The sequence below is a fragment of the Ascidiella aspersa genome, chromosome 3, assembly GCF_963924565.1.
Source record: "Ascidiella aspersa chromosome 3, kaAscAspe10.2, whole genome shotgun sequence".
NCBI lineage: Eukaryota > Metazoa > Chordata > Ascidiacea > Phlebobranchia > Ascidiidae > Ascidiella > Ascidiella aspersa.
Genome location: NC_139449.1, coordinates 775,774 through 919,952, shown reverse-complemented (window position 1 = coordinate 919,952; position 144,179 = coordinate 775,774). Strand labels below are relative to the sequence as shown.

General features: G+C 35.1%; 4 protein-coding genes and 2 non-coding genes across 6 annotated transcripts; 5 read left to right on the top strand and 1 right to left on the bottom strand.

Annotated features, from left to right (window-relative positions):
* Window positions 1-23,493: 23,493 nt before the first annotated feature.
* On the top strand, window positions 23,494-54,062 carry LOC146157992 (paired amphipathic helix protein Sin3a-like). Its single transcript, XM_083385961.1, has 29 exons — window positions 23,494-23,747; window positions 24,522-24,657; window positions 25,583-25,690; window positions 26,337-26,443; window positions 26,781-26,886; window positions 27,548-27,664; window positions 28,745-28,904; window positions 29,705-29,832; window positions 30,350-30,487; window positions 31,152-31,259; window positions 31,535-31,714; window positions 32,279-32,365; window positions 32,992-33,110; window positions 33,519-33,652; window positions 34,009-34,223; window positions 34,955-35,086; window positions 36,016-36,122; window positions 36,728-36,911; window positions 37,131-37,248; window positions 38,581-38,697; window positions 39,748-39,836; window positions 40,379-40,473; window positions 41,034-41,125; window positions 42,580-42,749; window positions 50,206-50,394; window positions 51,073-51,251; window positions 51,974-52,145; window positions 53,079-53,205; window positions 53,888-54,062. The coding sequence occupies exons 1-29, from the start codon at window positions 23,536-23,538 to the stop codon at window positions 53,974-53,976; spliced, it is 3,915 nt and encodes a 1,304-aa protein (XP_083242087.1). The 5' UTR covers window positions 23,494-23,535; the 3' UTR covers window positions 53,977-54,062.
* On the bottom strand, window positions 38,822-38,896 carry Trnaa-ggc (transfer RNA alanine (anticodon GGC)). Its single transcript has one exon. It is a non-coding gene; the product is annotated as a tRNA-Ala (tRNA).
* A 3,440-nt stretch (window positions 54,063-57,502) lies between the features above and the next one.
* On the top strand, window positions 57,503-98,628 carry LOC146157990 (rho GTPase-activating protein 12-like). Its single transcript, XM_083383685.1, has 24 exons — window positions 57,503-58,020; window positions 58,905-58,986; window positions 59,463-59,630; window positions 61,753-61,855; window positions 62,495-62,542; window positions 62,939-63,014; window positions 63,292-63,425; window positions 64,797-64,934; window positions 65,488-65,585; window positions 65,987-66,467; window positions 66,951-67,034; window positions 67,912-68,262; window positions 69,137-69,190; window positions 69,800-69,853; window positions 70,414-70,554; window positions 71,266-71,367; window positions 72,281-72,379; window positions 88,478-88,613; window positions 90,418-90,531; window positions 93,786-93,884; window positions 94,583-94,660; window positions 95,089-95,223; window positions 96,514-96,619; window positions 97,162-98,628. Exons 1-24 carry the CDS (start codon window positions 57,861-57,863, stop codon window positions 97,367-97,369), a joined length of 3,249 nt encoding a protein of 1,082 aa, XP_083239811.1. The 5' UTR covers window positions 57,503-57,860; the 3' UTR covers window positions 97,370-98,628.
* Window positions 87,195-87,268, top strand: Trnat-ggu (transfer RNA threonine (anticodon GGU)). The gene has a single exon. It is a non-coding gene; the product is annotated as a tRNA-Thr (tRNA).
* A 3,581-nt stretch (window positions 98,629-102,209) lies between the features above and the next one.
* Window positions 102,210-107,832, top strand: LOC146157989 (receptor-interacting serine/threonine-protein kinase 2-like). Its single transcript, XM_083384438.1, has 6 exons — window positions 102,210-102,305; window positions 102,732-102,898; window positions 103,342-104,198; window positions 104,987-105,028; window positions 105,160-105,375; window positions 106,183-107,832. The coding sequence occupies exons 1-6, from the start codon at window positions 102,303-102,305 to the stop codon at window positions 106,665-106,667; spliced, it is 1,770 nt and encodes a 589-aa protein (XP_083240564.1). The 5' UTR covers window positions 102,210-102,302; the 3' UTR covers window positions 106,668-107,832.
* A 4,061-nt stretch (window positions 107,833-111,893) lies between these two features.
* On the top strand, window positions 111,894-141,514 carry LOC146157988 (nuclear pore membrane glycoprotein 210-like). The gene is made up of 37 exons (XM_083383616.1): window positions 111,894-112,027; window positions 112,651-112,807; window positions 113,522-113,633; window positions 114,015-114,090; window positions 115,979-116,106; window positions 116,718-116,900; window positions 117,439-117,642; window positions 118,125-118,273; window positions 119,102-119,200; window positions 119,566-119,713; window positions 120,447-120,568; window positions 121,155-121,305; window positions 121,897-122,156; window positions 122,784-122,928; window positions 123,408-123,546; window positions 123,962-124,049; window positions 124,493-124,676; window positions 125,605-125,725; window positions 126,080-126,281; window positions 126,512-126,628; window positions 127,934-128,089; window positions 128,566-128,691; window positions 128,996-129,058; window positions 129,512-129,691; window positions 129,965-130,177; window positions 130,995-131,147; window positions 133,441-133,579; window positions 134,203-134,411; window positions 134,976-135,163; window positions 135,348-135,530; window positions 135,836-136,004; window positions 136,816-136,927; window positions 137,583-137,717; window positions 138,673-138,926; window positions 139,305-139,457; window positions 139,605-139,782; window positions 140,851-141,514. Exons 1-37 carry the CDS (start codon window positions 111,894-111,896, stop codon window positions 141,027-141,029), a joined length of 5,709 nt encoding a protein of 1,902 aa, XP_083239742.1. The 3' UTR covers window positions 141,030-141,514.
* Window positions 141,515-144,179: the final 2,665 nt, after the last annotated feature.

Sequence of the window (144,179 nt, the reverse complement as noted above, 5' to 3'; positions counted from 1 at the left end):
ATCTGTTTTTTCCTGTAAAAATAGTTATATTTTGATAAAAAATGAAATGTTTAAGATGATTGTTTTAGAAGATGGCACAAACTCGTAATCTGTATTTCGATTATGAAGTTAATAGGTCGATATCGAAGCTTATATTCCGATCAATGTCGATCTTGAAATGTCCATCCACTTTCCAAAGGAAATGAGTCAAACACGAAATCTGTTTTCCGATCAATGTCGATATTGAAATGTTCCTCTCGTTTCGGAAGTAAATGATTTAAACTCGGAATCTATATTTCGATCGTGAAAACAATGCGTCGATTTTTAAATGTTTGTCACGTTTGCGAAGTAAATATTCAACCCTTTAATAGTGAATCAAATAAAATGACCTTAATTGTTCGGGCCGTTTATAATGCAATAAACTAAACTTACAATCTGTATCACGATTCAAGAATTGGATATTGAGATTAAAATATTATATGTCCATTGTAAAGCGAACACGTTAATACTAATTAAGTGTTTATCTCGGTCTAAAAATGTTTGTATCTCTTGTGATAGTTCATCTCAATCATTTTTTCCACTAATGTAACACTTAGATTATCTTATTTAAAAAAAATGTCGAGATAAACCAAGCAATACAGCAGAGCTATACATTTTAAGCTCCTGTTGTTACAAAACCTTACAATATTTTTTGTTATAAAACGTAACCTTAGAATATTTTTGAGGTAAAATTTAGGCCTAATCGATAAAAACTTTGATATTTTAGCACGTTGTACATCTGTCTTAATTATATCTGTCGAGGCTTAGGCATAAAATTCCACTAAAATATTTTATATAAATTGACGAAATCGCAGAATTATGTAATCCGCAAGGTGGCGATAGAATTCACCGCAATAACAAGGTCGTTTGTACAATTTGCAAAGGCGAATTAAACGTCGTCTGCACTGAAACACCACAACCCAGCTGACCGGATTTGTTTCAAAACAAGATTAAACCATTCTTAATAAAAATTGGTAAAACACCAGTGCAAATATCCAAATTAATAGGCATAGATGTAGAGTGATGAAATTTTTCCATCGTGTACGTTAAACAAAAGCGGAAAAAATATGTGATATGTTAAATTTTTAACACTATATTTTGAAAGAACGTGACTAAACCTGCTTTACAATTCTTTGCTTTTATTAAAAGTGCATAAGATAACAATAAGTTATCCAAGTCGTTTTTAAACTTGGCTCCCACAACTTAATTGTTGCCCACAAGGTCACTAGATCACTACACTACACAACATGGAGCTGTTTTTTCCTCAACAATCTATTTCTATGATAAAGTAAACTTAAATTTTAGTTTTTTTGTAATAACACGTTATTTAGTAATATTTTGTAATAAACCGTTATTTACCACGTAATAGTTTTCTTGATTTAACTAGCACTACATTTCTGAATAACTTGTTAACAGCATTAAAATCGTCTTTCATTAACAACTGTTTTGTTTATTTCATATTATTAAGCACAATCAAATTTTACTCTTGGCAAGTTATACTACGCAGGAGATGACGATTTATGACAATATTAATCGATCAAGTTAGTGACTACGGTCAAAAGTATTTGTTTTTTTGCACAGAAGCATATTCAAAACAATGTTAAAAAGAAGGCCGCCCTACATTGATAACTGTTTCTTAACATTTAAGAGTAGAACGTTAAAAACACAGAAAGAAAGTTGCACTTCTTCACAAAAGTGTGAGCCAATTAGTGAGTAAGAGTCACAAATCTAAGCAGAAAAAGATATACCAACGACAGATAAGCTAATTCTACAGCGTAATATAAATGCATAACGAGAACAAGCACCTATAGCGCAAAATAGCAATAAAATAACGTTTTTATAAAACCCAAATGTAATCGTACGACGGAGTAGACCGTGGCCAACCGGAATACCCTTACATTGAAATCAAAACATCAAAATATTTAGCTTAGAGAGCAATGGGACGATTGGGCACTGGTCTGTTTGTTTATAAAACTAAGGGTTAGGTTAAAGTGTCGTTTGGAATAGGGATATCGGGGTAAATAAGTGGTGGTTAACCTTTGTTCAACTTAACAAACCGTTAACGAATTCGTACAATTGCTATTTAACCCCTTAAAAACATCATGTACTATTGGAAATTTTGTAGCAAAAATGAAAAACAATGTATAAAAATAAACGCATAAACTAAACATACTTGCACTTGTAATAGGAGTGACAAATTATGGCGGTTTTTTTAACAAATTGGCCAATGAGTTTGGAACACAAACTAGAGGTTGTAGTTGGCTTTAAACAAAATCAAAGCCCATAGAGAACTATGTAGCATTCTTGGAACGTTTGAGTAAATCTTTAATCAAGCAACGTTAGTCTGTTGAAAATCCTGTTGTGTTTAACTTAAAAGCAGTTGTCTTTGTGTAGTTGACTTTGGAAGGTAGCTCTGTGTATACATAAGTTGTTATTATCTGACAGTAAATATCAAAGTATATAGTGTGCAAAGGTTTCAATATCTGACTAAAACTGTAAAATAAATAGTTCAAGTGCTAGTCGTAGCAAAATCCCTCTCACCATTACTTAGGTACAACAAACTGTAGGATTGTAAGATACCCATTGAATGTATATGCAAATATATAAACAGAATAGGTAGTTCGAAAATATTTGCTTTATTTTAGTCAAACACTGAAATTCCCTGTTTTATGAAATATGAAATTTGTCATTTTAATTTTCAAATACCTGTTTATATTGATTAATTCTTTTACAATGATGTATCCTCAATATTCATCTCATTTGTTTTTTTATAACATGTAGTATAATAATAGCATGTTCATCATTTGGTATCATTCTTTTCAGAGAAAAGCAACTTTACATTTTGATAGACTATTGCTGAATTCTAAAAAACAAATTAAAGAAAAACAATCCTGATTAAAAAACTAATGTTAAACTGTTCCACATGTCATCTATAGGATTTAAGCAAGTGACCAATTTGTAATTAATTTTTCCTAAAGCTGAAAAAAGGAACTAGGATTCCTGTTATCTAACAAACTGTCTGGAAGTTGATTTTTTTGTTTAAATCTATCTATGCCTTCAAACCCCAATTTTAATACAGGCAAAGCAATTCTTTAAACAAATGCCTAGTCATGTTGTGTTTTTAGTCAACATTCTAATAGGATTTGTTTATTAAAGATATGTATAAATTAAAACAGAAGTGTAGTTAAAATTTGATTGGTATTTTCCAATTAATGACACAAATATAAACAGGTTGTTAGAACTCCAAAATACCAATATTATCTAAATGCCTCAAAATGCTCATGAAGTTTGAAGGGCAATATATAGTTTAGCAGAAGTGCTGGTTGAAATACTTAAAGTTATCTATCGATAAGACATAAGTCTAAAGTACATTGTACATCTTTGCTGATAATGTGTAAAAATCCAGGGAAAATAATTTAGTAGTCTCACATATTGTCAGTACAAAAAATTACATATCATTTTTTATTTAGAATCCAGTGGTATAAAGTAACATTAAACATAATTGTGATTTTGTCTTGCAATAATAGATATTTCCAACAACATTTTTCTAAAATAACCAGCGTCTTGCTTTTCCGAGGCATTTTCATAGCGGTTTGTTATTTAGATATAACTAAAATATCACCTATGCATTAAAGAGATTTGTAAACCCGAAAAAATAACTGATTTGTATTGGACGGTTTATTAAAAAGTAATCGCCCTACATATAACAAATACCAAAAAATGTATTAAATCCTATGGCGCCTTTCTACTAGATAGTTATTTTTCAAGTTTAAATAAACATTCTGATTATTGGTAAAAAAACGCTTTTATGATTAAAAAGAATTGGTTCGGTTACGATACTTTGGCACGGGAAGAAGTTATAAGATAAAAATTGGCACTCCGGCATGTTTGAGTTGGACACCCCTGGTTTAATGTTTATTATAGTTTGGAATCCAATCACAACTAAATCTTTTTCTATAATTTACTAATTTGGGTGTGCACCTGTCCTGGAGAACAGAATAGGCTGTAATAACCTTACAAATGCAATTTGTCTAGTTTAGATAAAGTTCAACTGAAAACTGTACTAGGGGTTTTATATTGTGATTGTGGAGTCAATCTGATTCCACAGTAAATTTCCATAAAATGCACAAAGTGCAACTGCATAAGATAAGGCAAACTTTCCAACTTGGGTACAATGTTCTTTAAGCAGTGGCCTACAAACTTTTTTGTCGCTGCCCAAAATGCTCTTTCAAGAGCTTTTAAAGGCCCAGCACATGAAGCGAATTATGTCACAGAGTTTTTGTCATAAAACACTTAATACTAACAATTAGACGTTTAGTGCAAAAAGTTTATAGTTTCATTTAATAAAAATTTACTTTGTAGCATTTATAAGTCACACAGCTCAACATACGATAGTATGCACAGCATTTGGGGCATAAACAGTTTAATGCAGTATAGATTTTGGGGGATGTATAGCACGGTGGCACTATGATGCTACAATGAGCAAAAGTAAAAAAATACTCCATTACAGTGAATGTGATAGTTATCAAGAGTCGTTTAAGGAGGCAGTCCATGAGCCAACACAAAAAAGATCAAAACTGAAGAAACTGCCTCAGTGTTTTAAAGTGCATATTGTCAGTGTAGCGATAGTCAGGTTCTTGAAAATATGTAAATTCAAAAAATTCAGCATAGCTCTGCTTTTAATAAATACAGTTCACAGTGCAGCAAGAACATGTCTCGCAAGTATTGCAATATGATTGTTGTGTATGGTTGGGTGTATTTCCAGTAGCTGTGTTAAACTATATTATAGCACAAGAGTCCATCATGGAAAGTATGACAAGTGCACCCACAATTATTTTTAACAGACTAGACCAGCGTTTCTCAACCGGTGCGCCTGGCGCACTGGTGCGCCATGGAAGGCTGCCAGGTGCGCCGCAAACAAAAAGAAAAAATAATGTAGGTCCTATTATATAAAACATATTTTTTACTTTCCAATTAACTTAGCTCATTGATTTCACAAGGCTTTCAAGTGGAAAACTCAATAAGCCTACAAAGCAGCAATATCTAAATCATATAATTAATCTATAACAGGCTTCCATAGTTGGCCTATTAAGACCACCGAAAAAATAACGCCATATTCGCAGTAATAACCACGACAGAATAAGATCTAAAATAGTCTAGATAAGACCTAAACATGTCAAAATAAGTCCAAAATTAATCGGAATAAGACTTAAATGGACAAAATAACGTTTTCAGTCTTAAACACTGGAGTCCCTTTAAAGATATGCAACTATTAAACAATATTTGAAAAATTGCAGTAAGAGAAATACCGGGTACACCTAAAAAAATTCTCGCTCGCTTCGCTCACAAGGTGCGCCGCCACGTTTTCATACGTCTTTAGGCGTTTTCATACGTCTTTACTATTTACGCACAGCGCACAAGTTATAATTACAAATATGTTGGCTCGCTACATGTTTAGACCTGGGCAACTAGACAAGCCACAAAAAATGATTGTTTAAACGGCTGTGTTTCTTGATAAGTGATAGGTCCAGACTAGTGAAAACAGTTAAATACTAATAAAAATGTGACCGAATGTTGGCGGTAGTCGGGTCACAGACTCGTTCTGCAGGTATAGCGTTATTTGAGTAACAAAGCCCTTTACTATACGTTAGGCTGTCCAAAACGGTAGTAAAGACTAGTAAGCAACCATCTTCTATAGGTTAGATTGCGCCTAACATTTTCAACAATATATTATTGCTGCAATGCAATAACAGGGAAAGCTACTTGTACAGGCAGTGGCTCTGCAGGCTACATGACACCCTCGGGGCCAAATATAATACACTTTATCATGACTAAAACATAGCTGACAGGAAATGTTAACTGATCAGGTAATTACTTTTTGCCTTTTTTCATAACTTTTAAAACCGTGCTGACAGAAAGACAACTTTTTAAGCTGAAGTGAAGTTTTTTAGTGTTACGGTCGCTACAATGGGGAGTCCCCTTATACGAGAGTATAAGTTTTAAAAAAAATATTAAAAATTCTACATTTTCGTATTTCCTAGTTATTCGTAAACTAAATATATTTTTGCTGTTTTTATTCGTTATTACTTAAGTAGTTCATCTTTGCATCATTCTCGAGTGAAATCGTTACCTTTGTGTAATAAAAAAGCAAAATATTGCGTTTCTCTATAGCCGCTTGCCAGTAAATCACATTCACGAAGATTCGTGAGTGCTATGAACCGAGTGGAATAAGCTGTTGGCATAAAGCAGGTAAGTTTACCCACCAGTGGGTCAGTGGACATCCACGGGACTGCTTTAAGGCCGAAGAAGTGAAATTATAAGACGGCTTGAAGCGACCCAAACGAGTCGGATCGGGTGAGGCAATTCGCTAGGCGCGGCGGTCACGTGTATAGTGACGTAAAAGTAGGCTAAATGCTACATATAGCTGCAGTACGCTTAACTTAGTTCCAATTATTCAGCTTGATGTCACAAAAAAACAGGAACCGTTTTCTTTAAAACGGTAATCTCAGGCATGCCCAGGCAGAATAAGGTATGACGTAATGCGTACTGCCGCTGTTTATTTGGGTTAGGGGGCAGCATCTAGGTGTAAAAATCGTTTCAGTTTTTTTTGTGTAGTAAACGAAAACTACTTTTGTATGGGATTTGATATTCATTTTACGTCTTACTACGAATTCAAGCAATTATCTTAAGAGTTATTAGAAACGTTCAAAATGATACCTAGTTCTGTATGAGCTTTGCTGTTCTTCTTGTGTCTTACTACGGCCTCCAACCATTATGCTCCGGGAAAAATTCTTAAAAATGTGGAGTCCCACGCAGGATAAGATATGACGTAATGCCTAATGCAGCTACTCGCCTTGATAAAAATATTTTGTGTAGTTTTTAGGCATTGGCCTAGGAGAGTAAATATATTAATACTTCACTCACCCCAACCCAAACGCTAACCCGCACTTAAACTCAGATAAATAGCTGCAGCATTGCGTCATATTATTCTGTCTAACATTTAACTATTTCCTAAATCAAGGTGAATATTTCGAACTATGTTAAGGCAGGACTCAAAAACGTCATTAAATTTAACAATTTTAAAATGGAATTTGTTTTTCAACAGGGCTACCTAAATTAAAATGTAGGTCTACCGTACATTTAAATATTTCAAGTGACAAAGTGCAATACAGCATCAATGACGGAACTTTGTGATGTTGTAGTTTTTGTACGAAGATTTAAAGAATTGTTGTCAAATTAAAGTCGTACTTTTGAGCAATGTGCGATGGCTACAATCGAAACAAACCTAATTCAAGCTTAACAAAGGTCACACTTACTGTTTTTTTATTTATTTGTTAAATATTTTACCTTGTTACATAATATGATCTAGAATCCTACCACATTTTTTTAACACTGAAACGAGTTGTTAAAGTTGAAACTGCAAGAAAGGCATTATAGCATTTAACAAGCAATATTACTCTGTTTTGCCCAATTTGACGTCACTATGCACATGACCGGCGTTTTCCTAAGCGACATAACGCCCAGCAGATAGTTTTCCAGCGTTTCACGAATATTCTATTTAACACGTCTTATAGACTAGCGAATTGAATCCCGCTTTACCTTAACCGTGTTTTTTGAGATTCGTGAGTATACTTAACAAGCAGTATCTAAATGATTGACTTTGTCCAGAGTTTAAGAAGTGGTAAAGAGTAAGTTATTTGGCGCCTCTTCTTTGGAGTCGCTCTTGGCTCGATCTTGAGTAATGACTAGGAACTATAAGATGTTAGGCAACTGTCGGCTCTTGTCTAAAGAGCCAGCACCTTACAGCATAAATGTGTAAGAAATATAATATTTAATTCTTGATCCACCCAAACCCAAACATTGTTATCTAGCAATATAAACTCCTGGATTAAAATGTGGCACGATTCTAGTCTAGCGCCCACTTCAGTAGTAACTTACGGTTTTTAGTAAAAGTTTACACAAAGCACAACGTACCGTGTTGTTATTCTGCATAAATAACATATTATATAGTCTCTAAGAAAATATTTTAATTTATTGTTATGTGATAACCAGTATATAGTTTTGGTGTTCTTTTGATAACATATTGCTTGTAAGTATTTTACTCCAAGGAGCAGGCCGACAAAATACCTGTCCTTAATTTCTTGAACTCGAGACAGAGTCACTTTACTCAGTTGATGATGCTCATTGAGTATATTTTCACAAATCTTAGAACACACGATAACATAACACAAATTTAAGCCACTAGCGTAGAATGAACAGAAGATTGCGAAGATGTGTTTTGAGTGTTCGTCACAGACATGATTCAAATATACTTACCACCGTTACCCGCTGCATTCTACTTCTACATACAACTTTATGTTAGGGGTAAATTAGCCATGTAACCCACATAGGTACAAACTGTCAGCCCTGTTACATAAATTATTATGAGAATGCCTTAACCATTAGTCATGACAACTTCACTAGGGCTGATCACAGCATATACCCTCGTTGACTAAATGGCTCATATTTAAAACAGCTTTTACCCATAGAAGAATTATTTATGATCACTAAATTTGCAAACAATGGTTTTGTTGTTTCAGAATGGTGACCAGGTACCTCCACAAGACCAGCAATGGTTGCCGTTTCCGCCTCCGTTGAATCAGTCTGGCGTTGGACAACCCTTGATTGAGCCACATGGCCCTGATCAGTGTGCCTACCAATACTTTGAAACACCCTATCGACAACATTATGGCTATACTCTTTATTATGATCCAAACTGCAATCCGTTGCCAAACCTTTTTGTTCCCCCAACCTTGCCTTATGTACAAAACTTTCCAAGTTGGAAAGAAAGAATAATTCAGAGGAGCTATCTTCAACAACAACCCATTTACCCAACCCAGCCAGGCACTCCAAGTCAGCAGCAAATTTGCCCATCACAACAACCCATTTACCCAACCCAGCCCAGCAATACAAGCCAGCAGCAAATTTTCCCATCACAACAACCCATTTACCCAACCCAGCAGCAAATTTTCCCATCACAACAACCCATTTACCCAACCCAGCAGCAAATTTTCCCATCACAACAACCCATTTACCCAACCCAGCAGCAAATTTTCCCATCACAACAACCCATTTACCCAACCCAGCCAGGCACTACAAGCCAGCAGCAAATTTGCCCATCACAACAACCCATTTACCTAACCCAGCCAGGTACTACAAGTCAGCAGCAAATTTGCCCATCACAACAACCCATTTACCCAAGCCAGCCCAGCAATACAAGCCAGCAGCAAATTTGCCCATCACAACAACCCATTTACCCAACCCAGCCAGGCACTACAAGCCAGCAGCAAATTTTCCCATCACAACAACCCATTTACCCAACCCAGCAGCAAATTTTCCCATCACAACAACCCATTTACCCAACCCAGCAGCAAATTTTCCCATTACAACAACCCATTTACCCAACCCAGCCAGGCACTACAAGCCAGCAGCAAATTTTCCCATCACAACAACCCATTTACCCAACCCAGCCAGGCACTACAAGCCAGCAGCAAATTTGCCCATCACAACAACCCATTTACCCAAGCCAGCCCAGCAATACAAGCCAGCAGCAAATTTGCCCATCACAACAACCCATTTACCCAACCCAGCCAGGCACTACAAGCCAGCAGCAAATTTTCCCATCACAACAACCCATTTACCCAACCCAGCCAGGTACTACAAGCCAGCAGCAAATTTTCCCATCACAACAACCCATTTACCCAACCCAGCCAGGTACTACAAGCCAGCAGCAAATTTTCCCATCACAACAACCCATTTACCCAACCCAGCCAGGTACTACAAGCCAGCAGCAAATTTTCCCATCACAACAACCCATTTACCCAACCCAGCCAGGTACTACAAGCCAGCAGCAAATTTTCCCATCACAACAACCCATTTACCTAACCCAGCCAGGTACTACAAGTCAGCAGCAAATTTGCCCATCACAACAACCCATTTACCCAAGCCAGCCCAGCAATACAAGCCAGCAGCAAATTTGCCCATCACAACAACCCATTTACCCAACCCAGCCAGGCACTACAAGCCAGCAGCAAATTTGCCCATCACAACCTGCTCAATGTTCCCCTTCTCAACATCAACAAACTCCAAGTCTAAGGGAAGGTAAATCTTGTTGCTTATTTACCTTAAACACTATTGAATTTATTGGTTGAGGAGTGTTGTTTTGTCCTGGCTAGTCCAATGTATTATCTTAATTTTTATTTTTGCACTGGAGTTCGTGAGTAGAATAAGATTATCCAAATATTGTGATGTAGGCTACCACATCAAGAAACAACCATAGCACCGTTGGCCTGCTGCATTCTGTTCGTAAAACTAGTCAGTGGTGAGGTTCAAACTCACAACCTCTGTCATCCAGGGACCGTCACTCTACTAACTAAGCTACACAGGCTCAGAGCGAAAAAAAGTGGAAAACAACCACAGCATCATTGCCTGCTGCATTCTGTTTTTACAAACAACTTTATACTGAAGGAATCTACAGTTATAAAATACAGATATCAGCTCAGTGTATTTAAATTGACACGTTGTTTATAAAACATCCAGGTTATTCACAACATGATGGTAAGGACATGAACGCTGGAAACACTAACAACCCTTTAACTAACACTGGTGAGTGGTGCAAACTTTGGTTTAAAACTATAATTATAATGTTTCATTAGAAACTATAATTACTAATGTTTCATAAGAAATTATGTTGGTTTTGACAAAATGGGTTTCAAATCAATAGTTAAATCTCAAGGTGTTAATATTCTGATTTAAACAACTCCATTTGTGAAACAATTATCAACATTTGGTAAAATAACAAATCTGTCGTATTTTTAAAAATGTTTCAAAACTGCTGCTTTAAGTTTTTGGATAAATGTTGTTCTATTATTTTTCTTTGTTTATTATTCCGCCATTCTTGTTTTCCTTCAGGCCAGAGATAAAAAGTGGTTACTTTTTTATGCTTTGTTATTGTTAGATCAACATGGGAGACTTTCATTGCAAGGGTACCAAAATGGTGAGTTTTTTTGTTTTGTTCAACTGACTGAAAGGCATGTTACCAGGCAATGCAGCCATATAGTTATCATGAGCATTTTCAGATTCAATTGTTTCTCAAAAAATTGCTTAAAAGTGTTGTATGTGTACACTTGTGACAGTTTTAGGATTTTCTGTTCCTTTTTTATAAAGTAACCACCGTTTTATAAAATTACCAAATTGAGTGAAACTTTCAAAAACAAAACAAAGGGGTGTGAAATATCATGGTATGCTGTTCACGTTGGGCAGTTATGGTTAGGCGCGGTAATTGGTCGCCCGAAAAAACGCTGACACTGCACTGCCAGGTTACATTTAAAGCAAGCACCATAAATTGGTCGCCGCAGCAACAGGCCAACTTACCACACGCGTTTATACAATTAGGCGCAACAATCGGCGGTAAAACATTAAATTATATCGGTTCCAATTACCCGAAATAAAGGGCAGAATTGGATTCCTACCTTGAACATCCCTACTTAATACACCACATTATATTAGTTGTTTTTGTTTTGTAGATCCAAGACATCAAAATGTGGACTCCACAATGCATGCAAAAGGTATTTGTTATTCCTGGTCAGCTTACTTAAATGCAGTGGCGTATTCAGGGGGGGGCTCTGTTGTCTGCGTTGATATCAGATGTTGGTGTAAGACGGCAACCTGCTGTAATTCATCGGGCCCGTCGCCTCTTTGACAAAATATACACGAGTTCATTTCACATACTTTTTGACTATTTTAACTACGCAAGTGCGAAAATTTTCGCGCTTGACGCGAATGATCTTACTACGTCTGGTTTGTTAACGTTTTGATGCTGTATTTTAAACTAGATCAGCGCTTCTTTACCGTTGCGCCGTGAAAACCTGCCAAGTGCATCGGCGGACAAACCGAAAACGTATTCAAAAATATTTGATATATATTTTTGCACATTTTTCATTTTCGGCAATGTAATAAAAACTTGCAAAAGGAATGCCGTTATACCAAAAAAAATCGCGCTCGCTTCGCTCGCAAGGTCCGCTCAGACTTATAACGTTTATCAAATGCTGAACTAGATTAACTAACTATTAAAGTTATACCGTTTCTTCGAAGTAGTTTTATATGTCGCGCAAATCGAAAAACACCCGGGAAGAACGATCTCCATTTAGTATTGCAGGTGGCGAAAGACGTGCTTGTAATATAGCCTAGTCCCGTACTTGGATCTACCAAAATCAATCACACATATTTCACGGTCTTGGTTTAGTTTTTCGCCTGAAGTTACTGATTGCACACTAAGCGGTTTCGCAGCTGGCGCCTGGCAGGATTGTCGATAACGCACGTGTTCGCTTTCCGTCTTAATGTTCGCTTTTGCTGGACGTTAATTGACTGTTACGGATGATTTTTTTTCTTGTTTATGACATCATTACCAACGCTATTTTGTGACGTCATATGCGTCACTATTTCATGACGTCATTAACGTCGGACGAAAAAACAACGGGGAATTCCCTAAGTTGAAAATTCGAAATCCCCCCTTTTTGAATTTCTGGATACGCCCCTGCTTAAATGTATTGTTTGATGTTGTCAACAATGACAAAAAACCTTTGCTTAGATTTGATGATAAATATATTATCCACACTAATAACAACAAAAAATGTAATCATCCAGTCTTTGTAAAAATCTAATACCTACCTAAAGTGTTTGTTTATCTGTCTATTTGATGAAATATTTTTTAGTTTAAGGAAATGATTGGCACGGTAGTTCTTCTTTAGGAAATTATGTGTTACCATTACTATTTAATCAAACTTTCAATAGGATTTATTGTTTTTTAAATTAAATTACTATTACAGACAATGCCCTGCAGGCTGGGAGGGATATCAACAAAACTGACAACACTTACAACAACCCTCATAATACAACGAGTAAGTAGTTTGGTAAAGTGTTTAACTTTGTATTTCATAAAAACTAAAATATCTATAACCCACAATAAACGTTACATTAAACATTGAATTGTTTTAATAAACCACAAAGTACAAAGGGTGACTAAATAATATTTTTGTTTGGTTGGCTTGCTCTTTAATGAAATGTGTAAAAACACAAAGATGTTAAGGTTATTACACAAACTGTAAGGAACACTGTGTTTCATTATGGTGAGACATGTAACAAGGTCTATCCATAGTAACCACGTTTTAAAAATTATTTAACCTCGATTTTGTTTAGGGAAGGGATTAATCTTAATCTACCCTACGACAATCACAGCAATAAATCGCCCAAACAATTTTTTAACATGTGTGCATTATAATAAAAAAACTCTCTCATATGTTTAACATTCTTAAGAACTGTCATCTGAAGCAGTTGTGTAAACTGTAATACATGTCCACTGTACAGGTTGTTTCCAAAACTTATATTTTTGTCAATAGTGAGTACAATGCAACACCGAACACAGAACTCTTTAGCAATTCGGTTCTGTTTTTAATTCATTGTTGGGTTTTAGTGCTTCTTTTTTGACTAACATGATCTGTTATGCAGTCAAATAATGTACTGCAAAGAATACAAAGTTATTATTGACAGAACGAATTCTTGACAATTACGTTGTGCATAACTGCATAACTTCGCTGAATATTGGCCTAAAGTTGACCTTAAGTAACCCCATAGCGCATTTTGTGGACGGCCAGCACGTTTTGCAACGTAATGTTACTTTTGCAACTTAACGCATTTAGGGCAATTGCGAACTCCACACCAGACATTACATGTTAGTCGCTCGCCCAATAACGCTTGATTGACACTTAATTATTAGACAAACGTTATCGCCAGACGCGGTAATTGGTCGCCCGAAAAAACGCTGACACTGCACTACCAGGTTACATTTAAAACAAGCCTTTATTCAAACTTGCCACACGCGTATGTACAATTAAGCGCAACAATCGGCGGTAAAACATTAAATTATATCGGCTCCAATTACCCGAATTAAATGGCAGAATTGGATTCAAATCCAGATGGAAAGGATTCGATATTCTACTTTGAGCATCCCTACGTAACTCTATAAAAATGAGTTCAATATAGAATATTCAAAGCCTAAAACAGACAATAAGAAATTAACTGGTACGACTACTTTTAGTATGTAGTATTTAACATTATACTGTATATTAAAATTATTATGTTTTGCCAACAAAAAAAATTTTAAAACGAAAAACATTAAAATGCATTTTTCTCAAAACCATGAATTTGGATTAGTGACTATATATATCTGCATTGGCGCCTAACCTTGGTGTACAGAGTGCATTTAGATGCCCCGAAATATGGCCTGCCTCCTGTTTACAAAATGGGCACAAATCCGTTCCCAAATTTTGAATAGGTATTTTTATTATGTGCAATTTTATGCATCTGGAAAGTAGCATTTTGAGGGAATTCTTTTACCCTGAAAAAATAAACAGTCAAACTGCAATTGATATATGTTGTGATTCAGATATCAGTAACGCCAGCTTTGGGCCGACTATTGTCTATGCTGAAAAAATGGTACTTTCTCAAGGAGGTAAGTGTAAATGGGAATTTAAAGATCCTTTTGTAATTCTAATGTCCAGATTAACTTGTTAGGTAATTTGTGAGGACATTTGTATAGCATTTAATTTTACTTAGAAAAGGTAATATATGCCTAAAATTAAATTGATAAAAGACCAGAAAGTGTTTGGAAAAGCATCACATTGTTTGTTCTCAGGAAAGTGTTTGCTAAATCACTAAAAGTATATTTTTCATTCAAATCCGCTTTTTGTAGAACCCAGTTCAAGGGATCCTTGCTCCAGTAGTTTTGGGAATAATCCGCTGACCAGTCAATACTCAGATGCAGACAAGAAGACAAATAAGGGGTCCCAGAGCAAACGCAAGAAAACAAGCTGCAAGAAAATCGCAAAAATACGCCGGAGAGAAATAAATCATGGTGGGATTTTTGTTGAATAACAGTTTTAACATTGTCAAATGGAATATCATTGTAATATCTCTTTCCAATGTTAGATCTATCTACCGAGAAATAAAACATAACCATAATTACACTGCAATGAAATGCGGTCGTTTCGCAAATGATGTGTCTCCCTAATAACTGTGTGTTGTTATTTAGCAACAGACCTATAAACCAGACTTGGAACTAGATAATTCTAGTTTTATAATTCATTGAATTAGAACAAAATGCGACTAATTGCAATCTAATTTTAAAAAGCTAAAATAAATCTAGTTGTCCAAGTCTGCTATAAACAGATTACCCAACATGTTGTAGAAACATTTTATTTTATTAATAAACAACTGTCACAGTTGCTTGAATTGCAGAAAGTTACAACACTGTGGCCTCAAGTGATGAAAATAACAGCGACGAATCGCAAGAACCAGAGAACAGGGTAAGTTGTGAAACAAACATCGTTATTAGCTGCCACAAATTTAATTATTGCAGTCATTTTGTGCTAATTTGCGTTTGGCCATAGGAAACATCGTTTTTTTATTTGGAGGATAGTACTTTGTTTAAATTTTGCAGCATTTATCAGTGCTTCTTGATTTATTTGTGTGCGATTTTGTTTTTTTATTCTGTGATTCATTACTCGTCGGGTGGATACCGAGAGAATCGGACGCATTTTGAGCACAGTTTGCAATCTCGTTGGTGAGAGACAAGCTGTAGCCTTATGCGAGCACTTGGTGTGCATGGTTATTTGCCGTACTGATTATCGTTCTGTCCAATAAACGTCTTGCTCGAGAAAGTAAAGTCATTCCTATCCTTAGCAGCTGCTTTGGGGATTGTGTCCCAATCTGGATTTGCGACACTAGCAAAGATTAAGTTATTTTTTGTGGTTCTTGTTTCACCGTAAGAACCTAAAGCAACCTTGTATTTAATTTTATGTGTGTACCCTAGCAATCATCCGCTGATTTATATGTTCTAATTGATTTTAACTAAATGTTTATTGTTCAGAATACTTCCTTGGCTGAATCATGTCAGTATTATCAAGATAATGGACAGTTACCTCAGATGGAAAAAACTAAACACCACGGTGGGTTGTGCTGTTTGAATTGTCAAATTTCATGCAGGCTTTATATTGATCTTTTATTTACACAGAAAAACTAACTTTCATTCAATCGAAGTTGATTTCTGCTGCAGAAAAAAATTGTTTCCACAACTTTCCAAGTTTTATTCAACAAAACTTAAAAGTATTACCTTTAAAATTAACCGATAAAGTCCAGCGGGATAAAGCACTTTATACTGATGAAGATGGGCATTATAACAGACTTGATCACTTGGCAAATATAGACTTTGAAAACAAAAATTCAATTTCTTATGACCAGCTGTTTTTAAAAGCGCAGAAATTAGCTCAAGGTCGTTCTGAAAACGGAAATGCTGTCACCCTCATTGGACAACCAGGTATTGGAAAAACTACCCTTAGTAAAGTTGTAACAAAAAAAGCAATAGCAGGGCAGTTACAAGATGTTTCCAAAGCTTGTTGGGTATTTTACATTGCCGTCAATAAAATTGATTTTGATCTTAGTTCAACTTTAGTGGAATTTTTGTTGCGATATTCCTTAGACTCAACAGCATTGACAGAGATTCAAGATAATGATTATTCTGAAAAAAAAATGGTTAAATTATTAAATTGTGAGGATGTATTTATTGTGTTTGATGGGTTGGATGAAGCATCCATAGAATGGAAAAAAATAGACGTTAAGAAACTTGGAAGTTTCTACGAGGAAACTAAACATCTTAATCTCCTACTCGGTCTAATGAATGAAGAGTTACTGCCCTTAGCTAAAAAACTCTTCACTTCAAGACAACGACAGTTTTTTGAAATACCTGGCGAATATCGCTCTTGTTTTGTTGTTGAGGTTAAGGGTTTAAGCAAGGAGTCCTACAATTATCTTTGCAAAGTAATATGCAAAGATGAAAGTGAACAAGCTTTGGCCTTATTAGAATGCAACCCAAATGTAGAACTTTCATGTTATGTTCCTGCTAAATGCATTTTTATTTGTTTTGTTATCTATAATAAGCTTAGGAAGGGTGAAGATGTCCATTTTCTTTCACTCACTCACCTCTATGTGGAAGGCTTAGGTTACTACATTAAGTCTGGATTAGTTAAGCATTCCAAAAAAGAAATTGGTGTGTTTTTAGGAAAGATTTGTCGTTTAGCATGGTATGGTCTGCTCAACAACAAGATTGTGTTTAATTGTAATGATTTTTCCAATGCTGGGTTAGATCTTAAAACTAGTTATGACATTTTGAATAATTTTGTTATTGAAAAACCCTTTACAATGGTTATATTGGAAGGTTCAACATGCAGTAGTTTTTCCCACTTAATTTGGCAGGAATTCTTTGCATCTCTTTACTTAATGCTCATTTCAAATGAAGATGAATTTGCAACAAGTCTCAAAAAGTTTTACTTGAGTAGATGGGAAGTTGTGGTGAAATTTGCGTTTGGGCTTTGCAATGAAAAGGCCAGAGACATAGCTTGTTCACATTTAAGGGAAGGAAGTTTTGATTCACATCCAACTTTATCTACACATGATCAATGGGAAATAAAAAAAGAGAAGTTGAAAAAAAAAGCTTGCGAAATAATGGAAAAAACAGATAGCAGTAGGACGAAACTTAAATTGATTTTAAACTGGTTGCATGAAACCAATGACACAAAAATGACAGAAGAAGTCTGTGAACTTCTTCCGAAAGACCTTGAACTAAAAGGAAATATTCAACGTACTAATGTTGCAAACATTGAATATGTACTAAAAATATCTTCAAACAAACATGGCATAACACTTTTTCCTTCTTGTAAATTTAGTCATGTTAGTTTTGATTTGTTTTTAGAGAAGTTAAAAACTGTTATACAGGTTAGTATTTTTTCAAAACATGCTATGCAATATATATTTGTTAACTATTTTTTTGACTTAAACCTAAAAAATGTTTTCTTAATTTAATTTTTAGTTCTGATGTCTTATTTCTAATTTCTGTAAAATTATTACCTTGCAGTATATCAAGGTCAAACAAAACTATTCAAAGAAAAAATTTGATAAATTACTTCAAGTATTTTCAAATAATGATTTTGATCTTCATTTATATTGTTTGGACCTTTTACAAATGTGCAATCAAACACAGTCTTTTAGTAAGAAGGTGAGTAAATAAGTTGTGTTTTGGTCATCGCATACTTTGTAAATTCACGGGAAATTTTTCAGTTGCACTACACATATGTGCTGAGTTCTTGAATTTATTTATACGTTGACATGGGTTTAGGTATTCTTTTGCATTTCACAGAAATATTGTTTTGTGACATACTTCCTGATTCATATCTTTTCAAACTGTGTTTGGCTAAAGTATACTTGTAATACAGGCATTGAAAAGCTAGATTCTTGTTTTTATGAGTGTTTTTAAAAAAAATTAACATAACTTGTGTTTTTGTTGTTTTTTTACTTGTTTTTAGTAGTTAACAGCGCTATGTGTTTTTGGAGAGATACTTGTAAAGGCCAATATTTTTATTGTAAATCGTTTAGCTAAATGTTTTGTGGTTGATAGAAATGTTTAAACTTGCACTATTATATCACCCACAGATCACATCAGTCGAGGTGGAACTCAAAAAAGATCATGATGAGAGTGTTCAGGTAATATCTGCTGCCATCCACAATATTGAGGAGCTGACATTATATTGTGTGTCTCTGTCAAGTTCAGCTGTCCAAATGCTGGAAAATGCAACCAGAGCACTACAACAACCGGTATGCAGCTTCTTGTGAAAATATTACCTGAATAATATTTCTATCTCTAACCCTCGGTTAAAGATAAAAAAGTTGTTTCCATGATTCAGCTGAGTAAATGTTGCATTTCAAAAAGATTGAAATCCATAGGAGATGCAAGAAGGCCACACTATTCTGAGTGACAAAAAAAATTGATGCATGCGTGTATTAGTCTACTAATTTGTGCAAAAATAACCACCTGTTTTTTTCTCAGACATTTAAATGCTAAAATAAAATGTAACTTGGTAAATATGATTGCTTGTGTATCGGGTCTGAACTTTTATTTGTATAAAGATGAAGCTGCTAAATGTGAAGATGTGTAATGAAGTCGATGAAGCTACTGCCGCTGCAGTTGCTCACCACTTACACATGGTTGACAAAATCGAGACATTAAAAGTTTATTATAGGAGGGTTTCTCATCCACGAAAAGGCTATATGATATCTAAACTAACGGAAATCAATTTGCCTGTGAGCATAATTGTTCCTTTTGCATAATCATAAACTTTGCAAGAGTGTCTTAACAACGTTAATATAATTTTCTAACCTGTCTTTTTTGTTGTAGGAGAAGCAAGTCAACTCCAAATGATGTTATTGTGGATGTTTTTAGGACATTACATTCATTGTGCAATGCTTTTATGTTTTGTCTTCTTTTAAATTTGAAGCGGTTTCTTTTATTTTAACAAATATTTTTTTATATTCTGCCTCGCTTGCAAAATGCTCCTCAGACCAGGGCTGTGGAGTCAGACAAGGGACTCGAGTAAGACCATGTAAAACTAACCGAGTCGCGAGTTCCGGGTCCGACATGTGCAGTTCAAACTTTTTAAACTGGCCACCAACTATAAATTGTAAATGCGGAATAGCATATGGTGGAATATTTTCCAACCATGTATTGTGGGTCAATGAGTTATATGAAAATCTTGTAAGTGGATTGCTAAATATCAACCCTGTATTGGTTACGTAAATGGTTGAAATAAAGGCTGAAGAGTCCTAGTCGGACTGATGGTGATTTGACTTTTTTATTGTGCCTTCTCCTGATTTTGTGATGCGGATTAGTACGTCGTGAACCTCTGGCCTAACTTATTTTTGCTTTTTTTTTGCTTTCATTAAATTTTTGATCATAACTGTAGCACTGTGGTAGCAATGAAATACTTTTTTAACAGTTTTCGTTGTTGCCGATTTCTTTTAAAAGCTTTCATATTAGTCGATTGCTGCTTTTGCATTTTCTTTACTTACATAAAGTTAATTATAGTGTAATTTAAAAAGCTGTAACCCGTAACTTCCATCATGTGTTTTATTGTTCTCTACTGTGACCAAAACAACTAATGTCTACTTGTTTATATGAAATATGCATTTTATTAAAAACTGAAATTTAATTAAAAAATCTCTTTACAACAACATTCCAAAACAATTACGGTAGATTTTTAAAGATGTGTATGCGTAGCTTTATTCAACAATTTAATTGACAAATTTAAATGTATGTGTTAAACAAAACATTTATGTGTGACTACTAGGGCCGGTAAAAACACTTGTTTGTTTATATTGTATATCACAGAAACATCATTGCAACTTAGTTAAAACATAATATTTTTAAGACAAATGCATTGCATAGAAAATAAAATTCTGCTGGTAAATGTCATTTATCCATTGGTAGAAACTACAATTTGTCAATAACATGAGAAAATTAATAAAACATTTGTAATAGTGCACTATTTTAAATCTGATTGCTAAAAGCGTAAATAATAAAATCAACAACGAAAATAATCAAATATTTGATTTACACTCTTGTGCAAAGAATTGCATTTGTAAGTGGCAAATCAGCAATTCTTGGGCTTTTATTGCAAAATGAAGTGTGTTACGATCCAAGTGATCATTCCACATAGAAACAAACACAATATTGCCTTTCCCACTTGAACGATAAATTCTACAAGTGACCCTTTCGATATCATAATTGCAAATGCTTTCAGTGAAAGGTAAAAGCTTGTTTAAGCGAATCGCCTCGTCACCACAATTAATACAAATGTTTACAATTAAAGACATTGGCAGGATTTCAAAATTTTGCAGCGGGGATGTGTGGAACTTAGAGGTGTAACTGTTGGCAGGTATTATGTCAGCTTGTGCTGAATAATCTAACAACAACATTTGCTGTGAAACTAGGTCAGAATTTGGTGATAAAGAATTGGTAGATTCCCCGCTAGCAACAAGATTATTGTTGTTGTTTTGATGTAAAACAATAAACCTTCGCTTTATGCAATTCTTATCCGATGAAAAACTCCGGCATGTGAACTTAAAAATATTCTGCATGAAGTTTTGAGCGTCACCGAACCGAGTTTGAATCGTGCTCATCGCTGGAGATGCCGAAAATAAAGTAGAGGAAACCTTTGTAAGAGTAACGTCCATCTTCACCAGTTGATAGCACACTGGTTGTGTAACATTTCTATGTTTTTGTTCTTGCTCCGATGTGTATTGCGCAATGATGTGCAGATACTTGAACCACACTGTGGGTTTGATGTAACCTGGAAAACATTGCTGGGTTTATGTTTTCGCAATGTGAGAGATGATAACTTTAACAGCAGATGATTTGAAATTAAAACTATGATTGATATTGCACCACATTTAAAAGGTTTGAAAAAAACTAAATTGAAATAAGGAAAGTATGAAGTGCGTGACAGTAAACGTCTAATGGATAAAAGGTTAATATACATTATGTTGAGAAGCGGAATCCAAATACTTCAAAGTGGCACCACTAAAAAGGTTAAGAACCATTTTCTTGTGAATGCTAAGGCACAAAAGTCAAATTTAAACTCTGGACAACATATTTGCTTGCCAATAATTCCACATAGAACGTGATGCCTATTAAAATGGTAGCTTGTAAATAACGAGTTGTAAACTAGGACAAGGTGGAAAAAACATAAAGTACCGTTAGCCACAACACTGGTGTAATCCAAACCATGCAGGACCAACGAGCCCTCGTTAGAGATTGGATCGTATTCAAACTCCATTATAAGTGGAAAACACTAATTTTAGAGTTCAAAAAAGTAAAAGTCAAAATAAACAATAGAAAGTCAGAATCTTTATAAATTTGCCATTTTATGCGAAGAAACAAACGTCGGGACCCACGGGAGATTTCTTGGCAAGCAGAATTTGATTTCATGCTTTCTTCAGGAATGTGTAAGAATTATACACCAAAATACCTTAAACTAAAGCGCTGGTTTTCAATGGATTATTTCTATTTGCTTGTACCGTACAAGCTTAAGAATTCGAATTTTAACAAGGAACTAACACAAACAAAATTATAAAATTAAAGCAGGTCAAATTAGTATTAGACAAGGGAAATTTACCTGTTTTTCGTAAAACATAATAATCGTTAAGTAAAAACATTAGACTTCAGATATGAACCAAGAAAATGAACGGAAGTATAACTTTTAAAATTCACATTCTAACGCTCTTTAAATTCAGCAAAGAAAAGGGTTGATTTGTTTTCCAAAGCGATTAGAATATTGTTTTTTATAGAGTTTTTATTTTCAATCACTTTCGTTTAATTTTGTGAACTGTTTATACCAGTCATTAAATTCTAGACCTCGGTTATAAACGTTATTCCGTTCAAAACTATATCAATTTTTTGCAGCATAATATTTTGGACATAGAAATCTTACGCGTAAGTTTTGGAGTGTTTTGAACTTTTTGAGGAAACGCTTGAGTGATCACAAAATGGAGTGGCGCATTTCTTGTCTGGCAGGTCGAGTCGTTTCTAGTTATTTTGCAAGTTAAAAAATGAATTTTAGGCCATTATCTGGCCGCTTTAATGTCGAAAATAGCAGTCTCATAACATCTTGTTTTTGACCTTATGTTGGTTTTATTGTATTTCAGTTTATTTACTCAAAACGCGATTGTTAACAGAATGAAATGTGGCATTTTTTCCCATTTTTAGTTGAGCGTTCCAGACAGGTCGGCCATGCGATATCAATTTTTCAATTTCCTTGCGCGCCTATCTACGCTAGCTAATTGTATCTTAACATATATTTGGTTTTATACTATTCATTGTAATGCAATTTTTAGTGAAATACTTGTAATTGGTGTTAGTGGTTGTTTTACTTTTTAAACAACAGTAAACCTTTTAAAATTAGTGAAGATTTGGGCGCTGGTCTAGAATCCTACCACAGTTCTAAAATCAACGCACAATATTTGGGTTAGGGTGCGGGTTAGCGTTTTGGTGTGGGTGGGTCAAGTGTTATTATATTCTTTGTTTAATAATAATAATTGACCCACCTTAACCCAAACGTTAACCCGCACCCTAACCCAAATGGTGTTTCGTTGTGGTAGGATTCTAGACCAGCGCCAAGATTTGTTGGTTATTTTTAATCCAAACAAAACTGATTTGAGTGAAACTTTTTTCCTGTAATCCAAGCACATAACTGTTTGCATTTTACCTTTAGTTTTTTTTTTTTTTTTTATAAAACAAACTTTAATTACTTTTTGGTTTCGTGGTACATACAAAATAAATATATTAATTAGATATTTCAAAATTTGTACTGCACATTTTTACATTCTTTAGTTTATTCTCCCTTTGTAAGTGAATTTAATGCAGATCTTACTATATTTTTTATAATAATGTTTTAAGTTTGTGTAATGAATATAGATTTTTCACCTTACATTATTTTAGTACATTTTGTTACATTATACATCATTACAATATTATTTAACACCAGAACAGTTAAATAAAACCTTCATATTTACTGGAATAATTGGAAATGTTGTGATATGAGTGAAATCAAGTCGGAGGACCCGGGTTCGGCCCCACAGCCCATTCATGTCATCCCTTCTCAGCACCGGGTAATTCCCCAGGCCGCTGTGGCCCCTCAACTTGTGACGGTGCACAGCCAGTTCCAAGATGCCCCGGTGGAACCGCCCGTAGTAACCGCCACAGCCTTTCAAGCGCGACCAAAGCCAACCAGATTCCCGCTACCATTCCAGTAAGTTCACCAGGGATAATATTTCGGCGTTGGTCTAGATCCAGGATCCTACAACTATTTTTTGGCTGTAACAAATTGAGTTCTCAAAATTGAAATTGCCATAAATAAATGAATATGTGAGAATAAATATAATAACTTGACCCACCCAAACTCACACCCTAACCCAATACCGTTAGCAATATAAACCCCAGAAGAAAATGTGGTAGGATTCTAGACCAGCGCCAATATTTATGTTCAAAATTCAATTCGTAGCTGAGTTTTAAATATTTAGTCAGACAAATTCAATTTTTGACTCCATCCACAAAGGTTTCAGATATTGACGAAAAATCAACAACTGACATTATCAAAACAGACGTATATACAAATCAAAAACTTTTTTTTTTTCATTTTTTGAACCAATAACTAATTTTTTAACTTTTTAACAGGCAATACAGATAATCCATTTTTATGTACCTGAGATACAACCTATTAACTAACATATTATGCAAATACATTAAGTTTATCTACCTATATAATCATACAATTCTTGTTTTTCTTTTACATTGCACGCTAAACACAATAAACCGAAGTTTATATTAAATCAGTCAATAATGAAAATAAACCAAATGACAAATTCCAAAGTTCCAATGTTAGAAGATTCGTTACTTCCTATCGTCTCAAATTTACCAATTATAATGATATATCTGTTTGAGTGAAATATTTGCTGATATTATTGTTGCCCGGAATATAGATCTTACCTTACCTTCTTTCGTATTAAATTTACATTTTTTTCAGTGATGCTTCGTCCAGTTTGACAACATTAACTGCAGCGGTTACCCAGCTTCAGTCAACCATGGTTCATTCGTTTTCGACGTCTTCCGTCACAAACGCAGCCCCTCACATGCAGAGGCCACCTAGTGGAATCACTCAGGTATGACATTTACATCCGAGATTGTTATTTAGTATAAAATTTGACAGTATATTAAAACACTTTCTTAAAAACATAAATGTTTATTTTTCAATTAACAATTGCCTAAAAAAGTGGTTGGCAACCTATAGTTCTTTTGATAATGTCATATGGCTCTTTTTATGAAGGAATCTGGCTTACAGACAGATAGAATAAAACTGCACCGGTATTTTTTTAGATATTTTAACGTTGTAAAAACTCTGTTATGCACTGTGGCAAAGTTAATTTAGCTATGTTGTATTTTTTATCTTGTGAAGGTCCACTTAATATGTTCATATCAACGAATATAAACGAAACACACAAAACTTTATTATAATCACCATTATTGCCACACTAAACTTTAAATGGCTCTTTTAGCTGATAAGGTTGCCGCAGTATTTACCTAAATTCATTTCCACATCTTGAACCTGCCTCATTTCTGATTTTCATTTTCTTTTAATATTTTAAAAGGGGGGAAGTTTTAAAAAAAGGTAAATAATCAAATAAAATATACTAGGATTTAATATTCTGGATTCGTTATTCTGGACTTGAACCGCACCCCCTTTGGTAATTGTCCTGTGCTTTGTGCCCCCTACGAAAACCAATTCTGTATTGTTGAATTATACATTAGATAGATAACATAAAAAAGTAAAGTGTATCGTTAGCCGCCTGAATCATAAACCAGAATAAACACCAAGTGAAACCATTATAATCACTACAAAAAGTTACATATTGAATTATTGAATTAGGTCACACCCCCCTAAGAATTGCTTGGTGCCCCCCAGTTAAGAACCACTGCTCTAGACATTCTAGAATGCCTTGGTGATTTTTTGAACATCCTTAGTCACAAAATGCTTTCAATTAGACCTGTATCAATCGTCTGAATTTAATTTTTTTTATTATTCTAAAGGTTTTGGCAGCAGGTCTGATCAGCCAACACCAGGGTCACGCCCCCTCCCCCCAACCCTCGAACCCGATGCAAACCCAGCAACAACAACATCAGTTCCAGAAACTCAAGGTTGGTCGATTGTTGTTTTAACCGATTGTTCCGGCAGATGCTTTTAGTTGTGAAGCTCTCAGTATGCTGATTACATGCTTTGTGAGTTGTGCCTGTATGATTTTGTTTTAAACTTTAAAAGTAAAACAGCTGTTCAACTTTGGTTTGATTTACAATTTTTTTTGGCAAACTTTAATGTATTTATATATTTTAGTACAATTTAAGCATATTAATTGTAACTTGTAGTAAAAAATCTCTACTAGTATATTGTAACTGATGGATTTGCTGATATTTTATTCATAGAACATTGAGTGCATAACACTCTTTAGTGCATCTAACGTTATGCATTTTTGTCATGTTACATTTACTTTTTTAATAAATTTTCGTTTTCTGCTCTATTTAATATACAAGATTGCTGTCTAATTTCAACCAATAACATACTTTAGCTGGTCATGGTGTGTAACTGAGGTTCAATGTTGGTTTGATTTGGTGGAGGAATATTGTGTGCCATCACATTTTAATAAATCTAGTACATTCATATCAGATGACGTTTACTTTTTTATAAATGTGCGTTTTTGTACCTATAATATACTATAGAAATTTATTTAAAAAATAGCCTACTTGCAATTTCAATAGATAAGTTGTTACAAGGTTGAATATTTTTTAGGTTGAGGATGCCTTGTCTTACTTGGATCAAGTCAAGTTTCAGTTTGGCAACCAACCACAAGTTTACAACGACTTCCTGGATATAATGAAGGAATTCAAGTCTCAGAGGTAAACTATTGTCGTAAACATCATTACACTATGCACAGGCAATAAAATATAAATGGAGAAATGTTGCTTTTAATAAAGTCAATTTTTAGTCTTTCAAATAAAGATGTATGAGTGTATAACTTTATTTTTTATAATGCAAAACATAAATATTTATATTTTATCGTATGACCTTATAATATTTGTTAACAGTAGTGGACATGCAAATGCTAAACGCTAAATTCTTTTTGATATAAATACTTAAATATATATATTTATAAGATTATCATTAAATCTTCCAAGTCCCAGTGTACTCCACTTTGTGGTTTTAAATGAACTGGATATATTTTGCTTCCCACAGCATCGACACCCCTGGTGTAATAGCGAGGGTGTCGCATCTCTTCAATGGACATCCAGATCTTATTGTCGGCTTCAACACTTTTCTACCACCTGGATACAAGATAGAGGTGAATATGGGGAAATTATTTTGTTCTGAGAAATAGTTATGTGTTTTTGAAAGTGATTAGTTGCTTATTTATGATAATTTAGGATGTGTTTTGTGCCAATTTGTAATCTGTATGCACTATTTTAGTTTTCTGAACATTCTAATTTTTTTATTCCGCCACTAACTTTTACATGTTGTGGGCAATATTTATACTTTTGTGAAAGGGATTGATTGAAAAAAAATATTATGATAATATTAGGCTGGACTCCTGCCATATTGCAGCTAAAAAAATTTTGAGTATAAAAAATATATTGATGTTTTGCATCAATTCTTAGATCTGTATCTATCCACTATTTTAATTTCTGAAATTATAATTTAAGAATTATAAAACAGACAATATTAACAACTACATGCCGCAACTAAAATACTTAAATTTCTTCTTGTTTATTGATAGAAATACAAAATCAAGTACTGTAAATATTAGAAGTTAATTTCAGCTAAATAATAGTCACAAACATCCAATTTGAATTATTTTAATTCATATTTTAAAATATTGTAACTTAGATTTCAGAAACTTTTTACATTTTATAATAAATGACACTTGGTAACATACTGAACAACTCACATCACTGATTTCTATGCTCTCCGGCACGCTCAGCAACTCGCTTGTTGTTTAATTCCAGGTGTCAGCGAACGACCAGGTTAATGTGACGGGACCAAACATGGTTTCCCAAACAATTCACCCTCTTAGTGGTCTTATGGAACCTAGCCAGCAATCATCAACAACCATTCAAGTCAATGTATGTTTTACTTGGGTTTATTACATCAATATCAAGATTGATATCTAAGTTTATCTTGGTGTTAATTTTGCACCAACCTGTCTGCTTGGTAGCGTGCTGTTTCCAACATTGTGCAGGTTTTAGAAGTACTTATATAAGATTTGTATAGCACTCTAAAACAGGGATCTCAACTTTCTTTTTGATGCTATCAAAGCTTTACATATGTTATGACCCATTCCTTTAAACCAGTGTTTCCCAAACTTTTTTTCTCGCGTACCATTTTGAGCTTTTGTAGAGTGTCCATGTTCCACCTAAGTAACATCCGACTAGAATATTTCAAACTATAACTATTTAAGCATACAGATAAGAAAATGAGCATGTAGCTGTATTAAAGTTTAACAAACGTCATTCCAGAAAGACATAAAAGTCATAAATTCAACAGCTGGTCAATGCATACCAGCGACAATACTATACTGCTGCTATCAGTTCATGCATACCAAACCAGCTAACAATTAGAGTTTTATTATCTTGAACAAGATAAGTGTTACGCCATAAACGTGTAAAACCTCAAATTAAAGGTAACCAAAACGCAACATTACAAATTATCCAATCTTAAAGTTTTAAAAGTTGAAACTTTTCGCAAATTTATACGTATGCTGAAGTTAGTCGCGTACCACCTAAAAGCCTCTCGCGTACCACCGGTGGTACGCGTACCACAGTTTGGGAACCACTGCTTTAAACCATAAGAATTTCATCACCCCAGGTGCATAATAGTGTGCTGTTTCCAACATTGTGCAGCTTTTGAAGCACTTAATCAGTATTTGTGTAACTTTAAGTTATCGCTTCTTTTTATAAATTGTTCTTTTGATAAAAAAAAGTATACTCTACTTCTAAATAATTAAACAGAAAATTATAATCATAAGTTACAAAAATAATTAATGATTACAAAAAACTTTTTAGTTGTTTAGTTTGTTTCAATTGGACAAACAAAAAAAAACAGTGAATCTAAACTTCTTCTCAACAGCTATAAGGCCCAATTAATCAGTTCAAACCTTAGCTTTGTGCTACGCTATTCACCCTACGCTGTAACCACTACCCCAGGTGCACACCCCCCATGGAAAGTTTGCAACGACGCTCCCCCAACTCCCGACCCACCGATCGTCCCCCGCACCCCCTCCAGGGCCCCCTAGTGGCGCACAAGCACTCCAGAACGCAATGTTTCCGACGCAGAGAAGCAGTCTGGCAAGCTCAACAGCAAGTGGTGGGCAAAAATTAGTCTTTACAAATTTACTGTACAAGAAAATTTTTAGATTTTTTTCAATAACAATGATGCAATATTTCATATCTTTCTATTAATATTTGAAATTTAAGTTTAAATTTGGTTAAATATTTTTGTTGTGAAATGTGGTATAATTTTCTGTTTTCATATATTTTGCTTCAAACTTCAAGTGGTGGGCGATGATTACTTTGTACAAGAAAATAGTTAATCCTTTTTTCAAATATTGCTAAAGTGCAGACTAGTCCAATTCTTTTCTATAACTATTTGAATTTTAAGTTTGAAGTTGGTTAAATATTTGTAGTCAAATGTTGCATAATTTTGTGTCTGAATTTATTTGCTTTAAATCTGTTATTCATTCTTGTGGATAAAAGTTTTAGAAATGTGTTGCATAAATTGTGTTTTAAAAGTTTGGTTTTGATTTATTCTTTTTGGTAAAGGTAATACAGTTGTGGCTAAAGTGCAAAGTCTTATTTATCAAGAAATGCCTAAAATTTATTTTTTTTTACTTGGTTGAATATTTATTGCAAAAAATTGTTTAAAATATTTTAGTCTAATTTTTTGCTGTTTCAGTGAACATGATTAACATGCAAAGTCATATCAACTTTTTTATACAATTTACAAATGGTTTAAATTTTTATTCATTTGTTTTAAGTTCCTGTTAAGTATTTTTTAACAAACATTTTCAAGTGAAAAAACTTGAAAAATAACAATAAATAAATAATTAAAAAAAACTAAAGATATTTAAAAAATTGCCCCCTTTAATTTTCCCCTTGTATTTTCAGGTCCCAACACCAACACGGCATCCAACCCACTTTTGGGGGCTGCCCCTATTAACCAGCCCCAAACTACGGGGGTCGGAGGTCAACCTGTGGAGTTCAACCACGCCATCAACTACGTCAACAAGATTAAGGTAACAAACACCAATCAAAAGTACGACCAACATTGTTTAATCAAAAAAAAAATGGGTGAAATTGCCACGAGGCCAGAATAAACAAGCGCGGTATAGTTCTTGCAATGTGGACTTAAAATTCCCTGAGTTTATCGCTGGCATCTGGTCGATTAGAGTCTGACTTGCAAGTCGTGTCACACTCGCAGGTCGCGTTCTTTTACTTAAAGAAGCTGTAAATTAGAAATTTGTAACCTACATTGATGTCAAAATTGCCTAATTTATTGAAGAAAAGTGAAGCATATTAGTATTACACTCGTCTTATTTGTCTTTCCATTTTGTTAGATTTCATTTTTTGATATTCTTTTTCTATTATCTGTTGGTCTTATTGTCATACAGTAATATTTCCCAAATACTGAACATAGCTTACCAAGACTCAGAAAATTTAATAGTTTTTTTCTGTTGTCTTATTACATTGTTCAAAATAACTTAAAAGTTTTATAGTTTTTATTGTTGGTAAGTTTTTGTGACTGTGTTTTAGAACCGCTTCCAAGGGCAGCCGGATATTTACAAAGCCTTCCTGGAGATTTTGCACAAATATCAGAAGGAACAAAGAAACGTAAAGGACTCAAACGGATCTTACGTTCCCTCGCTATCCGAGTCTGAAGTCTACTCACAGGTTCGTGTAAATATACATATTCATCTAAAAAATATATATAATATATTCACGGAAATTTAACCTGAATTTTAAAGGCGCAATTCTTTACCGAGTGAACAATGCTCTCACAATGGAGTGTTGTAGTAGGTAATCTACCTTGTAATTTGAAAATGTTGGTTATGAACGGTTAATGTAACTTTTGCAGGTGGGTGGAAAAATTCACTTACGAATTTGTTGATTTTTATGGATCAATCTTTTACAGTAGAGTAACCATAAACCTGTCTGTAAAGTTTCTGTATTGACACAGGTTTGCCACAAAGTCTTAAAAATCTTTTAATTTAATTGTATAATAAAAGTTCTTTAAAAACCCTATGTTTTCCAAAAGCCTTTAAATTTATTTTACTCCTAGCTTAAGTTGTGTGTGTCAATGTAAAACAATATTTTTAATTCTTCAATATTGTGTTGAAAACACGGCAGGCAATCCAATTCTAGTTCTTTGAAATAAATACACTTTAAATATCTTTACATTTTTTTTCATATAATGAGGTAGCAACCCTGAATCATATTTTTAACGTTTAAAAAAAATAAGGCACCCGCAGATTAAAGCATGATCTTAAGTCATGGTTCTGTCTGTTTGTTTTACTGTTCATTATAAAAAAGAGTTAAACAGTAAAATGTGATCCAGGTTGCGAGGTTGTTCCAGAACGACGAGGATCTTCTTCGAGAGTTTGGTCAGTTCCTCCCGGATGCTGGTGGTGCTGTTTCATCAGGGAGCGCTTCATCCCTCGCTCATGTGAGTTGTTAGATTCTTGATAGGGATGTCCGATGATATCAGTAGGAGCTTATTTACCTGATACCAAACCACAAATCAATCTTGAAAGACGAAGGTCTTTGGAAATTTCTCAAAATAGTTGGTTAACAAGTCGAGATTACTAAACTTTTGAATTAATGACCTGAAAAAAATTAAATAACCCTGGAAAAAACTTTAAAGGAAAAAACAACTAAATTTACGTTTAATATTATTTAAAATAAAACTGTGAATTTAAAGTGTTGAAATGTTGCGTACAGGCGAGCACATTCGCTGCGTCACCGGCCAGCAACCCACAGAAAGGTGACAGCGTAATGAACGACCACGGTTCGACCGTTAAGAAGCAACCGTCGCAGTCATCAGGCAAACAGCACCGCAGCTCGGCTCAACAAGCCGTTAAGAGGGTCGCCCAGCCCGCCACACATATGCCGAGTGGAAAGGTATGTGATTATTCACAAAATCTTTACTCTAAATTTTATTGGTTAAAAATCAAAAATAAATACTTAATACTTAAAATTTAGGTCATACAATAAACAGAAAAGCAATCCTACAGATGCAAATTTACCCGTTTTGCAATTAAACAATTCCTCCATGTCAAACCACGTATATCAGTTGCTACGTGTTTTTGGGGAGTAGACGTATATTATATAAATTTTTCCTAGTTCTACAGTTTTTTTCCTATTTTTAGGATTTCCTTCTTAACAAGAATTTTAAACTGGCACATTTATAAATAAAAGTGACAACATGAAAAAGTTTGAAAATATTTTATTTTAAACATTATAAGCATTAAAAATTAAACCAATGCCTTTAACTAATCGTGCAAGCCAGGGTTTGCTCATTTTAGAGGCTCACCAATTTAGTAAAAGTCACATTCTTAAATATTCTCCAATCTCTCAGCACCCTTGAACACGTATAAGCTACCACCATTCCATTAACACTGTTAGTTTTAGACTGAAAAATTGGTTCATTTCTATGTAATCCAGTGATTATCAATTTCCTTGTAGAGAGCCAAAAGTTCATCTTTGAAGGATGTTTCTATCTCAGAAGCTTCCAAATGTGGATCTTTGAGTGAATTCGCTTTCTTCGACAAGGTAATTTAACATTAACCTTTATAGAAATATTTCGCTGATAAACTTAACACCTTTCTTCATTTTTGTACAACTTTTCATTCTCCTAAGCTCTTTGGTATAGCTCGGTGTTATTTTTTGGTAATTTGACAAAATCTTAAAAACTTAGAAGCAGTTAAATATAAAAAGTAAGAATTTTTAGTTTGTAAATATTAAAGCACTGCAGCATTTCACACAAGGTTATATAAATTAAATACAAAAAATATATTTAGTTTATCCTATTATAATTATAAAAAAATAGTAGATTTGCCCAACTAAAAACATGGTCAATTTGGGGGCTTTTGCTATTTGGTATATACAAAGTAACGCCAAAAAGAACGATACCGCAACATATAGCACATTATTTGGGTTTTGTAAAGTAACTAAAGGTGCGGGTTAGCGTTTGGGTGTGGGCGGGTCAAGTATTATTATTATATTTATTATGAACTTTCTACGTACCAAATCGATGGAGCGCCTAAGTTTGTCCAATTATATTTTTTCCCCAAAATTTTATTTTTTCAAATACCAAAAATTGTTTTAAATTTGTGTCAAAACTATATCCAAGTAGCACAAGTCGTACATATTTAACAAGCTCTGTGTGTGTTTATTAGGTTCGTCGAGCACTGCACAGCCAGGAAGCTTACGACAACTTCTTGCGATGTCTCCTGCTTTATAACAACGAGGTTGTTGGTAGAGAGGAGCTTATACGACTGGTGCAGCCTTTCTTCATGTAAGTGATGCATCAGAATTTTTTAAGATAAAGTTGCAAAGTCGTGTCGTTACAGGACGTCTAAACAAGTAAAATCAATAATCGCGTGATCTCGTGCACAAATAACTGAAATTATTATTAGAATTTAATAAACATGAGTAGGATTTGTACGCGAAATGGTTTCTTTGAAAAGCAGATTGAAAAAGGCATTACATGGTTCGCATTAAAGTTATTTTAGTAAACAAAAATTAAAACACCAAGAACTATTTTTGTTTTTCTTCATAAAACTTTTACTTGTTTAATGGTCGTTTGATTGTTTTCTAATTTCTAACCATTAAATTCACATTAAATTAAAAACTAGTTTCCTGCACTACTTTAAATGCTGAATTGTTTTAAATTAACTTAAATAAGCCTAAATATATTTTGCAGGAAATTCACGGAGCTTTTTTCGTGGTTGAAGAAGTTTTTGGGCCACAAGGACGTGAGTTATGCCGAGATGGAAAGTGACATCGTGATCCAACAACAGACCAAGGAAAAACACGAGGGGATGGCCATGGAGATAGGTGCGTGCAATATTTGGATAACTAATCAATACCATACTCTGATGATACTCCAAATTTAAACGCAATGATTTTATATACCCTTTCAAGAAATGTCGTTTTTTGGTTCTCAAGCTATTTGATAATTAGCTATTTGATAATTTAACATGCCTACATGCACAACATGCTCGCAAAGACATAAAACGCTTGTGCTTTTACGTTGTGCATTTTAATCGTTTTCATTTCTACTTTGACCTGATAAAGCACGGTTGTGCGAAAGCTTGTCGAGAATTCAATAAAATTTGTTTTTATATCGTGCAATCTAATTACTCTATTTAGAATTTAAAAAATACAGCCATTTTTAAGACTGTTTACTCCAGACTACCGAACCTTGAAGCGACTTGGGTCAAGTTACCGACTCCTTCCCCACGGTTTCACACAACCGAGGTGCACAGGACGCGACGCTCTGTGCCATGAAGTGCTCAACGACACTCTTGTGTCCTTCCCATCGTGGAGTGAAGACTCACAGTCGGTCACATCGAGGAAGACTCCATTTGAGGAACACATGTATCGGTGTGAAGATGAGAGATACCAGGTGGGGATTTACCTATTCTGATATTTTGTTGTTCGAGTTTAAAAAACTTTGGGAGACAAAAAATGCAGTTTATGATAAACTGTGCATCTCATTCATCTGGCCTGTTTGTTGTTATGTTGTTTGTTTTTGTGAAAAAACGCAGTTGTTAGTTGACTGAACTGTAAGAAAATAAACTGTGTCAGGTTGCACTGCTAATGACAAATTGTATTAAAATGTCAACAGACTCTTTCGCACAATCGTGCTTTATCACGTCAAAGTAGAATTCTGTCTACCGAACCGCGGCCAAAGTAGAAGTAGATATATATTATACTTTGACCTGACGAAGCACGGTTGTGCGAAAGTTTGTCGAGATTTTAATACAATTTGTCTTTATATAGTGCCACCTGATTACCATATTTAAAATCAGACAAATACGGCCATTTACAAAGATAATAAACTGTGCATCTCAATATTCTAAAATATTAGTAACATTAAACTACACAAAATTCGAAAATTATTACTAAATCCCAGAGGTTAAATTTGGTGGCCCCTACATTAATATTCCCACCCATCTCTAACAGCTCACCCAAACCAACTATTTTCTCATCCAAATTTAGGTCTTTAAATATCTATAAATTTTTCAGAAAAGTCTTAGAATTTTGTTCATAAAACTGTGTGACCAATATAAACCTCAAGCAGCTTTATACATTAATCCCACCCAAGCAACTCACCCAAACCAACTATTTCCACAGCTTGATGTTGTTATCGAGACAAACTTGGGCGCGATCCGTTCGCTCGAAGCCGTAAACAAGAAGCTGTCACGTATGTCGGATGACGACAAGGCAAAGTTCCGACTCGACAATTACCTCGGCGGAACCTCTGAGGTGGGGATTCACCTAAAGTGAAACCTATGTCACAATCTGTTCTTCCGTTTTACTTGATTAAGTGAAGCATTGGTTCTTAGACTGGGCTCCGTGAACTTAGTATTTAAAGTTCTGTGAAAGCCTTGTATTGTTTATTTAAAAGTGGATGTTTGTTTTTAAAGAAAAAGGATTATGTAAAAACTTGATTGTGTTAATTTAAAAGTGAATTAATTTTTTTTTTAGGAAAAAAACATTTAAAAATTTGATGGTCCTAATTTAAAATTAAATGAAATTTAAAAAAAAAACAGTTGGACTGCCTATTTGATGTATTTAGCTTTGATTTCAGTTTTATATTTGCGTAAGCTGGACGGGAAAAGTAGGTTTCCTAATTCTACTTGTTTTATGTCCTTATCTCTGAAAATTCTTGTCAAGCCTGTTCCACGCGAACAGAAAATAAATTTTAGGGTTTCGTTTTAAAAAATATTCAAGAACATGTTCCTAAACCTATATATGTTGCTCCGACATGTAAAATTCTGTTTTAAATTTCTCTTCTAACCACACCTATTGACTGTACATCTGGAGACTTCTAAAAGAAAAAGGGACATCTTATCATATTTAAAGGGATAACTGCGAATTATACCTGCCCACTTATTTCAACCAGTTCTGTAATACTTTCACCAATATTGATTTGAAAAAATGGCAAGGTCTAGTTTTAAACATTTTGTGATTGTTTGGACAAAATTTTTTTGTAAAGATATAGATTTTTATCAAATTATTTCTATTTTAAATATTTGTAAGATTACTGTTTTGAAAGTTTTAACTTGCAAAATATCTATGATTTATTATGAAATTCTTTAAACTCTATGTAGGATTACTGTTTCTGTTAAGTCTTATTCCACCAAGTTCCAAAATAAATAACAACAAACAACTTGACCATCTCGCACTCACAGGTCACTCAACGTAAAGCCATCCACCGAATATACGGCGATAAAGCACCCGACATGATCGAAGGACTCAAGAAAAACCCGGGGGTAGCTGTACCCCTCGTGCTAAAAAGGTGACGTCATAGCACGGTTTATTATTGAAGTAGACTCGGATTTTCTTATTTTTATTAAAATTGCGACAAAATCTGTTTATTGTGTTATTAAATATATAATTGTATTATCTAATTTAAAAATTAAAGCAAAATTTTGAATTTTCTAATGTGATTTGAATTTAGTACAAAATTAATTTATGGTTTTGCCAAAAACTATTATTAATTCAAAGGTATTTTTAAGTCCACTGACAGATATTTTGTGACTCCTATACATTTCAAAATAATTAAAAATTAAAACATTTTACCGTTTCTGTTTATCTATTTATTGCGTATGCAAGATTTTTATAATTAAAAAAGCACAATTTTTTTGTAGTTGTTTCACGTTTTTTGCCTAAAGTATAATAATCAATCACATTTTCGTTGCAGTTTTCGATTTTTATTATTTTGACCAGACTTCAAAATAATAATTTAAACCTTTAAGAATAATTTAAAGCTAAAAAAACATTTTACCGTCTTTATGACGTTAATTTTTCTTAACATTTTTGTTACAGCATATTTATCCATTTTTTGTTGCATTTTGTTAAAAAAATGTTCAATTTTTTACAGTTTTTATTATTTTCCACCAGACTTAAGCTTAAGGACGATGAATGGCGTGAAGCCCAACTCCAGTTCAACAAGGTTTGGAGGTCGCAGTGTGAGAAGTATTACCTCAAGTCGCTCGACCACCAGGGAATCGGCTTCAAAGCAAACGACACAAGGTTCATCAGAAGCAAGAGTCTGCTCAACGAGATAGAAACAGCCTACGACGAGGTGGAGTTTGTTCATCCCTTGGTCATCTTTTTTAACCTCTTTTTAGTTTTTTTGAATAATTTTAATTAACTATATATATGTTTTTCTAATTTTTGAATATATATATTCAATATATAGCTATATACCCTTTTTTCTAATTTTTTAAAACTGTACATCGCTGTAAGAAAAATTAAGTTCATACGACATATTTGATCACCTTTAAATGTCTTTTTTCATTAGCGTCAAGAATCTACGGAGAACAATGGAGCGCTTCACCACATGACCTTGGAATATGAGGACAAGGGCATAATGGACGATGCTGCCTCCCTAATAATCCACCACGCTAAAAGACAAAGCGGTATAACCTCTAAAATTAGCTGCCTAATTAAAAAAAATGCTGTATTTCGATTTTCATGTTTTATTTATTATGTCGTGGCAGTGCCATAAAACATTTTCCCCTTGAAAATCCGGACTCCTTTAAACTTTTAGGTTTATATATTCTGGTTAATGATCATGTTAACGAGTTCTACTTAATCTTATAATACGCCGCCTCTCTTATAATTCACCACGCCAAACGACAGAGCGGTAACCTTCTATTTATAAGTTAGGGAAAAGCTACTTAATTTCTTCTTAATTTAAATAAAAAATTAAAAGAAATAAAAAAAAACATGATATTTGATGAAGTGGGCATATCAGTCATTTTGACAATTAGAACATAAGACCAATAATGTCAAGGGAAGATTTTCAATTTTCACTTTGGATGGCATGAGGCATTGCCAAAACGTCTGTACAGAGCGAAATGTCGATTTTATCGAACGTTATAATGCCTTTAGTATTGTATTAAAATTAATAAGAAAAAACGTGTATTTAAACTGAAAAAGAAAAAAAAAAAACGAAAAAAAAACAGGAAAAGAAGGCGATGTATGAGAAATGTTCGGCAGAATTTTGCTACAATACTTTTCGTTGTAGATGTCCAATTTTCCGATATTATGGCTTTATTATTTTTATTGAAATTACTAAGAAAACCCCTGTATTGTATTTCAAAACAGCAAGATTGCTTTGCAATATCATTTCATTACCGTGAAGATATGATGGAATGTTGTTATTTTTCCTTATATTGTGAGTCAGGTGGATGTTAAATTTGCTTACTGTGTTTCAAACCATTAACCAGAATTCCACCTAAACAGCTCTTTAAAGGTGGTCCTTAAAGACAAATACATACTCCGAAACTTTGCCTTAACTTGTTTCTGCCAGCAAAAACAGACATGGGCCGAAAATGCCCAGCCTTTTTACCACGACTTTACTTATGCGAAGGGCGAAGTTTGCTAACGGATACAATTTAAGTAACGGTTTTCAGGTAAAAAGCAAACATAGATACGTGCTAGTTAAATCGACGAAGTCAGTTTATTTTGCTTGGGCCGGGCTGGAGACTCCAGTAAGACTACGTAAATCTACCAGAGGCTGACGTGCGCACGCGCAGTACCAAATTTCCAAACTGATAGGCTGAAAAATGTAAGTTGTAAAGATAAATAATATTTTTATTGCCCATTGGAATATTGTAAGCCTGCTTATTGTGTTCCTAACCGTTAACATTGCCTATTCCTTCATTATCTGGAAGATATGATTGAGTGTTATGGGTTCGCCCTTAATGTGTTCGATATGAAGCTATCCTTGTGTTATTTGTGCTTAGGGATCAACAAGGATGACAAGCAGAAGGTGCGGCAAGTAATGCACCAAGTTCTGCCCGACCTTTACTTCGCTCCCCGTGGAAACCAACCTAGTGATGACGAAGACGATGATGATGACGGTAAGAATTAAGTTAAATTAACCTATAAATAGTAATACGTTACTATATGTACACCGAAAAGCCATTGCAGACTCACCGAATCTGTCGATCAATGATGCAAGCAGAGCAGACTAGAAAAACAACTAGCCTGCAGTGAGGTTCGAACTCACGACCTCCGGTCAAGCCGGGACCGTCGCTCTACCGACTGAGCTATGCAGGCTCAGAAGGGAACGAGTCGAGAAACAATGTGTGTACATATGTTTCACGTTACTATATGGTACGATATATTTCGGTTCGCTACGGTATGATGCGATAGCAAGCAACAACGACGGTTAATATTTAAACGTGGCTTGAAACTAGAATTGAATAACCCTGTAAGCACGTGATTCTTAAAACCTTTTACTTTCTGCGCCCCTTTCAAATAACCAAACAATTCTCGCACCCCCTTCTACAATTGATTAAATAACAAAAACCATTGTAATTTTATTTTTATTCAAGTAACTGACAACACAGTGACACAATACAAAAATGTGGGTTAGTTTTACATTTAACTTAGCAAGAAATAAATGAGAATAACATATTTTCTGTGTCTGATTCAACATCCCCGCACCCCCTTGGAACAGTTCTTGTACCCCTTGGGGATTCCCCTGGTTAAGAAACCCCTCTAAGCAGGGGTCGGCATACTGTGGGCCGCGGGCAGAATTTACGCACTTATTTGTGGGCCACTGGTAATTTGTTGTTATTTTCTGGCTTATTTTTGCATTGCAGGTCCACCAGGCTATACCCCCCCCCCCCCCACACATTTTTATTTCCCCCTAAACTTCTTTCAATTTAGTAGGGACACGTCCCAAAATTGCATTTTTTGTCTATATTAATCATACAATTGCAAAACAACATTGCCTTATTTCTTTACGCGAAACTTATTTTGCTTTTTTGTATGTATCACTACTTTTAAAATGATATCTTCAGCCATAAACCCCGTGTTTAATTACTATTACAGTTTTGTAAATGCGTTTTTCCGACTTTTTGTTGTTTTTCTTTTCGTTTCCGTAATTTTGTTGTCACCCGCAGAGGACACTGAAGGGGAAAAACAGGAAAAACCGGCGAGCGGAAAACAAGCGCGAAAAATCACCGGGGAAACACCGATGGACGATAACCCGGTATTAATCTTGTTAATAAATGAAAAAAAACTTTTAAAACTGTATTAACTAACTACTCGAGAAAAATAAAAGTTATACGAGAAAACAAAATTATATTATCTTGTTACTGTTAAAAAAAAACTTTTAAAAGTTTCGTGATTTTTGTCAGCAAAATATATACAGGTAGTGTTAAAATAAGTTATTGTTAATATTAGTAAGGTAATTTTTACAAAAATTTACATAAAAAAAACTTAGTCCCCACTTTGTTAATAAGTTTAAAATATTTTTTTTTATTTTTGGTGAACAACAACAGCAAATTGAAAACATTGAATTAATCCTAAATTTAAATATTTTAGCATAACTTATTTTACTGTACAGTATTCCTTCTTAAACGAAATCAAACTTCATGAAGTTGGTGTTATACTTTTTGACATTTACTGAACTACAACAGAAAAATTTTAAAACATTAAAATCCTCCCAAATTAAGTATTCTGCTGTATTTCGTTATTCGTTTTTAACAAAATGAAACCTCCATGAAGTTGGTATTATATATTTTCTTTAAGGATGGTCGATATCACTTGTTCCTGGGTAACAACAACTTTTATCTCTTCTTTCGTCTCCACTTTATTCTCTGCGAGAGATTGCTTCTCATGTCCAGGTAATAAACTTGTGAGTGTGCTGAATTGCTCTGTGATGAATTATCGCAAGGTTTTATGACTTATGTATACGTTGCATGTTGTGGGTGTATGACTTAACTAGTCAAACAGTTTGGATAAATAACTTTAAGTTTAAATTTCCGTAAGGTTTAATTAATTAATATTTAGCTTACATACCATGACTGGTTGCCACATCGGACAAACTTACATATTCACGTAATGATTAAGTTTACCTCTCATGTTTGTATATAATATACAGTTCGTGGTGATGTAATTTTGATTTTTATCATCCAGCTTCTTACTCAATGTTTGCTTAATATGTGACCTCCTTAATTTGTTGCTCAATTCATCCACAACAGGGCGCAAAACACCTGCTAAATATATGACCTTGACCGAAGGACATTTATTCTACTATACAAATCACCTTTACCTAAGCTAAGTTATTCTATTAAATAAATGAACTTGACACCTGTAGTTACTCAATAAATGACCTTGACCCAAGGCCACGTGTTGGCCAAATATATGACCTTGACCACGTGTTGACTTTTAACCTTCAACGCAGACGTTGTGAGATGTTGGCTGGGGAGGAATTGAAGGAGCGGAAGAGTAAGAGAGGAGAGGCGGTTGCTGAGATGCTCCAACTGCGTCACTCAAGTAAGGGGTCTTTACAAGCTGGGGTTGTTTGTTTGAAGGGTCACTCCAGTAAGGGGTCTTTACAAGCTGGGGTTGTTTGTTTTAAAGGGTCACTCCAGTAAGAGGGTCTTTACAAGCTGGGTTTGTTTGTTTGAAGGGTCACTCCAGTAAGGGTTCTTTACAAGCTGGGGTTGTTTGTTTTAAAGGGTCACTCCAGTAAGAGGGTCTTTACAAGCTGGGTTTGTTTGTTTGAAGGGTCACTCCAGTAAGGGGTCTTTACAAGCTGGGGTTGTTTGTTTTAAAGGGTCACTCCAGTAAGAGGGGTTATTTCGACGCTTATCTAGAATCCTACCACTTAAAACGAGTTGTTAAAGTTGAAATTGCAAGAAAGAAAGAAATAAGTCAGAATAAATATAATAATATTACTAAAACCAAAAACAAAAAAAACCCAAACTCTGGCTTTCACCTTAACCCAAATATTGTCAGCAATATACCCCCCGGAAGAAGAAGTGGTAGGATTCTACAGCAGGGCCATTATCTGTTTTAGGTGTTAAACTCACAGTTTCACACAGAGGTTAAACTGATGCCCAAGTTTAAGTGACGCTAAATATTTCATCTTGTTATGTAATGGATCACTTTGTTAATATGGACCTCAATTTTTGTAAAACCACATTAACTACTCCATGCATGCCTTTATCTCTGTTTATCTTGTGAAGTAATAAACGTAATATTTCAAAAAGCTAACGCCCATTTGTGATAATTATAATTCTTGGTTTATCGACTGTGTTCATTTACTATGTTGCTCCTCTGCTATAATTCGGATAGCAACTTAGCACACTACAGTGCGATTCTTATCCAACACTACGTATTGTTTAGTGACGTCATATTACTGTTGATTTTAATGGATATGCCCGATAATATCGGATCGGAGCCGATACCCGATGTCAAGTATCGCTACTCGTCCGATACTTGTGTTGTATCGGTGCAAATTAATATAATTCCAGCCAAGATTTTCGAATTTTAGTGATTCCTTATTTTAGTAAAACAACCAGTAGGTTGACAATTGGTTAACTAAAATAAATTGTTGGTTTAATAACCCGGTAAAATTGCCTTTAAATATTAAAATTCACATTTATACTGTTAATATAACCGTGGTAATGTCGTATTGGGTCTGATCTCATTACTGCTTGCCCAAATTATCGGTTATCGTAATAAAATATCGAGTATCGGTCATGCTTAGTGCTCAGTACTATGTGTGCTATATAAAAACTTAACAAACGGTTTTCTAGAAAATTAGATGTAAAAATTACGCCAGTTTGGGGAAAAAATTGTTTGTTGATTTGCCGTACCTATTTGTTTATTCACGCTAATTGTGTAATGAGCTGAGACACCTTTGCGATAAAACGTCACACAACCCTAAATGTCACCCCTGACTTACTGCGTGACGTCATACATGCTTTGATGACGTCTTTCAGACGAGATTGAGCCTGAGGAATACTACCCTTCGTTCCTTGATATGGTTCGCAACTTGTTGGATGGTAATGTGGATAGTGGCCAGTATGAGGACACATTACGCGAGATGTTCACAATTCATGCTTACCACGCGTTCACTATGGACAAGCTGGTGCAGAACATCGTTAGACAGGTGAGTAAGGGGCACAAAACGTACTTGTTTGGTTTAATATTGTGTGTTTTAAGGCAAAAAACGCCGCATGTTTTAGTGTTAAAGTTGTTGTATGAACATTATAATTATAAATTTCACGGCCGATATGGTAGGTTATTTAGGTTAAAATTGGGTCATTCCATTGCTACTGGTACAGTGGTGGCACCCTATGTCATAGATTTTTTTAAAATTTTATATGTATAATCTCCCTGCAATTCTATGAAAAGTGATACCAATTTTACCGAAATTGGTCAAGTACTTTTTGAGATATCAGCGACTGAAAATTGGCCCTTTTTAGGCTTTTTCGTGATCGCTCATGCGTAAAATTTAAGTGCAAATTTTGTTTGACCTATTATGAAGGTGTTTTAAATGGTAACTAAAAAATTCCAATGCATATCAGTTCTTCAAAGTAAGCAGATTCTAAAAAAATATATTGTTGTTTGTTTTTGTATCACTACAGGTCACCAAGTGGCTAGTTTCACACATAACTATTTGTGATCAGTCATGCATGACAAAACTTTGATCGCTTATAGCGAAAAATACTCTACTTCAATTTTTCTGCAGCTTAGCTTAAATGAAAGGTAATTTTGTTGGCTTTCTAGCTTCCAAATATGAAGTGGGATATTTGAGTAGAAATTACAAAATTTCATTGTTTTGTAATAGATTGCGAAAAAGCTTTATGACGCACTATTATAATGTATAATTATGAAATGTGAATGTCTAGTGCTTCCAAGATGTCAAAAAACTTATAGAAGTCTGCAAGGAACAGCAATGCACACTAGAAGCCAATACATAGACCAATAATTTTAATCAATGTATGGCAAAATTGCTATTAATTGTAATGTTTTGCGACTGAAAACTTTATGCACAGTCAGCGCACAATACTACTTATACTAACACAGAGGAGGATTCTATACGATGACAAAGAGAAAGATACTATACGATGTTAAGTACAAGTATATATGTATATTGGAAGACATCTCATATTCAAGTAACAGACTACCAAGAGCTTAAATCTTTAACAATGTTATTGCAAAGCACTGCCCCTCATTCAGTTACACCAGGGGCAGGAACCTTTTTAACTAAGGGAGCCATCATAGTCAAATATTCTTTTGTGTTTTCATGAGAGCGACAAACATCTAGCTATATGTTGGCAAAAACTAGTAAATTGTACAAGGCCATTTATTTTTGTTCTCATTTTAAGGACAGAACATAATGTGCATTAAATTTAATTAGTTAGGTTTGCACAAATTTGATTACGGAGTTCGGTTAAAAGAATTGGGCCTTTCGAATATAAAGAGATTCGCTAGAAGAAGGAAAAAAATTTGCTACTATGAGTAATAAAAAGAAAATATAGAGTTAGGAAAGCGGTTGTGCTTGCTTGCAATTTTATTCAGATCATGCTGAGAAATGATAGCTTACATTTATCTGCAAGCAAGATTCTTTTATCAAAAGAGCCATATGGCCTTACCAAAAGAACCATACATAACTCAGGTTTCCGACCCCTGAGTTCACAATATTAACTGTACAGTATGTTCTAAACAGCCATTATTACTAAGTTCTAATTAATAATACATCTAAAGATCTAACACTCATTAAGGTTGAGATTTCAAATCAGGACAGAAACTAGCTGCAATTCATACTCCCTCAAGTTACAAAAACTTATAAAGATGTGTGGGACCAGTCACACCACTTTTTTAAAATCAGGCTTCCATCAGACTTGGAGATGTGGTATTGTCCTCTTAATGTTAACAAAACATGACATGCAATGTGGCACAAAACATGACCAAATGGAAAAAAGTATTGGTCCTGCTTTTGAGGCCAGTAATATGTGTTTTTGTTGCCAAACTTTTTCAACTATTAGTTTTAAAGTGATTCCGAAGGACATGAAATCAGTTTCTTCCCATTTGCAAGATAGGTTTTAGTCTGGACCGACTTTAAAAGGTACTATACTCCACTATTTGAACCACTGAATGAAGGAGTTATACAACATAAGGACAAGTTGTGACCTTGAATTTGCTGCGCAATCTAAAATTTGTAAAAGAACTACACCACCTTAAACGCCAATGCTTTCTCCTGTTGCTTATGTTTCACAAGTTTATATATGAGCATGACTGGTACATAGGCTGCATAGTCTCTATTGCTAAAGATGATGGTATATATGTCAAGTTGTTACTGCATGCATCCAAAAAGACCTGCTCAATCATATTACTGGCCTCAAAGGCAAGACCAATATTTTTTCCATTGGCCATGTTTTGTGCCAGATTGCATGTCATGTTTTGTTAACATCAAGAGGACAATGCCAAATCTCCAAGTCTGATGGAAGCCTGTTTTTGGAAAAGTGGTGTGACTGGTCTCACACATCTTTATAAGTTTTTGTAACTTGAAGCAGAGTGAATTGCAGCTAGTTTCAGTCATGATTTATAATCAAACCAAAGTTTATTTCCATCAAATTTTCAACCTTAATAAGTGATAGATCTTTAGATGTATTATTAGTTATTACTTAATAATAAGGGTTACTTGGAACATACGGTGCAGTTATTATTGTGTAACTGAAGGAAGGGCGGTGCTTTGTAATAACATTGCGAAAGATTTAAGCTCTTGGTAGTCTGTTACTTGAATATGAGGTGTCTTCCAATATACATATATACTTGTACTTAACATCGTATAGTATCTTTCTCTTTGTCATCGTATAGAATCCTCCTCTGTTAGTATAAGTAGTATTGTGCGCTGATTGTGCATAAAGTTTTCAGTCGCAAATCATTAAAATTATTGGCAATTTTCGCCATACATTGATTAAAATTATTGGTCTATGTATTGGCTTCTAGTGTGCATTGCTGTACCAGCAGACTTCTATAAGTTTTTTTGACTTCCTGGAAGCACCAGACAATCACATTTCATAATTATACATTATAATAGTGCGACATAAAGCTTTTTCGCAAACTATTACAAAGCAATGAAATTTTGTAATTTCTACTTAAATATCCCACTTCATATTTGGAGGGTAGAAAGCCAACAAAATTACCTTTCATTTAAGAAAAGTTGCAGAAAAATCGAAGTAGAGTATTTTTCGCTATAACCGTTCAAAGTTTTGTCATGCATGACTGATCACAAATAGTCATGTGTGAAACTAGCCACTTGGTGGCCTGTAGTGATACAAAAACAAACAACAATATATCTTTTTAGAATCTGCTTACTTCGGAGAACTGATATGCATTGGAATTTTTAAGTTACCATTTAAAACACCTTCACAATAGGTCAAACAAAATTTTCAGTTAAATTTTATGCATGAGTGATCATGAAAAAGCCTAAAAAGGGCCAATTTTCAGTCGCTGATATCTCAAAAAGTACTTGACCAATTTCGGTAAAATTGGTATCACTTTTCATAGAATTGCAGGGAGATTCTGCAAATAAAATTTAAAAAAAATCTATGACATAGGGTGCCACCACTGTACCAGTAGGAATGGAATGACCCAATTATATGGTTATTTCGTGAGTTTACATTGTATGTATGAGTTTTTAAAATAGTTAATTTAAACTGAAGGGTAAAGTTTGTGTTTGAAGAGTTAAAACTTAATATTTGAATGTTAAACTTGTGAATTTAAAAATGGTTTTATTGAAGGTTAAATTGTGAGTTCAAGGGTAAAATTGTATGTTTTTTAGGTCAAAATTAAATGCTTAAAGTAAAATTGTGAGTTTACATTGTTATGTATGAATGATAAATAGTGAATCTGACAGCCAAAATTGTATGTTTAACGCATAAAGTCTGTTTAAAAGTCAAATTTTTGACCTTGAAATTGTTTTGAAGATTAAAATGTCGGTTAGATTTTGTTCCAAATCTTATTAAATTGCTGTCTTTGGAACTGGCCTTCCAATTGTCTAAAAATACTTACTTCATTATTTCTAATCTTCCTACGGTTATGCTGCCTTATTCGTATGGTTATAACTTTTTACTGACTTAATCTAACCATCGCACTCGCATATGAATAAGACAATTAAATATCAGGTTTATTGTAGAAATCCCGAAATTATACAAGTCTACTTAGGATCTTTAACAGCATTTGGGGCTAGCCATTGACCACAGTTGTCTTTCCAACCATTGAGTGCCCCAAATGTATATTCCAGCCAACGTTCGAATCTAGGCTCGTAACCGGGTAGTCTTGACAAGAAAAGTATTGGATACAAGTAAGTGTGCATGTATCCAAAAAGTTCGGATGTCTAAAATGCAATAAATTATAAATGCGGTGCGCTCATGAGAATTCAGAGATGGGAATTTTTTATCTTACAATAAAGTCGAATGTCTTTAGGCCTATGCACTATGCAGTCGCAATTTTTCATAAATAGTTTGGTGTAATCATGGTTAAACCTTAAAGATTGAAAAATAAGTGCTTGAACATTTGTCCAATCTTTTCCAAGATTAGATTTACATGCTTCCAGTAAATTAAAAGAAATAAATAATCAACCAAAGAAACTCCGAAAAATCCTCCTCGTTTGTATTAAAAAACAATAGATTAAGTTGGCAATAAATTATCTGTACCTTGTATATTCCATGCGAACACAAAAAGTTTCCAATGTTAGGTCCAACTCCTGGTAAATCAAATACAGGATGATGCATCGGCAAGGGTTTGCGGATAAAATCCCCCAGAAGTACCATCAATGTGTCATTTTCGTGTTTTGTTAGGTCTTGAAATCCTTTTATAGAAGGTTGCTCTTCGTTTTGTCCTTGAACTTCATTTATAGAAGGTTGCTGCAGTTTTACTGTTTCTAGTAAGTTATTTGACATTTTTTCGTTATGTCTCACTACTGTTTTTAGATGACTGTTTAAAAAGCAATTGTTACAAAATCAAGAAGGAAAAAACTAATTTACCAACATTGATATCAGTATTCTATCATCAAACTGTGCTTAATTTTCTATCAGACCAGTGGTTCCCAACCTCGTTTAGTCACGGACTCCTTTGATAATCTGACAAGCTTACGGACAACTTAAAACTAACCTAACAAAGTCATGGAACTGTGGTTGGGTTATAGCGAAAGGAACGAAGCTCAGGGCTGGCTAGAAAGGCCACGGCGTCGTAACCAAGGCTACGGCGTCGTAACCAAGGCTACGGCGTCGTAACCAAGGCCACGGCGTCGTAACCAAGGCCACGGCGTCGTAACCAAGGCTACGGCGTCGTAACCAAGGCCACGGCGTCGTAACCAAGGCCACGGCGTCGTAACCAAGGCCACGGCGTCGTAACCAAGGCCACGGCGTCGTAACCAAGGCCACGGCGTCGTAACCAAGGCCACGGCGTCGTAACCAAGGCCACGATAATAAGAGAGTAATAACAATAATAATATGAATAAAAGAGAACGTCACTTGTATAAAAGCAGTTGAAATCGGAATCTTGCCGAACTCAGAAAAGTATCAGACTCCTCTTCTTGTTAGTTAGCTTAAATGTCTTTAAGAGCAATCCCCCCTTAGTAAAATATGTCATTCCCACATGAAGTATATCAAAGAACATTTTAGCCAAGCGCTCAAAACACTCTTGGTTCGAATTTCACGAACTCTCGGCCATTTTGCGAGAAGGGTAGTACATAGTGGAGCACTAACCGGAGGTGACAAACGACCTTTTGCTCGAAATGTTAAACGTTTTCCAACATCGTTCATGTAAAGGTCTCTTCGTGACTAGATTAACAACAGCCGACTGGATATAAAAATTTACTTATTATTGTCAAACATTGGGGTAAATATAAATAACTATATGCAACAAAAACTAACGTGAGCTTTAACAATTTGTCGTAAATTTCATCAAAATCAGGTTTAATAAAATTCAACAAAATTGCAACTGTACTTCGCCATGGGATGTAGTTTGATGGCCCCTAATTTAAAACGCCAATGTTGGTTCTAAACAACTATCACTACAAACATTGGCCGAGAAGTTACAAACAGCCCAGCCTAGAAATTAAAACACAGGCTTATAAAACTCTGTCTATGCATCTTGCCTAAATTTTAACGTCTTTTTAGTCACCGATTTGTTGGAATAAGGCAGGAATTTGCAAACATGTGAACTTTTTTGTAAAGCGTTTTTTTTTACAAAATACTCTTCAATATGTTTTTCTCAGTTAAGTCTTTTAAATTTCCACTTATCTGTATCATCTTGCCTAATTTTAAAAGTTCCATCCGCCTAAACAAGGTAATAGCAGTTTAGAATCTCACCCACGATAACGACCTCCATAACAACTTGCGGACCTCCTGGCACCTTCTAATGGACCCCTAGAGGGTCCGTACACGCCTCTATTGGGAACCACTGTACCATAGACAGTAAATGAATAGAAGTATGTTAGGGCAGTAATTTTGCGAAGTTTGTTGTGCGTTCTAACTTTATTGTGGCAAAAGTTTATTGTCACACTAAACGCGTTTTTAAATTACAACTTTTTTCCTAAACCTTAACTCTGACCTGATGAAACAAGGTTGTACGAAAGCTTGTTAAAAGTAAAATACCTCAAACACAGCCACTGAATGCTGAAAAGCCGACTGAAAACTATGATCACAATATTGAAACGTGACAAAATACTTGCCCCACCTTCATTGTTCTATTGTTCAACTATTTTGTTAGTTATTTGTAGGTAGGAGGGCAATATTCAGGGGCACCAGACCATACCCAACCTACTTTGTATTATTCGGCATATATCGATGTAGTTCGCTTTCTATTGTACAAACTGCGACATACATGTCTCCCAACACAATAGTATTGGTGCCAAACTTTAACCTACTTTGTATTATTCGGCATATATCGATGTAGTTCGTCAGCGTCGAACCTAAAATGCGACAAGATGGCGCCGATCTCTCCTTTATGTTCAAAAAAATGCGTTGGTCAAAAAGCAGCTTCATAAGGGCTTTTGAACACAGTTGTTATAAATATGAAATAAGTTTAAGAAACCCTTGCCTTACTTCACTGTTGCAACAAACAGTACAGGATAATGTTGAAAATAAATAAAGAGTTATTCGAAACGTTCAAAATGCTGGCTACTTCTGTATTTGATATTCTTATTACGTCTTACTACAACCTCCAACCATTATGCTCCAAAGTACAGGATAAGACTTGCATAATTTCTTGTTTCACCAACTTAAACATCTGTGAATAAATGTTCGTATTTTACCTGAATATTAAACTTGAATTTTCCAACACTCACCTAATCGTCAACAGTTGCAGCACATAGTACTTTGACATTACTGAAACGCAATGACTTAACTGGGACTTAAGTTAATTCAAAATGGCTTACTGAGACCTATTGTTTGACTTAAGTCAGTTCAGAATGACTTAACGTGGACTTAGGAGTTGTTTGCAACACTGAAAGAGTTGTCACTTATCAGTAAAGTTAACATTACTTAAATCTGTTAATAGATGCCCATGTTTTACCTGATCATTAAACTTTAACATTCCTCAACTTTCAACAGTTGCAGCACATAGTGCAGGACGAGGCGTGCGTTCACCTGCTGGACTTGTACCACGCTGAGGCGAGCAACCAGGCCACAGGGGGACTTCTGGCCTCACAAGCAGTACGTTCCAATGCTGAGGCAGCTTACCAACGCAAGGCTGAGCACCTTTCAAGGGGAGAAAACTGCTTCAAGTTCACCATTGGACAGGTTGGAAGTCACAACTTTTGTTTGAGGAGAGCAGTGATCTTTTTATCCGTGCTTTGTGGCGTTATTTGCTCTTAGAACTTTTAACTTTATAAACGTTTTACTTTTTAGACACGATTTTATCACAAGTTTGCCACAAAGTGTTCGAATCTTTAAAAGTTTTTAAATTGATTTGCATGTTTTTGTTTTTCCTAAAATTTTGCTCGCAATTATACATTGCCCAAACTTCACCATCGGAAAGGTTACTAATCTTAACTTTTATTTGAGGAGAGTATATTTATTTATTTTTTTTTTCCTTTTGTGAGTCGCTTTGGTGGCTTTTCCCATTTCTCAGCCACTAACAAGACCGGTTTAAATAGTGATAGTCTCCGTGTTTAGTTCGACTTTAGTGCTTAACTCCCTTTACACATTCATTTTGTTCTCACGATCATATGAATTTCTCTCACGATCATATGATTATGTTCTCATGATCATATGAATTTCTCTCACGATCATATGATTATGTTCTCATGATCATATGAATTTCTCTCACGATCATATTATTATGTTCTCATGATCATATGAATTTCTCTCACGATCATACGATGTGTTCTCACGATCATATGATGTGTTCTCACGATCATGTGATGTGTTCTCACGATCATGTGATGTGTTCTCACGATCATATGATACGATTCACAGAAACTGAATCATCTCCACGTCGACATTGAGTTGCTTGACACCGACAAGGACGGATCGCTCGATCTCATGGAAGTCGCAACTTGGAGCGAATATCTCGACAATTACGTCACTTCCGACGATGCTGACGTCACCAGACAGATGAAGGAGCGACTTGGGGAAAAACCCGTTTTCCTACAGAGGTCAGCGAAGACTTTATGGCGAAACCAACGCGATTGTAGTTTATGGATGTCCCATGCTTCGTGTTTTATTCCGATTCGTGGTATTTCGTGAAACGACTCCGTCCGAGAAACCAGAAAGTTGTTTAGTAAGAATTTAAAATAGAAAAAACTAAGGTACGTCAAGCTAACGTTACCAAGCCATGTTTGCTTGTGCTCAATATTTATAGCATGTTTCAAGTTTTACCTTTGGTGGCCGCTGATAAATTAATAAAACCCTACAATGACCTTTTAACAAAGAACAACTAATAAATACTTCTCGGCTGAAATGAGACAGTGGCCTATATTTAAAACAATGTTGAATAAATTTGATGAAAAGAATTCCCTAAAACCCTAAAAACGCACTACCCATAAGTTTCCGGATTATTTTAATGTCTAATAGTTTTCCTAACTTGGTCTAATTTATTCAAACTGCTCTTTACTTCGCAATTCGCACTAGACGCGTCTGGCGTTAACGTAAAACGTTTAAAAAACTGATTTCCGTTGCGGAAGTTGAATATTTCAACTTTGACGCTTTCGGTTAGAAGCGAGAAAATTTGCCGTTAACGCTGGCAACGCTTTATGTGTGATCTGGACGACGCTAGCGTTTTGCGCCAGACGCTAACGCCAGAAGTAAAACGCGTCCATAGTTGACCAACTTTTACTCTGCATAAGCTCTATAAGCAAAGTCCCTTCCTCCCAACCAGAAACGCGAACCATCTGCGAAGATGCGCGAAGAATTCCGAAGACGAGGACCAGAGCCTCGTGGTTCGTGGATGTCTGGAGAGCAAGATACAGACAGGATCGTACAAGTTGACCTTTGTGCCCGGGTCAGGGGACTTCACCTACAGACTGGGGTGCTTCAGCGCAGCTAGGAAGGTGGGTACTAGGGAAAGTACCCCTGTTCGTAGAATAATTTTTACTTGACACAACAGGAATTTTTCCTAGTTATAAGACTTCAAAGGAACTCTCAAGTCTTAGGATTTGTGTTTTCCTGATTGGTGTGGTGTACGGAAACTGCCTATTGCCACTAAGTCTTTGCAGATCTTCAATTGTGCTTATTGAAAACGTTTCAAAAAAACCTCTGTTTTTCCCAAAGTAATTTTTTGGTGTATTTACGTCCAACAATTCCAATCTTGGTCAATTTCTTCAGTAAAAAAGGGTTTTTATTTTGTCACGTTTTTTTTTCTTAAAACACTATAATAAACATATAATTTTAACTTAGCTCCGCTGTTTTGCGAAATATATTTAATATGAAAAAAATATGGGGCTAGTTGTAAATAGAATCATTAGGCGGTAAATTAAAAATTGTGCATTCATATCTTTGGGATTTATTGTAAATTTGATTAGTATAAGTTTATTTCTTGTTCGTCCAGTTTTTTTAAACGGACGAAACTTTGCATAAAATTGAAAATGTTTTTAAAAGTTGGTAATAAAATGTAAGACAAGAAGCACCGTTGGTCAAACCGTGATTTATCTATTCAAAAAATTCTTTAAAAATGTCTAATGATATTTCTTAAGTATTCCACTTGTTTTAAAGAGTAATACAAAAATTGTGCTTAGATTAGAAAACTTTGCTTCACTTTTAACAAAGCTTTGTTGCTATCCTAAGAATCCAGACAATTAAAAAAAAACAGACAATTAAAAAAAAAAACAGCAAAATGCACCTTCCAATAAAATATATAAGTTATAATGATCGAGTTAAAAAAACTAAATGCAAAATCGAAAATTGTATCACTGCAAATTTGTCAAAATATCCTCTATAAAAAAGTTTCATCCCCCGTTTTAAAAAAATGTTTAATGTTTGCTCAGGCGCACCCTCTAGTGTCAGAGCAGCTTCACGCTCGAGTGCGCACGTGGCTTGGTAAGTGGGAAGATGAGAATGTTTCGAGGGACATGGCGAGACAAACCAACCACTGGCTGATGGGAAAGTCGCACGGTAAGTAACGACCTCATTTGTCGATCTACTTCTGGTTGTTTTATTGGACTCCAGCCATTAGACCCGAAATAAGAATCAACATTAACGTCGGAATAAAACACTGTTAAGGATGAGACCAAAAGACTTAACAGTTGGAACAACTTATAAATCGGAATAAGTCCTAAACCCGATCACCATTAAGTACATCACTAACTCCCCTAATAATTTTAACCTCAATTTCTAACCCCACCCATTACCCACCAATGATCCCTAACAGGACTAAAAATCCAGTACCAAAGCAGCGGCGCCATTCAAACTAGGTCGCCTGAACGTCGGCACCTAAACGGCCGATGCCAGACCGGTGGCCCCCGATCGCCCCACCCCCCTCTTCCTGCAGTTTCAGGCGTTATTTTGACCGTTCAGGTGTTTAATGTTTTAGCCCGAATTTATTTCACCCTCTTTGGGATTATTGGTGGCTAATGGATGGGTTTAGAAAAAGGGTTGAAATTAACAGGGGAGTTAGTGATGTAGGTCTTATCCCGACGGATTCAGGACTTGTACCTTTAGAAAGACGATATTACAACTATTAGGTGTTATATTTTAATTTTTTTCCGAACTGTGTTTTATTCGGTTAATGTTGTTCTAATCTTGCGTCTGTCTGATGATAACAAACCATTGTGACGAAACACTCATTTTTGTTTAGGGCTTGTAAGCCAAATCACAACGATTCAGACGAAAAAGGCGGGAAAGTTGTCGCGAAACTTCTACCAGGTTCGACTCACTGAAGCGTGAAGCTATTATGACGTCATAACACCTCGGCTGCTTTTTGGAACGTTGCTGCCACCTAGTGTACAAACATTATGTACATTGTTTTGTAAAAAATGTATTTTCTTGGGAGATCGCGCGAAATAAAGCCTTCTCGTGTAAATTGATGTCAGTTATGATCTCTGTTATTGTATAGTCTAATTATGACGTAACAGTCTGGGTTATGACGTAAGATTATTACGTTGAAAGGTAAACAAAATGCTCAAACATTCAATTAGATTTTGCTAGTTCAGTTTAACTAAACGAAAAGCATTTCCGAAAGATAAATTGTCCGATAAAAATGAGAATGTTGATAAATTATTTTTCCTGGCCACAATATAGTAAGTTGGTTCAAATGAGGCTTTTTTATCCCCAGCCGGCTATAGCCTAACTTTTATATCTCGTGCGTTGTCGAAATTTATTTAACTATAGTTTACTTTTAAGTAACTGCAAAACGCAAATGGATTAAATACGGGAGCAGGTTGGTTAGGGGCAAGTAGTTTGGGAGAGGTTTTTAGGGATGTCCCTTTCTTAAATAATCCATGGTTTCTCGAATTTTCCAGTCTGTTAATTAAGCCTTTTAATTCGCTAAAACTTAACGCGGCCCTTTAAAACAACGTTTCTTAACCTGTAAAATTTTTAGGAAAATTCGGAAATAATCTTTTTGTTTTTTGTTGTCCGTGTTGGTGCGCTTTGTGTCGTCTGTTATTTAGTGCCACAACAAAATATTGTTTTCATTTAAATATAATGCAGCAAGGTTTATTCTTACTGATATTTAGTTACTAATATAGCAAATCAAAAACTTGGAATTTTTGGAAGGCCTCTCTTTTGTATTGACTCATTTAAAGGTATATTTGCAGATAGAGGCTAAAGGGGTCCACTGGATGAAAAAGGTTGAGAAGCACTACTTTCGGATGTCATTGAAGGGACATTTCGTGTTTTCTGCTTCTGTACTCGGTTTTCGAAGCAATGTGCTGCTCTGTGGGATTACCTTTTGTTAGTTGAATTTAACGTTTGCATTGCGAAAGGTAGAAGAAGTGCAATTTCTATAAATACAGCAGTTTGTGTAAAACGGACATTGAGTCCTCGCAACCCTTTAGAGTTGTTGCAAGAGCCCTGAAGCTTCACAATCAGGGAGGACACCAAGGCATTAAAAAACAGTAACGGTGCAACTCAAGTCAAATCATTCAAGCAAAGTCACTTGATTTTAGTCATAACAACTTTGCATACCCCGGGTAGGCTCTACATTTACACATTTGGAAATACTGACTTGTTTAAATACATTTAAACTCTCTGGGTGTCCACGATCCCATCCTAATATTAATATCCTCAAAAAAGCATTTCTCCTCTCACCGATTTCTTAAAAATAAATCAGTCTAATTTTTGGCCACAGACATTTTTTTTCGACGTTAAAGTCATTGCCCAGTGTTCAGCAAACAAATGGTGACGCCAAAAAAAAAATATTTTTAGAAAACTTTGTTTTTCTCCACTTTCCAAAAAGTCTTTACAACACTGGTACGATTTACTGCTGTGTCCTAAAACCAACTTTGTTTAAATACGGACGCTGGACAATATAATTAACGATTTAATCAACCTGATGTACTTTTTTATTTTTTATAAGCAAACGTTAAATCCATTTTCTGCCATTCACGATGCAAAATAAATTTAAATAATTATTTTATTAACAAAAATTGCCTGTGAAATTCATCAAAACCTTTTTTTGCGATTTTTTTAAAATGTCTGAAGAATGCAGCTTCCAATTATGGTAAATTTAAAAATAACTTATCAGCATTACAGCAAAATTTCGGATTTGTGATATTTTACAACCCGGTTGATTTTATCTTAAAAATACTGCAACCAATCCGTAATTACTTCATAGGCTAGAAGGGAAGCTGAATCTCTCCCGGCAGGGACACTAAACTGATGGTTGCTTCTGCTGTTGGCTTGATTAATGGTTGTAATTCTACTTCTTGGGGAACGTTAAGCAGTTCGGCTATCACCTCACTTGTCAGTCCAATACTTGACATGTTAAATTATATTAAACTGACAAAATATACATCGATATAATTAGAAAAGTTCGTGCATTAACTGAAACGCTGAATAAAATACGCGAAAACGCGAATATAATACGCAGGTCAACAAACGACATGAATACTCTACCTATAATTTCCGCCGAAACCTGTGTTTTTAACAAATCGTGTCAGTGTTACTCATGCGTGACGAGACCCAGTGAGCCTTCTAGGTCATAGTTCACTCTGTAAAATACAACTTATGACGTCATACTGGAGTGAACCGCTTTTTTGACAGGCCCGGGTTATGTTGAGTTCCAGGTTCTTTTAAAATATTCGGTTCAGTTCCGGTTTAGCTCCTTAACATCTTACAATAAGGGTCCAGGTTCGATTACGGTTCGGGAAAAATTGGGCCAAAACCGTTTTTTTTTAAACAAGCGGTAAATCAATTTCCTTTTTTTTATTAAATGTGGTTATAAAATTGATCAAACCTGTTTCTCTGCGGTTTTTCCAAAATGTCTGATAAATAAAAGAAGCCACACCTAAACAACTGGCGCTCATAGAAATCTTAGGCGTGCCTTGCGGCAATGTTTTTTGAGCAAAGTGAATTTTTGCTTGAATGGAAAGACGGAATGTTGCAAGTTTTCTTGTTTATTTTGCCTCCATGATTGTAAAACCCTCGTAAAAAGTTTCAGCAATGTTGAAACAGCTTGACGTAATTCACAAGCCCTTGTTGTATGAAGTTATAAACCTGTAAATTTACAAAAATGCGTGAAAAATCGCTTTTTTGTCGTTTTATTTTCGCGTGGGCGTTCATTGTTTGCATTTATGGGTGGTGATTTTATGAAGGCGTGTTCAAATTTCGGTTACACATTATGACAGAAAAGAGAAAAAAAATTATTTCAGTTTGTACATGCAGTAAATTGTTGTTTTTCAGGCAAGGTTCTTAGTGTGTGTTGTGAAGTAGCTCTGTGCTATCCCACTTGCTTCATCGTGTTTAAATCCCAAAAGTTCAGAGTGTATTTTTTCTTGTTTATTTACTGTAAAAAAATGTGTTAGGATTCTAGACCAGCGACCAAAATGCTTATTAATCACGTAAATAAGTTTTTTGCCCGGTATAGAGTGCTGCCAAAGCGTTGAAACAATTATTAAATCAACGCACAATGTTTGGGTTAGAGTGCTGCGAGTTAGCATTTTTGTGTTTGTGGGTCAAGTATTATATTATATTCATTATTTAATAATAATGTTTGACCTACCCAAATGCTAAACTGCACCTTAACCCAAATAATTTTTATTGTGCTAGGTTTCTAGACCAGCGCCATATAATTCTACCACAATGCACATTAGATGGGTTAAGGTGCGGGTTAGCGTTTGGGTTAGGTATGGGTTTGGGTTAAGTAATATTATTACATGATAAAGGCACTACGCATGGATCTGTAATGTAGCTTGATAATGAATTGCAAAGTAAAAAAGGTCGGGTAAATAAACGTGGCTAAGAAGTAACTTTTTATAATAGAAATTAAATAACATCTTATTCAAGATGATGTCAATCTACTAGAACTGTTTTGGCTTTGCAATTCATTATCAAGTTAAATTAATAATATTCACCCAAACACTAACCTACACTCTAACCCAAATATTATGCTTTGATGTAAAAATTGTTTCAACGCCGTGTTAGCATTCTAGACCAGCGTCCAGAATTTTCCCTGTTAGGTTTCCTCGCAACCTATTTACTTAATTTACGCCTTGAATGAAATCAAGTGTACATCAAAATTAAAAGATTTTTTTTAACCTTTATTGTTTATATATTTGTCAGTAAACTCTAGGCTTTATACCCAAAATGTAAAAACGAAATTTCTCAAAATGAGCTCAATAAACGCAGAAGACCTTGGCTCCATCGTTAAGGTGGAGTATAGTTATAAGTACAAGGCAAATGATGGGAGACTAATCAGCATCAAGGAAGGACAGGAGTTTATTCTCGTTAAAAAATCAAACGCAGATTGGTGGCAAGTCATACAACTTGGTAAGAGTTTTGGTTTTGTTTTGTGTTCACGTTATTCTAATATAAGTGATTCAAATTAATTTTGTAGGACATTAGCTGGAGATTGTAGTTACATGTATTCTTAATATTGAAGCCTATACAGAAGTGTGTAGCATTTTGTCAAGGTTTCGAATAAATCATAAGATAACGGTTAGAGGTTGTAGTTAGACGTAGAATGAATGCCAAAGCCCATACAAAAATAGGTGGCATTTTGTGAACGTTTTATATAAATCTTTATTACTTTTTGATATTAGTTCGACTTCTGTATAGACTTTGTAATGTTTACGCTGCTCTAAATTTTATTTTTTATGGCTTTAGTTTTATGGATATTGAACATTTTACTCTTTACTTTCTGTTTTGTCCATGTTAGTGCTTTGCAGTTACAGTAGCTCACCTTGTTGGTTACAGAAGGGTATGCTAATTTCTGAACTAATCGAGCTATTGCTATGAAATAGTATTTGGTAATATAAATAAAAATCCACTTTAAAGCTGTGGTATTAGTTAGTTTTTGTCGACTGATAAAGATTTTTGTGTCAGTTTGATGTATAAGTGTAACTTTTGTTTTAACTCAATTTAAGTATTTCAATCACAATAAAACATTCTAGATTTACATGTTTCTGGGAAAGTTTGATTCTCAACTCTTAATTAGTATTCTGTATCATCAAATATATAGTTATCATACTTCTTTAATATAATACCTAAAGTGTATGCTTTAAAATTTTAACTTGAATTTTTTTTTTATTTGATATAAAATATTTTTTTCAAGTTTTCATCAAAGTGAGTATAACTGTTTAATTGGCCCTTGTGGTATATTGTGTTGGTTTGGTGAATAAAGGTTTATTACCAAGATTTTTTTATATTTGTAGAAGATAAGAAACCAATCTACATTCCCGCTGCATATGTCACACTAACAAGCCAACGGAAATACCCAGAACATCCTTATTTCAAGTAAACTTGCTGCTTTTACTTTGCTCTGAATAGCAAATTGAATCTAATAATAATGTTTATAGAATAATAAGGACTAATTGGAATTTTTGTATCAAGAAAATATATTTTTGTTGGCCAATTAAAGCTTGGCATTACAATTTTTTAACAGTCTATTTTTGATTCAAATATGAAATAAATGCCATTTTGTTGCCTTTTTGTTGGTAAATCTTAACCTATTGCATTTATTGCAACAATTTTATTCTTTATTCTAGCAAAGTTTATATAAACAAAATTTAATTTTGTTTAAAAATAAAAAATCTGAAAAAATGCCTAATTTATAAAATCATATGCAGTATGAGCCCACTGAAAGCTTAGCTTTCAAATAATGATGTAGCTTTAATTTTTTTTTGTTAAAATAGAAAATGTGTTTTTGTTGCTTTTAGTTTGTCAATAATCCTATTAAATATTGTTGCAACATTATTTATATTTTTTTAAAGAAAAGCGTACCAAGCTCTGCAAAAGTCAAAGCGGAAAAACAAGTCGGTGGATTCGACAAAGGAACGGCCGCTGTCACGCTCGATTCACTCGGGAAACGAACGCATCATTGCACTCAGCGGATCGAGGGAAGATCTCACCGTGCTCTCTGCTTCACCCGGTGGTAAACTGTAAGTATTCTATTATCAAATTTTATTAAAGAAACTTAATCACCACCTTTAGCATTACTTAAGAGTTTTTTAGAAAACCGCCAACAATACACAAAAGTGGGTTCTTACATTTCACCTTGTCTAATGCCTGTATGCGGTGTCCCACAGGGATGTATATTGTCCCCCCTTCTATTTCAAATATATATCAATGATTTGCCAGCAAACACTAAAATTAACTGCAGCCTATACGCCGATGATACTGTGTTGTATGCCTCCCATTCCAATCTGAAAAGCCTAGAAAATATAATGCAAATTGAAATACAAAAAATAGATGATTGGTTTTGTTGCAACAAATTATCAATAAATAATTCAAAAACGCATTTCATTGTGACAGATTTAAAACATAAGAGTTGCAATAATCAGTTCAACATAAACATTAGGGGAAAAACACTCCAACAAGTACCTTCTGCAAAATATTTAGGCCTTACCATCGACTCCCAACTAATGTGGTTACCACATATTCAACAAGTAGAGAGAAAAGTCTCCAAAGCAATTGGCCTTATGGCTAAAATGAAATTTTACCTTAATGCACATTCTTTACGCCTGGTTTATTACAGTTTAGTAAACACACATCTACAGTATTGCGTTCTAAGTTGGGGTAGAGCTTGCTTTTCAAACTTAAAACACATCACAGTCCTACAAAACAAAGCTATCCAAATTTTAAGCAGTTCCCCTCCCAGAACAAGATTATCACCATTATACCAAGAGCACACCATTCTAAAATTAAATGATATATTTAAACTTGAAATCCTAAAAACAGTACACAAATTTCAAACAAAACACTTACCGGGTGCTTTCTTCAATATGCTTGTTCCCCTAACTAGTATACACTCTTACAACACACGACTACATGATCATCAAAATTATTTCCATCCTAAGGTAAAAACTGACTCAGGAAAAAATACATTAGGATACTTAGGTACGCAATATTGGGAAACCATCCCTTCTAATGTTAAATCACTGCCCTTTAAATCTTTCGTACGATCGATAAAACAAGCTTACTTTGAATCCTACCTCGTGTGATCACAACAAACCAAAACCAAGTGGTCCAAAAAAACCTGGTAAACGCAGCCTAGCAACCGTCACGCTTAGTCGCTTACAGAACCTTCTCCAATCGTGCCTGTATTAGTTGTTTATTTAGTTTTTTGGCTGTTGTATCGTTCCCGCTCCGTTCCGTTGCATTGTTATATTTTTGTTTCTGTTTGTTATACCCTTGTTCGTTTTTTATTGTATTGTTATCATTGTATTGTATTTAGTTATCATTGTAATTATTGTATTGTATGGCAACGGTGCCATTCACAAATTGTGCCCCTTCTGTCACTTGTGTTGCACCGTTGCCCTTTTGTTTTTTGCTGTTTGTTTGTACCTCTTTTTGTTTTGTTTTTCTACAAAGGTTGTTCACTGTTATAGCAGCCACTAATATGGCCAAAATTATGTTGTTTCATTGTATTTAAATTTGTTTTTTAATGATTTAATTTGTTGTATACCTGTACATGTATTCTGATTATATTGCGGTCAGGGAGCGGCTGACTTTGATGATCTAACGGTCTTTCGCTGCTCCCTGGGAATCTACTTCCCTAACAATAAACATATCTATCTATTTATTAAAGCTTTGCTAAGTAGCAAGTAGTGATGTCCGATATTTTAAACAAAAAGTCCAATCCTATACCAAATGATGTTATTAATAATCCTATAAATCCTTAATAATCCTAAACCAGCAAAATAGGCTAAATTGAAAGGTTTAATGTAACTTTTCGAAGTTATCAAGACCACATGAAGAAGTTTAATTAAAAACTTTGTGTTTTTGTTTCATTTGCATTCTTCTATTTTTATCTCACTAATGTTCAATTTATTGTTTTTATAATTTTTATGTTGTCCTAATTTAAACTGAGAAAAACTATTTTTTAGACTCTTCACCATTAAAGAGGTAAAACACATAGTTCCATTTTAATACTTAGTTTTATTTGAATGAAATATTTTTTTAAATAGCCTTGCTTTGATGGAAGAACCATTTAGTCAAGGTTTTGAGTGGTGTTCTGAACCAGTATCATTTTTTTAATTTAAATAAATATTTTATTTTTAGTTCTGAAATGCGTGCAAGTTGCGATTCGCTTGATCGATTTATTGAGAATGAAAATCCGTACGATGAAGTTCCTTATGAGCCTTCGCACAAGTTTCATAGAAAGGTGAGTTTAAATTATAAAATAGAGATCATAGGTACACCAAAATACTTGTAAAAGCATTTTTACTTGGTAATTTAAACGGAAAATAAGTGAAATTATTCCAGTAACTTTAATACAGAAACAAACTTTTATAGATTTCTTCTGTTGAATCTTGTAAAGTTTGTGAACAATCTTCAAGAACATAGCTCCACCTAAACACTTGCAAAAGCATGTTTTACCTTTAAATTTAAGCCTAAAATACCTGAAGTATTCCAGTAATTTTAATGTGAAAACAAATATTTCATAGATTTTTCTGTTGTGTCTTGTAAAGTTTGTAAACAATCTGCAAACATGTGAGCTTACTTAAAGTTGTGAAATGAATAACTTAAACCGCTAGGATTAGTAGCAATATAATTTAAGAGGATTAATGTTCATGTATCATGTGATCCTTTACACAACATGCTTAACAATTGAATATATTTAATAACTAGTCGTAATTTGCAATTATGTTTGGACAGTGCACCGTTGGAATATCCAGATCACAGTTGTACACATGTGTGTAGTAAACAGTCAGTAGTTTGTAACTAACAGATGTATTACTTTTTGTTTAAAGTCTAGCTTGAAATACTTCGTCGTTGACAGTTTTTTTTTTTTTTTTTGCAGAAAAAGCAGCCACCACAGTTTGAGGAACCTGAATATGAGAATCTAGAGGTAACTAAAAGTTTAATAAAAATGCTGTTGCTACCAGACATGGTATATAGATATAAGCTGAAAAAGTTCTTCTGGTATTTATTTGTTGTTGCTATGTTATTATTTGTAAACACGAAAGTCCCGGAAAGAACTTTTCATTAAAAAAACAGTATTATAAGCAATAAACTAACAATTGATCAACGACTTTCTGTTATCCCTTCTAATCCCGGCATACTGTGGAATGTGTGTTTTTTTGTTGGCCAGTACGACTTGTGAAGGATTAGATTGCAGTTGTACACACTTCTGTGTGAATATTTCAATATACGAAAAAAACAAAAGCTAAGCAACTACTTAAGGCTTAAGCAGTAACAATAATATAAAAAGCTTGATGTAAAAATACTTCTTTGTAAATTCCAGACGATTCAGAAATCAGTTGAAGACCATGTTCGGAGAAAAGGTTTAAATTCAACCTCACCAACTTCATCTGTGAAAGGTAAGAAAATACTTAAATGAATCAACCATTGTCTTATTAAATCGTATATTTTATATCATGTAAAATCACTAACTGTGTCAGAAAGGTCTGGAGAATACTAGAAGTGACATATTATTAGTTATATACCTGTTTTAACAGTAGATTTGGTAAATATGTTTAAACATGTTGAACACACTTAAGGTGTGCTTATCCAAAGTTGCAAATTAACTGAAACTACCAAAAGTAAACAGAAAGCTTGTATACGTGTGTTCAGTAAACAAACGTGCGTTGCATGCAGAAAATGAAAGTAGCGGTCCCACTGCCTTAAAAGGGGGCCACGATTCGACCCCACACCCCAAATCACCCCCGGATCCTATCAGCCCCAAGCCTGAAGCCAGACACAGAAGTTTTGAACATTCAGCAAGAAACACGGTGAGAACCCGGGTTCTAAGGGATGTTGTGTGTGCCTGTTGTTTAGTGTTGTGTGTGAACTTTCTGGGCAGGGTTATTGAGACCGAAAAAAGCAAGCTACGAGGAAAAAATAATCACAATAATGATAACCTGCGGCGATTCCAGGATGTTTTGGGGGGGCATCCAAATACAACATTCCTAATAACATTTGTTATTCTCTGTGCTAAGTACAGCTTAATTACAAGCACTGTGGAGAAAATGTGTTTATTTGGTTGAATTGCAAAACTTCTAATATAAAAGGAGCCATGTGGTGCCTTTGCCCGGTTCACCGACCTTTTTTCATAAACGGCCAAACAATTGTAAGGCCTGGTTGCTGTGGGTCAGATAACTGTTAGGATTAACGTTTGCAGACAGGTATAATATTTTTGTCAAACTTTTTTATACTTGTTTATTATAAAAGAAAATAAAAGATGCCATGCAATAAAAATTGTTGTGGGGCTTGCACACAACTCAAAAATAAGCATATTTTTTTAGAAATAAGCACATTAGTATATTCTATGACACTGCAACCAAAAAGAACAAATTTTAGAAATAGGCATGGTATGTGAACCCTATAATGGTGGGCTTAAACTATAAGCCAAAAGGAGGTGTTTAAAGGTTTCACGGTTTTTAAATGTAACTGCCAGTTTTATCTGTAATTTGTTTTTAAGGACAGTAAATAACCTTTACCGTTTTTATTTTAATTTAAATTCAACCTGAACTGGTTATATAGTACCGATCACCAAATCTTTTTCATAAAGTTTCAGTGAACTTTAAGGATTTTTCGTGTTTCAAACTTTATTAACAACACTTGGCTGTAATGCTATGAGTGATCTATACTCTATAAGTCACTAATATCTTAGAGATACTTTAAGGATAAAAGGTGGTGTTCAAAGGTATTTGTTAGTGTTTTTGTGTAGCTGCCATATTTACCTGTAATTTATTAACTATGTAATGAACTTCGCTTTGCAGACAGTGAATAGCCTTGACAAGTTTCACTTTAAATTTAGGTTTGAATTGAATGGGTGTGGCTCTGGAAAAAAATATGAGTTACCTTAGCAAATTGACAATCAACAAAAAGTTATTTGAACAGCTTTAATGCTTGCATTTGCATATAATTTGGCTTCCATTTATGCAGCTTGTGCGTCGTGTGTTCCAATTCAAGTCATTTTTTTGAAAAATATTAAGTGAAAGCGATATAATTCATGACTTAATTCATTTTAACATTGCTTGTTGGTGATTTGCAGAAAAAAAATGGCAATCCCTAATTTTTTTACGTTTCTTGTCAGCTAAAATCGTTTTAATCTTTGTTTGTTTCTAGTCAAAGTGAATTATTGTTATTGAATATTGCAGCCTGGTGATTCGAAGTGGGAGCTACAATCTGACGACCAGACGGGGAGCAAGTATTACTACAACTCGAAGAGTGGCGCGATGTCCGTTAAACGCCCCTCAAAACCAAGTGTGGATGAAGTAGAGGCAACACAACATGAAGTAAGCTTGTTATAACCTTTGAAAACCTCTAATTTTAGAAAAAATTGAGTAAACTCCAGGATTCACTGTTTGTTTAACTTTAAAGGGATGTATTTTGCTCAAGCGGCATCTAGAGTTCCTTGCGAGTCGTTCAATGCAAATTATTAATCAAACAACATTTTACAACTTTAAACTTCTCACCCTGGGTTAGGTAGAGTTTGACAATATTGGATAAGGTTGGCTTATTGGGCCCACATTAAATAATTGTAAATAATGGCGTCTGATAATCCCCTAATATCTGATGTGTACCAATTCTGCCACCAAACTCTCCATTCAGGGGCCTTTGTTCAAATAAATACAAGCTTAAACCTGTTGTACTGTACTTAATGAATTTTTTAAAACGCTTGTAATACATTGCATGGCAAACCACAAAGGAAAATCGAAAAAGAAAACTTGTAATAACACAAAAAAAAACAATTTACAATAACCAATAAATCTAGCTACCATCCGGCAGAATTAAGTTTGTTGACCAATAATGCGTTGACATAAAAATCTCAATTGTCTTGCTGATTAGGTTTCCTCGGGCCCCCCGGTTCCACCAGCGGTGCCGGACGCTTCCAAGAAACCTTCCCTGGAACGATCACGACTTTCCCCGCAACCCGACGACGAAATGTGAGTTTGGCTAACAACTAAGATTCAACCAGAAGCCAAAACGATGTGTGCTGATTGCTACCAAAACTTTCTTTAGTTATTCTGTACTTTCTCAGTCCTTAAAAAAAATGCAAAAGTTTTTAAAAAAATATTTAAAACAAAATTTTTAAATATCTGTATTTCACAAAAAAACTGTTTATAACATTGCCTTCCATTGTTTTTTCACTTGTATTTAGGTTTTTGTGAGTGTTTAAAGAAATCTGCACAAACAATTGATTAAATAACTTAGATTTGCACTTAATACTGTTTTGTCAGTATTAACATTGATCAATGATCTCTCATTTAAAAAAATTAAAAAAATAAAAAAATTAAAATTTTTTTTTTTTTAATTGTAAAAGCCCTAAAGAAATTCTTATTTCCAGTTCGCTTCCTTTACAACGAAGAAAAACCTCCCCGGCCCGCTACAAAAACAGCCACCGTTCCCCCCTCGTGTCCCGGCCCCACCGGGTCGAGTCGGACCTCTCCCCGACCAAACGTGACGTCGAGGACCCCTGGTCCCAAGTGCAGGGGAACTCCCCACCGGTCAGCCCCGACCACAGGATGCTGGGGGTTCCCCGCAACAACAATAGCAGCAACAATCGGTCAAGCTTCGGAACTTCGCTTGAAGTTGGCGATAAAAAGTTCGCAAAGCACAAGAAAGCTCTGAGCGATAGTAATCGCAACTTCAACGATTTCCCGTCTTCCCCGCTAAGCTCGAAGCGGTCCACCCACAAGTCGAGGTCGTCGTCGTTTACGACCCACGATGTCGACCGCAACTCTTCCGTCTCCCCGCTCGCAATTTGGCGCCGAGAAATGAGCCCGGACGGAGAAATCGTTTTTATCCACGAAATAAACGGAGACCGGGTGAGAATTGGTTTGTTATTTTTTTTATAATAATGAAATAATATACAATGCTTGAAAAGTTATGAATCTTAGTTGCTTGTTTTTTTCTCTTGGTATTTTATATTTTAAAGTATGTCTTCACACAGTGTGTTCTCAAACTTTATTCTTGTAAAGCTTTTAGTAAAGCTTGTTGAATTGTGTTGCACAGAACAGTACGTTTGAATGCATATTCATGCAGCAGAATACTTTTTTAAAACCAATCATTCTTCGATACTCTTCGAAAATTAAATGACGCCCCAAGGTATTGCAAGGCAGAGTTTGATATCCCTAGTGTAAGGTATATCATACAAAATACCGAAAAGGTTAAACAAGTAAATACATCCCTTATAACTGATATCAGGTATTTCCCCCGGTATCAATCAAATTACACAAATACAAACTCTTAGGAATAGAAATAGCTACGAGGTTACAAAAATGTTTTGTTGTAATTTTTTTGTTTCTCAGTGGCATCAAATGTTGGATGAACAAACCGGGAACTTTTACTACTTCAACGAGCTCACACGACAAACTCTGTGGCACCTGCCAGAGGTAAGATGACAACTTGCCACTTGTTGGTGCCACTTGGTTCTTGTCACCGGCCGGTGCCACTTGTTGGTGCCACTTGTCACCTGTCAGTGCCACTTGTCAGCGCCACTTGTCAGCGCCACTTGTCAGCGCCACTTGTCACCTGTTGGTTGTCGCAATTGGCACTTGAAACACTACTAAGATTATTGTATCTTTATGGAATGACTGAAATGTAGATTTTAACTTGTAACATTTTCTTTTTGATGTTTTTGCAAACTATTTCATCTTTACTTCAAATACTTGTAGACACTTGCATGCTTTTAAAAACTTAATCTTAACTCCAGCAAGACACTTGGTTTGGAATTACTCAACTTTTAATATTGAACGACCACCTGGGATGTACAAATGTAAAACATTGGTTTTAAACTGTCGGTTTAATGAGCTAGAATTTTGAGCAATAATCTAATAGTTGAACTTTATTTTTTAAATTATTAAACTTTATTTTTTAAGTTACCATGCCATGTTACTGCAGACAAACTGCCTCGGATACCGATTTTTAAAAATGAAAACTGATTTCATGACAAAATTTTTCAATATGAACAATTTTTTTAATTTTCTAATATTAACAAAAAAAATCAGATTTATGTTAACCGTAAACCAAAAACTTTGACAACCAAACACGTAAATTACAGTATGTTTTTTTTACTTCAACAACTGATTATTGAAAACTATTTCAATATAGTCCCTATAAAGTCGTACTGAGCTTGATAAGTTGTGTGTGTTTTGCAAATAAGTGAAAAGACCAACAAATATTTGTGCATCCCGAGTGTCACAAGTTAACAGTAATAAGCATGCCGAGGCCACCGTGTGGCCCCAAAGCTTTACTAATCTTTTACCAAAGTCGGAATCGCTCGGAGACGTAACGGCACCGACGACATCGACAATGGAGTGGAGTGACGATGACGACGGCAGTAACGATGAGTTACGGCTGATTCCCGATAAACACAAACCGTCAAGTCGTAAAGCGAAAACGCTCGAGCGCGAATCCGGCTTGCAAGTTGCACCCGAGGTCGATTACCTTCACCACTCAGCTTCCCTCCCCCATAAGACCACCCTTGGGGTCGACCCAGGGGGGTTGAACAAGCGACCGGGCCGGGGGTTCGCTCGGCAGGTGGACCGGGTCATTCAGGCCCGATCCATGATCGTGCTCAACAGCACCAACCCGCCCTCTAGTGCTGAGGACTACTCGCAGGTAAACCCTGACGCTTCTGCTCCGTGTCATGCTTTTCTTAATCGAAGAATGATCCCTGCGCTTCTGTCATGTTAAGGTGGCCGAAAAACTTTGCTTCCATGTTAAGATATTCTCAATCGCTGTTTTTCATCATTTCATGCAAGTAATTATACTTGTGCGCTTTTATCATATTTAGGTGTCCGGAAAGTTTAAGTTGATTTCTTGCTTGCGATTACGCTGTACTTTGTTTAATTGCGGCAAGTAGTAGTTAATTTTGCTTTTGAATCTGTTTTCTGACGAGCTTTTTCGTAATCAAGCTGTTTTTTATGCAAGATAATTCTTGTGCGCTTTAGCTGGTCGTAAACTTTGCTTTGGTTATTCCTTGCTTATGATTGAGCTGTATTTTGTTTAAGTAACGGTAGTAATACATTTTCGTTTTTAAAAACATAATTATATGGCCCAATTTTTTTTTTTAGACAATCTATGTAAGTAACTTAGAAAAACTAAATCAGCTTGTTTTGGTGTTTTACGGCAAATATGTTTTCTTCCTACAAGCAATATCATCTATAAAAACACAAATTCGAAATTAAGCATATTCTTTAATTAGAAATGAAATTGTGACTTATTTTATAAGTTTAAATATTTTGCATTTCTATATTATTTTTTCAATTTTTGATTTATTTTTAGTAATTTGGAAATTTGCTATTGCTGGCAATTCCTAATGGTGGTTTTTGCTTTTTCCTGAAAAATTGAGCTTGCATGATTTTTACTTATAAATTCTTCCTCAAACCTTAACTGTTTACTAATGTTGGTGATTGCTTTGTCCAACTGAACACCCACAGCATGTAGCCTCTCTACCTAACCCTCTAACCACGTTTCTGCATGTTTTCTGCAGTCGCACCAACCTTTACAGATGTCACTGTCAGATTACAACTTGCTTGTTGAAGGGGTGAGTGCTGAAATATTCTCAACCAGGGCTCACAATGTTTCATCAAACTTGCAAAACTTTCGTTTACTTTGTTTGTTTTCAATTCATAAATTTTAGAATTCGTAAAAAAATGAACGCAGTTGAAGTGTACCAAAAAAATGTACACTAATTAAGGCTATTTTGTGTTTTTTAATTTAATTTTTTTAGGATTTTAAAAGAAATCACATCCCGTTTTTTGTTTTTAAAATTATTTTATATATATAATATACAATGAAATAAATCTACAATGTTATTTCGTTCACAAATCCATGTTTCGGGAGATATTGCGAGCCCTGATCCAATTTACCATGTTTTTGCATGTTTCTTGTTTGAAATATTTGGAAGCCATCTAATTGGTATTTAAATTTGTGAAATTATTTTATTTGTTTAACCAGAAATTATTCCCTTTTAATTATGCAGACACCCAAAAATTTCTTGCAAGGCTAAGAGTAAATACACTTCTTAATTTCAAAAAACCTCAAAGAAAGTTTTTTAATTGATTAACGACATAAACTACGCAGACAGCTTTGATTTTGTTTTGAAATGCATTTTCTTTAATTTAATGTTTTCCGACAACTTTGTTTTTTGCAGCAGGGCCAAGGTTCTCACGATGGGGAAAGTACCACTGCTCCACTGCCCCACCCAGTGCGTTGTATTTTTTATTTTAATAAAAACACATTTTACTGAAAAAACTGTTGAACCCCTTTTTTTAATCTTATTTTTTAAGGACTAGAGTAGTTTTAGCTTAATGTAAGTAATAGCAGACATATTAAATACAACATTTTTAGTTGTAGCGTCACATAAATAATGCAAAAAAATTGTAATGTCTGCCTTTGTCTCAATGATTATAGCCTTAACATTTAATTTATATATTTGAGTCTCTGCGCCTTCAAATAAATAAAGATGTAAAGTTAGGATTTATACTTCTATTAGTTTTTGCATATGGTGTCACATTTGTTTCTAACTTCTTGTTTAGTTGATAACACTTAAGGTGATATTTCTTGCTGTTATTATTATATGTTTTGTTTTTTTCTGGTGATTTTTAGCTATTTTGGCAAAATATGCGCAATTTGATTTCCCCAATCCAAAGCTTCGTTTAGGGTTTTACTGGAGTCTGTTAAGTTTATTCTCAACCAATTGAAAACTTATAAATTTGCTGGAAACTAGTGATTTAATTGTGCAACTAAATTGCGCTCTGGTCGCAGATGATTGAGCGTCAAGGTCGAATGAATGTCACAAAGCTGATGGAAGCCGGGAAGAAGCAACGTAAGAACTGGATGCAGCAGTGGCTCGTCCTCCTTGCTAACAACCTACTCTTCTACAAAGATCACAAACAAGCTACAGCCGTGAGTAGCAATGTCTGAGGCATTTTTTTATTTAAAACCAATTGTTTTATGAAATACCACAATTAAATAAAAGCACAGTTGGTACACAAAGGTTACATGAATGTTCCATATAAAAGTTATTTCAATATCAAATACAAAATAAGTAAACTTCTTTAAACAGTAAATTTAAGATACACATTAACATTTGGACGACCGTTCTTAAGAATTGTTTTTCGATAATTAAACTTGCCTGAAATGATGTCATTATTGTGTTCACACAAACAAAATAGGTGAAATTGCAAGCGACAGCTGTGAGTAGTGTTTTGTTTTGTTTTTGCTGTAAATAGTGTTAGCCTTTTGGTGTTATCTTTTATTATATGGGCCGGAAATTTATTTTCGGAATCTCTTTTTGCTTGCAGAAACAAGTTAAGGAAATTGTAAAACAGGCCAGGTTTATACTAAACCACAAACCAAAGTGAAATTAATAATGTTGAAAAGTTACCCTGGTAAGTATCGCTCATAACGATATAATTCATAACCGCCCACTTACACAAAAGAAAAGAAAAAAAACAATAAGCCCTGAAAATGTATGCCTGAAAAAAAATTTAACAACCGTACCCCTGACTAGTTGGACACTGCTCCGTAGTGGAGCGCTTTCCCTCGGGCAAAACCTTGTGTCCTTTATATACAAGCCACCTGGAGCACGTAAACTTGACGTAAAAATATTTCCAGACGAAATCTATGCCACACGGGAAGCCAGAGAGCAGTTGTGATCTGCGAGGAGCGTCCGTCGATTGGGCGAAAGATAAAAGCAGCAAGAAAAACGTGCTGGAGGTACGCTTGTTTCTGTTCGATAAGTACAATAAAGATAAAACAACACACCATTGTAAATTAAGTGGCTTCAAAAATCCTAAAATTTGTTAAAAATATATGATTTTCTGAGCAAGGTTATTTTTGTCTTTGTTAAAACAGACATTTATGTAAAATCGTTACTAATTTTAAGAAACACAACTAAGGAATGAAAAAGTGTAATTAGTAATTTCAATAGTAACTTAAGTCCTATAAAAAAAACTAAGTAGGATTTTTATGTTAAAACTGTTTTTTTTTTGGAAGTAAAAACGTCACCATTGGGTGGAGCTAGAGACATGTTGTGGTGAACAGTTGTTAGAAATAATAATTGTTTTTTTTTTTTTCTTTTTTTTATTGTAAAGTATTTTTAAGACTTTAATTAAACAAGATTGTATTGTTACCACCATCATCTTAACTGTGAAATTATAATGTTCTGAACTAGTGTTTTGCCTTTTTATTGACACTTATAGTATACACTCATTTAAAAATGTATTACTGTACTTTTTTAGACAGATTCTTTATGTACATTGCACATGTATTGTGAAATTTATAGAATTATAAATTTACATGTGTTTAGAAATTTTTTGTAAAAACAACCGATCTCTTTACAACATCTTAAGTCCCTTAATTAGACAAACATAAAACAACATCCTTAATTAGAACCTTCCTATCATAATCAACTTTAGTTAGTTCTTTTACAGGCTGTAGAAGAGAAATATATCCACTTATAAGGCATTGTCAGTTTTAAGAAGAACACTTTTATTTAAAGTCATTACCCATTTTCAATATTGACTTGCGACAAGGCAATATTTTTTTATAACATTTAGCCTGCTTAAATAAGTTGACAATTGATGACTTACCAATAAACTCTATGATATTTTACTGTGGTATTTTTCAGGTTCAAACCGTCCGAGGCTTGTCACTATTGCTACAACACGACGACATGGCCACGACACAAAAGTGGCTCAAAGCAATAAGGAACACCATTTTGAGAGCGGTGGGTGAAATTGTTTTTATTAAAATATAAAACCAACAATATTAAAGCATTGTATAGTTTTCAATATTAGAGCATTGTATGTTTAAAACTAAATATAACTTAAATTTTATGTTTAAATTAAACTATGAATGCACCATTCTAAAGTTAGGGCAATCAAGTGGTACTATATAAAGACATATAGTGAAACCTGACTACCCTGTTTATAATTGGACAAATATGGCCATTTACAAACATTTTTAAGGTAGTGCTTGAAATTAACTTTAAACTACATCTAATGGCCACAACTTTTGTATTTACTTCCCTTTCCTACTTTTCCACTTTGTTGAATTAAAGGTCAGCAAAGATAGGTGTATATGTGAACTCATTTATGTTAGATATGGGAATTAACTAGATTGAATTAGAGTAAGCATTTGTTATGCTTGCCAAAGTGGGAACCTAAATGCAGTGTATAACAGATTTGAAATTTTTTAGATATTAAAATGCCTAAAGACTTGGACTGTTTATCAAAGTTTTAAAGTTACCGTATAGAATTTTTAAGCATATGTATACAACAAATGTTTGTTCCGTTATTCATTGCTTTTTTGCTACACAGGTATTGCTTACCATGAAATGTTAAAAAGGTAGGCAACACTTTATTCAGTTGCTCTTTATTTGATTTCAGTTTGAATGTCCTTCTTTTTTTTACTAAGTTGAAAATATTCTTGGTTCTGGTTGATATTTGAAATACAAAAGTCTATTTCATTTACCTATAATTTTATTGAAACATAAGGTTTGAAAGAGAAGTCTAACATTAATTTACCGCTAGGTTGCACATTTGAAAAGCAATTATACTACATTAGGACCACAAATGACCTAACATTGTATTCAATAAAGGTCAATCTATTGAAATATTTTATATGTCAGATTGCATCTGTATGCGCTGTGTTTTAAAATAAGACTTCATCGAGTGAAAAGTGATTGAGGATATAAAAACAGTGTTAACCAACGTTTAGGAACCTTTTTAAGTCGTCTTCTTTCAGGGTAAATGAGCTGATTTTTGATTGATATTATGCCTAGTAGCAGCAGTTTCTGGAAAAGCAGTGTAACATGAGAAATTGTCTGGGTTGCTAATTGGCGTTATGAAATAAGTTATTGCCGCCAGGCATAATATATAAATCTTATATATACTTTATATATATTATATATACTGCTGGAAGAGCAACACTCCGTTATAATTGGCCTTATGTTATGATTTGCATTACACAACCAAATATCAATGTGCTGTCTATACAGTGCAGTATATTCTCTTTGTGCTATGCAATGTTGCTTTATGCATTAGTGTTGTGCATATACGCAGTAATGCAAAGTGGTTTATTAATTTGCCTACAACTCGATATTGTGACAACAAAAAGTTCACCAAGGTACTGAAGCTTCATTAAGGCCAGGCAGTGTATTAATATTGAATGGAAATATATTTACCTGCTTTGCAAGTTACTGGAACAATTATGCACAATTGTACCAAGAGCAAAGGACAGTATTTTAGCAAATAGTAGTGTTTTTTTTTTTGGTGATTGGGTGTTTTAATTATCAAAAAAGGAGTTGAACAATTTATGTGGGGTTGCTTTACATCTTTAAAGTTGCATTAAAAACGTTTAATATTATGGTAAATGATTGTGTGGTGTGGGCTTCTGACATAGTAGTAAAAATTTACTTTTAAATAAGGCCTTCAAAGACATTAATTATTTTTAAGTGGAGTGTTTTACTAATTTACTTAAATTAAAAAAATTTTTACATTTTTGGAACTGCGGTTTCAAATCATTGTGTCAATGTGTCATCCAGTTGAGTAATATATTTTTATTGCTTAGTTAGTTATTCAATGCAACACCAGTGCAGAAAATATTAATGCTCATATTTTTTTGGGGCTTCTATTACTAGTTTGTTGGAAACATTTAGGAAAATCAGAACACTAGATATCCAGCTATGTAAATTTTCAAGTTCCAATAAATAAGATCATAAAATAATAAAAATTGATGCAAATTATGTATGAAAAAATCTGTTTGCACAAAATGTTACTGACATTATTAAGTTTTTTGACTTGTCCCAAATTTTGTTGTCGTTATTGAAAGCAGGTTTTTAGTTCAAGCCGACCAAAGTTTTGCCTTGTTTAATATAACGGCATGAGTCAAGTATTGTTGCATGTGATTCAAGTTGCAAAGTCCCAGCAGCCTTTTAAGCAGCTGCAGATTGGTTGGTTGCATTATACTTCCGTGTCAGGCAACTGTAGGCACCTATATACGCTGCTTCTAACAGGAAACGATGTCTTCTCCTCAATAAACCCCGGTTTCTGCGCTCTGATGTCACCGCACTCTGCCTCTGTTTATGTTGTCACTTCCCAGTTTGTGCTTGCTTGCGTATTAGAGCTGCGTGAAAAAGTACTTGGCTGTTTGTTTTATGATGTTAAGTATTAGACCTGCTTGGATGTTTGTTTCGCAATGTTAAGTTTATTTGTTGCTGGCGTATTTATTTAGGTTAAACAGATGAAAAACTATGTTTTTAGTTTAACATTTAAAGCTTGTGTTATACCGGTTAGTCTTTTTGTTCGCCTAAGTCTTATGAAATAAACCGGTACAAGAATATTTTTGGTGTTACATTTGTGTTAGAGTTATTTAATTTACTTTTTGGTTGTTAGAATGCATAAAACACTAGTTTGATAGAAAGGAACATTCTTCTATCTGTATAACACTAGTCTCTGGTCATTCAAATTCTTCTATCTTTTAAGTAGAACTTTTTTAATAGTTAGATTAAACAGCTGAAGTTATGTTTTTATTTTAACATTTAGAACTTGCATTATACCAGTTAGTCTTGTTGTTCGGTTAATTCTTAATTTTGGCTTTTAATAGTGTTATTATTCTATAACATAAACTGGCACTTTTAGCTTTATTTTATCATATTAGAACATGTTTTTACAAGGTAGTCAATTGTTGGCTTATTTCTTTATTAGTTAGCTAACAGTAATAAATTTGTTGTTCCATTCAGATAAAGTTTGTGATACAGTAGTTTAATTTTCATTTTTGATTATTAAAATTTGTAAAATACTAGTTTAATACACAGTTCTACATATATAACACACATTTCATTGAAATTATTCCTCATTTGTTAAGTAGAACTTTAAATTAGTTTAATTCCAGGAAACTATAAAACTATGGACTTGTTTAAAGTCTGTGCATAACAATCACGTAACATTGCAGTGATGGAAACCTGTTTCATTTGTGTTAGTGGTAAAGTGATTGATTTCATTTGTTTTTGTTCTGTTAGTTTTACACCTATTAAACTGTTTACAATTGTATTGAAATAGGATTTTGTCAGTCAATCTGTTCTTAATATTGTCCAATTGTTAGTCTTTTACATAAATCAATGCAAAGTAAAAGTTTAAGGTTGTCTTTGAACTGCTTTGGGATTAAACTATTTTTTAGTGTTACTCTGCTTACTATCTCTTTCAAAATTGATAATTTTCAATATTTAGAAGTACCCCTATTTTTTGTACAGTTTTTCCAATATCTACAAAAAACAGAAGTAATTATGTTTACTGTCAAATTTTATGTTATATTGCTTTTCAAAAGAGAGATTTGTGCTACTTCTAATGTAGAAGAGTCTGCAAAGGTTAAAAAATAACAATAATTTACCTTGTTCTATAGAGCACTTTTCTGTTTAAAAAATTGTAATTGTTGCTATATAACATATAAGAGAATGTTGTCATATGGTGAAAATAGGCTGTTCTCTACTAAAAGTGCTGCAAAACACCTACAAATGAGCTTTTGAATTACATTGTTACCTAATTTACAGTTGTTGCTGTAGTATTTACAAAATGGTTTAAACTGTGGCAGTTTTAAAGTAACATTTAATAAACTTTGGTGGACCCTAGCGGTTTGGATCAAGTATGTTTTTAAAAAGAACTTCCTCACATTCTAAGAAGGTACTAAAAGTAAGAAACTAACACAAATTATTTTCTTATTATCACTGAAACATTCTTATTTTGCATGCTGAATATTGTTTTTGTTTATTGTTTAAATTTTTTGTATGTTGTTATTTGCATATTGGAATCTAAAGGCAGTCATATGTGGCAAATAGTAGGGCTTACATTGCTGCATTAGAGTAATTAGAAGGCTGTTGCGATTACATATATAGCAAATATATTTTTTTGTTTTTTTATTAAAATTAATTAGTTTATATGCAAAATTGTAAACTAGTTGACAGTGTTTAATAACTGTTTAATAACAAATTATTAGAGTAATAATTTTAACTATATAGTTGGTAACCGGTGACAATGATTTCTAGATTATTAATTGTACAAATGTGGCTTCCAACTAGGTTTAATTTTTACACGTGGTGCATTAGATTTGCATTAATTGCAATTACATTTGTAGCAATATTTTTAATAAAAATTATTTACTTTATATGAAAATGGTAAGAGAATTAATTTCAACAATATAGTTGGTAACCAGTGCAGCATGATTTCCTGATTAATGATTGGACAAATGTGGACGAAATTTGCATCAATAGTTGGATTTTGTAGTATATATTTTTCTGTCTAATACCCACAACAAACATGTGATATTATGCTGCTGGAATAGAACCCACCATATCAGGAACTGTTGTGTGAAACCTACGCATTTCAACAGGTCTTATCAATGACTCACTAGCATATGTTTAGTAAACCAGCACTTTAATATGATGACATATAAGGTTTTCAAACTACATAACAATTTCTGCTAACCGCTGACAACTGTATAACGTTAATCCATATATTTTAGAACTGTGATAGCATTGGCATATTAGAGTTCTCAACAATCCCATTTGCCGACATTAACTTGTTTTTAAACAAAATATTTGCAAAGGTTCTTCAACTTAAACTGTGGTACGTGGACTGGTTTTAGGGGGTCTTATTCCAAGGCCTTATTAAAATCTTTGGGTATAATTTAACAAATGGACCGATTTTTTACCAAAAAAGGTTTAATTGAAAAATAAAACGCTTTGGCACCGTCTCTTTAAAATTATTTTGACGCAATTAATTTGTTTTACATTTATTGGCCTGAATAAGGCAGGTTTTATAAGTCTACTTGTTTAGGGCGTAATTTCTATAAATTTGTGCAGGTCAAGCAAAACATAAACTTATTTAGAAGCTCAGCATTACAAAAAGATTGAAACCCTTGATATAAAGCAAGTATAATGGGATAAAATGGAAACAGTTGTTTAAATTGGAAGTGAAACCACCTCAGATGCGCTGTAATAAGGAAACTCCCGCAAACAATGAAAATTAAAGATCCTTGCTTCCGTATCAGAAGAGAATCATGATTCTACTCGAACACGAAACTGATGATGCCTATTTATAAGGCGAAATATATATTGCTGTAAAAAACATTGCGTTCCACCTTTTAAAAGTAATGCTTTGATTTATTTCTTAGTCACATTAACTGAAGATGATACAAGTTCGTATCGAAACGTCTTAATCAAGATGATGTCGATCTACTCGACCTTTTTGGCTTTGCATTATTAAGCTACGTTACAGTCTACCCTAATTAAGAAATAATTTAATGTTTAACCTGTTTGCTTTTATAAATCTTAACATCTTCTTAGATGCGGGTAGCTCTTGCTTTATCAACTTTTATCCAGAACCCATTAAAGAATCCCGATAGTTTCCGTTCATTGTACTTCCGTTAGCTCGTATTAGATTGAGTCTTTCAAAATTCCCTGCAGTATGACGTAACAGTGGGTTTATTTCGTCACCATTGCGCCACGTCGTGCGTTGAATTTGCAGCAAACGTTGAAAAGCAGTCGTTAGTAAATACACGTTAGTTCCACAACATAAACTATTGGACAATCCACACAATGAGATTTAACTTTTGGATTCGCGCGCATATTTGGAAGCAGGCATTTTTAGGATACTACACCTTTGTGACGTCACGTTATGACGTATTTGTGCGACGTCATGTCTAAGGATTTGGTAGCCGTAAAAGTGTTTTCGGTTTTGTTTTGTATCCAAGAACTAAAATTGTGGTTAACTCATTTCATGAAAATGACCCGATTTAAAACAAAATTACATGACTCTCCTAATCTTAAATCATTTCCTAAAAACGAGTTTTTGAGATGGTTTCATGTTTTTTTCGGTGACAACAGAATTATGCTAAGTCTGGAAGTATTTTGGATTGTTGAAGCTTACACTAGATGTTCATCACAACTTGATGTTTAATTTGTGATCTAAACATGAATGAAAGATACGCACACGCGTCTTTATTGTTAACTGTGACCTCGCCCTTCAGCTGAAACATGTGAACTGTCATTACACACATTGTTGAAACGCTTAAACATTTCCATCTTCGTTGAAAGCACTTTGCATCAGCGGTTAAACGTAAAATATTTTTTTGCCAGGACAAGTGAACATTTTCCGAGATGACGTCACAAAGTTACGTCATACAACAAGTAACCTTAATAAACATGAGGTTATCGGTCGTTCTATTGCGACAATATGACAACTGAAATATTAGTTTAAATTCACTCAGGAAAGTTGCCGCAAAGCAATTGGCAACAAAGTAATTAAATTAGCAAAAAAATAATTATAAAAAAACACATTTTTCATCGCTACATTGTACTGGCAATTATTCTTTTGATCCGTTTCGTCTAACTGTTACTGAATGGATATATGTAGCTGCTAAAACAGGAAACAAATATTACATAAAGTTCAGTGTTTTTATCATGGGCTTATGGCAATATGCAAATCGCGCAGTGGGAATTTTTCAGCATTTCTGTAACAATAGAAGATACAATGCAGGAAACTGTGGATTGCAAAAGGCGTGATGTGACTAAATATAGCTCACGTGATTTTAAGTTGGTCACATGGTGTAAAGTGGATGCTATTCGACTATTTGGAATACTAAGTACAGCGCTGCAGCAATGAAGGCATGTGTGGGGGATGGTAGGGATGTAGAGTTGAGTCTGGCTCACAACTTTGCTAAATTAAATCTATCGCAAGCACATGTACTTGGGCTTTTATTCTACATTGTATATCTAAATCAGGGACGGATCCTGGGACAAACGGTTTCAGCCCAAAGTCGTGCGACTCATCGCAAAAAAGCACATTTTTTGCAACTTAAACGATATAAAGGCATTTTTTCGCTTTGCGCGAATTGATAACATCTTTCCAAATATAGATTTTGTGTTAAAAGTAACAGCTCTTCAAACTTAAACTTAACAAATTCACAAATGATGTTCTCAAGGTTACTTCTTCGTGACGTCAAGTTTAGATTTTACTTAGTGACGTCACGTTATGACGTAGCTACGTAAGGTCACGACGTAGCTACTGTTTACCTAAATATATTTTCGCAAAAAAAAATTACCAGATAGAACTTCCGAATCACCTTTTACAATTATTCTTGTTTTTCTCCTAAAGTCATTTTCGTCAAAACAATGTTAAATTAGGAAAAAGCTCAAGAATGGCTGCAGTAAATACCCCCAAAAAATATCAATTACAAATATCAAAACATTTCGAAAACATGAAAAAAGTTTCAAGCATTCCCCACATGGTAACATATTAAAAAAAACATTAAATCAAATTACAACTATTCAGTAGATTACAGGGATTTTCGTTGTTGTTGTGCTTCTTTGTTAATTGAACAAAAACATAAGTTTCAACCTGACCTAATAGAACACGCTGTCCGCATTATGGCGGTAGTAAACATTAGGGAACAACCCACTTTTAGTGCCGCTACATGTTGCCTAATAACATCGCCTTGGGCAAATCTGTGACCACATGACGACAACCTAGACTACATCAAGATATCGGGGAAAACAGTAATAGAGACACAGAAGTCATAATGTTGCCAAACATAAGCTCGTTTGGTCAGCCAGAGATTATATTTAGCTTTGTGTGTTTATTTCGGAGCAATATATCATCTGCAGCGTTGAATCAAAATAAGTAATACGCATATAAAGCAAACTAGAAAAGCGATAGATATGCGAGGCAGTTAAAGTGGTTGACAATAAAAGGTTAAATCGGGGTGTTTTGTAACGATTTAAATTTATAATTCAAAACGAATCGAATCCCACCTAAAACTTTCTTTAAAACCATATTTTTATTCATAGTTATTAGATTTAGATTCTTTTTTATTGTTTGGGCACATTAGTTGCTGTCATTGTTTTTACGTTCCACTATAACAATGCCATTATGACGTCATTGTGGTTATAAGTTGCAGCGTGTAGTAAACTCTTAATCAATTTTAAGGGAAGCGTTATCTTGCGTTTTGAACAGTTAGCGTTGGGTATGTTTAACATTCCTAGGTTTTTATCTTCTGTTGGCTGATTTGTTCTAGCTGTTGGTTTTGTGTTGTTGTTTGTTTGTCATGTGGATGATAGACTTCTAAAACAACTTGTGTTAGAAACCATTATAAGATGTTTATGTGCGGGGATGTTGTCTGTTGAACTATGGTTGTTCATGATGGTGGTCTTATATCGCCGGGGTATCGATATTACATTCTGATATCGTACGATTAACGATATTACAAAATTACTATTTTGGACGCCGTCATAACTTTTTATGGGTTATTTTACGATATAAATTGACGTTAATTTTTAGAGTTACCTTAGCAAGAATCTGCTTGATTGAGGATCGAACTCACAATCTTCGGTATTTGTTTTTTAACTTTAATTAAAGGGTACTGGCATGTCAACTTGATGGCCGTACTCCATACTTTTTGTCTTATTTGAATGTTGTGAAGATACGGCATCCTGCCCAATTTAATCGCGTTTTCGTCAAATTTAGTTACATATTTCCGATAAAGCGTTTAAAGAAATTTCTAAAGTTGAACATATAAGTCACAAAATATTTCTCGACGAGTTATGGTTGACTCACAACTCGGCCGAGTCAGAGTTTGATAAAAAAAACGGTTCCAAAAACTTGTTTCAGTGAAAGTCTTAGCAGGGAGCGGAAATCGGTTTCTTGTCTTGTCTGACTTGTCAGTTAAAGTTCCAGCCTCACGGGAGTTTATCGTGCTGTGACTCGTGGGAACATTAAGTCTTTCATGTTTTAGCGCAGAACTTTTCGACCGTTTTGGTGAAGAGGACTCTAGAGATAAAATAAATAGATTGCGGCACTTTTTCTAGATTTTTCGCCAAGTGGTTTTACCGTAATGTCTTATCAACTAAACACACGAAGGGAATTGTTAATAATTTATTACACCAATTGTTACACAACAATTGTTTTAAGAACTTTCCAATAAAGCAAATATTAGAAAGACAAATAGTTCAAGCGATATTTTGCCACCCTTGCATTAAAAGCGACACTGCGGTAAGGAACCACTGTTTTAGTGACACACCGGCTTTATTTTTCTACACATATGTTTGCAGAATAAGGGTTATTTTATTTATAATTACAAATAAGTTGGGAACTCTTTGTAAACCCTGCGATTGCAGTTCGAAAATACATTTACAATTATGCACACGTATTCTAAACTGAGGAAAAAATGATAAGGTGTGTAAATTAACCCATTCAGATTTTTTATCTTGACATTTAAATACAAAATAAAGCGTCGAAAAAGGTGGAAGTTGATATTTAATGGATTCTTTTAAAAGGAAACGACAGTAAAAGATCAATAACTACTGAACTAGACTCACAAGCGATTTCCCTGTATTTCAATGTCAACAAACCCAGCGATAAAATGTTGTGTTTTACATCCAGGGCCTAGTAATAAGGGAAGGGGAGGGGGAACATTAAAAAACAATATATTTCCAAATTTCCGCCTGAATAATACTTCACACACAACTCAAATATCACCGGTGTTTTAAATTTATATTTTCAAAATTTATGTGAAATTATTAGTTTTTAATTTTCGTGCGGCGTTATCTGTAGAAATGACGTCATGCATCCTCCCCCCAGAAAATTTGTGTTCGTTCCCTGTTTCTAATCTACGGTTTCCCGTGACTCAACTTTCCACATTTCATGATGATTACCAAATTAAACGACTCTATTTTCAAAGCTACAAACTAAATGTCTAGGAGTGTGAAAACACACTTAGAAAGTTGATATTCTAAGTCAGTCTTTTTTAATAGGCTTTACAGGTTATTAACTGGCCAGAATTAAGACCAAGGGTATTTTTTACACATTTTTCGGGTGATTTCTGACTTTTCGCTAGATACCTATGTTGTGGGCGAAAAATACTCAAGTTTTCGTTGCAGTCAATTATTTGGTTGCTTAATAAGGTCATGTTACAGCCACCAAGTTATCGAGTTTACATGGCTTTATTCGTAGAGGTGAAATTCCCTTTAAGCTAATGAACAGCCATGTTGTAATTCTATACGCTTAATTTCGTTATTTCCTATTGTCAGTTCTTGTTAATCATATGCGGACCAACTTTCGCTTTTATTCTTATTAGCCGACTAATTAAGAGTTGAAAATGCTTTGAAACGTAGAGAAGTAGTGATGTGACGTTTTGCTCAATAAACTCGCATCGACCAAATTAATGCGCGCATTCATCATCGACGGATGTACTTCAAATCTACTTTGCAGATCTGTTGTCGTTACCCTTTGCTGGGCTGGTTTTAGTGGATAGGTAGAGAGAAGCTCAACTGATGCTCTGGGTTTCATAGCGGGTGTAAGACTAGTGTTTTATGAAGGCACAGTGTTGCTAAAGGTTTTTGAATCTTTAAAATATAAACATGAAATTAAATTCATAAAAGTCATGAATTTAACTGAAAATTAAAAAGTTTTTAAAAAGCCTAGATTTTTCCTATCGAGTGGCGCTGTTTAACGACAAATTGTAAATGCACTTTTACTTTGACCTGATGACAAACGCTTGTGCGAAACCTTGTAAACATACAATTTGTCTTTATATATAGCGCCACCTGATTTCGAGATTTAAAACTGGACAAATACAAAGATTTAGAATTAAACCATTTACAAAGATTTCTTAAACTGGAGACCCTATGTGTTTTGTTAGTTCAAACTCAATTTTTAACGTATGAGCAGATTACAAAAGTTGCTGGTGGAAGGTTTCCACTTGAACTTGGCTCCTAATCATTCAACAAGCCTGTTATTGATTATTTTGCGACCACCAGAACGAGTTTCAATAACTGCTGCCGGGATTTCACTCAGACTGCTTCTATTTGCGATTACTTTATATTATGATGTTAAACAATAGCAATTATAAGAGCTGTAATGTTTCAGCAAATTTTATCTACAACCGGTATTAGTTAAGAATGCGCTTTTATTAAATATTTACTTCTCTGTGCTTTTTTAGTCTTCAGTTTACTATAAAATTGTGACACATTCCAAATTCAAGCCAATTGAGCAGCTTTAAATGCCTTGTTTCTTGATCAAATAATTCATTTAAGGTTACGCTTGTGCTGCATATTATGAGATACCACACCGGTGGTTACATTGTGTTTAAAGCCTAATTATCTATTCAACTTATTCCAAATAAAACGTAGTTTATTGCGGACCTGGTTGCTGTGGTATTTGTTAATATTTCTATGCAATTTGTCGAGCGTTGTGTTATATAGGATGAGAGTTAAAACGTTAATGTCGTCGATGTTTTGATGATATTTCGGAGGTGTTTAAATGATTGTCGTCCGCAGCGTGTTGTGTGTTGTTTCCTGTGAGCTGCTACTGTCGTCTTTTATGTACACAACACCAGATAATTCAACGCTAGACATCCACAGAAATAATAATACAAAAATATTAGTCAGAATAAATACTTAGCCGTTTACTTTTATTAGCATACTTTATGACAAGGGCTTATTTAGTAAATGTGAAGTTGAACTTGGGTTTGACTACTGTATTTGTTTTAGAAAGGATTTCGACAGATCTTCTGAAATTAACTGAGATATAATGGCCAACAAAATAACAGAAATTCTTGCGTATTACAACAAGAAGCCATACTTGATTGGCCACTGTTTTTCTTTTAGGACAAATTTCACCAAATTTTTGTTGAAATCTTTTAAAATTAACTGAGATATAATTGCCAACAAAGTGACAGAGAAATACTTTCTTATTACAGTTTCGTAGTACGGTACTATGACAGATTACTATTTATCAAGTCTATTGTGTTTTGATTTGGAAGAAATTAATCTGATTCTTGCTAAAATTTGAAGCCAAAATAATTTTTTTTCAAAAAAGTTAAATGTGCTTGCCGACTAACGTCCAACTAAATGGTTAAAGCGCCTACTGTTTATTTATTTGTGACTCCCAGAATTATATTAAATGTTATAAGCAGACCCTTGTTTAGTCGTTGTAACTACTAGCATTTTCAGTACGTGAGGGCATAAATAAGCCTTTGAAGGTTGGTTTTAATTTTTATTTTAGATCTGCAGTTGTTTGAATAAACGTTCTGAGGTTTTGTAAATCATCGGTTTTCAAAACTATTTCCCATTGCCAATTGTTAGGTCCCATACCTTGTTTATTTGTTGTGTCATTACTCAAATGTGTTGCGTAAGCGGAAATACCCCTTAATTAGATTACTAAACTAACAATTGATGGCACTTGTTCATTTTCTGATAAAATTAAATAAAAAATATTTCTGTAGAAATAAAATTAAATGTAAAACACTCGGGCAAGTCAAGCAGCATATCATCAAGTTTAAATTACAAGCACTCCTCGCACAATGCGTCTTGCTTTTGCGAGCATTCAATTGCTTGAGGAGTAAGCTTTCAACCTTTCCATTCGAATCATTACTTCCGGCTATTGTGGCGCAATCCTTCAGCGATCGCGATTGTTGGAATGAAAGCTGGTGTGGAAACAATAATGCAGCTTGTGATACGTCAGGGGCAAGTTTTAAGCAGCAGAAGGGCTCACTGACCCGAGCTGTTGACTTGCTTGCCTTGTTTAATTGCTGCGCTCTTGTCAAGTTTTGTGGCCTGCAGTTGATGTTTGAGGTTTCAGGATGAGAGTGGTTGATTAAAATGTGCGATTGCGTGTTTGCATTTTAAAGTAGTTAGAAGGTTGTTCTTCATATGGTGTCCTTATTTTTCTTAATTTACGGATAGAGCTTTGTGATTTTTCGTTGCGCGTTCTTCGTTTTCTGGGTAGTTCGTTCCACGTGGTTATTTTTGAGTTTACGTAAGTGCGACATATGTCAGTTGTATGGCTTGTCTGTGTTGCCCAATCTACATTTTTTCGATTGTATTGTTTTTTTTTAAATAGAATTTATTTGTTTTTTGGATACGGTATTACTGTACAGATTACAGTGAATAAGGACGTCAATAATCTGAATCAGTAACTGATATTTGTTTTTCTCAAAGTCCACTTTGTGTGTATTAAAGATATTTCTGTGAGCTGGTTTCACTTAAGTGTAGCGAAATAAACTTCTCAAGGATTATGCAAGAGTTTGGTCAATAAACCTAAATCCAACAAAATACACTCAAAACTGAGTAACAAGAAAAATATCTAAACTGAACATTGGGAAGATGAATCGCAAAACGAAGCAGTTTAACTTGCTGAGCGGCCAACCAGTTGTTGCTGCCACAAACTACATGCCTGCCACAAACAGCCACAACGTGATGAAAGTTGCGTCGTTTAGTGGTAGTGGCAACCGCAAGAATGTGGACCGCGTGAGATTCGAAACCGAACCCTGGGAACTCGCCAGCTACAACAAAAAGGGAAGACGAGCCCAAAACCAGATCTTGTCATCGGAGGGAATCGAACTCGGGACCCCTGGACAATACCGACCTCGGCAGGATTTGATCTACAAACCCTCGGAATCTCCGCCGTTGGCGCACAAAGGAGCGAACCTGCTGAGATGTCACTCCGAGATGGTGAGGAAGATCCACTCCACATCCCAGGAGGAGCGGTCTGGGTCGCTTGGAGCAACTCATCAGGAGAAAACGAGAGCAGCTCCTCGTGCCTCCCAAGAGGAGCGCTCCAGGAGGACAAGAGCTCCTCCTCCTAATGTAAATAACGACTACTTGGAGCTCACGAGCAACAGGAGCAATCCTCCCACTCCTTCTCTCACTCCTCCCACTCCTTTACTCACTCCTCCCACTCCTTCTCTCACTCCTCCCAAGCCCCAGAGTAACGGCATCAAGAAATCGGCGAGCGACACCGCCATGACGTCACACCTTTCGGAAAAGATGACGTCACCAGTCCCCCCCGCGCGCCGATCGCGGAGGAAAACCCCCTCGATGCTGCTCGACCTGGTGGTTAATGACGTAACAAGGGACGAAGCGAATTACTTCGAGACTTCTTCGCGCGTTAAGAAGCTAGCCATCTCCTCTCCCACGGAGCTGCGACATCTCTCCTCCTCTTCCCACCCATTCTCCTCCTCCTCCCACCAATTCTCCTCCACCTCCTCCCAATTATCCTCCTCCCACCAATTCTCTTTCTCCCACCAATTCTCACTCCCCTCCGCTCCGACATCCTCCTGTGAAAACCTGGCCAGCCCCAAGGGGCATCCCCGTGCGGTGAAGACCCTCACCCTGCCCGTGGGTGTGAGCCCCAGGGAGATGGAGAAACAGCAAACTCGGTTCCACTTCAACATCTTCAGGAAGTTGGGAAGAAAGCTCTCGAACGAATCCATGTGGAAGTCTAACGTATGTTCTTCACTTGAGCAGCTTTACAGTTGCAAACTAACGGTTCGATATTCATATCAAACCTATGTTCTCGACGAGCCGGTAGAGTTTGCTACTTGAGCCCTTCTGAGCCTGCGTAACTCAGTCGAGGTCCTGAGTCCGCTTTAGAGTTGCGAATTAACGGTTCCTCATTTATAGCAACGTATGTCAGCTTTTGTTGTGTTTCAAGGGTGTGTTACGGTTTAACTAAAATGATGAGCAAGCAGGGTTGACAACTTGCTACTGAGCCTGTGTAGCTCAGTTGGTAGAGCGACGGTCCTGGTATGACTGAGATCGTGAGTTCGAACCTCATCACAGGTAGTTTTACGAACGGGATGCGGCAAGCCATCGTGCTATGGTTGTTTCTCGACTCGCTTCCTTCTGAGCCTGCATAGATCAGTTGGTAGAACGATGGTCCTGGTATGACAGAGGTCGTGAGTTCGAACCTCACCAGAGGCTAGTTTTATCAACAGGATGCAGCAGGCAACGGTGCTAATGTTGTTTCTCGACTCGCTCCCCTCTGAGCCCGTGTAGCTCAGTCGAGGTCCACTTTATAGTTGCGAACTAACGACTTAATACTCGTAGCAAACGTAAACCAGATTTAGTTGTGTTTTTGGGATGTCTGAAACTCCCTGCTGCAAAGTTGTGTATTAACTATCCCAGGGCTGGCCAACCAGTCAATGACCAAGAGCCACATTTCTCACTTAACCGCAAAAAGAGCCTCATCTTACACATGACAGAATTCAATGTCACACTGTTTCTTCCTCACTCGCACACATATCTTTGCTAAGCTAGATTTGTTGTAGATGTTTGGCACAAGCTATATTGAGTGGACTACATAGGCATTGTAAAGACGTGACGCCATGAAAGGTCTAGTGCGCAGATTTGTAACGGTATCCAAACATAATTAAAAAAACTGTAAAAAGTGTAGCTATCGATAAAGCATTCTATCTGAAGGTTTAACACTTTAAAGTCTACTAAGACTTAAGAGAACGATTGTTTTTAGTTTTTTTGGTTCATTCATTTTGATTTTTTGTTTTATTTTATATCGATTCTTAAGTTTCGAACGATTTTGATCAAATTGACTTGAAACTATTTTCTAGCCAACTGAGGTTTCGTTTTATTTGAATGTAAATTCAACAAAGTATCAATTTATTTTGACCCAAAATCAGTTTAACAACTTTATTGTTAGAATTAGAAGTACGGTTAACGCCTAAACATAAAAAAACTGTTATAAATTAACAAAAGGTTTATTGAAAACAATTATACGTCGACAATGCCCATAGTGTTACTAGAATGTTGCAACAATGCGACCCAGTAATGTTTAATGCAGAACTCAGTATTGGTTGTGCGCAAAGTTAAAAAAACATTTATTCAATCACCTGGCTTATGTAATTGTCTATTATTACTATCTCAAAACCATTATGACGCCGACAATTCCCATTGTTTTACTAGAACGTTGCAACAATGCTACAGATCAACATTGGCCACAGGTTGAACACAAATTTGATCGACTATTGTATGCTTTAGAATCAGGTGGATCCCCTTGACCCCCACCCTCAACCCTACATCGTCAACGATCGCCTCTCGGTCGATGACCCCGATGATGACGTCACAAGCGGAGATTCCAAGAAGAAGAAGGAAAAAAAGAAGAAGAGCAAACCACGTGAGTCACGCAGGAGCGATGCTATTTGGCAAATCAAAGTAGCTGTAATGCAGTGCTAATATTATATAAACAAGGTTATTTAAAAAATATATAGTTAAAGGAGGAAAAATCTAACCGATTTGCAACAATTAAAAAACATTATTCTTTGTTGGTTCAAAATATAAATATTTAAAAACTGTTTTTTTTTAATTTTGTAGTCACAATAATTCCGCAACCCTAACTGTTACCCTTGCACCCAAAAAGTGTGTTCTAAGTGCGTAAATTTTTTTAACTGAGTAAAACATTTTTTTAATATAATTTTTAAGGAAAAAGCTTATTTGTTAAATTGTAATTAAACAGAAAGAAATTGGTTAGTTCCCCCCTTGAGTGTCCAGTATCTTGTGACCCGAGTAGAATCTTCTCTCAAATGTAGGAACAAGTTTGCCATCTGTAGAAACCATATAAAAACTTGTAGATTTCAACTATCAAGGAAATTCCTTTATTGTTCTCCTAACAATCAATGGCGCCGTATGCTTTTTCGATTCCACGTGGGAACTTTCCAGCCCAAGCCTGAAAATGCAAGAACAGTATACTGTTGGCCTACATGACAACTTTTGGTTTGTTGCGTGAACAAAAGTAGATTTCCATTTGTGTAGAAAATGATTAGGCCGGTCACCGCAAACTTTACCGGGTTTTATATACATCATTGTATAAGTTGGCGCCGGTCCGCGTCAACTTTCCTGCCGATTCGCCAAATACAGTTTTATGTTTCAATTGCAAAATGCAAAATGTTGAAGGCCAGTTCCGTAATTTGCAGAATTGTGACGCATCATGAATTAATTGGTTTACTGTGGACTTCGTCGTACGTCACAAACTTGTTTCAGTCTTCTTAATTTTATGACCAGGTTAAGAATACTTTGTTGCCTACTTTTGTCGAAATTACATTTTTGGTTGATTTTGATTTTTGAAGGTTCACCCTGTCTGATATTTGTCAGTTGTCACTATAGACTTGTGTCAAGTGGTGGGGCGAAATGTAAGTAACTTTATGCGCCTCACAATACTGAGAATTAAATTCGCGTTCTATTGATCTTCAATTACTCCCAAACTGAAATACCCCCGGGAATAGTTTCATATTTCACTGAATGAAGTCACGTTTTGCGACGCTGATCTTTTGTATTCCCAGCTATAATTAAACGTCGATGTCTCTGTTGGTTAAGATTCGTTTTAGTGCAAATAAAATTAAAAATAAAAGTTTAAAAACGCATTTGCTGCAAATTGATGACGCTAACAATTTACATCAGTTTTTGGTATGCTCTAATATTTTTAATACAGTTAAAAATTGTTTTTTTTTTTATGTTGTGCTTAATTTGTGCCGATTACGCTACACTTTTTTTCGTTTTTTACATAACTTCATGTGGGTTGAATCTTTTAGCAATGGCCCAAAATAGCAACTTGCTGATTGGTTACTTTTTGTTCTTAGCCAAGTATTTGTGAGTGTTTTTTCCGGTAGAGTTTATTTCTTTCTGGTCACGTTTTGTTTTTTAAACAGCTATATTTTTTTCTTTTAACGAAGTTTTTTCGCGACCAATTATTTTTTCCTGACTTTATTATTCTGACCAAATTTTATTTTCTCTCTAAATTAGTTTAGTTACATCAATTTTAGTTTGTTTCGCCGTCCACAATATAAGCACTGCATTGAAGTATAGATAACTGAATTGTGAATCTTGGCTGAATTGCCAATATATTAATTTAGTATCGGCAGAAAGCGTTTCTACTATTCTCTACAGATATATATTTTTCTTCTGACCAAGTTTAATTTCCACAGCGTCTCGTCATGGTTCGGATGCAAAGAACTCAGACAAAGTTCGGACCAAGTTAAAAAAGTTCATCGGGAGACGACCGACGATGGAAAGCCTCCAGGAGAGAGGGATCATAAAAGGTCGGTGGAATTAAGTAAACTTACATTTTTGTTTGAAATTCATGTGAAAGCACTAAATGTCCAAATCAGTGAATAACTTTTTAAACTAATTTTATCGCACGAGTCTCTAGGAAAGCAATCATAAAAGGTCGATGAAATTTAAGTAAACTTACATTTTTGTTTGAAACTGTTTATTTATGTGAAAAGTTTGAAAATGTCCAAATCATTGATTAACGTTTTTAAAATAGAACTGATTGCACAAATATTCTCTCTTGATCTAGAAAAATGAGTTTTATCACCTTTGTCAATTTAATGATCAAGGAAAAGAAGTGCAGTATATAAATACTAATGCGAAACTTACCGTACGTACAAATTAAAAAAAAAAACACTAAAACTTTTAAAAGGCGACAAAAATTTCGCAGATTTTTAACTAACTACAAAATTGTGATTAGAACAAAAAATCGTTTTCGACACCTATTCTGAAGTTTGGCATGCTTCAAATCTAAATAAATTTTTATAGAAAATGTAATTAAATGGGAATCATTGTGAGTACATATAAGGTGAATAATTTGGTAATCCCGGCCCGCTTTACTTAAATCAGCCGTCAATGTGCCATCACTCAAGCCATTGTTACGAAATAACCACGTCATCAACAGTGTGCAGTCATCGCCTGCCATTTGTTATAGGTTACCTGTCACTAGTTTGCCGACAACGTATTTATTGTGTGATGCGCATATAAGGTGCTGGGCGGCTGGGCTGAATAATAATCACCTGAATTTTTTGGCGGCTTTATATTACTATAATATTAGTTTCGAATTGTGTATTGTCATCTTTAATTTAAACAAATATAAGTCGGGCCTATTTTAAATAAATTATGTATTTTATAATATAGAACAGGGGTTCCCAATCTTTTTTACACCTTGACCCCTTTGAAAATTTGGGCAAAATCAATGCCCCCCTATTTTGTCAACCTATTCAAAAAAATTAAGAAACGCCATTTTATTAAAAAATGGTTAATACAGGAACAGGTAGTTAGAATGATAAAGACTAAGAGATAATAAATTTAAAAAAGTATTATTTTATAATTTTTTTTATGAAACAGACTCCTGGTCCCCAGGTTGGGAACCCTTAATATAGAGGATTCCATAGACAAGGCTATTACCGAAAGAAGTTGGTATAATTAGGATTTTCCAAAATATAAACCAAAGGTAAAAAGAAGGCTGGAAAACCAACTATCCTGAGGTGAGGTTCGAACTCACGACCCCGGTTGGCCGGGACCGTCTCAATGCGCTTAACTTGCACTAAATACACTTTGGGTTGCAGAACAATGTTCCACGAGTCAAATGATTAACTTTTGTTGATTTTTGAAGTATACACATATTTGTATTTAGGATTTTTTTATTTTATAATTTGGTAAATAATTAAATAAGATAGCGTTTCATATTTTGATTATTTTGGCGGATCAAGAAATGTTTTTACATCATTTTTTTCAAAAAGTGTTTGTGGCCAGGTCATAGTACGTTAAACCACTGTAACATCTAAATATTACTTGAACGATAACAAAAATGCAGACAATTTAAGTTTATACTTTAAAAAAGCAACAAATGAGAATTTTATATTACACATTAGTTTTAAGGGACTGGCCTACAAGTTGTACAGTTTTGTAAAGTTGTCACGGTTAAAACTAGTAAGATAATAAATGTGACAACAATGGCCTATGTGCGTTGTGACGTCACAACATAATGGCCGCTTTTTATGAATGGGCGATAATTATGTAAACTGGAGTTGCTCGAATCTATATTTGCCGTTCAACTTGTTAATGCCATAATTAAAACATGACCAACTTTATTTTTTTAAGTTACAAATTAAGGCTTGTAATCTAATAAATATAATGACATCAGAAATAAAAAATAAATTAAAATGTTCATTAAAAAGTTAAATAGTGGGATGACACTGTTAGCCATTTCTCATTTTTTCGATAATTACCTACATTCTAAGAACCATTGACCTAAATCCCTGTATATAGTTTTTGGTTACTTGCGGGCAAAGATCCATAGTAATTTGTCTCATATTTATTGATTGATTTATTTATTATTTGTCTGTATCTGAAAATCATAATCAGTCGCTCTAGTTTCTTTTAACCGATGAGTTGGAATTCACGTGTTAGGAAATAGTAAGATTTGCAGAATTTATGATCGCAGTGGAGTTTTTGGTACAAAACTTTGTTACAACATCCTTAGATAAGCACAGTTAGTAAGGCTCTGCTATAGATTGCCGCATTACTGGCGCGGTATTTCACATCTGCAACACTTAGTAGGATTTCCGGGAATAGATGATCAATGTTGTGGCTGCAACCTGCATATAGCTGTGTAATTTATAGCGCTTGCAACATACACGTTGGTTGTAACGTCGGTTGAATGTTGTTAACACTGCGCCTAAGGTAAACACAATAATGTTCACAAGGTTACCACAGATGATTTAAATCTTCAAAAGTTGTGTAATTTAGCGTGATAATAAATTTTAAAGTCAAAAAGTCTTTGAAAAACTCTTGAAAATAATATAAGTATTTTTGAAACATCTTATTCCATAAGTCAAAAGTCTTCTAATAATCCTAAAAGTTATTTCATATGCATCTTGACTTATGAGAAACTATTGCCTCCCGTTTGCTTTTAAATATTATTTTTAACATTTCGCGCGATTTAAATCTTTGGAAAAGCTGTACATTTTCTTTAAACGCTTGAAATTTATTTCATAAAAATGTATGGCAACTATATGTAGAACTCTCGTATATACCAATTAAGACCGAATGAAACAATTAGCTCTGTTCAATATTATTGGATCGTTATCTACACTGATTGCTTTAAAGGTGTTTTTAAGAAACTAAACGATCTTTTAATATTCTATTGTAGAACTGAATAGCAGATTACCAACAGGCAAAATTAGTTTTCAATAGGTTTTATTGCTTACTTTTTTTGTTTTAACACTGTTACTTGGGATAACTTTATCGCTGTTACATAAGATTCGCTCCAAAAAATGTTGCCATGAATTATTTGAATCTGTAAAAGTATTTTAATTTCATTCATGTTTAGCATAAGTGTTAAAAATGTGCCCGAAAAAGCATTGACTAAATGTCATTACCCACGGTTTTAAACAAATACTTGAAATGTATACGGGTAGATGTCAGGTTAAAGTTCCTTCCAAGTTTTCTTGTTTTTACCTTTTGAAACGATTTATTTATATTTTTGCTTGTTTAACGTTCATCGTTGTTACTACAGAGTCGGTGTTCGGATGTCCACTGGACAAGTTGTGCGAGAAAGAACAATCTCACGTTCCCAACTTCATCCGAACCTGCGTCGAAGAAGTTGAAAAAAGAGGTAAGTAGCTTGTGCAAAGTACGAGGGTTTAGGGTTCGAGTCCCAGCTAAGGCAAAGCGTGTTACTTGTGAAATGGCTTCATGATAATTTAGCTCAAGAATGGCACAGAGCCTGACTTGGAAACCTTGACCTTTTAGGTTTTTTTTTTGGACGAAATAGAGTGATATGCTGCTCATTTTATGCTAATTTGTAAATTACTTGCCGTTTTAAGATTTTAAATATTGTCTAATTACCGATTTTACCTAAGTTATGTACAAAAACGTTTTAGTTACTCAGTCGAGACAAGTTTTAGCCATTCTGGTGAAATATTTGCTTGAAAACAGTCTTTGTCACATTTTTGATAAAAAATGCGATTCTTTTTTACCAAAATTGACTGTAAATTGATTTAATCAAATTCAATTTTAATTCTTATTTGGGAATCTGAAAAAATTAAATTTTATTTTAATCAATTGGAATACAATGGAAAAATACTAGTTGTCTAAGTCTGCACATAGCATGACATGAATTTGCTAACCGAAAATCTTGAGAACAGGGTTCGATTCCCGACAACTTTGTTATAACGATACGAAATAAAAAGTAGTCGCTAAAATACGTTCTGTTACCAAAGAAAGTGCTTTCCAATAAAGTTACAGTAAACTCAAACGAAATAATTCAATTTTTTTAAATGCAAAATGAATATTACTCTGTCGGTCTTGTAGGTTTGGACGTGGACGGAATTTACCGGGTCAGTGGCAACTTGTCTCACGTCCAGAAACTTCGCTACATGGTCGATAGGGGTGAGTACATCTTATGACTGACGTGCTTCTAAACCTATTTAAATCAGGGTAAGTAGGTGAGCATTTAAAAGACAAATGGTTTTAAATTCTCGCGAACCGACCGAAAATTTAATAAAATTTGTCTTTATATTGTGCCGCCTAATTACCCTGATTAGAATTAGACAAATATGGTAATTTACAAAGATCTATTTAAAGCAGGGTTTTCAATATTAAACAGGCATCTTCAGTTTTTAAATTATAAATTTACTTTTTGATTTGTGCATCTAACCCTGAATCTCATTTGGAGCAACGAATTTCATTCTACATTATTTGTATTATAGCAGACATTTCCTTGAACAAATGTTAATCTTATTATTAAATTTAATTTTTTTTAAAGCTCTTCTGTGAAAATATTTCAAGAGTATTTTTTCAACTTTTTTTTTCCTTAGACGAAACGATCGACTTGAGCGACCCCCAGTGGGAGGATATTCACCTGGTAACCGGTGCTTTAAAGATGTTCCTCAGGGAATTACCCGAACCTGTGATACCATTCAACTTCTTCGACAAGTTCATTGCAGCTTGTAGTAAGTTGATGATTAATCACATAATTGAGTTGATTTAGTAAATTGTAGTAATTTAATTGCACATTTAAGTTAAAGCATATAGCAGCTTGTAGTAAGTATAAATAAAAAAGCTTGTTGTTATTGTTAGTTAACTATATGACAGTCGGCGACCAACCAAACCCGACGGCGCAGTTTTGTGCCGCGACCCGTGGGTTGGGAAATGCTATAGATTCGCTTTTTACCCCGATACCTGAGACCCGATATTTAAACGAGAAGTACCGCGACCCGACCCCATACCAAAAGGTATTAATAAGCTCAAAAGATAAAATTGCAAGAAGGTAATGTTTTCAGGGTTTTAGGATGAACTTTACTTTTGCGTTGGGAAAGCCTATTTACCTTTGATCTTAATGAAATATTTTACCAGAAATCTAAGTTTTAAATTTGTAAATTCTACATTGGATCGCTACTAATCATTGTTGAACCTACTATAATGATTTGGTATCGAATCGGCACCGATACTGCTATTTGGAATCGAGTACCGGCTCCGATCCGATATTATCAGGCATCCCTGTAACAGTAGGGTTGTTCAAACAAACACTTTGTTGTCAAATTTCAGTGGGGACCCCCTGGAATTGTTAGGTTGCGTCTAAAAACCCCACAAAACAAATCTGAGCACGTTTGGTTCAGTATTGACCGAGCTACGTCAATTTGAAAATTCAGATTTGGGCTAAAATTTTTGAAAAAAATCAATTGTCCTCCCCCTAAAATTGATTTTCTTTTTTTTTTGCATTGCTTTGCAATTGAATAGCCATAAACAAACCTGTTTCGCAGTAAAAAAGTGAGTAGTCGTGGTACAAATGTCACATTTCAACAATATTTGTTAGGCTGTTTTGTACGAAAAATGGCTTTTCAGCGCATTTTTTGAACTTTAGATAAGAAATTGATATAAATGTGTGAATTACTAAATGCACTATTATATTAATTTGATGTCATGTTTGCTGTATCTACTTTATTTTAAAATTTTAAGCCATTTTTCGTACAAAACAGCCTAACAAATATTGTCGAAATGTGACATTTGTACCATGGCTACTCACTTTTTTACTGCAAAACAGGTTTATTTATGGCTATTCAATTGCAAAGCAATGCAAAAAAAGAAGAAAAAACATTTTTCTAGGGGGAGGACAATTAATTTTTTTCAAAATTTTAGCCCAAATCTGAATTTTCAAATTGACGTAGCACGGTCATTACTGAACCAAAAGTGCTCAGATTAACAAGATTTGACCTAAACACGATTTGATTCAATTTGTTTAGAAATCCAAGACGAAGAGAAACGAATAACTTCGATGAAAAGTTTGGTTCGAGTGCTGCCAAAAGCCAACGGGAAAACATTGAAATACCTTATGAACCATTTCGTCAGGTACTTACAACTTACTGCTGACCTTCACTTTATTCTACGTGTGGACAACCCTCTCCTATTAATCCGAAAAAATCTCCGAAAAATACTATAGTTGTTTAAGCCTGAACATAACAGGTCAAGAATCTGAAAACTAGAAATCTTTAGAACAGGGTTCGATTCCCGGCTAAGACTGGCAACTTTGATTTAAAAAGGATAAGACTAACAAATAAAATGGAGAAAATAAATTTCCAAAGAAAACCCAAAAAGTTGTTAAAATTATATCGGGTCGGACATAGCCCTTTGCTGCCACCCATCGGATGTAAGTTTATAGAACAAAACAAAAACTTTGCAATTCAGATCTTCCATAAAAATTCTAGCATAAGCTTTCGTTCCGAGCGCAAAATATTGCTGGATTTTTTTTATTTTTTTCATTTCTAAAAAAAATTTGTTTCACTTTTTTATTTTTAAAGGATTATATTTGAGTTAAACCTAAATATTATAATATAAGATTTTTTGCGGCCCGAAAAATAACCCTTACAAAACAACCCCCTTTTGTGTTTCAGGGTTGTTGAACACAGCGTACAGAACCGCATGCAAGTGCAGAACATCGCGATCGTGTTCGGCCCCACCCTTCTGCTGAAACCCCCCGAGGAAGGGGCCGCAGGGGGTATCGGGGGAACCACCGGCCACATGGCGGTATACATGGTCTACCAGAACCAAATCGTCGACTACATGCTAACATCGAACGATGCAATATTCGGCGGGATATGACCCCCGTGACGTCACGTGATTACGTCACGCGTGTTGGTGACGTTGCGTGTTTTGATGACGTCAAGCCCACTCATCGGTCACGGTTGGGTGGTCACATGTATCCCTGCAATGGGAAGCGGTTTGCTGCGAACTTTTAGACTTTTACCACAAATTACCGCAAGTAACCACTATTTGCCGCAACTTTTTGCACTTTGTGGCAAATTACCACAACTTACCGCAACTTTAATACAACTTACCACATTTTGCCGTAAGTTACCACGAATTTCCGCAGGTTACCACAAATTACCGCAGGTTACCACAACTTAGCGCAACTTTAATACAACTTACCGCAAATTACCACAACTTACCACAACTTGCCGCAAGTTACTGCTAGTTACCACGAGAAGTGCTTGTACCAGTGGTTGCGGTATAATCGCCTCTGTTCGTTTTACTTTGCTGCATTGTAATTGCGGTAATACAGTGCTTCCGTATCTTATTTAAGTGGTTGAAGACTGGTATTTAAATTGAGTGACAAAAACATAGATAAATTCACCCCAAAATAAAAACAGTAAATCAAATCGACATGAAATTATTCAAGTGGATAACATTTTGTTGCTGATGCACTACATGTGGATTGAATGACCAAGTTTATTACCCCCTCCAAATGTGGTTACTTATCTGCACTTTTGCATTGATGCTGCCACTTAATCGACGAGAAATCGCACTTGGAGGCAAAAAAAGTTTATCAAACAACTTTAAGGACCAATAGAGAGATTATAGTCATATTTATGTTGTGCGTCAGTGCTCATTGCGAGTTACTTTCTTCGACTACAGTTTTATTTTTTCTCATTTTGTAATATTTTGGTTGACACGAAATATCACATTTTCTCGTATTTTTTGACAAAAACGAGACAAAAGTCGAAAGTTGAAATTAAGTCTTAGTTTTACTCTTTAAATCGCTTTGCTCGCCTATATCCGATCATGTTTGTCCAAACCACATTCAACATGTTGCACAACTAACACTACAGTCTCGCATGACGTCATATTACGTCAGTGACACGTCACTCAATTTCGAAACTTTATTGGTTTAGGCATTAACATACAATAATTTTAAAAAATCAAGTCAAATTTTGATTTTAAATTAATTTCGTAATCCATTGGTTTTCAACCTTTCCATTAGTGACCCCCCCCCCCCCCTCAACTTTATGACCCATTGAAAAACATAAATTTGGGTTTAACTTGCAAATAATATATGCTCGTGTCTCCCAGGACTGCTTTGCGACCTCACAAATAACATTATAATTGCCTCTAAATATTAGGAAAGCTTAGACAATGAAAAAATCTATAATAATGAAAAATCACCTAACGAGCGATATTGGAATTTCCAACACGTTTATTCTCTAAACTGACAAATGCGCATTTTAACCAGTTTATTTTTTTCACTTTTTCGTCGCAGTTTTGTCGCCTTACTTCTGGCTTGCACTTCCGACTCGTATATCGCCTGCTACGCACCTTGGCCGCGTACGTAATACCTGCGTATACGCACGTAATTTATCTGCTCTTCGTACGTATACGTGCGTATTTTGTATGCTTACGTAGGTATACGCACGTATTACGTATGCTGACGTACGTATACGCACGTATTACGTATGCTGGAGTAGGTATACTCACGTATTTCGTATGCTGACGTACGTATACGCACGTATTTCGTATGCTTACGTAGGTATACACACGTATTACGTATGCTGACGTACGTATACGCACGTATTACGTATGCTGAAGTAGGTATACGCACGTATTTCGTATGCTGACGTACGCATACGCACGTATTTCGTATGCTTACGTAGGTATACGCACGTATTACGTATGCTTACGTAGGTATACGCACGTATTACGTATGCTTACGTAGGTATACGACGTATTACGTATGCTGGAGTAGGTATACGCACGTATTACGTATGCTGACGTACGTATACGCACGTATTACATATGCTGAAGTAGGTATACGCACGTATTTCGTATGCTGACGTACGTATACGCACGTATTACGTATGCTGACGTACGTATACGCATGTATTACGTATGCTGAAGTAGGCATACGCACGTATTACGTATGCTTACGTAGGTATACGCGCGTGTTTAGTGTGCTTACGTGCGTATACGGTAGTATTTGGTATGCTTACGTACGTATACACGCGTATTTTGTATGCTTATGTACGTATACTCGCGTATTTGAAATGCTTACGTGCGTATAAGCGCGTATTTCGTATTTCGACGTACACAGGCGTGTGTAATTTGTATGCGTTCGTACGAACACGGCCTTTTCTAACATTATTCTTCCTGTACAGTAACAAAATATAACAAGACACCTACCGCCAATATGTCTCTTGGAATTGACTGGATTAGTTACTTTCAAGTAAGAATCAGTTAAATTGTTTTACGTTTGTTGTGTGAAACGCCTTTTGTTGTGTAACTAAACCAAATGTAAAAACTATGAAGCAACACAAAAAGTTTACCACTAGGCCACTGTTCGACGTTATTTGTAAACTTCTGAATTCGCGCCCAACTATACATAAATTAGGCCTGCTAGGACGTTTAATTGTTTGGTAAGGCATAAGGCTATATTATCTTGTGGAGTGCATTGCTGTAAATTTACCACTCTCTTTACATAAACAAGATGCCAAACGCACCATCGGACTTAACAGTAATACGTCACATGCACTGAGATTAGGATATTTTTTGAAATAACTTGAATCAAAGTCCAGTTTTTCGAACGCATAACATGTAACTCCCCAGTTTAAGTCATAATTAGAGCAAGTCCCCGATATAAAAAAAAACATGAATATTAAAATTTGTAAACTCGTCTGAATATGAGCAATAACTCAAGCCAAAAATAGGAAAAAAGCAACATATATCAAGTAAATTGTTTCATGTGCAAAAATTAGGATAAATAGCTCCATTTTATAAAAAAAATGCTTTATGAAAACACCTGATTCAACTCAAGTCATTGTTCAGAAAAACTTTCAAAATAACTTGAATCAAGTCAATTCATTTTTCCCAAATAACTAAAGTGAAGTCATTGAAAAATAGTGACTTATGTCAAGTCATTGTCATTGGCTTAAGTAATTACAACCCTGCTTTGTCGACCTATGTTTTGCATTGTTTTTTGCTAGTTTTTTCCAACGCAGAGTTTTGGACGAGACTAGCAGTAAAGGTAGAGACCACATATGTTGCTTTCAGTGATTTGTTAATTAAATGAATGTTTTAGTTTTTGGAAAAAAACGCTTCTAATATTAGAAAAAATACTTAAATTTGGCACAGGAAGAAGTTATAAGATAAAAATCTGCACGTCGGCATGTTTGAGTTGGACACCCCTGACCTAAATGATTAACCGACTTTCTGTGCCAGGCGCTAAGGTTAGTTTTTTGGTTAATTTATTTTGTGTGTTTCACCGAACCAAGTATAACAAAAAGTTGCCGAAAACCTTCGGTATGTAATTAATGGATGGAGAAAAAACTTCCAGTTCAGTTCAATGTGCAGATATATCAATTACCGCTAGATGGCGATAGAGAGGTAGACTAGTTTCAAACCCTTAAATATCTTGTGTACGATACAAGTATCGGGTATCGTCTATCGTCCGATATTATGGTACACAGCCACTATACACCCTTAAGCACACATATGCCTGACTTCCATTTATTTATCTTCTACTTAGTGTTATGTGTTGTTTATGTCGCTAAAAGAGGAACTGTTTGAAACCAGGTGAGTAAAAAGGAACTTTTTTGCAGCGGAACCCAACTATGATACAGATACTTACCACATTTTCTTCCGGCATTTAAATTAATAACATTATTTGGGTTAGGGTTTGAGTTGGTCAAGTATTGCTATTATATATTTATTCTCCCATACTTCTTCCTTGCAATTTTAATTTGAAAACTCGCTTCGTTAAAAAGGTAGGATTTTAGACCAGCGCCGTTTTTGTGCAAAACATTGGATAAATAACAGGGAGTCGAACCGGAACCGAACCGGAACTTTATGAACCGGTTTTGGGTCAATTTTTTCCGAACCTGAACCGGTTTTTATGAGATTTTAAGGAGCCGAATCGGAACTGAACCGAATAATTTGAAAGTACCTGAACCTTAACCGAACCCGAACCTGTAAATAAAAGCGGTTCGCTCCTGCATGACGTCACAACTTCTATTTTACAGAGTCAAGTTACGCCATGTTCGAAAATTTATGAAAAAAATATAAATGTATTGATTAAATAAAAGGTTGATTTTTTATTTTTTAGATATTTCAATATTGAGTTGCTGTTTTTTAATAAGTCACATAACTTAGATTAAATGACTTCCAATTCAAAGATTATTCTCAACATTTATCGACCCACATTTTGAGATTTAACGCAAATTATATTGTATCTGAACCGGAACCTTATGAACCGGTTTTGAAATAACGATGGTCGAACCGGAGCTGAACCGGAAAAGTCAAACGGTTTGACTTCCTGATAAATAACCCAATTTATATAAAAAAAAATGCTTAATAAAAAGTCATTCGTCGGAAAGACTTGAGCAAAGTCCTATTGCCAGTCCAATATACATGAGCTTAATGCTTAAAATCAGAATAATTGTTCGATAAAATATTAAAAAAGTTGCCCAAATAGTACTGTTTGATTGTTGTCACTCTTTTATACTCACTTTAAAGTAATAAAAATAAAACCTATGACTTTGCTTTATACCTTTAGTGTACAATCAAACAAGAAATAATGTAAAATTTGTGTATATACTTGACATTTGTTAATTATCTTTTCCAAATTAAAAACATCTAATTGCTTTAAAATTCATAACACACAAATCCCTTTTTAGGCTTCTTGTGCAAAGTAGAATAGGATTGCGTTATTCTTTTGTTGTGTATCAACTCTTATTGGAAGTTGCTGGCTTACCTTCATGAACAAGAAATGGTAAGGTTTGATTTTAGTTATAAGAGTGATCCAAACACTTATTTATGTGGTTCGTCAAGCTCAAAAATCATAACAACCAATTTGCAATAAAACATTTATAAAACCGGAGTTTGGGCCACGGTTTAAAACAATTTATGTTTCTAAAAAAACAATTCAAAATCAACTTGTTATCAGTATATAGATGGATAACCAAACAAAATATAAAGTAAATAACCAATAGGTTAAACATTTTTCCCCCCTCTATTATCAACAATATGTGGCTATACCCGCTTGAATTTGCTAAAGCGCAGGTCGTTCTCTGGACTTGAGTTATCTTACCAAGTGTGATTCCATCCAAACAAACAGCTATTTAGGGTCTGTCTTTTCAACAAAAAAGCCTTTACCATGTTATACAGTATAGTGAGTAATTTTTATTTGTCTTTTCAGTTGAAGGAATACCTCGCAAATGACATTGTGTTGCACCCAAACACCTGGTTACTTGGAGAAGGTGGGTCAGCTGTCGTCATCTTGGCGTTTCTTAAAGAACTCGGTAAAAAAGTTGCCATCAAGTGCTTTTCTGTCAGTGGAAACCGAGCGGATGCTTTCCTTCGCAAGTAAGTTCAAGTTTGGAAGTGAATAAAAGACACGTACAAATATGTGTTCAACAAAGTGTGATCTAGCTCTTCTGAAGCTGCTTTATGAGGATTACGTATCAATAGTACACCGAAAGCCATTGCAAACTCACCAAATCTATCGATTAATGATGCAAGCAAGGCAGGCCAGAAAAACAACTAACAGGTAGTGAGGTTCGAACTCACGACCTCCGGCCATATTGGTCAGATCCGGTTAGTCTGCGATGGCTTACGGTGTTGGTTTGGAATTGGTTCAAATATTATTTCATTTATTCTTCAAGTGTTTGGCGAGAAAAAGTGTTTACAAACTTGAAAAATACAAGACCAGGCTCTGTTGCATTTTATTGTTTTTAAAGGTGGTAAAATTTAGTTTTCGGTCCTTAATATTTTTCAGTTTTTATTTAAAGACCCTGTTGTTTGTTAAGGATTAAAGAAGAGCTAGAGATGCTTCAACACGCTGAACACGTCCACATAGCTCGAGTGTATGGTTGGGTTAAGTGGCAGCAGCGTTTTATTGGCATTATCATGGAATATTACCCACAAGGTGACCTCTTAAGTGTTCTACAAAGCGGATTGACCTTACCACCGGTTGTTCGACTTCGCATTGCGTTCGAGGTGGCCGCTTCTCTTTCTTCTGTGCACGAAGGAAAGTTGGACAAGCGTTTGATTCACGGTGATTTAAAGCCGGAAAACGTGCTCTTAGATGAAGAGTTGCACTGCAAGCTGGCCGATTTCGGGAGTGCAAAACTGGTTCCGTTAACGAATGCAATTACAACGATGCGCATTTCCCAACAAGAAGCCAGTGACCCCAAGCAACTTACCCCTATGTACGCAGCCCCCGAACTTCTTACGAACATCACAATGGATCCAAAAAAGGAACAAGATACGTACAGCTACGGAATCGTGGTTTACACAATTCTTGCCTTGCGACTTCCCTATAACACCAACCAACTACACGATGTTACAGCCGCTGTAACAGCTGGACAAAGACCAGACTGCGAGGAAATCCAACATGACAAGGAAACCCTAGCCTCCGCTGATCAACACATAATTGAAAGTCTCGTTGAGGTTATGGAAGCTTGCTGGCAACCTGACAAGGAAATGCGTCCAAAGATGTCTAAAGTTCGTCAGAAACTTGGGGATTTGTTGTTTTCCCAAAATCAAGATTATATCTCCCAATGTTTCCAAACTTTATCGGCACAACTCCAGCCATGTTCGCTTTCCACCGAAACATGGAAGGTTTGTCTTGATGGATTCAATCCACTTAATCCACCTGCACCAGGTACCACCATAAGGAGTACATTGTATTATCGGATTAGAGCGGATACCTGATGCATATCTGGCAGTAGCAGTAGTCAGTTAATACTACAATGAAATCAATGCAGATCTTTTACCAAGCTAATTGGTATATAAGATGTGGTCTGCAGTAAAACATATTGTTATTCTAAAATAGTAGGGTGGCTGAACTTCTTTATGATAAAAAACATGTAAAACATTTTGCGCTGATTTTATTTTATTAATACAAAACGACTCAATTTTGAAATGACATTGTAGATTCCTGCACAGCCGGAATAAAATGCCCTGAATCAAATGGTACGCTTTTGCTGCTATGTTGTAATGAAAACACATGGAACTTCAGGCAAATGCATTTACATAGAATGATCGCCGCCAAACTTTCAAAATTCCTGGGCGTTATTATCTAACTAGTGCAAAAAAGCCTATTTATTACAAAGGGGTTCCGTGGCCTCCTGCCTATATGGTAATTTAGGAAGTTTTAAGCACGTTTGGTGAAATCAATCTGTCCTACAGGAATTAATTTTGCTTTTTTATTGAGAACACGGTCCAACTCCAGGGCGTTTTGACGCTTTGTCAGAAATCTAGGGCGTCGAAAAACACTCTGCCAACCCACGTGCGGTGCCTATGCATAGAATAGTTATGTTTTACTTTAGAGAGAGTGATATTGTGGGTTTGTCAAAGCGGGGTAAAAAGTATTACAAACTGCAATAAATTTAAACATGTTTACACCGACTCAGTAAAACTTGAAAAACAAAAAGTGTTTCTTTTTTTCAGTCCCAGAACAAAGAAGCGGAACTGTAGCTCAGTTGCAAAAAGGTAAATGGATATAAATTATTACTTGTTAAATTCTTGAAATTATGATGGCTCAATGTGTAACAACTTCCAGTAATACAAATCTTCTAAACTATATTTTTTAGAACCGACCAATGGACTTTTATTTTTAACAGTGCCCACAGATCTTTCTACCAAACGATTTTCGTTGTACGCAAACCATGTGGCCGAATTCATACAGCAACTTGGAAAAGCCTGTATGACACCTCAAGATTTGGGAAAGCATGCCCTTTTGCTGAGAGAACATAAACAACATCCATCTGCCGTCTTCTACTTACACACAGCAGCTGCATGCTTCACCCAGGATCCTGACCCAGCCAAAGTAATGGAAGGTATTATATGTGCTTTATTCACAGTTTGATTTATGCATTGTAGTTTTGTTTTTTGGATTCTAGATTTTATTGTCACTCAAAAAAACTGCTTAGTATTTAAACAGGGCTGTGGAGTCGGTTAAAAACAACCCGAGTCCACTCAGGACAAAAAATGAACTCAAAGTCCGACTTAACCTAATGTGCAATTTCAAAAAGTCAGAAATTCAGCTCCTACACCAAAGCCCTGCATTATAGCCATTTGCGGAACTAAAATGGTGTGAACTGTAAAATTATGGAACCACAGCAATCCACTCATAGGAGTGTCATATAGGTAATCCACTTGCAATACATGGCTGGATAAAAGTAATCCGCCATATGTTACTCCAACTTCAGTTTGCGGCATTATAGGTTACAAATTTGATAGTTTTACGTAGTCTTACCCAATGTCCGACTCCGGTAAAAATAAATTAACTTGGTCATGTCCACAGTCCATCTTCTCAGCCCTGATTTAAACCAGATTTTTTTAATGTGACCCTTAGCCCTTTGTCTGACTGCTGAGCCAGATTTTGGGCCACAAGCTCATTTGTAATTAGTGTATATTGTTGTAAGCCAGTTAAACTAGAAGTGTATGTTTATTATTCGGAATTTAGACACATTCATAAAAATTTGTGAATCATTTTTCAAGAAGTGAGCAGGGGCCAAAAAATGAGAGCTGATAAAATGGGACATAAGTCGTAAAATATTGAGAATTACTGGTTAAGTGTTTTGTTAACACATGCAAGCTATCATACCTTCATTTAACATGACACTTATAAACGATTAACGAAGGTGTTCTGTTGTGTATCAATGAAATGAAGCTGACGGTTGATGAAATGTTGGATGAGAAAGAGATCAACTACTTGCCTTATGTGCGCGATCACATCCTGCCTTTGATGCACAAAGTGGAGCTATTTATAAGCATAAATGATAACTTGAGCAACGATGCAGTAAACTTCCATCTTGCCTGTGTCGAATCGATTTGGAGTTGTGAAGCTGCAATTGGGGATCTAAGCAGCTCGGAACAAACATTAAACATGGCTCTTTCTCTGCTTGAGAGAGCATACAGAGATCAAGCCCAGAAATTTGCTTGCTATGCTTCTTGCCTATACAACCTCGGTGAGGTGTGTTGGAAATCCGGCAAAATTGAGGAAGCTGTTGAGTACTTTTCCCGGGCCCTGGTAACCTATAGAAATGCCACAGACATGAAAGATGATGATAGGCAACGGGTGATCACTAGCACTAGAAGCAACTTGATTTCCATATCTTCTCCATAGTAAAGATTTAAAACTAAGACAAAACTTAGTAAACCGAAAATCAGTTTGTTTGGATGTAATGAAAAGATAAATATATTTCGCTATAAAGCATCTTCAGTATCTTCTCCATAGTGGAATAATTTATATAAATTGCTCAGGTTGTGAGTTTAAACCTCACCTGAGGCTAGTTGTTTTCCTTGCCTGCGTAAACAATAAAATTAATCAACTGCTTTGGTTAGTTTATTAAAGGCCCCTGCTGTAAAAATGTAGTTATTGCTTTTTTGTGTAAATCACATAATTTTTTTTGTTCTGAACCAAAACTATTCAATGTACTTTTTTAACTTGTGCCAGTTTTTTTATGCTTTTATATTTGTGTTGTTTGTGGTAAACCCTAATTTTATAAGCAATTCTTCTTTAAATGCTTTTGTGCCTTCCAAAGGTAATAAAGTAAAAATGCCATCTATAGTAAACACATTAATTTATGCAATTTTAGGTTTTATTTCTGCAATTAGTCAACCACATAAAGTTCATAAACTAGTGTGCCTTAATAATAATTTGCTATTTTTTTATGTTTTAACCGATTTAAACATTGTCTTTATTTAGATTTTTTATGTCACTTAATATAATTATGTCCACTGTGCTCAGAGCATACAGTTTATCAATCCCATTGATTATGCACTTTTGTTCTCTAAAATATTTTATGTTGGGGCGTCATTGTAAAATGTCCAAATTTAACTTTTTTCTTTGTAATGTAACAAAGTTTATAATGTTTCGATAATTTGTAATTTGATATTCTCTCTAAAGTTCTAATTTGCGATGTACAAAACTTTCGCTTGTTATTCTAATGTTTTTATAAAACGCCACACTACAAAAGTAAGATTAGATGGGGCAAAAATTCAAGCCCTCACTGAAATATAGGGATCATTTTTAACGTTTTGCATCTCTTTGTTGTTAAAGTATCTTTTTATTCTTTTTCAATATGGCAAGATTAAGACTTATTCGAAGTTTTCAAAATGCTAACTATTTCTGTATGGGCTTTCATATTTCTTTCTGCATTTAACAATACCCTCCAGCCATTATGCTTCAAAATAGAGTTGTTTTTAAAAGTTCCCTTTTTTAATATTTCATATTAATTTAGCCTTTATCGCATTGTAAATAAATATTTGTGTGATAATTTGTTTTGACATAAAATAGTATATTGTTTTTTTGCTTTTATTTTGTTACATGTAACCAATTTTGATAAAATGTTTAGCATTATTGTTGTTACGCCGCACGCCACTCTTCAGCGGTAAGCCCAATTCACAAGTGTATGCAGAATGAGAACTTGGTTATATAACTGGCAAAAAGTAAACGAAGGGTATACACTATACATTACAGATTACATACCTATGTGTGCATGTCAAAACTAAGACAGAAAATTTTAAGTTCCGCCTTACATTTTTGCCTTTTCAATTGAAGTTACGACATCCTACCAAATATGAGATCGATCTGTATTTTGAAGTTGGTTTAAGACCAACATGTTCGCTTTACCAATGATTATTTGTTTTCTTTTGTGCATTGCTATTAAGTTGTTAGACATGTACAACCAAACCTAAGGAGAGCACTTATGTGTGGTAGTTTTATTAAAAAAATAGTTTTGAAGTGTTTTGTTATATTATGCTTTGCGTTTGTATATATTATAAGTTGTTGATTGTTTTTCTTATCTGCTCTAGCTTCAAAAGTTATGGTGAAATGTATTTTTATTTTATTTTCAAAATCACTGCACTAAATGTATGATTGTCGTTCAAAAATATGCATTAAAATATTTTGTTATAGTAGTTAAATCCCCCTTTATATTATTAAAAATTTGCTGTTTTTAAATTTTCTTTCAGATTATTGAATTTAATAAACAACTGAAATGGTAAAACTGGTCTAATAAATATTTTTTGTGTCTAAAAGTGGAATGGTGGAATTTTCATGCATTTAAATCTCACCTCTTAAAAAATCCATTTCAAAATATTTTTCTTGAAAACGTTTCAGGATAACATGTATTTTTCAAGGGTGGTTGAGGAAAATATTTGCGTCGTTTTTTTCACAGGGTTAGCACTGGAGGAGAGTTTCGATAATTTGTGAAGCTCGCATGAAAATGTGAAGGTATTCCTACAATGAGTTATACTTTTTATGGAGGTATTGTAAGCATACATAATAAAAAAAGTTGTTAAATAAATGTTTTTTGTCTGGAATATGAGCAAAGGTTAGAATTAAAAGCGCCTTGACAAACACAAAATGGTGGACATGCCTTAAATTTAACCAAGTCCGCACTTTTGATTATATTTTATCAACCAAAGTGCGACGCACAGGTGCTCATAATATTAATATTTCTATACGGATAAAATGAAGTAAAACAACTAGTCGAAGCTCTTCCCCGCAGAACTTATGTTGCTTATTTCCTTCTTGAGACTCTGCTGGAAATCCAAAGTAGGAGTAAGACACAAAGGTTTGGGGGGAAGTCGTATGTTCAAGTGGAAATCATTTTATAATCAATTTAATCTAATGAGCTTTTCAACCATAGTTATAAGGTCATTTTGTATCAGGTTGCGATACATTTTGTGCAAAATATGAGGTAGCCGTATCGTAATAAAATATCAAGTATATGACATTCTTACTTCAGGAAAAAAAACGTTAAAGTATAATGTTAATCACGATTTTACGAATAAACGAAAGACATAAAAATCGAACAGTTCAGCGACTGAGACTGATTTAAGTCACTATTCACTTGTAACGTCGCCAAAATAAGTAATAAGTCACTATTAGTTTTTTTGGTGACGTTACAAGTGACGTCATAATTCAAGTAATCTTTAGAAGTGTGCTGACCGCAACCGAAGTTGAGTTGATGACGTGTAGGCAAAAATAAATTGCGTCTTGCATTTCAGTTGGTACAGCTTTTCACCTGAAAAAGGGGACTTGGCGCATTGGGAACATAAGGATTATCGCTGTTGCTGCGGGCTTCACGCAAATCACGTTAAAAATTCGCACAAGGTGAAAAACGAAAACATTTTGTTTATCTTGTCTTAAAAGTGGTAAGTGCTATATGCATAAAACTCTGGTCATATTGCAAAGATCTTGTAAATTTGCACGACCGAAAAAAAATTCATTAACTCGATAATTCCGGTTGCATTTTGCAGAGATTGTACACAAAGGACAAGGCTGTGAACACACAAAAAAGGCGAAAATATTATACTATGGTAATTTTAATATATATATTATACATGGCACCTTGAGTTTGATGCTATTCCTATAAGCAAAAGCACACTGTAAAATTGAAAAGAATATTTTTTTAATACCGCCTAGCCAACAAAAAAATCTTCAACAATCACAGTGGTCACTTGGTTGATTGTGCTCCAGCTAAAATGAAAGCTTTTTAACACGAATAAAATAACAAAATTTACCAACGTAACCAGTATTTTAAAAAAATTAAAATGAACCTAAATATCTTCCTACCGTTGTTTTCGAAAATATAAACGCATGGCCGATCGGGTTCGGGTATAGGCCATAAAGGTTCCAAAAATTGTGGTTGGGAAGTAAAAGTGTGCCGCACGCGTAAATTTTTGGTAAAACCAGCTACAAAAAATGCACCTGTAGAGAACGACGAATGTATGTTGTGCTCGTAATTATAGCTTGTTCGTCTGCTAAAGTGTTACTTATTTCACGTCGATACTCTTTTCCTTGCTGGGCTGGTCTGGCAAATCCATTCGGCATTTGACGCATAAAGTTTAACCCGGCTATTGGAAAAACATAACTATAGACAACGATATGAACGGAGATGTGGTTTACTGTGCTGTAAGCTGTTTCCGATTTTTTGGAATATACAATAAATCTATAAGCGACCTGCATGCAGTTTGACGTGCAATAGGAGTTTGTTTTACTTTTGTTTTAGATAGTACGGTGGTGATGCCCCCCTGTTGAAATATACACATTCTTTGTTTTGTTTTTTAGTGACTTTATTTTAAAATAAAAATATTGAAATTTGTACGACTATTAGGTTAAACCGGCGGCATTTCACTTTTGTGAGCTGTTATTTAGGATATTGCTTTATAGCAGGGGTGGGAAACTTACGGCCCGCGGGCCAGATCCGGCCCGCCAACACCAATAATCCGGCCCGCGACCTATTTTACAAACTGGGAACGAAGTCATTCTCCATATTTCTGGCTGATTCAACTACGAAAAAGAAAATATTTTTTTCCGCTTTGCGTTAATCTTGTTCCTCCATCCAGTGTAAATCGCAAAACGCCCTAGTTTATCCTTGATTAACTGCCGTTGCAGTTATAATAAGATGCGTAAAAGTCTACACATTTAACATTAACGGCCCGCTGAGACCTTTTTTAGTTTGGTTTTGGCCCGCAACTAGAAAAAGTTGCCCACCCCTGCTTTATAGCAACGATATACAACGCGAGTCATACAAACACCCTCTTAAATTATGGTAATACACTGTCACCTAACGGTTTGTTTTGAAGCTGGCGCGGTCAAACTCGGCTCAGGGGAATCACCCATTATTAGATGAAGCATGAAAATGCGAAAAAATCCCGCGTAAATTAAGTTACCGAAAATATTAGTTTATTTCACTTATACAGGTTAGAATTCAACGTTGTGTGACATTTTTTCGTCTCATTTTATGTTTTCGGTCATTTTGCATTGTGACGTCAGAGACAGCCGAATTATTTCGTCACTTTGTTATGATTAATGATATATTTCCTTCATGCCGAATGCCGTGTTTGTTTTGGCCGAGATCTTTAATTTAAAACATGTGAAAGGGTTTTTTGGATTGTGATCAAAATAAAAATGCGGTATCCGAAACAAAAATGGAAAATGTGCCCAATGTTTTTTCTTAGAGTTAACATTTTTTGTCGTTTTTGGACAAACACAAAACAAAAGATATCAAAATTTATAATTGACTTGTGGTTTAGGTTATTGTTAAAGGTTAAACTTTCAGCAGATCAGGAACGTTTACAGTATAATTATTAAATATAATAACACTTGACCCACCTTCACCCAAAGGGTAACCCAAATATTGTGCGTTGGTTTAATAATTGTGGCAACACTTAAATTAGTGAGCGTTCTGACCATTCATCATTCCGTAAATTAGTATTACCCCTGATCTGAAGTTGAGCCAATTGACCCTATTTCCCTCACAGATATTACTGCATTGGTTGGATTAATGATTTTGCAAGTTTTATCTTTCTGTTCTTTGTAGGTTTAATGTAGGCTACAATGAAAGTGTTTTTTCTCTTTCTGCTTGGATTGCTGAATGTGCGAGCATTCATCGTCCCAAAACTTCTTCTTCCATATTTCAACCAAGTGCAAGTCAATTACACAATACAAGCAGAGGAAGGATGTTACAAGTGGTGAGCAAATACATTTTGAACCAATGGAAAGTATAGCAATGTTTTTCAACATATCCACCTACACCCAACAATTTAAATATGTACTCAATTTTCCCATAATATGTTATACAAACAGCTACTGTCTGACATTTGCTGCACCCAGTCGCTCTAGTTTTGTTTATTTTTAGTTTGAAACACCAAATATGGTGTTATGGTTTTCAAAAGTGACCAGAAAATAAAGATAGTTTAGGCAGAGAATCATCTATATCATTTTTTCACTGTGACCAACAGCTAACCTATGTTTCACTCCGAGATCATTTACAAAAATCAACATATTTTTATGAGATATTTTTCTTTCTGTTCTGTATTTTTCTAAGATTATTTGCATCTTTACTTCTGATTTCTGTGTGACCAAACCTAACGCACATGTTTAATACACCAGGAGGTCGTTTATTTTGAAAATTATTTTTTTGTTCCCTAAGTTGGGACAGACTAAGCAGCAGCTTTGATTTGTAGTATTTGAATTTTTTTCACTGAAGTTGGCACAAGTTTTGGCAATATTTTTTAGGCAAAAAAGACAAAAATGCGTTTGGATTAAGTTTTGTATTGGTTTATGTACGTAACCCACATGTTTAATACAACAGGAGGTCGTTGAACCCTGGGGTTGCATCAGTGTACGTGGGTCAGGAATCGGGTGAGGAATGCACCGACACGGCGGTTGTGGTCGTCGAAAGCAAGGTTCCATTCAGGAAAACAACTTTGCTACTTGCTGAAAGTGAACTTACTGGAACTGTGCTCCAAGTAAGGGGCTCTCACTTAAAACCAGTTGTTCTTAAACTTTTAACGTGGCCGATGGATTCTTTATAAAAATTGAGGACTCAAATTTATTTTAAAATATATATTATAAATTTAAAATAAACATGGCAAACTTACTGGAACTGTGCTCTAAGTAAGGGATCTCACTCATTATGTGACTATTTCAATAATTTCGATAGTAAAATGATTAAAGAGATGATTTAAAATGCTAGCAGAGAAAAAGAAAAACAAGTACAAAACTTGAGAAGCCTGAATTACCCTGTTTTGGTGCTTTCCAACAGTGCTGCAAGTAAGGGGTGCTCAATTAAAACCAGTGCTTCTTAAAATTTTCCCCTGGCCGATTGCTTCTTTATAAAAATGAAGAAAAAATCTATTTCAAAATAGGGCAAATAAAAAACATGGTACAATTACTACTCTAACACTTAAACCAGTAAATGACAAACTATCTCTTTCAATAAAAAGAACTACAGTCATATATTCGAAACAATCAACAATTCCCTGTTTATAAATGTTTCAGCAATACCCCATGCTATCATCAGTGTAAAAAATGGCTTGCATAAATAACAATGGCTTTAGCATTTTTATTGAAATATATTGTGTTCACAATTACCTCATTCAAACATAGTAGTTAACCTACAGACTGTTTTTTATTACTGTGTGTTGTGTTGGATATTATGGAGTCACTATACTTTTTTACAGTGTGATGTGATTGTCGACCAAATCCGCAGGATCGATATTATTTCACGAACCAGAGAACTTTATCTTGAAGACCCACCAGAGAAACTGAACATTAGAGCGCTGGATGATGAAGGTGATGTTTAGGTTTTGCAAGATAAGTTTACTGAACACCCTAAAACTTTTAGACAATGTCAACCTTCAATATTGAAAGCGTTTACAATCTACAATTGCGACATAAAACTTGGCCTTTTTACACAAATTTACTTCACCTGTTTTTTTCAACATCAAGCAAAGGTCAGGCTAATAAAAAACGATTCTGGTTTGGCCAGAGTTGTAAGATCGAACCTCACCGCAAGCTAGTTGTGTTTCCAGCCTGTTCCTGCTTGTACTATAATCCTGATAAGGACGATTAATCTCATGGCATCTTGTGTTATATACCGATATACCGGTTAATATTATCGATAAATTGATATATAGTCCAATTTATAAAAGTTAATACTTTACCACGTTACAGGCAACACGTTCAGTAGCACCGCTGGCATGTTGTTCGAGTGGAATCTTTTGCAAGATGATTCAACATCAAGCGACGCGTAACTACAAACTTTTAATGATTTGTTTATTTAAGCAGTAATTTTAATTTACACAAATTTGGAATATTTTTGTTAATATGATTTTAGCGACGAAAAGCGTTTTCACACCATATCCTATTCATTTTACGATTTTTGGTTGATTGTAATTTACCCTGATTTTGGTAAATATGATGTTGTTTGTCAAACAAAGTAACTTATCATTTAAATTTGTGAAGCATTTGTCAACTAATCACTAAATCTTAAGATTAAAATGTATATTGATATGTTCTTTATACTTTGTTTGCAATATGAGATTATTTATGGATCAATATGTGTCCTTTTTTGCATTGTTAAACCATGATCTATGTCTAGCCTTTCCAAATTCATTTTATTCTGCATCTTCTTTTATTGTATTAAAACTTTCACGACCCCCCTAGGTACATAGTTTAAAACATAACATTTCTTGATGTCTGCTGTAGCACGCATTTGTTCAAGTAATGTTTTTTTTTTTGCATTGAGTTTTCCATTAGCATGTACAACAGAAAAACATAGCAATTTTACCGATGTAACACTTTAAAAATTATACGGAATTATGCGCAACCCCTTAAACCAGAGGCTCCCAACGTGGGCCGTATTGCCCCCTTGTGGGCGTTGGCGAGTTACAAGGGGGCGTTTTGAGTCTTTTCATAATTTGGGGGGCGCTGAACGCACATAAGGGGGCGTTACACAAAAGTACTTTAATTGGCTTTCTTATGTAAAGCTGTTGGTTGCTGTTGCGTTTCACCGTTTTATACGCGGCAAAATGTTTGTATATTTAAAGCAGGGGTCGCCAACCTACGGCCCTCGACCCGCCGCCTCTTTGACAAGTAGACACGAGTCCATTTTAAATACTTTTTGACTATTTTAACTTAGTACGGGTGAAAAATTTTTGCGCTTCGCGCAAATTATGTTTCTACGTCCAATTTGTTTACGTTTTGATGCTGTCTTTGGACTAGATCAGCGCTTCTTTACCGTTGGGACGTGAAAGGCTGCTAAGTGTGTCGCGGACAAACAGAAAACATTTTCAAAAATATTAGACATATATTTTTTATTTTTTGGCCAATGTAATAAAAACTATAGCAGGAAATTTAAAAGAAATGCTGTTATACCCCAAAAAAATTGCGCTCGCTTCCCTCGCCATGTGCGTCAGGACTTCAAAACATTCACAAAAACTATTACACTTTTCATTAGTAGTTTGGATGAAAAAATCCGGGGCCCGCCTGATTCACAGTTGTTCGAACATTTTTCTAAGTTAACATTTTGTGCGGCCCACAGGGACCTTTATGAGTTTGGTTGGTGCCCGCGACTAGAAAACGATTTACACGCTTGGTGCAGAAAGATATGAATTTTTCCTGGTAATAACATAACCTGGTGAAATAATGTATGTATAAATTGCAATAGTGAATGTATGTTAGACAACCTTAACTATGACTGACAGCTCATCGATACGAAAGTGAAGACAATATGATGTTGGACTACGATTAATATAATACTTACTGTAACGCAAGATTAGGGGGCGGTATGAAATAATATTGAGCCCAAGGGGGCACTAGTATAAAAAAGGTTGGTAAACACTGCCTTAAACTCATTGACCCCCAGTTTGGAAAGCCCTGGTCTATGTGTTCCATTATTAAATAACTAGAATCACAATTGAACTAGTCAAGTGAATATGGTTCCACTGTTTTATTTTAATACTTGGTTTAAGCATTTAAATGTTAAATGAACTAAGTAAGAATTTACCATTTATAATGGCCTGTTAGATTTTTCAATTTCAAATAATTAAAAGAATGTATTTTTAGGATTTAATAAATTTCGGCTTTTGCGTAATTGAATGCACAGTTTGAACTTTATTGTGTTTGGCTCCATCTAGTGACCAACAAATGCTGGCGCATAGCATCATGAGCATCGAGCGATTTATTGACACGATGTACAAAGCGCAGAATTATGTTGAAGTTCTTGAGAAAGAAGGAAAGCAGTCCGACACTATTCTCATTTCAGGTAAATTTAAAGTTTTATTAGACAATTTTTTGTGTTGTCTCATTATTTTAAAATAATGCATTTTACTTAACATTTAATCTTATGAAAATAGATGACGTATTTATTATAAATATCACTACTAGTAATTTTAAACTACAAATTTATTACTTACAATCACATCTTTTTGGCTAACTTTTTTTGCTCAGTCCTTACATTATTATAGTGTTCTGACTTAAATACCATTTTATCAGAAATAAAAAAAATATTACGTTTACCACTTTAACCATAGTCTAGCACAGGGTTGCTTTGAATGTCTTAGAATTTATTTACGTATTAAAAAGTCTCAACCTTATATTTTTCTGAAATTCTCGGAATATTCTTTGAATTCATTTTATGCCCAGCTTAAGTTACGTTTCGCAAGTGACGTTAAAAAAAAAATTAGAAATAGTTTATTCTGTTCTTTTTACAAATGTTATTCAAAAAACAGCGATCCAATTTTGGGTCTTTAAGAACCTATGAATTTTCTGTGAAAATCTTTGAATTTTTTTTCGTAAATTGTGCGGCATCCCTGTAACAGTAAATTTACTAAAATGTTTCCCAATAATGTTTCCAATTACCCGATTTCTTCCAAGGTTTACAGACGGGCACGGCTTACGTAACGGCTCGCATGACCTCCATTGAGACAGTCCAGTCGGCCAAAGTGAGGATCACGGTTCGCGACAAAGTGCTTTTAAACCCGAGTGGAGATGTCTGGCTTCCTCAACACGGAACGATCCATTACATCGTCGAGCAGTGGCGTAAAGGGAGGCCTTCGGGTGAGATAAATCAGTGTTTCTCAACTTTTTTGTGGCTACCCAAATAATGAGTTGTGTAACTAAAACACCCAAGGTTTGTCAAACTAATTCTCTTCTTTATAACTACAGGGAAGCTTGATATTTATTACCCAACAAGGGTTTTTTTAACTTTAAAGATTTATATTAAATTGTTTTTATATTAAGGTCGACTAGCAATAAAAAGCCTTTTAAAAAAAAAAAACGAATCCTGACCCACAAAAAGTAACATAATATATGAAATTTCAAATCAGTAAAGTTTAAAACAGAATATTTTCAATACTTTTTAGTTTTATGACAGTTATTACACTTCCTGACATGCAAAAATAACAGTAATAAAAAAATTCAGTTTGTGCATAATTTTTATTTTTGTCATTGGATATGGTTTTATCTAACTGACATTCTTAAACTTTTACTTTTTTTAAAAATTTTAATATTATTTTTGTTTTTCAATTTAAAGCTTAGATTTTGCAATCAGCTCGCTTTTTTAAAAATATATTTGATAAAAAATATTTTGTGACAGTTATTACACTTCCTGACGCTCAATATTACCTTCAACTCAACCCACAAAATCCTGAAATGCCGGTAACAACATTCGAGGAGAAGACTTCAATCGTCATCGGCCATCGCAAGGGAAAAAGTGTCATCAAACTCATGGATAAAAATCTTAAACAACAAACCGCTCAAGCGTTCAGTGACATTTATGTCTCCGAACCTGCGTACCTAAGTAAGACAACATTTTTCATTTTTTTTCTTGTTTTTTTTTTGGTAAAATAAATCATTTTTTTTTACTGTCCAATTGGAAAAGTCACTTTTACAAACTAATGTTGGAAAAAAATATTTCTTCAACAACTAAGTTCTATAATTTGATTTACAAAAGAAAAATTAAAAAAAGCAGAAATCTTTCAGGTACAACAAATGAAAAGTAAGCCTGTTAACTTTTCAAGTTCAATGTGGCTCAAATGCGTATAATAAAACTACATGCTGAAGTATTTAAAAAAATTGACAAAAATTTTAAATTTCTTACTTATTAGATAATGTTTGGATCTAAATGCGAACATTTATGTTAATTTAACATTTTCCCTTAACTTTTAAGCTTTATAATTTGTCTCAGTCAAGTAGAGCTTGTTTACTATATTTCTAACCTTGTTACATTTATCTTACTTTTACGAATTATACTCTAACTTAAAAATATTTTTCCACTCATAGAAATCTGCATCCAGCCTCTGAACAGATGGGTTCTCGAAACGGGGCGAAGTTATGTGATTGTGGTTGAGATTTACGACAGCGACAACCGTCGATTGTGGGCGACCGATAACTTGAGGGTCGTTACTAACATCAACACGAAACATTTTAAGGTTGGTGGGTTGAAATGTTGTAGGTGCAAGATTATACGAATGCCATAAAAATATATTTTTTTATTTGATTTGCACAAATGTTTTTAAATTTGTTTTATGTGCAATTGTGCGGCCTAGTTTAGGTGTTTAAAAGCAGAACTAATATTTGGTATTCTGTTGGCCATAATTTTATACTGTTTTGTTATTTGATCATTGTTCCACACAATTTTGGGTCGTGTAAACCTTAAAGTCGCCTTCCAAAGTCTAATTTGTTTTATAAAAAAACTAACCCCTGGATTATTTTGTTTATTAGAGCTTAATAAAAGCTTGAAAAGTTTTAGTGTTTGATTTCGTGTAAGATTATGCAGTAAAAACTAATGGTTTTGAAAAATATTAAAAAAAGTATTTTTTCAAACCCACATTTTGTATTTTGTATTTTTTATGTGTGAATCAAATTATTAATATTTTTAAGAAATTGTTTTCTGCCAAAAATCGTGGTGCGTTTTGATTTTATTAGCTATAGTAGATTAGTTAAAGTACAATTCTTACATAAATTCAATTTAAGTCTCTCAATATATATATTTTGCAATATTTTAAATTTACAATTTTTTTTTTTAATTTGGCAATGCCTAGGCGTATTTTCGTTTTCTGACGATTTTCAAAAAAATCAATTTTCATTTTTAAAATCGGAATTTTTAAAGTTTCTAAAACATGTGAAGTTTTGTGCGGACTAAGTTGGGTTTGTAAACCTCACATTTTTGCCAGTTTTCACTTCCACAAATTTTAATGCTGTGTACAGAAAGCATCTTGTTAAACTACATGTTGATTGAGTTTGGCTTTTATTTCAAGGTTTTGGATTCGAGTAAGAATGGAACTTGGCACAGTGTTCGAACTACGACTGCTGGAATATCGGAAATACACGCAAATCTTAACGGAATTATTAAACAGGTCAGGGTTCGAACTTTATTGTTGTTCCATGACTTTGAAGATGCTTTTTATTGTTGCTTAATAATGAATGTTAAAGCTAAAAGGTCAATTAGATTGACATCATATTGATTAAGACGTGTTTTGGTCGATTTGAAAAAGGCTGAGGATATCGGTCAAATTGATGAAAACAACAAAGTTTCTCACTGCAATCTATAAACATGCAATGGTATATATATCATTTTTTTCACCTATATATAGTTACAATTATATTGCCTGAAGAAGATTGCCCGAAGATGTGGTCAAAACGTTGTTATTGTAATTCTACAATTGAAACAATGCCTGGCAGCAGCAACAGAATATTCATATTGCATTAATCTTCATTACAGAACGGTGAACTTCACATCTACAGCCCCATAATTGAGGCGCGGCAAGCAGCTGAAATATTCGACCCAATCACCGTCGAACCCCCGTTTGTGGTGTTCCCATGGCAACCGAACCCCGTGTTCTACCGACGTCAGCTAACCGCACATGGAGGTGAAAAATAACAGTTTATTTTAACTAGTTTATGTAAGGCAATTTGTTCTCGTGATCCCTTGTTTTCAGTTTTCAAAAACTTACACGGCCCAAATCAGAATCACATTCAAATTATCAAAATGTTCGCTTTTCCAGACGGATTGTTTTAGTGAAACTACGTACTACTGTTGTAGTCTTGATTCCGACGTGCGCATGCGCAGAACCAAATTTCGGAACCGATAAGGCTTCTTAAAGTAAATTATAAAGGTGAAATAGCATATGGGGAATATTTTCCAACCATGTATAGTGAGTGGGTGAATTATACGACACCACTATTAGTTGATTGCTGGATATCCGCGTTATTTTAGTTGTGTAAATTGATGAAATACAGGCTGTAAAGTCGGAGCCGGAATCAGGACTGAACGAAATGCACGGTCATTTGAAGTCGGACTCATTGATTTTTTTGACCGGAGTCAGCCTCGGATTATTTTTAACCGACACCAAAACCTTGGTTAAACCAGCGAAGAATGCTAACTAGATTAGAATTAGATTTCTCTTAGATGACAATTACTGAATTCCAAAAAAAAATTAAGTAGAAAATAAAATTACATTTCATTATTCACAATTAATTTTGTTTAAAAAGCCATTTATTTAAATCAGAATGTTAATGGTAAACCTTTCTGTGCTACTTTAATAGCTTTTGATAGTTAGGCTATAAAATTCACTTCTAGGTCGTTTTCTATGTTGTACGTAGGGAGTGGCAACTACACTTGGTCGATCGACAACTCGCAACTTGCCGTGGTGAACAGTGCTGGTGTTGTCATGACAACAGTGGAACAGAGGAACAAAGGTTCCGGTGGATCGGCCGTTGTCAAGGTTACTCGATAATAAGATGTTTTTCTCGCTTGACCGCTGTTTCTTTTTTTTTTATTTTCTTTTTTATTTTTATAATAATTTTCTTTTCATTAACAACTTTGTCTTAAAGTAATAAAACTGTGGTCCAAGAAAAAGAAACTAAATGAACAACTAATCTGTATAACCTTTTATAAGTCGCATTATGCTAAATTCTGTAAGAAAAATAAAAAAAGAATTCCAGGCAGATTTTTGTTGTTTAGGATGAATAATTAATTCTACAAAATGATCTAATGCAGCGATTCTAGATTTATCGAAAAATTGTAGGTTGATGTGCTGGACACAGTCAGAGTGTTAAAAAATCTTAAAACTTTAAGTATATTCGCGTTTGGAGAGAGGCTTTTCAGACTTTTATCTTTTTTTTAAGTTGGTTGTCACCACAGTAGGACTTAAACCGAATTTAAGTGAGACATATCTTCGCCGTGTACTATACGTAAGTCGCACAGTATATCATAGACTTACACGTATAGTACGCCGTACACTGTGCAAGCAATATTTTCTATTTCCTGAAATCCTGGTGTTTTACTAATGTGTGACGTCATGGTTCCAGGCGACCGACCTGCGCAACCCTGCCCACTGGGGCGTGTCGCAAGTGCTCATCCTCCCAGCTTCTGACATCGCGTTCACCCCTTCACCCCGCGAAGCTGAGATCGGGGCTTCTCTTGACGTTTACGTGTCACTCCTCGCTCTCGTCAATAAAAGTAAGAAAACTTTATATTTTTTAGCCTTTCGTGTTTTTTGATAAAACTCTGGTTCACTATGCACGGATCTGTTATGTAGCTCAGAATATAAATTGCAAAGCAAAAAGGTCGAGTAGATCGACAGCATCTTGATTAAGACGTTACGATACGAACTTGTATCATCTCCAGTTAATGTGACTGAGAAGTAAATCAAAGCACCACTTCAATTGTATTGTTAATTGCGTCACACCTTTTTCATTAACAGAAGATGGTTTTTTGCGTTGTTACTGCAAAGTCAGAAACTGGGGATTTTTGTCCAAGTGTGTTTAATTCGGCGACACATTTGCGTAATTCTTTTTAACCAGACAGTTTTTGTCCAATTATTTCAAATCGGCGACATTTTTTTAGTTACAGTTGCCTAGCGGGCTTTGTTTAATATGTTGTCTAACCCAGTTGGGGCGAATTTTGATTGTTTTTTAATCGGCGACATTTTTAATCAGATCCAGGTAAAGTTAACTGCTGATCACAATTTTATTGGGCGGCACATGTTGCCTATTTAAGTTGGCCGACATTTTTGTCCACTCTTGTCAAACCGCCGCCATTTTTTATCAGACAAGGTGCCAATAGTTGATTGTCGTGAGAGTGGGATCACTTGGAAGATTGAGGATCCCAGCATCTTCGAGGATGTTCCCAACTTCCACCTTCCGATCCACGAGAGCAAGTACAGCAGGGACGCGTGTGTCGGACGAAGGTTGAAAGCTCTACAACCCGGGTACACAACCATCAGCGCATCCTACCTCCAAGCTCACGAGGACGGGTCATCTTCACATCTTGTTGTCAAGGCAACAGTAGCCGCATACCCTCCACTGCGGGTTTGTGATGTTTTGCAATATGTTTTCTAGAGGTCGACCTGTTTTTTTATTATTTTATTTAAGGTAATCCATTTTTTTATGTTTCTTTTACCGACAGCCCGATACATTTATGTTGATATCAGTGGATTATCGATTTATGTCTAATTTGTACGCACAGGTTGCAGCAGGCAACTGTGCCATGGTTGTTTCGCGATTTTAATTTGTAATTTTTAAAACCTACCATAATGCTGCCAATGACATTGTTACCTACCATAATACAATGCTCATGATTTGGATTTTTTATGATTTTTAAAGCAGATAACGATAACATTTGAGTGGAATATCGATTTTTATTTAATTTATATGAACAGGATGCAGCGTCTCATTTTTTTCGTTTGTTGTACCTCAGTTTGTAGAGCGAAGGTCACGGTTTTGTAAATTTGAGAACCTATATTCACAATTCATTGGTATGGTCAGTGTTGTAATGACCTAGGTCAATGACTTCACTTAAGTCACAGTTTTCAAATGACTAGACTTGACTTAAGTCTTTGGGACAAATGACTTGGGTTGAAAATGAAGTGTTTTCTTACCCAATAACCTACCCACAGTGCATTGCTCACAAACTAACCTACCCACAATGCATTGCAGGCCATCGACCCGCCTAGTCTTGCTGTACTGAGTCTCGATTCGAGCAAAGTGCTTCGTTTTGTTGGAGGTCCGATCCGCTGGCCTCACTGGCACGCAGGTTACAACAGGAAGGTTGTGGAACCAGACACTAAACTGCTTGATATATGTGAGTAACATTTCGTGGAGGATATATGTGTTAAAATGTGACGTTTAAAATTGCTTTTTCTGTATTATTTAAGTCAGTGATTACGACTATTTCAATGAATAATAGAATGCAATCTCAGTAGGTCTAACCTACTTCAGTAATTCCATAACTGTCCACAAAAACAAGTATAAGGTCATAGAAAACTATTTTCACTTGGAAAATATCGGTTAAACATAACCTAAAACTCGCATTTTTACCTGATTTTGCGATTTTCGGCAAAAATTCAACTCGATTTCCTCACACCAATGTTTAAACAAGCTTAAATTTTGTATATAACGGCTTTAGGTGTCTATCTATCAAAATCCATATGAGGCAGGTGGATTTGAAAAACAGGTGATTTCGCGACCCGCCCTATTAAACATTCTCAAAAGTAGTGTGGTGTCCCATTCTTGCGTTGTTTAAACATGCATCAAACATTTTCCACAAATATTAATTTCCAGCTCGCATCAGCTCATCTCAGAACGAACATCACGTGACCGCCAGGTGTCTCGCGCTTGGCGAGTGTTACGTCACAATGAGTGTTCTAAACAAAGCTTGCGCAACAAACCCCTTCCCTGTCCACGTCACAGTGCAAGTCAGGTGAGTGTCCGATAATATCGGATCGCGGCCGATACCAAGTCGCAGTTTTGAAAAAAGGAAAATCCACAATCAACGATCATTCTGGAACTTTAATTTTATTCCGATACCCGATATTTTTGGTCTGAAGTATCGGGCGGTGAATCCGATACCTATTACGTCATTGCTGGGATCAAATTATCAAAAAAATCAAATTGAAAATATAAAAAATCATTGTTAACCAATATTATATGGAATTACAATATTTTTGTGAGTAGCAATTTTTTAACATCTAATACCTTATTTAGTTTTAATTATCTTTAAAAGCTGCGTTTAAAGAATTAATTAAAAGTTCACAAAATGCTTCCTACTTCTGTATGGGCTTTGATATTCATTCTACATTTTTCTGATTGTGTTTATGACGTCACAATGTTTGTAGAGTTTCTTGCGCTGTTCCTTCTCGCGTTGAAACGGTGGTTCCCCCTCTGCTACATTCATGTCCACTTCACAACTTACACGCTTTGCAGGTGAGATGCTTATTGCTTGTAAATACACAACTATTACGATTATTTGTGCAGATAAACGGTCTATTGTTACTTTCATTTTGTAAAAAAAAAAAAATAAAAAAAGTTAGAACTATTTCTTAAAAAAGTTTAAAAATATTGCTTCAGTAGATAGTTGTTTTTGTTTGTTGCTTGTTTACGTCGTAGCTTGCTTAACATTTTAGTTTTATTTCGTTTATTTAATTATTAAATTCTACAATTGTTTTTAAGTATCTTTGCTTTGACCAAAATTTTTATCCACCTAATGCTCAAATTTCAGCATTTTCCTCTTTTTCCCGAATTATTTTTGCGTGTTTAATGTTTATCAATTTCAAAATTTTCAAATCAATTTTTCCCGAATTAATTTTTGCGTGTTCATCAAAGTAAAGTTTCCCAATTACTTAAATTAACTTTTTCCTGTTGCCCAGACGATGGCTTTAGCGGACAGTGAGCTTGTGATGAACGTGACCTTGTACGATAGTTCAGAGAACCTCTTCGACAACTTCACATCTGTATTGCTTGAATGGAGTTCAACCTCAACACTCACAACTTTCAACGAAGAAGACAATTTATTCCAAGAAGTTGCCGGCTCTGGGCAGAGAAAACACCTCGGTATTTTATCCTTTTTATTTACCTTTTTTCTCATTTCCTGTACAAAGTAATATTTTCTTATATTTCTCCACACAAAGAAATTATGTTTTTTGTTTTATTTTTAATTGGTTTAAGCCGTTTAGTAAGGCAATGTGTAGAAAACCAAAAAAGATTGGCGGGAATTGATGTCAAAAAATAGTTTTTGCAAAAAGTTTGTATTTTATTCGTTTTTACCGAAAATTACAATTCTTCTCTCTTGTTTTCAATTTCAAAAAAAATAGATTCCATTTATTTTCTGCCGAAATCTCTTGTTTTCGCAAAATGCTAATAACTTTCACCCACTAATCTTAAATATCTTTTACTGATTTAGACCAAGTCAAGTAATTTCCAAAAAAAAATCAGTTTAGGCTTAAGTGGCTCTAACATCAAATATCAAATAGTTAAACTTGATAAACATATTCCATTAGAAGTAATAAGAATAAAGTTATACGAAACGTTCAAAATTCTACCTACTTCTGTATGGGCTTTGATATTCTTATTACCTCTAACTATAACCTCCAACCATCTTCTAATTTAAGCATTTTTTAAATCATAAACACTCCCGTATGTCTAGCAAAGCATTTTTTCGTACTAACAACGCGCTACTCATTGTGTTTGGAAGTTTTTTGTATTTAAAATGGTTTTGTTTACGAATCACGTTCAAAATCTTATGTCATCCAATGTAAGGTCTTAAAAAAATCTATAAGTTTTCTTTAAAGAGTCTTTGCATTTTTTTTATATGCCGCTTATATGTATTGTAGAAAGTGCCACATCATAGCATTTATACGGTTTTAAATTGTTCAAAACACCTCAAAAAATCCAATTTTCGTTCTTTGAGAGGCAATAAGTTGTTTAGGAATATTATTTCCCCATAAAATTCTGGTTTGTTCACACGTTGGTTACTTTGCAGTGAAGCAAGTTGCCCGCATGCCCAGCGACCCAGGCGAACAAACTGTGCTTGTAAGTGTTCGTGGTTACAAGGATGGAATGGACACAAATATATGCGCCGCTTCAACCTACCAATGCGCCAAGTAAGTAGACATACACACTGTTGCCCTGCTATAACTTTTATTGTAGTTGTACATTACCTGTCGGTAATTCATCAAAAATTATTTTACTAATTCGCCAAGTAAGTAGGAACCTACACACACACTGCTGCCCGGTTGCAATGTTTGTTGTAGTCGCTTTTAAGAGGTAATTTTTACTACTACATGCCATTCAGTGTAAAAACAAAAGGAAATATAAAAGCAAAAAACAAAGAAACTATAACACCGCCATCTGCTGTGCCTTTTATTTTATGTTTTTTCTTTCGCTTAAGTTTGTTAAATTCGTTTTATTATTTAAAAAAAAAATTCCAACGTACTTTACCAAATTTTATTTTTTAGAATCGAACCGGAACTGAGCGGTAGCGTTTCTATCATGGTCGTGATGCCCCCTTCCCTCACGCCGACTCACGTGATGCTTCACAATCATGTGAACAGCAGCCAGGATGTTCACATCACGGGAGGTTCGGGCTACTTTCATCACACACTCACGCAGGAGAGGGAAGTTGTGGCTGTCACGGACGCTAAACCGGATCATATCACGGTGAGAATCACAATAAGTTTATCATATGATAGTCACGGATGCAAAGCCTGATCTTATCACGGTGTGAGTCACATGATTCATTACGTGAAGTCATATGATGTATAGACTCACGATAAGTTTATCTGGAGGCCAAAAATAACTCTTTTGTTTTCATAAATCACTTAAAGTAAGCTTTCTTTCGAAATAACCTTGAAACACTAGTCGGTGACCTCTGCTTTGTTTTCACACAGATCTGGTCAAAGTCTGGGGGCAAGTCATTGTTGAGGGTGGGGGATTATTGTCTCCCCCCGAGCATTGTTGCAACTTCTGATGTAGTAGTTGCCGAAGTGGGGAGCATTCTTCTGAAGGTGAGAATAGTGTTTTTTTTTAAATTTAATACTATTATTTTATTTTTATCTAGTTTTTACGGTAAATGTGTAAATAATGTTTTTTTTTTAACTTAACCATTGTAGATAAGTTTTTGATGGAAATATGCTCTCTTGCAATTTTGATTTAATTAATATTGATTTCTTGTTAATAATTGTGTTCAAATTTATTCAATCGTTTAAAGTGTTCCTAAATTTAATTAGTAAAAAATCAATACAAATGTTCGCCATACGTCTAATGATTTTGCTGTGGTAATTTGTCTGTGTTTGTTTTGAACTTCAATAATAATAATTTTTTATTGAAAATTTCCCTGATGTGCAGTAATTTAGGTTGAAATTTACAAAAAGTTTTGGCTGAATCCCCCCTTGAACAGTTTAAAAACTTACTTTTCATTCGGTTAAAAATCTTTTTTACTTTTTTTTTTATCTTTCTACGATACGTAACTTCATTTTTAAATAACAAAAAAAAAATTGTAAGGGTCAAGTTCTCAAACAATTGACACAACATTATTTCCCCAAAGTTGCGAGTCGAATTGTAGTCAGAAGTCGGACTGAATATTACAAAATAAGGATTTGAACCACAAAAAATATTATAACTCTTCGTTCGGGCCTAATGAATGTTAAATTGACACAGCGGCGTTTACTTAAGTTTGCTAGTCGTATTGGGGTTTTAAAAAAAACACTGAACAACAAAAATTTCATATAACTCTTGAGTGGTCCTGATAAATACTATGTCTGGTATCAATAATTACAATCGATATTATCTCAAGGTGGCGAGTCCTATTGACGTTGTTGGACTGAATATAAAAAAACGTTTTTACAACATTAGAATTTTTTTCATTGTGAATGAAATGAAAGTTGTAAAGCGACATACTCAGAAAAAGCTCACTTAACACAACGATATTTCATGAAGGTTGCGAGTCGTGCTATTTGAAACCAAGACCAGCGTTGTAAACAAGTCGTTTTTAAATAACTAAAGTCCAAGCAAGCCTTTTCAAAAATATCAAGTCAAGTCCCAGTCAAAGTGATCGGTTGCCCAAGTCAAGTCATTTTTACAGCAAGTCATCTCCGAGCCAAACCACTATTATATTTATAAAACGATAAACCATTAAAATAGGTAAACTCGTCCGATATAAGAAATAATTCAACTAAAATGTAACAAAACAACAACATGTAGCAATGAATATACATACATAGCTGAGGCCTAATAACGACGTAGTGGTGAGTGTAAACTTAAATACACAGCTCTCGAAAAATGTTTAATTTATACAACATTGTTTCCTGAAGGTTGCGAGTCGAATCGAGGTCGGAAGTTGGACTGAAGCCGAGATGGAAGTGTTTGACGAGCGGGGAAGCCCCCTACCTGCCAGGTTCCTTTCCTTTATTGACGTCACAATCACAAGCTCGACCCCTGGGCTCGCAACGATGGGGAAGCCCCACGCGGTAAGATTTGTTTGTGAAAATCTTACAAAAATGATTTTTATGATAACAAGAAGTATAACATCGCCCTCACTAATTTATTTAATAAAAAAAAAATTATTTATTTAATAAAAGTTTTTTTTTGTTTTTTTTAAAGATTATAAGCGTCGTTTTATATATTTTAGCGCTTAAGTTTTAAAATGTTCTTTTTTACCTGGTTTAATCCCACTATTTGGTAGTAGGTAACGAAAAAAAATAATAAAATATTTGCTGAAAGAGTTTTGTATGTATGTGCCAATGTTTACGCATACACAAGTGTGTCAGTTGCACCAAAAGCTTTTCTAGAAAATTCTTATAATTTAAACCAGCCTTTGTAAAATAACTCCGCTATAGAGTAAAGGTGCTTTTTGACAGAAACCAAAAACTTAATAACACCGATCTAGTTTTAAATCCTTAACCTTCTGTATTAAAAGTGTCACGAAATTTATTTTTTTCCTCAGGTTTCTTCCGACCACTTGAAGTTGCTGAGTGACGTCAACGCCGTCAACGTAGGAACTACGTCACTACAAGCCACCATCGCCACCAGGGGCGGTAGAGTTGTGGGCAGCAACATCGTCAATGTCGTGGTGGGTGGAAGGTCACGACCTTGAAAATGAAAATCGAATATATGAAATTACCTAACCTTGACTTAAAAAAATACCTTTCTGACATTTTACTTTTAGTGTGGAGTTTTGACCTTGAAGTATTGACTTTGTATTAACTTTGTACCTAGAGTAATATTTTCGACCTTGAAAGTTACCTTATGACCTTGAATGTTGCGTTTTGACCTTTAGTATTATTTTTGACGTTGAATGCTATATTGACCTAATGACCTTGTGTCTAGACTTTTGACCTTGAGTGTTATGTTTAACCTTGGGTTTTTTGTTGCAGATATTCCCGGTTGTTGAATTGCACCCTCCAGTGGTGACCTTGATAAAACACGCATCATATCAGGTAAATCCCCTTAGTTAAGACTTTCTTGTGTATTCGAGTTTAAAATATTTTAATAAGCGTTAATGAAACAAATCCTGACGATCAGGCATGTTTTGTTTAACACATAAAGGTCGCAAAAAGTTTGGGTACTTTGAATTTAATTAAATAAAGTTTTTTTTCACTATATGCGCGATTACACTGATTCCAGCTGCATATTTGCGCACGAATTCGCTCGAGGGCAACTGGTGATTTAAGATTATTTTTTTAATGACGTCACGTTGTTACGTATTTGTGACGTCATTCCGAAGCTTTTCTCTTCATAAACAAAAATCATCCTGTTTTTGTGGTTGTGGTTTCACGTAGTGCATTTTGAGCTCTTGAAAGAAATACTAAGTTTGCCTCATTTTAAAATGTTATTTTTTATTATTTGGTAAAAAAACGTTTTTTGAATTCAAACTCTCGACTTGGTTTCAGCTTGTGATAAAAGGTGGACCTCACACAGACTACAGCGTTCGCTTCACAATGCTCAATACTGGGGGAGGGGACACGCCCATCAATATCAGCCAATCAGGGCTCGTGTGCGGCCTGCGTGAAGGTCAGGTCAAGGTCACTGCCCAAGTTGTCATGAACGACGGCGTGGTGTTCAATTGTAAGGTAAAGTAGCGAAATAATACTCTTTTAAAAAACCTTGGTAAATTTAATTTGTCCGCATAACTAAACATTGCTTAGCCTTAAAAATATACTTTTTTTTTACTTGTTTGTAGGTTTTCTTTAAAAAAAACTTTGTAAATTTAATTTGTCAACATAAATATAAATTTCATCAAAAATGATCTTTTACTTATTTTTAAGGTTTAACCACCTCGTCATAAACATATTACCCTATAATACCCCGCAACCCCCGCATTATTATCCCACTCACCTTTACAGGCGCCTTCTCTCGTCCGAGTTGTCCAGCTCATCGGTATCCGTGTCTCTTGCCCCCTGACCCGGTTCCACGTTGGGGGTGTTGTGCCCCTCCATGTTGAGGGGACCGGGGGTGGTCGGACCCCCCTGACATTCGGGAGCGCGGTCCCTGGCCTGAGGTTCCGGTGGTCCGCGGCCAACCCGGCTGTTGCGAGACTAATGACTGTACACCAGGAGGTTAGTTGACAGTTTGTTTTATTTTTTTGCTGTTTTTCAATGTTTTTTGTTTTTTTAGGGAATACATATCTTTTGTTTTTTCTAGGCCTAATTTCCTATATTTTTTCAAATGTTTTCTATTTAATGCAAAATCGTTAAAAAATTTTAAAGGTTTTGTAACATTTTCACGGTTTTTATGTATTTTTTAATATTTAATGTGTTTATTTGAGTTTTATCAACAGTATTTTAAGTGTTCCTCCGTTTAATAAGGTTTTTGTGGCAGAAAATATTTTTTGATGTTTTTCTAAACTTGATCAAACCGGTTGAAGTAATCGTTCACAATCTACAACGTTACTCAACAATTACAATTGCAGTTGTTCTTAAATTTTGCATTATCATTAAATATTGCGGATTACTTTTATTTCAAGTGAACCTTGAATTGTTACATAACTTTGTATTACACCGGATGCCTTAGGAAACGTTTACCCGTGGGCCGTTATCGTTGGTCAGTACGGCTTCAGAATAGCTAGATAACAGAATACACATACTTTAAGTAACCTTAACAGAATACACATACTTTAAGTAACCTTAACAGAATACACATACTTTAAGTAACCTTAACAGAATACACATACTTTAAGTAACCTTAACAGAATACACATACTTTAAGTAACCTTAACAGAATACACATACTTTAAGTAACCTTACAGTTGTTCCGAACCTGAGAATTACCGCCGTTGTCCAACATTCTATTAAACACCTTTTAAAAATCCCTTATTGTTTCGCCGTTCCAGTCACACAATAGCCCTTATGACGTCACACGCGCATTTGTTTGCAGGCTGGAATCGACACTTTGGAGTCGATGCGCTTCAGCATGTTGCTAGAGGGAATATCGTCCGGTCACAGTTCAGTGGTTGTGCACGTGACCGCGAGTGACCCCTCACAAGGTCAACTGGCGAGTTCAAAGTTCACGGCAGAGGTCGCCATCACGGTCAGTGGATAGTTGGTTCTTGTTTAGTTGTTTTTTTAGCTTTCATGCTTTAAGTTTATTTCTTACCTAGCCTTAATTGCATGGAAAGTGTAAATTCTAAAGCTGATCATCAATTCATTAAGCTTTAGAGAAAGATTTCTTTGTATATAAAACGCGTTTTTTAAATAAATAAAAAGAGTACAGTTGATTGTTGTTTACTGGCTAGTATTTTTTAATGTTTTGTGGTTTTTGTGGACAATTACCCACAACGCGTAGTTTGTCATTTTTTGACAAAAATCAGCATAGGAGGTGTCATATTTTAATATAACCAAAAAATTAGTATCTGCCTTTTAACTTGCATGAAATCAATGTTCATTTGAATAAAATTATATTGAGTCATTTTAGGGCTTGTGCAGTGGTTCTCAAAATGGTCATCTATTTAAACTATTGGGCATCAGCATCGGAATTAAATGTCAATTGTTGGACATTCCTATAGTATTTTTACCTTTAAACATGTGCGATGGTGCGATAACCGATAGCCATCAATATTCTAATATTTTACCGAAACCTACCGACAATTCAGGTGTACAACCCGCTAATGGTGGCTCCCAACGTAAGTAATGCACACTCTGCTTGTATGGTGGCTTGCAAACTTCGCATGTTGTGTACTGAGTTTTCTTTATTCGTTCGTGGTGTCCTATTCCACACACAGCATTTTGTAAGCACCTAAGCTTGTTTTGGATGCACTCACTTTAAAATATATTGCTAAAATAGAAAGGGTCGGTCTCTTTGTGTAACCACTTGTGGTTCAAGGCTGATCCTTCCTCAAATCTGTTACCGTTATTTACTTTTTTATTTTGTGTGTGTATGCATTAAACGCGGATGGGGAGGAAAATAAAACTTGAAAACTTAAAACTTTAAGATTTCGCGCCCTCATTAAGAATGACCAGCTTAAAACATGTGGCTCATATACGCAGACAATTTTATTTTTTTTATTTTGTCTTTTTTTTACCCCATAGGGTTTTTGTCACGTTTTTTCTCGACTCACAACGCCAGACTGAAGGGTCATTATTGCCCAATGTTTTGAACATTTTTTACTCAAACGGGTTAACAAGCCAACATCTGGGTTTGAGTTCAACCAAAGAAAGCAACTGGTGATTTTATTCCAGTTTTACGCGCAAATTGAGCCTTAAAACTGATTTTTTTTACTCGAAACGCAACAGTGTGAAAAAAACAACTACCTACTTTTCATTTTTCCAACGCTGAAAGTAATACTTATAAAATGGTTTCATACAGGATGAGCTGCTGTCAGATTAATTATTAAATAACTAACAGTTAATCAGCAAAAAAGATATCCTTGATTTTTGTTTTTTGTCTCATTGATTGAATGGAGAAAGTTAGTTGTTTGCATGTTAAAATATAACCTGCTTTAAAAAAAGAAATATACATAAATCCGACAGTATCTTGCAAGTTGTATTCAACCATATTCCATAGGAAATGATAAACCCCATCTAACCTGCTATTTTGTCGGTCAGTCCACTTCTCGTTTAACGCACATTTAAGTTGTGTTTTTTAGACCTTTACAAAGTTTTCAAAGTCCAAAAAAATGCCCTAATCCATGTTAAACTACCTTAAGGAAAACAACGCTGTACAAAAAAAACATGGTTTGTTCGTTTAAATGACGCAAACGTAAAAAAGCTAGGTTGAAAATGTATTATTTTACTGTAATATTATGACATTCGTATGCGCAAAATTATTTGTACAACATCGTCTTTGTTGAATGAAAAGACTTATTTTTTCAAAAATTATTTACGCGAATTGATTTTGTTGCATGAAGTGTCCCGTACCTCCAAAAAGTTCAAAAAAACGTTTTAAAACTGACCCAGTTAATTCATTACCTATTTTGCTTACCTATGTTATGCATTATTATGAACTTTGTTTTATTTTTGTGTAAAATTGATCTTTGTGTTTCTTCTGCAAAAATATTTTATTGCATAAAGTTTTCCATGGCTCAAAAACTATTTAAAAAACACTGTCGTAATGCTTCAGAAACTAACCCAGTTAAGCTTTGCCAATGGCCGTATTTGTTTAATGCTAAATAGAGGAATCAGGTGACACTATATAAAGAAAAATTGTATTAAATTCTTGACAAGCTTTTGTAAAACCGTGCTTCATCAGGTCAAGTAGAAATGAAAATAATTAAAATGCACCAACATGTCGAGAACTCAATACAATTTGTCTTTGTATAGTGCCACCTGATTACCCCAAGCCAGCTAATTACCGTATGATCTTATTCTTTTATTTACTTACCCAGGTATTTGAGCCCCTCCGCTTGTTGAACACCCCTCCCCCTAAAATGTGGAGCAGTGTGAACAGCCTGCTCGTCACCCCTCTCACACGACACAAGATCACAGCAAACAGGGAAGGAATTGCCCAAGACATCAAGTATCAAGGTGGGAAGCTGCATTCAGAGAAGTGGTTGTCAAACATGTTTTATAAAGGGCTGAATAGTTCTAAGGTCTGACCCTCGCGGGCCGGATAACTGGAAGGCCTGAGTGACCATCAGAGCCTTTTTTAAGTTGGATTACTCTACTTCGGAATTTAATCTACTTAAATTACTCTTAACAAAATAATATTTTGTTTATTACTCACACAAGTAAATTACTCGTTTTTTTATAGTTGGGTCAAGTTAATTACTCATTTCTTATACGAGTTTAATAGGAACGAATCAATCACTCGTAAGAGTGAATTACTCGTTTTTATTATGACTTCGTATATTTATGCAGCACTAAATAAAACTAAAATTTAATTATTAATGTCGAAAAAATATTAATTGACCTACTGTATTTGACATATTGAAACTTTCTACAGGACAAAAGTTGCCATATTAAGAAAATGTCAAGAAGTTACATTCGTTGCTGAAGGATTTAAACCCAAATTGAATTAATTACTATTAGGAGTAAATTACTCGTTTTTATTATTACTTTTTATTTTGGACGAGAAAGTTGCTTGTCTTTAACGAGTTGAACCCCATTGATTAATTTCTCGTCCAACTAAAATTCCACTTTATTTCCAGTGCTCCGTAGCGGTCCCTGCCCACCCGAACAACCAATCAGCACCAAGCCTGCGAGCGAATGCGATGACGTCACCATTACGTCATCCGACTGCGTCACAGTGTCGAGCGGGGGCGTCGTGCAATCGGGGCGCAGTCCTTGTGACGCAACAATTTCCGTGACGTCAGTTGAGCGGTTTGGAGTCAACCAGACATTGGCTCTTCATGTTCTGGTAAAAAATTAAAAAAAAATAAATAAAAAAGAAAATTAAAAAATTAAAAAAAAACTAGATTTTAACAAAATTGTCGTTTTTGTTAATGATTTTTTTTTTTATACTTTCCTGTGTTTGTACAAATTAATATGATTCTCTTTATAGCCTACGTTTTTAAAACTTGGATTATGTTCCGTAAAAGATGGTCCTAAAAACAAACCCTCGACTCTATAACATCAACGTTTTCCCGAAGATAAAAACTTTAAGAAACCACAGACAACAAAAAGTAAAAGAAAGATCCTTGCTTTTGTGTTAGATAATGTTAAGACTATAAAAACAGAACATAATATAAAAACAGGTATTAAACATAAAATCATTTCTAAAAATTTTACAGAAATATATATTTCGCCTTAAAGTATAGGCACCATCAGCTTCTGCACAAAAACAAGCATGCATAAAAAAGTTTTAACATTTTCCTGAAGGTTTTTGAAAATCAATCTATTTTTTTTACCAAGTATTGAAATGTTTTTGTATTTTTATTCATAAATTTAGGTGGCAGTTAAAAAAAAAATCCCCCTTTCCCAGGTACGTCACGTGTCTTACGTCATCGCTCGATCAACGACGAAGTTCCACCTGAGTGATTTCTCGCTCTCATCCGACTTACCAACTTCTTTCCCGCTCTCATCCAGTATTAGCTTCACGGTTGAGCAGTTCGACAACCGAGGTCAAAAGTTCGACGCTACGTCACACAACGTCGATCTGGGACAGAACAGGTATTTTGGTCGATACTCGATATATCGTGATTTCGGTCGATTTGGACAACAATAACGATATATCGGGAATCAACAAAAATTACGTTATATCGGGTATCGACCGAAATCACGATATATCGATATCGAACACCAAAATACACGTTATATCGTGATTTTTATCTTTTCACGAAATATTTTTCACCAGGTACGACCTGATTGAAGTTGACCCTGATCCTGGTAACCGGTCGTTCACGGTCCACACGCCACTAGTGGGCAGCACAGTGATGTCGGTGACGAGCAACACCGCTCCCTCATCCGTTTACTACTTTCCAATCAGCGCAGCGCAACCCATTACACCGGGGAATCCCCTACTTATTGTGGGCGTGAGGTGGGTGTGTTAATTGTTTCGTTTTTTTTACGTAGGTCTGAAATCATAATTGTTGCAGTTGCAGAATTGTTGCAAGCGTTTTATTGCCACAATTGAGTTATGGCACGAAACTGAGTCATTGTGCGACGTTCTTAAAAAACTAAAGCGACTCACCAGGGGGTCGCCACTGGATGATATTATTATTACATTACTTTCTATACAGAGAACTGCATCATCCAGCAAAACCTTGACTCTATAATGATAAAATATATTTAATGCGTAAGTTATCAACCTTTTTCGATTCCACTTTTCTTTCTTTTTTTCAGGGGGTGCTTCAGCTGTGCTTTCGTCAACCCTGGGGGCAAAACCGGGGTTTGGTCGGCCCCCAGTCCCCACAAGGTGGCGGTAGACCCAACTACCGGGGCTGTGGTTGCCATGACGACAGGACAGGCGGATGTGACGTACACGACCGACGCTTTCGCGACCACGACCAAGGTTAGTGGGGGGGGGGGGATAAAAGTTGTGATTGAGGTTGACCGATACTTGAAATTTGGTTCCGACAGCGATAACCGATATTTTCTCACAAAATATCGCAATCAGATACGATTTCAAATGACGTCATAATCCTGCTTTGCTATTTTAAAGGTCGTTCGTCCAAATTTGCTTCAGTGTTGAGGAGTTTAATCACCTCCAATTGTTGCCAACTTTTTGTGAAAAAATTACCTTGTAAGATAGAAATCTCTGCTTTTAATCGTAAATCATCACTGAAATCAATTTGGTGTCGGTGTTTTAGATTTCGGTTTATTAGGGTTAAGGGTCGTCAAACGTTTGTGCTTCACCTGTGATAAAGGTTGACAACCTGAAGTAAGAGGCGAGATAATTTGTCGATATTAAGTTCTACTTTTTCTTTGTTCCTGATAAACTCGCAAATGCGAAGATTAGCTTGGGCCAAACAACTGCTTTAAAGCGGTTAATGGATTAATAATTTCTTTCCATATCCCTATAACAACTATAATATGGAGTCATGGGGTCCAAGTGTTCCGCTTAACCGGAGTAATAAAGTTTTTCTGAGAGCGAATTACTTGCATCACATAAAGTTGTTAAGATGAACAAATCAAATATTCAATGAAACGTATTTTTCTCATCTTCATTTTTTCGGTGAAGCCAAGTTTTTTAAAAATGTTAAATTCTGCGAAAACATGGCATGACCAGCGGATTTCCCTAAATAAATACAGAATCTTTGTTGAAAACTCACAAGTACTGTTCCCTTTGTCCTCAACCATCAACTTCCGGTTTGTCGTCACAGGCGGAAGTGACGCGGTTTCTGGCATCTTTCGACCGTGACCAACTTCCTAGTCACGTGACCACGAAACGTCACGAGTTTGTTTTCAGTTTGGCGAGCGAAGAAGAAAGAGTTGGTGGGTAGTCTCCTTATTTGTTTAATATTACCACGTTATTGGATTTCTAGCAAAGATCGTACCAGTCCCTGGTTTGATTGGCGTGTTGAAAAAAAAAAAAAAAAATTTTTTGTGTTAAGTTATGTGTTCGAAAGTTCTATAGTGAATATTTTTTGAAATACTTGTTACTGTGTTGAACATGGCCTTTGTAGCGTTTTTGTGATTAAAATATTTTCAAAACATATCAATTAATCCAATTTTAGATCTTAAATATGTTTGTTTTTTTATAAATTGTGTGAAAACCCTATATTTGCAAATCATAATTCAAACTTTTGCCTCAAAACACTTTAAGGAAAAAAATATCCACCTAAGTAATTTAAATCAATGCTTAATCAATAATGAATATATGAGTACCTGGCTAACAAAGTGGTTTAAATAGATTAAAAAATATTAATACTACAACCCATAACTTAAAATTTATGCAATGTTTTAAGCTTTCTATGAGCGCTGGGCGAAATTTCCAACTCAATGTAGAATCACAAATGGGTGTATGCGTAACCTGAGCGAAACGGGCAAATAGTCGCTTTCAAAAAACCAAACATTTTGAGATCGGCAAAACTTATGAGTTGGTAAAATCTTGTGAATGGAAACTCAAACGCCGGTTATTCCCCTTTAGGTGTTCCCCCTCGCCAGTGTGGTGGTTTGTCTGATGTAATGTCTTCATTGGCTGCTCGTTTGTTCACTTGTAGAGTTCGTCTCAGTGGCGAAGTTCAAGCTTTTACTGCAAGCGTGGAATACTTGGAAGATAAAGGTAAGTTTGTGCGCAGACGAAAAAACTCCAAACAAAAATGTGTTGATTTTTTTTAATTACCTGATAACTTTGATTGCTCTAATGGTCAAAAGTTCTGTTCACTCAACATTAAAGATAGTTATATTCCCTTAATTACTAACTTGTAGAGTGTTTTGTCATTGTTTTTGGGCGTTTACAGAAAGTGTGGGTTAGGTGATACTGTTCGATGAGATAAACTCCCGCCAATGTTTTTTTTTTATTATAACTTGTGCATGAGTGAAATGAATAATTTATGTCGCAGCGAAGTTAACTGATCACATTAAAGATAGTTTTAATGCCTTAAATATCCGATCTTTATAGAGTGTTATTTTTGTTGAGCTTACAGCAAGCGAGGTTTGAGTAATTTATGTGAGTCAACAATAAATCAAGTTCTTAGTTCTAACTGAGTGAAATGATTAACTTACGTCGCAGCGGAATGAACTGATTACAGCTCCAAGTTTTCACAAACATGTCTTTATTCACATTTTTCTTCCATATATCGATGTAATGGGGAACAGGTCTTCATCCGAAAGCGATTTTTTAACTGCTTTGATGGCCAATTAAGTTTTTGCAAAGTGTTACAACAAACATTGATTCTATTATAACATTACAGTTTGTATGTACTTACTATTCAAGGAAGTTGTTTTATCTATTAAACACAATTTGTGTGACTGTGTGACAAAGACTTCAGTGTTCATCTTTAACAAAATATGAGACGCTCAATAAAAGTAGTTTGTCTGATTCAACAGATATTTAGTTTTTTTAACCTCAAATATTTGGTAGCTTTCAACGAATAAAATGCTTAACCTGCCACGCCCACTAGGATTAGCCACGCCCCTAACCCACCCCTTGCAACAAAAGCGTGAGAATGTAGTTCTGCTATAATGTGAAATGTACAAGATACGCTTGGAATACACCCGCACTCTTTTCAATCCAGATCAATTTGCTTGCGTCATCAACCCCATTACGTCATCATCGCCACTCCTCAACGAGCGCCTCGCTGTGCTGGATGACGTCATGTTTGTGACGTTGACGTCAAGGTCGCCCGATGCCGGTGATGTCATAGACGGCGAGCTAACGTTGACCTTTGCCCCCGAGTTCGTGATCGAGATGACGTCAGAGGTTGTACGGGAAGGCGGTCACGTGACTCTGTGTGTGCGAGCCAATCACAAAGTCCGCTCAACTCTGCAGGTTTGTGGGCGTTAAAGTGTATACCTGCAGGTTTGTGGGCGTTAAAGTGTATACCTGCAGGTTTGTGGGCGTTAAAGTGTATACCTGACTTTATTAAAAAATAATTAAAAAGTCCAACTCGTAATGTAGATTGATGAATGTCAAAAGCAAAAAGGTCGAGTAGATCGACATCATCTTGATTATGACGTTTAGATACGAGCTTGTATCATCTTCAGTTAATGTAACTGAGAAGTAACCTCTTCTATTAGAAATGGAATAACGTCTTAATCAAGATGATGTCGATCTACTCGACCTTTTTGGATTTGCAATTTATTATCAAGCTGCATTACAGATCCGTGCATAGTGTGTCCAACTCTTAATATCATAATGGTGTTTCAGGTAATATCAGACAATCGTGACGTCATCACAGTAGACCCCGCTCAGCAACAAACCCTACCCGGGACCGCTTGTTACGTCATAAGCGCCCTGAACAACGCTCCCTCGAGAAACGCGAACGTGCGCGTCATCAGTGACCTCACTGGACAGGACGAGGTAATTTTTTTGTTGAATTAAGAGTGAAGACCGTCTCCCAGTTACTTGGAAATATAAAAATGACCTCTCAATTGCTTGGAATTTTGCCTCGAAAATATTTTCGCAAATTTACGAAAACTACCAACTTGGCAAGTGTTTTGTTTCCAGACGATTGCGGTTTCGGTGGAAAGCCGGGTTTCCGCTCCAGTGACGTCCACCAGGGGACAGCAGAGAGCAGCGTGTGGCGATGATCGATTGGCATGGATGGTTTCGTACGAGGAGGGTTACCGCATGTTGATCTACACCGTGTTGGCTGTTGTTGTAAGCACAGCTATACTCATAGCAGGTAGGCATTGTGACGTCATGAGTGGCATTGTTTTATTGCAGGGGTCCATGAATCCCTTGAGTGTACGAGGGCTAGTTTTAGGGGGTCTATTAAGAAATAATTGAAAATTGGTGCATAATTGGAAAAATGAATTATTTAAAAAAATACAGACTTGGTGCCTTTTCCGTGATTGACTCCATTTGAGTTTCAAAATTAGTGGAATGAAAAATATTTTTTTGGTCTACTTATTTCATGACGTCATCTATAACTGTCAAGCCCACCCTGGTTTACGGCAGGGGTCGGTAAGCTAAGGGAGCCATGAAAGCTAAATATTCTTGGTTGGAGCCATGAAGTACTTTTTAACATCTAATTATATGTTGGCAAAAAATAATAAATTGGACAGGGCCGTTTGGTTTGTTCTCATTTGTAGGACAGAACATGCTATGCACCAAACAGAATGAGCTAAGTTTACACAATTTTGTTTACGGGGTTCCGTTGAAAGAACAGAGCCTTTTGGATTCCTCTAAACGGGGAAACCGTCTCGAAAAACAAATTTGCTATTATGTGTAATAAAAAGGAAATATAAAGTTAGGAAAGCCGTCGTGGCCGCTTGCAATTTTATTCAGATCATGCTGAGAAATGATTTCTTAGATTTTTCTACAAGCAAGATCTTTCATTAAAAGAGCCATATGACGTCACAAATTAGCCATACATGGCTCCCGACCCCTGGTCCAGCAAACCAAACAATTTTTAAGACGTTGGCGCTAAATAAAGTTAAGACCCCTGCTTTAGTGGAATGTTCAAACATTTAAAACGTGTTTTATTGAGACTCTGTTTGTTAAGTTTCTCATATTTAAAAAAATAATTTTAGGTGTTTTATCAAGTTTTTTGTTAAGTTAAATTGAACTGAAAATCCCCCTTAATTAAAGTTATTTTTTAATTACTTTTATAATTATGTTCAGGTCATTTTTCTCATTTTAATAAAGTTTTTTTGTTTTTCAATAATTTTTTAGCAATTTTTACCCAGTTTTTATGAAGTCATAAGCAACAAGTCGATTGTTTCGTGACAAACGCTTTTGTTGCTTCCAGCTTGCGGCGTTTTCAAGCGACTCACCAACGACGTGGTGAACCCCCCTTCTACGTCATTCCTGGCCCGTACACCCCCTCGTGACGTCATGTACACCCCCGGAAACCGCAGCATGTCCCCCTCCCCCGTGAAGACCCGCTTGTGGAGTCGCTATTACGAACCACAGCAGGCTGGAACCTGATGGCACCGAGCTTAATGCGCGCAATGAATCAGGCATCCAACCTGACCCCAAGGAGCGTCTGTTGTAATGAATGAATTCGATAAACTTTGTGCTGTTTCACATCCAAATTAGTATAACCTACAGCTTGCCAAGACGTTATGCGATTGTCTCGAACCCTCAAAGCGTTTTCACGTAAACTGCTGAAATTTACACAGGTCTCGATCACGTGATCGCAACCAACGTAATTAGTCGCCCGATAGGGGGCGCCACGCGTCGAGTCCCCCCTTAATTTTTCATGAACTAAGAACATTTTTTGTCACGGTGAAATTGTTTATTTTGTGAAGGCAGAACTACAAAATTAGGTTCGTCATTGCAGGGTTGCCTTAAATTATTTGAGTCACATTTTTTGTTTTGTTTTTCTTAAATTAATTTGTATTTCGAAAGTCTTTGGTCTGTTTTTCAAAAAATCTTTAATTTTTGTTTTAGCTTCAGTTATGTGTTTCAAAACTGCCTTAGCACTACAATTTTTTTTGTTTACCATTGGGGTACTCTTTTTTTTCGAATTATATCTAAAAAGTGATGTTATTTCAGCTCTTAAAATTCTAGAACATATTTGTGAAGTTTTAAATTAGATTTTTTTCACAAATGTGTGCAAACCTGCCGTGAGATTTTTTGTAGCGTGTCCTTGTGAACTCTCGTGGTTTCTGGTACTTCTAAACCACTATTGTTACGTCACACCCGTCGGCATTGACCTTCCAAAAAAATGACGTCATCACTATACTGACACTAGAAACTAAAAATGAAGTGAAAAGTTTTCAGGTTTTTGGACACCATTCACCTCAGCGTTAAACACATTAGTTACTCCGCCTATTTTTTATTAAATTGCATCTTGGTTCCAAATCAACGCAAAAATTCCGATATTAATTTAGTATTGGATCGGCGCCGATACCGCTCTAGTATCGGGCGAGTACCGATACTACCACTTGGCATCTGGTATCGGGCACAATCCGATATTAAAACGCGATAATTATAATTACACAAGTTGCGTGGAAACGTTCTTCCCACAATGCCAAACCCCTTTGTGACGTAGAATTGTACTGACAATAGACGTGACGTCACATTTTTTTAATAATTTCGAGAGCATTAAAAAGCCACAATTTTGTTCCGTTCCTTGACTGTTATTTTCTTTGCACTGCGGACAAAGCCTTCTTTTGTTACGTCATACACTGTTTTTCTTGTCCGACGCGAGATGTTCAAGCAGCATAAAGTGAAGGTACCTGTCGCCATTTTATTGCAGTGAAGTTTAAAAGCAGCATTTTGTGATTCCACTTTCAGCAGACCTACGTTCATTTCTGCAGTGATTTTCTGACGCAGCATTTTATGTTGTAATGCGCCATGCAAGCAACTTGTCACGGTTTAAAGATAGTTTCGGATTTTTTCTGTTTCATTCTGTCTTCGTTGCTTCATTACTTATCACATTATTCTGGTGTCTGTTCCACAATAAAACTGGTGAAAATAAAATAATTTGGTGCATTGCCAAGATTTAAAGTAATCTTTTAGACTTTTATGCAAATAACTTACCCGACTCTGTCCAATTTTGTGAGTTAACTACTTTTTCCGTTTTCAACCACATGGCTTTGTTTAACGAAATTTAGCGCACTGAGCATATTAAAAACATCGTAAATTGCAATTGGAAGTAGAGCATGGCTGTTATGCTTGCAAAGTGGAGCCGCGTTTTCAAAACTGGTGGACATTATGCAAGCGCAACCATATCACTAAGTGTTGAAACAAATTGAATGTCTTGCTTTGGTCGGTGTGTTAAATATAAATTCATAACTTAAATAAAACTACCGGTACCTAAAAGAAATCATTTTGGTGCAAATATATAGCCACAGTTCTCTGCAAATGTGTATAAGTTACACATTATTCGCCCGTGTTACCGGTACTTGTAGTTCCAGCATTATTATATATATAATTTATTTCTATGTGAAAAAAAAGGGGGTTGCAATGTAAATTCTGATTTAATTTTATTTAAATTGAAGTCGCTTATAAAAATAGTTGGAAACCACTGCCCTAACGTACAATGACGTTCAAATCCTGGTGTAATGACGCCAAATTTAAACGCTACACTCAAGTAGCGAAGCAAGTAACACAGCAACAAAGTACATTCATCTGGCACGATGACAAAACGATAGGACGAACCACAAAGTCAACTGCTAAAGTAAACAACGAACATAAACGTATTCACAAAGTAAATTAAACTCACCAATTGCGACGCAGTTCTATCCAATTAACATTCAGGGCGCTGGTCTATAATCCTACCACAACGCAAGTTTTGGGTCAAGTATTAATATTAAAAAATAAATCTAATAAAACTTGCCCCACCACCTCCACCCCAACTCAAATATGGTGCATTGATTTAATTGTTTCAACGCTGTGGTAGAATTCTAGACCAGCGCCACATTCATTTTACAGTACGTTTATTTGTCTAAGTTTTGTTGAACAATTCCAACAATTAGGTACAGCACAGCTTACTTCTCAAACTTATTTTGCAAATGAACGGCAAACAGCAATTGAGGAAACAAAGCCAATTCCAAAAGCATTGTTACGTCGGGTTATTGTTGCCCAATTTTTTTACCTGACGGTCAAATTTTGTTTCCTTAAACTACTTCTAGCTAACAGATTTTAAAACAAATGAGTTGCCGTAGGTTGGTGATGCTACGCCGTTCTTTCTATATGAACCCAAACCTTCTCATAAATCGCAATCCCACCCATAGTTCGCGTTTATTTTGATGTTTTCTACCCACCTAAAAAATTAATCCTTTGCAAGTGAAGTCCATTATGGAAAGTCGCAATGCAATCAGTAAATCGTGACAGACTTTTTTGGCCAGATGATTGTGAATTAAATATGTTTAAATAACAGTCAGAGTTGTGCTTCCTAGAAATGTGCGAACATACTTTGGCTTTTTGTTTTTTCGGGCTTTCTCCACAAAGGTAAAATACACTTTAAAAACAGCAATACAATCAGTATTGTATTCTCTGTTGTATATTAATTGTTTAATGACGTGATACAACTAAAAATGCAATCTATTCTTCCATATGCGCTTTGATATAAAATACAGAAAGCCAAAGTATGTTTGATTTAAACATAACCTGTGTTTTAATTATACC

Bases quoted from the DNA above. Each gene is read 5' to 3' on its own strand.
- LOC146157992 (XM_083385961.1), top strand. From the start codon at position 23,536: ATGAGTGAAATCAAGTCGGAGGACCCGGGTTCGGCCCCACAGCCCATT. The intron at 33,111-33,518 runs GTAAGTGATGCA...TATATTTTGCAG, and splicing joins CTGGTGCAGCCTTTCTTCAT to GAAATTCACGGAGCTTTTTT. The intron at 36,912-37,130 runs GTGGAGTTTGTT...TTTTTTCATTAG, and splicing joins TAGAAACAGCCTACGACGAG to CGTCAAGAATCTACGGAGAA.
- LOC146157989 (XM_083384438.1), top strand. The intron at 102,899-103,341 runs GTAAGTTCAAGT...TTGTTTGTTAAG, and splicing joins GCGGATGCTTTCCTTCGCAA to GATTAAAGAAGAGCTAGAGA. The intron at 104,199-104,986 runs GTACCACCATAA...TCTTTTTTTCAG, and splicing joins ACTTAATCCACCTGCACCAG to TCCCAGAACAAAGAAGCGGA.
- LOC146157990 (XM_083383685.1), top strand. From the start codon at position 57,861: ATGAGCTCAATAAACGCAGAAGACCTTGGCTCCATCGTTAAGGTGGAG. The intron at 59,631-61,752 runs GTAAGTATTCTA...TTTTATTTTTAG, and splicing joins GCTTCACCCGGTGGTAAACT to TTCTGAAATGCGTGCAAGTT. The intron at 66,468-66,950 runs GTGAGAATTGGT...TTTGTTTCTCAG, and splicing joins ACGAAATAAACGGAGACCGG to TGGCATCAAATGTTGGATGA.
- LOC146157988 (XM_083383616.1), top strand. From the start codon at position 111,894: ATGAAAGTGTTTTTTCTCTTTCTGCTTGGATTGCTGAATGTGCGAGCA. The intron at 122,929-123,407 runs GTGAGTAACATT...ATTAATTTCCAG, and splicing joins CACTAAACTGCTTGATATAT to CTCGCATCAGCTCATCTCAG. The intron at 135,164-135,347 runs GTATTTTGGTCG...ATTTTTCACCAG, and splicing joins GTCGATCTGGGACAGAACAG to GTACGACCTGATTGAAGTTG.